Raw genomic sequence first — 144179 nt, 5'->3', positions numbered from 1 at the left:
TGGAGCAACTTCTCTTCCCAAAGAAATCATTTCAAAATTCTCCTCCATATCAGCTCTCTCCATATGAAAGTGATTGAGGAGTTTCAGACACGGAATGTAAACTTTTCACATCGTGATCTGGCTACGGAATATTATCTCAAGTCTATATTGGAGTTTCGGTCTCTAACTTTAATTTGAGCATTCTAGTATACAAGATTATCCAAAATAAAAACTGTACCCAGTAAGTGGCACCTGCAGAAATATGTGCAGAATATTTGTAGCAGATTGTATTTTCCACCAAATGTGATAGCAATATTTATGTTCTCATATAACCTTGACATCCTTCCATCAAGCAGTGGTATCTATCCTTCTCTCTTCAAATATGGGAAACCTCAGTGACTCACCTCTAAAAAATGCAATGTCACGGGAGCCTGACTTCCTAGATGAGGTCAGAAAGGGCCATATAGCCTCTGGCAACTTCTCTTTCTCTGGCTCTCAATCAAGACCAGCTAGATAATTGGTGGGACCCAATACAAAATGGGACTTCCCTGATGGCTCAGATGGTAAAGCGTCTGCCTACAATGCGGGAGACCCGGGTTCGATCCCTGGGTCAGGAAGATCCTCTGGAGAAGGAAATGGCAATCCACTCTAGTACTATTGCCTGGAAAATCCCATGGACAGAGGAGCCTGGTAGACTACAGTCTGAGGGGTGGCAAAGAGTCAGACATGACTGAGTGACTTCACTTTCACTTTCAATACAAAATGAAAATGAGCAGCCCCTTTTGCAAAACTTAAAAATTTCAAGACAAGTACCACAGAACACTACACCAAGCATGAGATGAGTGTGGGGCCTTGTGTGATGCACAGGTCACCAGCAAGATTTGCTGAAGATGCTTACCCTTGAAAACCAGCCACCATGTGGAGAGAAAATCTAGGCTAAACAGAGCAGTCATGTGTACCACTTCTAGCTGACAGCCCTAGAAAGATCCTCAGCCAATAGCCACGTTGACCACCTGACATGTGAGTAAAGTAGCATTCAGACAATTCCAGCCACCAGGCCTCTAATCTTCTGGATGAAACTCCAGACCTAATAAAAACAAGCTGCCTTCATTGTTAATATAACTATAGATTTTTTTTAATGCCACTATATCTTGAGATTGTCACACAGCCATGTAAGTACAACAACCTGATTTACAGACACAATACGTGAAAGACGTGCAGCCAGCCACACCTGCCCTTTCTCTGCTCTTCAAGCGTCTGCACACAACCTGTCTCCTCAGACACCAGAGTCCTCCTGTGTTCTGCTGAAAAAGCTTCAACCACCGCAACAGCACGGTAATGGAACAAGTGCAAGTCTCCCCTCTTCCTAAAGCAGCTCCTGCCTTTTAGCACCTTTGCCAGCATCAAAGTGTAATCTCCTTGAACTTCCTTGTCCAGCAGTTAAGACTCTGCACTTACAATGCAGGAGGCATGGGTTCGATCCCTGGTCAGGGAATTAAGATCCCACATGCTGCATGGAGCGGCCAAAAAAAAAAAAAAGCTTAATCATCTTTCACACTAGAGCTCCCTTTACAGGGTTTCAACCTCAAGACAAGAGGGCCACTCAGAATATCCAGCCCTGACTCCACAGGCAGCCTTTGAGGTACACTCACCAATGGGACAAGCTTCCCAGCTGTAGTTTTGGGGTTACTGTATATCCAGCAACCATGTATATTAAACTGGCCCAAGGGAGTGGCTTTAGAACTTAGACCAGGGATTTTTATTTATATTTATATCAGGGTTTCTATGAAAATGAGGATCTACCTTTTTGTTAGTTAAAAACAACAATCCAGTCTGTAATCACATACAATCCATCATTTGACTTAAACAGCTGTTGGAGGCCAGTGACTTCGTCTTTCCGCCTGTTTGTTTAGTGACTTTGGAAGTCATGTCTCTCAGAATTTAAAACACTCAACCCAAAGCAATTTAATGTCATTGCACTCTAGAAAAGAACTACAAAAACCAAAGATTCCAACTAAGAAGTTTAGGTTTTACAAATTATGAAACCATGACCACAGAAAGAAGCTCATCTATTATACAAAATGATGTCATGAGTTATTTTGAAAAATATAGGAATGTTCTCAAAGTAAATGTTGTTTTTACTATAGTAAGTTATTCGGTGCAACAAGTCCCTGAAGTATCTGTCTGCTCTACTCTTGATAATTCCCAAATGTAGTCATTCCTAAGTGAAGGTGTCTTTTATCCCCTGACTTTTCATGTCAGTCATATATTAGTGCATGTACCATTTCAACGTCATGTAAGCATTAACTTAGATAAATACACACTTTAAAAAAATCTAAATAATCTCCAACTTTGAAAAGATTTCTTGGACTTCCCTGGTGGTCCCGTGGTTAAGAATCCACCTGCCAATGCAGAGGACACGTGTTCGATCCCTGGCTCAAGAAGATTCCACATGCCTCAGGGCATCTAAGCCCATGCACCACAATTACTGAAGCCCACACGCAGCTATAAAGACTCAGAGCAGTCAAAATTTAAATTTTTAAAAAAGAAAAGATTTCTTACATTTCTCTTTGGTATCCAGTTGTCAAACGAACATAAATTCAGATTTTATCAAACTTGTTTTCCATACTGAAAATGTAATTATTTGGGACACACCAAGCATAATAACACTGAAGAACTGTTGCTTTGAACTGTGGTGTTGGAGAAGATTTCTGAGAGTCCCTTGGACTGCAAGGAGATCCAACAGGTCCATTCTGAAGGAGATCAGCCCTGGGATTTCTTTGGAAGGAATGATGCTAAAGCTGAAACTCCAGTACTTTGGCCACCTCATGTGAAGACTGGACTCATTGGAAAAGACTCTGATGCTGGGAAGGATTGGGGGCAGGAGGAGGAGGGGACGACAGAGGATGAGACGGCTGGATGGCATCACTGACTCGATGGACGTGAGTCTGAGTGAACTCCGGGAGTTGGTGATGGACAGGGAGGCCTGGGTGCTGCGATTCATGGGGTCGCAAAGAGTTGGACACAACTGAGCGACTGAACTGAACTGAAGCATAATAAAAATTAAAATTGAAATAAAATGGCTCTGTATCCTTAAGGGATTAAATTTCATTATTAAAAAATAAATTTGTGAATTTCTTTTTTCTGTTTTCTTTTTCTTTTTCCTGGACCAATCCAAATTGAACCAAGCAGGATCATAAATTGGGATATCAAAATACTCACAGTCCAGATTCTCTAAGGGACCACCCATATCACCGTAGCACTACAAAGTAGAAGTGTCAGTAAACTATGAGGAAATGTGAGCTCCTTCCTGGGAAATCCAAAAACAGGATGTTCAAGAACAATGAAAATCTGCCCTGCCTACTGGTGTATGAATGATGAGAGTGACTGGCCAACCAAATTCTGTCATGATATAAATGGAAACAGTATCATTTGGTTAAGGACTGGGAATGTTTTCACAATATTTAGCTCCAGATTAACTCACTGTTATAAGCTTGCTAAATAAAATCATCTTGCTTATCTCATTTTTTGCCTCTCTACAACCTCTCAAGATGAGTAATACTATCCACCATTACTGGAAAGAAGTCCTGTGTTCAAGAGCTACTGGCTATGTACAACACTCTTTCAATATGACAGTCAATCAGATACTGCACTCATCCATCCATCTGCTCATTCACTTACTCCTCAAAGCCAAACTTGTGGTTAGTACATATGAAGAGCACACAGTCCCGATGGGAACAGATGGGGAACTTGAACACTGCATTCCAGACTGAGTGGTGCAATACAGGAACACGGTTGTGGAGGCATTCAGGGCTCCCTGGAAGAGGTGATACACTGCTGAACGCTGAGTAGAGATAATCTAGTGAAACTGTTTTAATCCACATATTGTCTAACTCAGCACTTCTCAAGCTTTGTTCAAAGGAACACTAATGTTTGGCTTGATATCAATAAATATCCTGTGGATGATGGAATATCCCTATTAGCAGCAGTTACCCTGTGGTCTGACCTAGCATTTCATTCATTGTAAATAATTAAAGTTGACCCACTGTTTCACCAATGAACCTGCTGGATCTGATCATTCAGAATTAGCCCAACATGAACTGGCTCATTTATGCAATAAGACTCCACAGATGGGCTCATAACTGACTATTCTGTCCTGGTGGGATGAAGACATACCCCAGAACAAGTGTGGTATCATTGCACCTGACCACAATTCTCAGCTTTCCTGGAGCTAACACTCTGGGTAGCTTTTCTTATTTGCTTAAGGTGATACTGGACATTCTTTGGATGAATTTAGTGGATGTGGTTAAAAGATAATTTATTTAAAAACAAGCCAGAAGTGATAAAAGGTTATTGCTGAACCATGCAAAAATGCCAGGATTCTTGGCCTCCGGAGAAGAATTCAATCCAGGGCCAGAGACAAGGTTTGATCACTCAGAGCTTTTATGTAAAAAGTTTTAATTAAGTATTAAGGAGATAGAGAAAGCTTCTTACATAGGCATCAGAAGGGGGCAGAAAGAGTACCCCCTTGCTAGTGTTAGCCATGAAGTTATATACTCTCTAATTAGTTATTACAGTGAATCAAAAGAATGTCTGGAGGTTGTAAATACCTCACTAGACCTACTCCCATAATTTACACCTTAAGATAACAGGATCAGCCAGAAAGTTTTTTTCCAGAGACTGTCCTCAAGCAGGATACATTATTGTTATATAATCCTAAGGATTTAAAGGGACAAAAAAGTTTGTCCTTTATTCCTCCTTGAGAATTCCAGACCCCTCTCTCCTTGGGGACCCCTAGACTTCTTATCAACCTACCTAGGAAATGACTCTTTCATTCCCCCCTTTTCTTTTAGGAGAATTATGTTGCCAAGGGAAAGGGGCATTGTTTTCATTCCATAACTACTTCCTGCTGTTTAGGGGCATGGTCCCTGAATTGTTGAGGCAACATATTCTCCTAACCCTCATATTGAGGGTCTCTGATCCAGGGGCCCCAAGTAATAGTTGGAGGAGGCTGTGGCACTCATAGGAGCTTGAACAACCATTTGTAACTTTAAAGCTTTTAGACAGTTAGAAAACTCCATTATACAGTTACAGACGTAAGGCAAAATAGTCATTAAACCAAGTTAAAATCAAAATGGAAAGTCACATTATGTCCATAGTTATATCAGTCCATCTTAATGTTGTTAGATGTCATCAGTTTAAGAAGAGGCATTGCATATGATTGTTGTGGAAGGTATTCGCAGACTTGGAGAAAGTATTTTCCTTGAAGTGGAGAAGCCTTTCACTGATGAAGAGCGGAGTGCTCCACAGACCCAGCAGTTAGACTGATTGTGAAATGCTGCGTAGGAGTGAGCCCAGGACAGGAAGGCATTGTCTTGAGGATAAAACAGCAGACACAGGATTTTTGGAGTCAACAGAAGTAGGCTCACATAGATTATCAGGCCCATCTGAAAAGTACAAAGTCAGAGCATAGAAAGTAAAGACATAAAATGAAGTCACTTAGTTATGGTCAGGGTGCCACCTCTTAACTTGAGTGTGATGTACCCATGAATCAATTCCTGGCACTTTGACAGCTGTAGGAGAAGAAAGAATAACCTGGTGAGGACCTTCCCAGAGGGGTTCAAGGGCTGCGCCCCCAGCCCCAGTGTTTTTATGAGGACCTCGGTTCCTGGCTCAAATAGAGGCTTGCTTGACTCAGAGGCTGGGTCAGGAGTCATCTCCCAGAGTTCTGTTAATGTCTGTTGAAAAGCTGAGAGCTGAGTTACATAACTAGTTAATTTCAAGGCTTCAGGGTCTATAACAATGTCTGTGCATAAGAAAGGCCTTCCATAAATACATTCAAAGGGGGACAGTCCCTCCTTTTTGGGGGCAGTTCGAGCCCTCATTAAAGCTATGGATAGGACTTTAATCCAGTTGTCCTGTGTCTCTTGAGTTAATTTGCTCAGATGTCTTTTGATAATGTCATTAGCTTTTTCAACCTTTCCTGAGGATTGGGGTCTCTAGGAACAGTGTAAGTGATATACTATTCCTAGAGCTTTAGACACCCCCTGAGTTACAGCAGCTTTAAAGGCAGAGCCATTGTCACTCTGAAGGCTCCGTGGCAGCCCAAACCTGGGAATAATTTCATGGATTAAAATCTTTCTAACCTCCTTAGCCTGTTTACTAGGACAGGGTAAAGCCTCAATCCATCCAGTAAAAGCATCTATCCAAACTTGTAAGCAAGAATATCCATTAGCTTTTGGCATATGAGTAAAATCAATTTCCCAGTCCTCTCAAGGATACTTTCCACTTCGTTGTAATCCAGATTTTGCTAGCTTTTCAGTCTTTGGGTCTTTCTAATTCTTCCTCAGTATATTGTGGTTTTTCCTGTTCCACAGGACCTGTCCAGATCAAAGGCGTCTGTAGTGAAGGGGTTTCGCAAAGTGCCGCTTTTCTGGCTTGACAGTCAGCCAGCTGATTACCTTCAGCTGATTACCTTTACTCCCATATCTGTTGTGTCCTTTGCAATGCATAACAGCTACTTCTTTAGGACAATATATCACAGTTAGAAGTCTCTTGATCTCTCTGAAATGTTTAATAGGTTCTCCTGTTGCTGTTTTAAATTGTCTTTCTTTCCATATTACAGCATAAGCATGTAAAGTCAAATAAGCGTACTTAGAATCAGTGTAGATATTTACCCGGTGCCCTTTGCTTAACTCTAGAGCTCGGGTCAGGGCCATAAACTCCACTAACTGAGCACTGGTTCCCTGGGGGAGAGATTTTGCTTCTAAAACCTGTTCAGCAGTCACCACGGTGTAACCTGCTTTACACTTTCTGTCCCAAACAAAAGAACTGCCATCTGTAAATATTTCCATGTCAGGATTGTCTAATGGGGTATCCATTAGATCTTCTCAAACTGCATAGTTTAAAGTTAGAGATTGAGAACCATCGTGATCAGGTGTTTCATTTTCCTTCTCAGGAAGGAAAGTGGCTGGATTTAAATTTCCACAAACTTTAAGCTTAGTTACTGGTCCTTCTCGGAGAAGGCAATGGCACCCCACTCCAGTACTTTTGCCTAGAAAATCCCATGGACGGAGGAGCCTGGTAGGCTGCAGTCCATGAGGTCGCTAGAGTCGGACATGACTGAGTGACACTTTCATGCATTGGGAAAGGAAATGGCAACCCACTCCAGTGTTCTTGCCTGGAGAATCCCAGGGACGGGGGAGCCTGGTGGGCTGCCGTCTATGGGGTCGCACAGAGTCGGACACGACTGAAGCGACTTAGCAGCGGCAGCAGCAGCACTGTCCTTCTAACAACAATGACTGATATTTAAGAAGCCTACTGTCTGTCATCCAAACATTAACCTTAGAATTTAAGATTCCACTCACATCATGAGAAGTCAGTACAGTAAGGTTTCGTCCATTAATTATTTTTAAAGCTTCAGGTGCTAATAAAGCCGCTGCCCCAATTACTCTTAGGCAGTGGGGCCACCCACATGAAATTACATCTAATTCTCTGCTTAGATAAGATAGGTTGATGGTGAGGCCCTCGGGGTTGTGTCAAAACTCCCAAGGCCACACCTTTTCTTTCAGTGACAAACAAATTAAATTTTGACCCTCTGGGCAACTATTTAAGAAAGAGAAATCAATTTATCAAAGAAGCTTTTTGGAGCCGCAGGAGGCAAAATCATCTATACACCAGGGTGAGGTCAAGTAGCACACACCACAGAAAGCCACTCAGCTCCCAGATTTCCCTGGAGAACAGAAAAGAGTCAGGAGGGTTGTCTGTTTAAAGTAGAAAATCTGAGCAGAGGACTGTTGAAGTGGAAGTCAGAATTAGATTAGTTAGAAAAAATTTTAAGGGAGAAGAAACCTCTCCACATATCTCCACTTGTGCACAGCAGCAGCCAGCCCTCCACTAAAATCATGAGAAAAGCACACCCCTTTGTGAATTAGAAACCTGGCAGCAACCTCTGTAGGTCCACTTCTTCAGTATATTTCATGTCAAAACACATATAGAAGTCCCAAATGGGTGCTGGTAATCCCTTCTAAAACTTTCCCTCAGGATAAAATTGGCAGTCCTGGGAATACATTGTAGGAGTTCTAAGGTTTGTTTACGCTTGTCCTGTTCTTAAATGTTTGAAGCAGGATAGCACAAGTTTGAGGTGGAAGGGATGCCCTCGACAACAAGACAGGGCCCATTCTAACATCTAAAGAGATTTGATAGCCCATAGCACAGAATCCTCCTTATTTCAGATGATACTTCATACTTGCAAGCCAACTCCTTGGACACTGTGGGGCTTGATTAATTTGCACCAAGGCTCCTGTTTGGCGCAGTCTGAATAGTGACAAAGATTTGTTGAGTATTTGCTCTGTTCTAGCCTCTTCACATTAATTATTTCCTATCTTGGTAGAGAAGCAGGACTTTCTGATTCAGAAATACAAAACCCTGGTTGCTGATACCGGCAAACTTGTCCCTACGGCACCTGATTGGGACAGAACAGGAACACGCTTTTGTCCCTCATTCAGAGAGTCCTGGTTCTTTTTTCTACGGTTCACGAGAAGGCTAATGTGCTATCTTATTCTACTAAACTTCACAGAGAGGGGAGGAGTGGGAGAAAAGAGGAACTGAGAAAACAATGCTTGGCTTTCCATATGATGCCTGTGAAGCTTTCTTCCTTGAAGCAAGCACAAGCTGTATGAGAGGGTCATGTTCCTCCTCTTTCTACATCTCTTCCTCCACCCTATTTTCTTGGCTCTTTTTCTAAAACCCATCTTTGACCACAAGAAAGTAGAGTGGATTTGGGCAAAGAATGTTTGAAACAATGTTAGTTGTCTCCTCCTTATTTCAAGTTCACAAACCATGAAAAATCACAACTATTCTCGTATTTAGCATCCGTATCTAAGCTCCTGCGATAGCTGCACTGGCTCATGAGTCCTCTACCGTCACACCTCACCAGTGCTCCCTGCACGGTGATAAAAACACGAGTGAGGACACAGCACCATCTCCATACTGTGTGGATACTCAATTCGTTGTTTGTTTGTTTAATTTGGAATTTCAAAGCAAAACCAAATTGTACTTTTTAAAAAAACAAGTTTTCCAAACTATATACACAAGTGATTCTTACAGGAAATTTTCCAATAAACCATTTATGACATTTGGCTTTACTCTGTTTTAAAAACACTAAATCAATCATCACTGATCCAGTCCAGTGAGAAATGAGACTTAAAAATAAAAACCAACAAAATAAAAAGACTCATTTTTTTTAGCATTCTAAGGAATTTTCACAATTAAACACAATCATGTGTGTATGAGTATTTGTGTACAAGTAATCTTGTAAGTTTATTTACTAATTTAGCAAATATTTTTCAATCATCTACAATATACCAAGTTTGCCAACTCATGCTAGGGGCTGAAGATAGAGTAGAGATTTAATAGAATTGTGTTGTGATTATCTATTGCTGTATAATTAACCACCCCAAAACATAATTTTAACCTTACTACAGATGGCATGGCTGACTCGATGGACATGAGTCTCAGTGAACTCCGGGAGTTGGTGATGGACAGGGAGGCCTGGCGTGCTGCGATTCATGGGGTCGCAAAGAGTCAGACACGACTGAGCGACTGATCTGATCTGATCTGATCTGATAATTCATTATGATCTTTCATAGTTCAGTAGGTTGACTAGGCTCAGCTGGGTAGTTGTCATGTAGGTCTTTCATGTAGTTACAATAAGATACTGGTTGGGGCTGAAGTCACATGAAGGCTTGACTGGTCTGGATGTACTGGACCAGTACATGGTGTTTGCTTGCAACCTGGATGGCTGGACCAGCTGGAGCTAGCCAAATCTGCCTGTCTGTCTCTCTGTCTCTCAAAATCGCTCTCTCACCATCTGGTCTATGCTCATAGCCAAGTTAGGCTTCATTATAGCCAGACAGTCCCAGGTAACCAGAGTTATCAATTTCTTCCGGAGCACCGAAAGACCAAGGCAAACATTGCAAGGTTTCTTGTGACCTAGCCTCAGAAGTTATGCAGACTCAATTTCACTGAATTGTGTTAGCTACATAGGATAAGACTGGATTCACTGTCGGAGATAACTACCCAAGATCCTGAATGCAGGGAGACATGGTTCGTTGGGAGTCGTCTTTAGAAACTAACCTAGGTAAAGAAGCATGGTCCCTAACCTCTAGAAGCTTATAGTAATTAAATACACTCTGAAATAAGAGTTGTAATTTTAACTACTAATTTTGGTTTTGCCATGCTATTGTGGAAGAATTGTTGCTTTTAAACTGTTATGCTGGAGAAGACTCTTGAGAGTCCTATGGACAGCAAAGAGACCAAACTAGTCAATCCTAAAGGAAATCAATCCTGACTATTCATTGGAAAGACTGATGTTGAAGCTGAAACTCCAATACTTTGGCCACCTGATGCAAAGAATTGACTCATTGGAAAAGATGCTGATGCTGGGAAAGATTGAAGGCAGAAGGAGAAGGGGACGACAGAGGATGAGATGGCTGGATGGCATCACTGACTCAATGGACATGAGTCTGAGTGAACTCCGGGAGTTGGTGATGGACAGGGAGGTCTGGCATGCTGCGGTTCATGGGGTCGCAAAGAGTCGGACAGAACTGAGTGACTGAACTGAACTGATACTTATCCAAATTTTCTATAATGAACACGTACTGCTTTAACAACAAAAAATATACTATATTTATAACTAGCATGCTGAGAAAAGGAAAGTGAACAGCTAATCCTTATACTTATTTCTGGGACTTGGGCTTTCTAAAATCACCACTGAGGATGATAAGTTATCATAGAATACTAGTACGACGATCGGCAAAAATGAGGACACAAGGTGGCCAGGAGCGCAGTTCACAGGGCTGCAGTGTCAGCAGTCTTGAGAAAGAGGAGTAAAGCAACAGGGTATTTCCTAAATCCTCTTAAAGACAGAAACCACATCTTGACAAAGGAGAGAGTCAAAGGCTTGGACTTGTCCTGGAACACTGAAGTTCTCAAGAGAGAAGTGTCTTGGCCACTTCTGTACGAATCTGTATGAATAAAAGAAGGTGAAAGAGTAAATATAATTAAATATAGTATGACTCCACAGTGTATGAGAGCAAGAGATCAAGGCCACCCATTGAAGATTCCAATAAATTGAAATATTGATGGTGAAGAGGTGCTTTCCTGTCTCAGATGATTTTATAGATGGGAATAGGATGGCATTTCAGTGGCAGGAGCCCATGCATGGTAACCAGAATCACAGACTTAGTGGTGAATGTGGTGGCCAGATGAGCACTGAGCCATAGCTCATGTGGCTCAGCCTCAAATCTAGGTCAGAGACAATGACATTTAGTACAGAAACCAAGGTTTTATTTCAAAATAACTCAGATTCTTCACTTCACATCTCAAGGACTGTTAAAAACATTGAACTACACAGTCCACAACACCACCTTAAAATTACCTTCTCTTTCGGTATGGGATGTCTGCTATTCCTCCCCTCCAATGGGTGTTTTCCTTTCCTTAATTAGACATGTACATCTTGAATAAAATCAGACGATTCCCAGGTGTGGTCAAGCGACTAAGCAATTTCCTTAAAGAATGTCTGCAGGCCCTCTGTGCCCCTTCTTCCTTTATGCTGGCAATAATACAGATGATTTGGCTGGAACTGAAACATCTATTTTGGACCATGGGAGAGCACGCTAAGGTTAATGGAACAGGAAAAGGATCGCAAGTCCTTGATGGTCTGGAACTTCCATGACGGTGAAATACTACCTGCATTTGGACTTTGTAAGTGATCGAGGAACAATCTTCTATCTTATGTAAGCTATTATTGTTTAGAAGTTTTTCTTGCTTGCAGCCAAACATAATCTAAACTAATTTAAAGTCAAATCTGTACATTCTGCATTTGCCTTTCCTAAAATCCCTGAGAGAAACAGCCCCCTACATGAAGTCTCCAGAATCCCAGCCCCAAGAGAGAAATATCTACCCTTTCTGATGAAAGGAATGTCTGATGATTAGAGGGAAGCCTCTAACCACTCCGCCCCCTCCTTTCCTCCAGACCCCGAGGCTCTAGCTGCCTGTCCTCATTCTCAAATTCTGCAACCCACATTCCACTTACCTGTTGGGCAACAGGAGGAGGAAATAACAAGCAGGCACAGCCTAACCTCTCTTTAGGAGGAGGGGGATAAGGAATTAAAAGCTGTAGGAAGATTCATACTCTAATTGCTAAATCACACCACTATTTTCAAAGTATAACAATGAAGGAAAAATGTCAGTGTTAACAAGACACCTTTTTACATATGCAGATAACTTTATTGAAACGTAATTTTTATTTTCTGTTTGGAATGAAAAATTGAAGAGGGAAAAATTGCATAACTTTTTGGAGATGATATCTGAGAAAGAGCATGCTTGGGGCAGCAATTAAATCCTTTCCACTCTCACATTTACCTGCCGCTTGAATGCATTACTTCATCTTACCTCTAAATAACCCTGAGGGTGAATATTATTACCATCCCCTATATACAAGACAAAGTTGAGGCTCAGAGAGATAAAATGTCTTGCTCAAGTTCATGTAATATGTCAAGTTGTGTTTTTTGTTCTCCAATATTGGCTGCCTGGCACCACTTGTAGGATTAGATGTTGTCACATCTTTGACCTCAGGCTTAATGCTGTGATGATCTGCTTGAGGAAAGTAAAGTAGTAAAAGTGTCGACTAATAAGAGCTGTGTTAGTTGTGTTCCACTCTTTGTGACTTCATGGACTGTAGCCCAGCAGGCTCCTCTGTCCATGGAATTCTTCATGCAAGAATACTGGAGTGGGTTGCCATTTCCTACTCCAGGGGATCTTCCCAACCCAGGGATCAAACTTGCATCTCTTGCTTCCCCTGCATTGGCAGGAGGATTCTTCACCAATGCGGCACCTGGGAAACCCGAAGGCCAGGTGCCGATTTCCAACACAAGCTTTAAAGCAATTCTTCCACTCTCTTTTTCCTGGCATAGCCTGCATGCCCCAGGTAACTGCTGGGTCATTGATCAAATACTCAGATTTGAGCCCCAGATGATGCACAATGCACATGTAACCTGAGCAAGAAAGAACAGCATGTTTATTTGTGGGTCATTTATTCCTGTCATATAATTTAGACTAAGGTGATCAATGTGCAAAGTGAGTGAGTAAAAATCCTGGGGCTGAAAGATCATCCCATTTAAGGCAGCATTTGTTTAGCACCACCAGACATTCCAGCAGGACCCAAAGAGCAGAAGGAGTTAGAGGCAACTATCCGCTCCCAATCTCATCCCCCTTCTCTCATGGTTGGAAGTTCTCCAATCTACAGGTATATCTCAGAGATAATGCGGTTTGGTTCCAGACCATTTCAGTAAAGAGAATTTCCCATGTGCATTTTTTTGGCTTCCCAGTGCATAGGAGTTATCTTTACCTTATACTGTGGTCTATTAAGTATTCAATAGCACTATGGCTAATAAAGCAATGTAATGCCTTGGTTAAAAATTACTTTGTTGCTAAAAAATAATAACCATCATCTAAGCCTTCAGCGAGTTGTAAGCCTTTTGTTGGTGGAGGGTCTTGCTTCGATGTTGATGGCTGCTGAATGACCAAGGTGGTGGTTGCTAAAGGTTAGGGTGGCTGCGGCAATTTCTAAAAATAAGAAAACAATGAACATTGCCTCGTTGATTGTCTCTTCCCTTTACAAAGAAATTCTTTGTAGCATGCAATCCTGTTTGATAGCATTTTGCCCACAGTAGAACTTCTTTCAAAATAGAAGTCAATCTTCTCAAATACTACTGCTGCTTTACCAAGCAGTGTAACAGGCTTGTGTAATATTCCAAATCTTTTGTTGTCGTGAACTGTACCAGTACCTCAACTGTGGCTGCCATGGCTGCCAAGGAAAACCCAAGATCCCCAGATTTCACGGCAAAGAATCAGCTTGAGAGCTGGGGGACAGAAGCTTAAGGGTCACGGAAATCCTGCTGGGTAGGACACAACTTGGTCATCCTCTCCCAGGTTGTTGTGGCCTGAAAAACATTATATACAGTTTATTTTTCATTAATACACTGATTGTATTTGCCATAGCAGGTGCTTTGTTGCTAAAAATATTTTTCCACCACCAACAAATACATGGGCTCCTCATTATGCCTTTGAGCTGCATGAAGGTTCCCACATCTTACTATCAATTGAATCATGATTTATTGCTATAAGAGAATAATGAGGACATTTTCAACATCTATAAGGAAACAAAACTGCATCACTTTCAGTTTTATGGAAAATTACTGTTTGACTTTTATTTTTTGGGAGCCATTATGGATTGTAGTAACTCCTTTAAAGTTTATTTTAAAAACTCATTTCCTCTAAGGCTTACTGAAAACCCTACAGTATAGTAAACTGAGTGTAAAAACATCTTTACCAGGGCAAGTGATATGAGGAGATGTGGAGAAAAAGCCCGGATACATTTCTGATGTTTTTGTGGCAAAGATACCTTCTTTGAAAGGTCTCTGTAAACTTACTAAGAACCTGTTTATCTACGCAGGGGGCCCACATTTTAGCTATTTGACCCAGTCCTGAAGAGAGTGAAGTCTGATGGCAAAGGAAGAGGATTAGAAATCGGAACAGGAGACAACTCAAAGATTCAAAGGAGTAACGTGTGCATTTGCCAAACAGGTTTGACATGCAGTACGGAATTGATACTGAAGCCAGATAAGGTGATGTTTTACTTGCTACCGAACAACTTGACTGTGTTTTGTAACTGGATCCATTTCTATGTTCAAGTGTTCCCGAAAAGCCATGTGTGTGTGTTTCCAAAAGCTAAGAAGAAAGGGGATTTTCCCCGTTGTGGCAAAGCTAGCTGAAGAAACCTGTTTCTAGATGCTGTAAAATCCTGTAGTGGCAGCTGCTTTAACTGGACAGCAAGGGGAGAAATGCAAAAGGCAAGATGGAAACAGCCATTGTAACTGATGCTATGCCTCTCGCTCCTCCCTGAAGATTCCTTTAATAGCTGTTAGTGTTTTTTCACTTTTTGACATGAGTTCTGTATTTTAACACTCTTTCCCCAGATCTCCTCATGGCCACTTTCTCACCTCCCTCACGTTTTGCCCAGATGGCCCCTTCGAGTGAGCCTTCTCCGACCTCCCCATTCCAAATTACAGCTCTAAGCTTCCCTGGTGGCTCAGTGGTGAAGAATCCACCTGCCAATGCAGGAGACACAGGTTCGATTCCCGGTCCAGGAAGATCCCACCTGCCGAGGAGCAGCTAAGCCCGTGCCCCACAGCTATTGAGCCTGTGCTGAGTCTGAACCACAACTACTGAACCCATATACTGCAAATACTGAAGCCGAACACCCTAGGGCCCATGTTCCACAATGAGAGAAGCCGCAGCGAGAAACCCAAGCACAGCTAGAGAGTAACCTCCACGTGCCGCAACTAGAGAAAACCCCACGCATCGGTGAAGACCCAGTCCAGTCAAAAATAAATAGATAAAATTGCAGTTCTTCCCTCTCTAAACCAACATTCCCTATTCCTTGTTTCTACTTATATTATCCATAGTCCTATTTTATTCTTTTAAAGTGTAATATTTGATGCATACAAAAGGATATACATATACATGTAAATAATAAATCATAATCATAAAATAAAAAAGTTCACCACAACTTAAGAATTGAAACATTTTGAATACTCTGTCCTCTTTTGCATTGTATCCCTGGCATGTGCGCCAGGAGAATGTACATGATAGCACACATGGTCACAACACAAAACTGAAAGCAACAGAAACACCCATCAAACGAAGAATAGATAAGTGAATTATGAAAGACTCACCACATAAAATATTCATTTGGTGGAAATGAATGAACTATAGCAATACACAATGAGCATGGAGAAATCTTAGAAACATAATGAGTAGAATAATTAAGTCCCAGAAGACCAAACTGAATATGATACCACTTATATAAAGCTCTAAAACAAGCAAAACAAAATTATTAGCATGAATCTTAATAAATGTTAGCACTATGATATATTCATCATCTTTATCTTAGTTTATTATTCAAAGAGGACTCTTCCAACTTCAACATACATACATGTAAAATAATGTTTTCTAAATTCATGCCAGTTTTAAAAACTCTTAGTTCCAAAACCGTGAAACTATATTTAGACCTCTAAGCTGAAAATAAGAATCAATCTTGATATCTTTTGTTTCTTGCCCACCATAAAAAACTGGCTACCCAATCAGGTAACTGCCTCTTGAATCCGGCCTCAGTCTTCATCCAAGGTCAAATTATCCTTAGATCAGGTCATCAACTTTGAATTCTAACATTTAATAATTTCCTAACTCATCCTTCCAATTTAGTCTATTCATAAAGTATCTTTCTGTGAGTTATACAAAAGATTAATTTTTTTTAGTTTTTATTTCAATGATAAATTTCAAATTATTTAATGAACATAATTGACTTCTCAGATAGCTTAAACCTGACACAAATTTGTACTGGAAACAGTTTTATTTATTTCTCCAATTGCCACATTCATTCATACCAGGATAAACCCTCCTTTCAGGTTTCCCAGGTGGCGTTAATGGTAAAGAACACACCTGCCAATGCAGGAGACACAAGAGATGCTGGTTCGATCCCTGGGTTGGGAAGATCCCCTAGAGGAGGGTACAGCAACCCACTCCAGTGTTCTTGCCTGGATAATCCCATGGACAGAGGAGCCTTGTGGGCTACAGCCCATAGAGACTAAAAGAGTTGGACACAACTGAAGTAGCTTAGTATGCATGCACACAAACCCATCTTTCAGTCACTTTCAGATAATTTCTAAGCTAGTTCATTTTAATCCAGCTAAAACTTTATTCTCATAGAGCTCCCTCCCCCCCACTCCTAGCTCATGCTGCTTGACCTTTTATGGCTTGAAATCTGTAGGGCACAAGAGTGCCCTGATTATTGCCTCTTCTCTGGCAAGTATAGGTGAGTGGGGGAAAAAGAGTTATGGAAAGGGATGACTGGGGACTACTTGAGATGCTGTTGTGATTCTCTCTTGGCTACACTGGTTACTTATTCACTCCCTCAGTATAGCAGGAATCCAACTGATGCTCTTTACGGGGGCAGAGTGAAGTTCACTTTGGGGCATAGTGTGTTCTTGTTGGAGGGCCCACATCACCATTTGATTCTGGGGATAGGAGATCCGATCCAGCTAGACTTATTCCCATCTCTTTATCCCGTTATCTGCTGCAATTGTTAAATTTTTAGAAATTTTGTGAGCAGAATGTTAATCTGCTGGTAAGCTTGAAAACAGCCATGGTGGCTGCTTTATTTATTTTTGGCTGTGCCGGGCCTTCGTTGCTGTGTGGGCTGTTCTCTAGTTGCAGTGAGCAGGGGCTACACTCCAGTTGCCGTGCACGGGCTTCTCATTGCAGTAGCTTCTCCTGTTGAGTAAGATGGGCCCTAGGACACATGATCTTCAGTAGCTGTGGCACATGGGCACGTGGGCTCAGTAGCTGTGGCTCCCAGCCTCTAGAGCACGTGCTTAATAGTTGTGGCGCATGGGCCTAGTTGTTCCTCGGCATGTGGGATCTTCCTGGACCAGGGCTTAAACTCGTGTCTCCTGCATTGACAGGCGGGTTCTTTACCACTGAGCCACTAGGAGATCCCCTTTTGTATGATTTTTTGAAAGTAAAATTTATTAAAGTATAATATATATACACAGAAGAATGCCTGATAGATTTTCATACAGTGCAACATCCATGCAGCCAAAAGCCAGATAAAAATCCAACATCAGGGTCCACCTTGTGTTTCCTCCTAGTCACTTACAGCAGAAAAGAGAAGCCATTCTCAACTCAGTCTGGATTTCTGACTCCCAGAATCTATCAGCATAATAAAATAGAGGAAAATCTTATCTGACTTCTAACCTCATAGATGATTTATGCCTGAATAACATCTTTATTGAGATATCACTCACATTGCCATATAATTTAATCATCTAAATTATGTAATTCAATGGCTTTTAATATATTGATGAACTGTGCAACCATAAGTACAATCTAAAATTTTAAAACATTTTCATCAGCTCACAAAGAAACCCCATATTCATAAGCAGTCGTCCCCTAGTCTTCCTCACTCCTCCTTAGCTCTGAATAAGACTTTGAAATGATTATCTCTTCACATTCTTGAGATCTGACAACAGAAAAACTTAATTCATTTATTTGCAACTAATCAAACATTTCCAACAGCTGAAATTATAAACTAATCTAAATGGCATTTCTTCCCTTAGCAAATCTGATATTGATATTTCCTATAAAAACATGAATGGTGCTCAATATTGGCACTTTGTCAAGGATGGGTCGTCTGCATCTGGCTGGTGCAGTAGACAGGTACATGTACAGATGGCAGGGTGCCACCTTGGCTGTGCTGAGCACTCAGAATAGTGGCAGAGGAACAAGTGCTGCGTGTTTTTCCATGGGGACCTCATGACACTCTGTGTTCCATGAGAAAGGAGGAAACAAAGCCTTTGGCCATTTCTTTAGTCGTAATCGGTGTATCTAATGCCTAATAGTATGCCCTCCAAAATGAGAGATACCACCTATTTGTGGTGTTTGGAACTTAATTGCTAATTTTAGAGCCTAAGGAAAAAAACTTAATTATTATTCTATGAATAAGCATACTCTGGATTATCCAGATGACTACCATTTAAAGATGCCTTTTTAATGTTCCATGTTGGTTTCTTGTGTTATTCTCACAGCTGTGATAGTTTTCAAATGTGGTTGAAAATTCTTCAACACTCCTCCCATTATGACATGGGGTCTTATGCCTCCACTACCTGAATCTAGATAGACCTGCGGTCTCACTGTAACCAGTAGAATACAGAGGAAATTATCTTGTGTGACTGCTGAAGCCAGAAAAGAACATGTGAAGCAAGCTCTGCTTTGTGAGCTGGGACACTTGGGAGCTCTGAGCTGCCATGTAAGAAATGGGAGCTACCACTGAGTTCTGCCAATGATATGACTGCCCTGGGTTCCACGCATCGCGGAAGCTGAGTCTACCTGCAAAGGCACGTACTGAAGCTCCAGTCAACTGCCCAGCTGAGGTCCCAGCCCAGAGGTAGCATCAATCACCAGAGTGAAGATGTTGAGTTATCGCCAGCCCTTGAGTCTTCTCAGCTGAGCCCCAGGTATCCTGGAGAAAAGAGAAGCCATTCCCAGCTCAGTCTGAATTCCTGACTCACAGAATCTATCAGCATAATAAAATGACTATTTAAGCAGCTAAGTTTTGAGGGAAACTTATAGAAAATGGAGGTCAAACGACTTCATAGCATGTGATATAGATGAAAGATATGCAATAGTTTGAGCAACAGAAAGAAGTGGAAGAATTGAATTATCTTAAAACATGAGGTATTATAGGCATGCTGAGATCTCATGATTAAAGACATTAATTTTTTTCATGAATTAATTTTAGCAAAACATACTCCTTCATGTTAATGAGAATGTGAACTTTAGAATTCATATGGTTTTGTTTTTATTGTATCAATCAATTTTGGTTTAGTTGTATAAAAATTATAAGCAAAAAGAATTTATATGTAATTAGCCAAAGCTTATACATATAGGATATCTATCATAATAAAAATACATGTCAATCTTGAAAAAGTCTTCAAAAAAGATTGCTATTAAAGGATGCATGGAATAATCAGATTTGGGAAATACTGTCTTCTGCTTACGGAGAAGGCAATGGCACCCCACTCCAGCACTCTTGCCTGGAAAATCCCATGGACGGAGGAGCCTGGTAGGCTGCAGTCCATGGGGTCACTAAGAGTCGGACAAGACTCAGCGACTTCACTTTCACTTTTCACTTTCATGCATTGGAGAAGGAAATGGCAACCCACTCTAGTGTTCTTGCCTGGAAAATCCCAGGGGCGGGGGAGCCTGGTGGGCTGCCGTCTCTGGGGTCTCACAGAGTCAGACATGACTGAAGCGACTTAGCAGCAGCAGTCTTCTGCTTAATAACCCACCGTTAACCTGTTGCCTTTGGATTGAGTCCAAATACCTCTATAGGAAACACAAGTATCCACTCCAAAAGTATCCTGATTTCTGTCTTCCCTTTATCCATTTACTTTATGTTCTAGCCACCTTGAAGTTCTCCCCCATCTCTTTAGGAACGCCCCCTCTCCCTAAAAGACCCATCCTCAGTGCCACTTCTGTGAAAGTCTTTCTGGATTCCCCAGAGTTCTGTCCTCTGTGTTCCCACAGTGTGTCAGTAGGGTCTGGCAGGAAACAGACAGCACAGTCGAAAGAATAATTCGAGGACGTTTCTTGAAAGCAGCTATGACTGGCTGACAGATGCAAGCAGCCCCACGTGGAAGGAGAAGGGGGGTTCGATACCTCACCTCAGCTATCTCTTCCTCCAATCTGCTGCCTGGGTCCCCATTGGTTGAGCCTAACCAGAAGCCAAAGGGTAAAAGAACCCATTGATATAGCCCACTCAGATCAGCCTCCCCAGGGAAAGTACAAGGTGGAGATTGAATATGGGGGCAAGGGAACAGAAGATATCCAGGTTTTTTAATTTATTCTTGAACGACATTCTACGCTATGACCTTTTTCATGATTGCTTTCCTTTTGGACTCACCCTGCCATTAATATCTCCATATGCTCTTTGCTTGGCAAAAGCTACGAGGACTTCCCTAGTAGCTCAAACAGTAAAGTGTCTGCCTGCAAAACAGGAGACCTGAGTTTGACCCCTTGGAGAAGAAAATAGAAACCCACTCCATTATTCTTGCCTGGGAAATCCCATGGATAGAGGAGCCTAGTAGGCTACAAGTACACGGGGTCGCAAAGACATGGACACGACTTAGTGATTAAACAACAACAATCTATTAATAAGTATTTATTGAATTGATGAATTAGTAAGAAAATGACATGGTTGAAAACACCGAGAACATTACTTGTATTCTTGAATATTCCCCAATTGTTATTTTAAAATTTTTTTCTCTAGTTATTAGTTTATTTCTATTTTTTGAAATCCATTTTTTTCCCTAAAATAAGTTTTGTGATTTTTTTCCCTGAGTAAAGCAGCTATTTGTATTGTATTTTTGTTTGTTTGAATCTTGTTAGTGAGATTTTAGTTCTTTAAGCCAGTTAGGATGATATCTTATAATAAATCTCATTTTAATCTGTTTTATTTTTGTGTATATAATTGTGGGACAATTTTAATTTATAAACTAGGACACATTTATGGCACATAGTTTAAAATTTTCCCTTCAGTTTTGTACTGATTTCCTAAATTCCTTTACACTATTTGTATGGATCTTGTCAATCAAATTTATTCTGTATAAGAGATTAATAGAGGGATGCTACATTATAAGCTTTCCAGTTTCCTTGAATGATTTTTAGTATTCTATAACACTTTTTTGTAATTAAGATTTAAATACCCAATCCCTCAAGACTTGCCATACAGAGAGCTGTCAATCAAGGAATTGGCAAGCTCTATGAACGGCATGATGAAATCTTTATCCCTACTCTCTGATGCCTTCAAGACCAGCTTTTGCAAGTTGATCCTTCATTTCACATGTCTTAGAACTCACTCACACTTCTTATGCTTGGAAATGTAACACACAGAGTGACAATGTAATCCACAGCTAATAAGTTAGCGGCTATAAAAATGAACATCCACATTAACTTGCCAAGCATGGAGGCTGGAGGTGTTATACTGTACTCGTGTATATATGTCTGCCAGGGCAATAGTACATATGCCTTTGGAAATGCTTCTAAGTTATGCAGAGAAGCCGACAATAATTCTTGAACTTTGTTGTCAGGATCCAGTTTCATTTAAGAGCCAAACCAACAGCATCAAAACACTTGGCCATGATCAGCTACAATCCAACCGAAGAAGAAAACATACAAAACTAGCCCTTGGGTTGTAAATTTTGTGGAAATAAGGCTATCTCAGTACTTTCTGTTGTGAACTAGTTTCGAGTATAATACATTTTCACTGAAAAAGTAATAACAATGAAGGAATTAAAAATCTTTTCTCTGCATATCTCTTAAATCATTACACAGTCAAGTAAAATGAATAATTACTATTATTATTTACAAAAAAATTTTTATCTGAAATTTATGTCATCATTACAAGTATAAAAACATAATGCCATTGCACTTTATAACTTACATTTAAAATTGTGTTTTTGGAGTTTATTCTGTTACAAACAATATTAAAAATAATGCACTATAAACTTGCATAGCTGGTTAAAATTTTAGCCCCCATACCTTAAAACTGAGCTCTACCCATCAAAATCTAATATTACATTTACTTATCCTGTACATTAGGATAGGATGTTTGACACATAGTGTTTTAAACATTTATAAACTCTTTATATAGACATATCCTCTTAATGTGTTATACTTTTTAATAAATATAATGTTTTTAATAAATGTTTTTATTTTTAAATGTTTTTAATAATGTTTTTAATAAATATAAAGCTCTCCTCCTACTACTACTAAGTCGCTTCAGTTGTGTCCGACTCTGTGCAACCCCACAGATGGCAGCCCACGAGGCTCCACTGTCCCTGGGATTCTCCAGGCAAGAACACTGGAGTGGGTTGCCATTTCCTTCTCCAATGCATCAAAGTGAAAAGTGAAAGTGAAGTCGCTCAGTCGTGTCTGACTCTTCATGACCCCATGGACTTCAGCCTACAAGGCTCCTCTGTCCATGGGATTTTCCAGGCAATAATACTGGAGTGGGGTGCCATTGCCATCTCCAAAGCTCTCTTACCTTTACCCAATATAATTTTTTTTTAATCATGTGAACTTGTCATCATACCCATGAGGGAAGATCATCTTGAGTCCACTGGAAAGTTGAGTAGAGATTTATGTTAAATGGAAGCTGTGCTATATGTTGGGAGAAAAAGGAAGCCAGCATTATCCTGTGTCTATTATGGTACTTGTTTAATGTCTCCTATGTTGTTACCTATAAGAACCCAATGAAGTAGTTGTCATTTATTGCTATACTGATTCATATGTTAAATTTCAAGAAGGTTGGATAAACTGCCCAAATTCACAGGACTAGTAAATCATAATGCTGGGATATAAATCCAAATCTCTTTAAAAAGTATGTTTGTTTGTTTTTTTTTGTCATTCCACATCCTCTTTCAATGTACAGAAAATACTACATACTCCAAGCTCCTCAAAGACAGGAGCTCTACCCAAAGCACCATTGTGAATCTGACTGCCCATCTGTCTGTTTCATCCATTTATTCTATAAGTATACAGTCAGTGTCTTCTCTGAGCCAGGTACTGTCCTAGGCCCTGGGAATACAATGGTGAACAAGACAGACAAGGGGTCCTGTCCTTAAGGAGTTCGCAGACTATGAAAAGTTCAGAAAAGCAGAGAGGCAGTGGTAATATAGAGAAGTCACTGCTACAGGGAGAGGGGAACAGATATGCCAGGGGGATTCACATTTGGCGGATCTGGGAAGGCAACTTAGAGAAAGCAGCATTTAAACACGGACGACAAATGAGGAATTTCAAACTGAAGCTGAAACTCCAATACTTTGGCCACTTGATGCGAAGAGCTGACTCATTTGAAAAGACCCTGATGCTGGGAAAGATTGAAGGTGAGAGAAGGGTACGACAGAGGATGAGATGGTTGGATGGCATCACCGACTCAATGGACATGCTGCTGCTGCTGCCAAGTCGCTTCAGTCATGTCCGACTCTGTGCGACCCCATAGACGGCAGTCCACCAGGCTCCGCCATCCCTGGGCTTCTCCAGGCGAGAGTACTGGAGTGGGTTTCCATTGCCTTCTCCTCAATGGACATGAGTTTGAGTAAACTCCAGGAGTTGGTGACGGACAGGGAGGCCTGGCGTGCTGCAGTCCATGGGGTTGCAAAGAGTTGGACACAACTGAATGATTGAACTGAACAAACAAGGAGGGCTAACCCAGGTTATCAAGCATTGTAAGGTATTTAATCTTTGAAGGGGCTAGTGGTCTTAATCTAACTTCTGGTAATGCAGGACATGGGGGATGCTGCTGGGGAGAGAGCTCCCAGAAAACAGTACTGAACAACCAGAGGTTGGGAATGGCACCCCACTCCAGTACCCTTGCCTGGAAAATCCTATGGACGGAGGAGCCTGGTAGGCTGCCGTCCGTGGGGTCGCAAAGAGTCAGACATGACTGAGCGACTTCACTTTCACTTTTCAGTTTCATGCATTGGAGAAGGAAATGGCAACCCACTCCAGTGTTCTTGCCTGGAGAATCCCAGAAACAGGGGAGCCTGGTGGGTTGCCGTCTATGGGGTCGCACAGAACTGGACACGACTGAAGCGACTTAGAAGCAGTAGTAGCAGCAGCAGAGAAGGTGGCAGGAAAGAAGGGGAAGGGAAATGAAAGGATCAATACTGCATTTGAATATAATCTCCCTGAGCTGGGTTTCCCTGGTGGTTCTGCTGGCAAAGAATTCGCTCGCAATGCGGGAGACCTGAGTTCAATCCCTGGGTTGGGAAGATCCCCTGGAGAAGGGAAAGGCTACCTACTCCAGTATTCTGGCCTGGAGAATTCCATGGACTGTATAGCCCACAAGGTCGCAAAGAGTTGGACAGGACTGAGCGACTTTCACTTTAACTTCCCTGAGCTGTTTAGAGAACTAAAGAAGGAGAGGCAGATGGGGAGGGCAGGGAGCCTGGAGTCGGGGGACCACTAAGAGAAGGGGTGGTGGCCTGTGCTCTGACTGGCCTGGGAACTGGGAACAAGCACTCTTGGGGAGGGAGGGAGAGCACCCTGTGGGCTGTCCATGACGTTTTGCTAAATTTCTCAGGACAACTGAGGGGAAAGTGAAAGTGAATGCCGCTTAGTCGTGTCCGACTCTTTGTCTCCCACATTGCAGGCAGATTCTTTATTAGCTGAGCCTCAAGGGAAGCCCAAGAATTAATGCAGGTGAAATCCTATCACAGAGAACTCCACAGGAAACCAGTATTAATGAAAACTCCCAATGGATCAAAGTGGAGACTTCTCAGAAGCTCTAAAGTATAACTCCTCCTTTAAAAATCTTAAACTGCAGCATCCAGAGGGAATATCTCTAATAAAGAAGGCCTCAAGTATTTTAAGGTGTTTATCTTTGAAGGGGCTAGAGGTCTTAACCTAACTTCCTATAATAGGAAAGGAGCAATTCTTTCCTCTCTAGTCAAGGTGCAGTCATTCTATAATTGCGGAACATTTTCTTGTTTTCCATATAAAAAGATTTACTCCACAATTAGTGAGCTTTTTGGTTTCCTCCTTATGTTTGTGCTGCACCATACCATCAGATACTCATTATCTCCTTCATTAAGACTGTTTATTGGATGCACACACTCTGAAGAAGAGCATTATCTCTTTTGCATAATTTGGAGTTGTGAATTCTCACTGTACAGGGACTAAAATATAAGTGAGGGAGTTTACTTTTGAACATTAGTCAAACTTTCAAACCCAAAATGCTTCATCTATTTCTTGAAATTCCCATTATTATAGTTCATTAAAATTATTATTAATTTTTCTATTTGATTAACACTGTATATTAGCACACTGTATTCAGTACAAAGTAGTTTTTTAAAAATGAAGCTTTCTTTTTTTTTTAATACATAGTCTTTAGTGAGATAAAGGGAGATTTCCCAAACCTCCTCAACACCATTCACCTCTGACTCAAAGAACATAATAACGAGTTGCTTCACAAAATGTTATTGACTTAAGGGCTAGCTAATAGTAAACCAATATATTTTTTATAATTATAAGGCTCATATTTAATTACTGGGTATAAAATAACATAATTGGATCTTCTTTCATCAGCTACTGGTTTATTATCTTATGGAATTATGGTATCATGTTCCTGTTTTGCAACTGTACTTAAAACAACTTTTGAATTTTGGAGATTTAAAAAATTTTTTGAAGTATACTGTGTTACTATTAGAACATTGGAGAAGGCAACGGCACCCCACTCCGGTACTCTTGCTTGGAGAATCCCATGGCAGAGGAGCCTGGTAGGCTGCAGTCCATGGGGTCGCCTAGGGTCGGACACGACAGAGCGACTTCACTTCCACTTTTCACTGTCATGCATTGGGAGAAGGAAATGGCAACCCACTCCAGTGTTCTTGCCTGGAGAATCCCAGAAACAGGGGAGCCTGGTGGGTTGCCGTCTATGGGGTCGCACAGAACTGGACACGACTGAAGCGACTTAGAAGCAGTAGTAGCAGCAGCAGAGAAGGTGGCAGGAAAGAAGGGGAAGGGAAATGAAAGGATCAATACTGCATTTGAATATAATCTCCCTGAGCTGGGTTTCCCTGGTGGTTCTGCTGGCAAAGAATTCGCTCGCAATGCGGGAGACCTGAGTTCAATCCCTGGGTTGGGAAGATCCCCTGGAGAAGGGAAAGGCTACCTACTCCAGTATTCTGGCCTGGAGAATTCCATGGACTGTATAGCCCACAAGGTCGCAAACAGTTGGACAGGACTGAGCGACTTTCACTTTAACTTCCCTGAGCTGTTTAGAGAACTAAAGAAGGAGAGGCAGATGGGGAGGGCAGGGAGCCTGGAGTCGGGGGACCACTAAGAGAAGGGGTGGTGGCCTGTGCTCTGACTGGCCTGGGAACTGGGAACAAGCACTCTTGGGGAGGGAGGGAGAGCACCCTGTGGGCTGTCCATGATGTTTTGCTAAATTTCTCAGGACAACTGAGGGGAAAGTGAAAGTGAATGCCGCTTAGTCGTGTCCGACTCTTTGTCTCCCACATTGCAGGCAGATTCTTTATTAGCTGAGCCTCAAGGGAAGCCCAAGAATTAATGCAGGTGAAATCCTATCACAGAGAACTCCACAGGAAACCAGTATTAATGAAAACTCCCAATGGATCAAAGTGGAGACTTCTCAGAAGCTCTAAAGTATAACTCCTCCTTTAAAAATCTTAAACTGCAGCATCCAGAGGGAATATCTCTAATAAAGAAGGCCTCAAGTATTTTAAGGTGTTTATCTTTGAAGGGGCTAGAGGTCTTAACCTAACTTCCTATAATAGGAAAGGAGCAATTCTTTCCTCTCTAGTCAAGGTGCAGTCATTCTATAATTGCGGAACATTTTCTTGTTTTCCATATAAAAAGATTTACTCCACAATTAGTGAGCTTTTTGGTTTCCTCCTTATGTTTGTGCTGCACCATACCATCAGATACTCATTATCTCCTTCATTAAGACTGTCTATTGGATGCACACACTCTGAAGAAGAGCATTATCTCTTTTGCATAATTTAGAGTTGTGAATTCTCACTGTACAGGGACTAAAATATAAGTGAGGGAGTTTACTTTTGAACATTAGTCAAACTTTCAAACCCAAAATGCTTCATCTATTTCTTGAAATTCCCATGATTATAGTTCATTAAAATTATTATTAATTTTTCTATTTGATTAACACTGTATATTAGCACACTGTATTCAGTACAAAGTAGTTTTTTAAAAATGAAGCTTTCTTTTTTTTTTAATACATAGTCTTTAGTGAGATAAAGGGAGATTTCCCAAACCTCCTCAACACCATTCACCTCTGACTCAAAGAACATAATAACGAGTTGCTTCACAAAATGTTATTGACTTAAGGGCTAGCTAATAGTAAACCAATATATTTTTTATAATTATAAGGCTCATATTTAATTACTGGGTATAAAATAACATAATTGGATCTTCTTTCATCAGCTACTGGTTTATTATCTTATGGAATTATGGTATCATGTTCCTGTTTTGCAACTGTACTTAAAACAACTTTTGAATTTTGGAGATTTAAAAAATTTTTTGAAGTATACTGTGTTACTATTAGAACATTGGAGAAGGCAACGGCACCCCACTCCGGTACTCTTGCTTGGAGAATCCCATGGCAGAGGAGCCTGGTAGGCTGCAGTCCATGGGGTCGCTGAGGGTCGGACACGACAGAGCGACTTCACTTCCACTTTTCACTGTCATGCATTGGAGAAGGAAATGGCAACCCACTCCAGTGTTCTTGCCTGGAGAATCCCAGAAACAGGGGAGCCTGGTGGGTTGCCGTCTATGGGGTCGCACAGAACTGGACACGACTGAAGCGACTTAGAAGCAGTAGTAGCAGCAGCAGAGAAGGTGGCAGGAAAGAAGGGGAAGGGAAATGAAAGGATCAATACTGCATTTGAATATAATCTCCCTGAGCTGGGTTTCCCTGGTGGTTCTGCTGGCAAAGAATTCGCTCGCAATGCGGGAGACCTGAGTTCAATCCCTGGGTTGGGAAGATCCCCTGGAGAAGGGAAAGGCTACCTACTCCAGTATTCTGGCCTGGAGAATTCCATGGACTGTATAGCCCACAAGGTCGCAAACAGTTGGACAGGACTGAGCGACTTTCACTTTAACTTCCCTGAGCTGTTTAGAGAACTAAAGAAGGAGAGGCAGATGGGGAGGGCAGGGAGCCTGGAGTCGGGGGGACCACTAAGAGAAGGGGTGGTGGCCTGTGCTCTGACTGGCCTGGGAACTGGGAACAAGCACTCTTGGGGAGGGAGGGAGAGCACCCTGTGGGCTGTCCATGATGTTTTGCTAAATTTCTCAGGACAACTGAGGGGAAAGTGAAAGTGAATGCCGCTTAGTCGTGTCCGACTCTTTGTCTCCCACATTGCAGGCAGATTCTTTATTAGCTGAGCCTCAAGGGAAGCCCAAGAATTAATGCAGGTGAAATCCTATCACAGAGAACTCCACAGGAAACCAGTATTAATGAAAACTCCCAATGGATCAAAGTGGAGACTTCTCAGAAGCTCTAAAGTATAACTCCTCCTTTAAAAATCTTAAACTGCAGCATCCAGAGGGAATATCTCTAATAAAGAAGGCCTCAAGTATTTTAAGGTGTTTATCTTTGAAGGGGCTAGAGGTCTTAACCTAACTTCCTATAATAGGAAAGGAGCAATTCTTTCCTCTCTAGTCAAGGTGCAGTCATTCTATAATTGCGGAACATTTTCTTGTTTTCCATATAAAAAGATTTACTCCACAATTAGTGAGCTTTTTGGTTTCCTCCTTATGTTTGTGCTGCACCATACCATCAGATACTCATTATCTCCTTCATTAAGACTGTTTATTGGATGCACACACTCTGAAGAAGAGCATTATCTCTTTTGCATAATTTGGAGTTGTGAATTCTCACTGTACAGGGACTAAAATATAAGTGAGGGAGTTTACTTTTGAACATTAGTCAAACTTTCAAACCCAAAATGCTTCATCTATTTCTTGAAATTCCCATTATTATAGTTCATTAAAATTATTATTAATTTTTCTATTTGATTAACACTGTATATTAGCACACTGTATTCAGTACAAAGTAGTTTTTTAAAAATGAAGCTTTCTTTTTTTTTTAATACATAGTCTTTAGTGAGATAAAGGGAGATTTCCCAAACCTCCTCAACACCATTCACCTCTGACTCAAAGAACATAATAACGAGTTGCTTCACAAAATGTTATTGACTTAAGGGCTAGCTAATAGTAAACCAATATATTTTTTATAATTATAAGGCTCATATTTAATTACTGGGTATAAAATAACATAATTGGATCTTCTTTCATCAGCTACTGGTTTATTATCTTATGGAATTATGGTATCATGTTCCTGTTTTGCAACTGTACTTAAAACAACTTTTGAATTTTGGAGATTTAAAAAATTTTTTGAAGTATACTGTGTTACTATTAGAACATTGGAGAAGGCAACGGCACCCCACTCCGGTACTCTTGCTTGGAGAATCCCATGGCAGAGGAGCCTGGTAGGCTGCAGTCCATGGGGTCGCCTAGGGTCGGACACGACAGAGCGACTTCACTTCCACTTTTCACTGTCATGCATTGGAGAAGGAAATGGCAACCCACTCCAGTGTTCTTGCCTGGAGAATCCCAGGGACGGGGAAGCCTCATGGGCTGCCGTCTATGGGGTCGCACAGAGTCGGACACGACTGAAGCGACTTAGTAGCAGTAGCAGTATAGAATGAATTGTTTTATGAATAAATTCTGGACATATTAAGTTGTACTATGTGAAACCATAATTATGTAGATCAAAAATGGTCAAGGTCAATATCATATGGTTCAAATTAAATCTTCCCATACAGATTTTCTCATCCATTTCACTATCAGGAGGAATTAGCAATGGTTTTGTTGTTGTTCAGTTGCTAAGTACTGTCTGACTCTTTTGCAACCCTATGCACTGTAGCCCTCCAGGCTCCCCTATCCATGAGATTTCCCAGGCAAGAACTCTGGAGTGGGTTGCCACTGCCTTCTCCAGGAGATTTTCCAAGCCCAGGAATTGAACTCATGTCTCCTGCATTGCAGGCAGATTCTTTATCACTGAGTCACAAGAGAAGTCCTTAACCCAATCAGTAAATGAATACTTCCTTTAAGGAAGTACTGTTCATATACCATATAGTCCATTAACCAATACCTAAAAATATAATAGCTCAGTTCAGTCCAGTTCAGTCACTCAGTCATGTCCAACTGTTTGTGAACCCATGAATCACAGCACTCCAGGCCTCCCTGTCCATCACCAACTCCCAAAGTTCAATCAAACTCATGTCCATCGAGTTGGTGATGCCATCCAAACATCTCATCCTCTGTCGGCCCCTTCTCCTCCTGCCCCCAATCCCTTCCAGCATCAGGGTCTTTTCCAATGAGTCAATTCTTCCCGTGAGGTGGCCGAAGTATTGGAGTTTCAGCTTTAGCATCAGTCCTTCCAAAGAACACCCAGGACTGATCTCCTTTAGGATGGACTGGTTGGATCTCCTTGCAGTCCAAGGGACTCTCAAGAGTCTTCTCCAACACCACAGTTCAAAAGTATCAATTCTTTGGCGCTCAGCCTTCTTCACAGTCCAACTCTCACATCCATACATGACCAGTGGAAAAACCATAGCCTTGACTAGATGGACCTTTTTTGGCAAAGTGATATATCTGCTTTTTAATATGCTATCTAGGTTGGTCATAGCTTTCCTTCCAAAGAGTAAGCGTCTTCTAATTTCATGATTGCAATCACCATCTGCAGTGATTTTGGAGCCCCCCAAAATAAAGTCTGACACTGTTTCCACTGTTTCCCCATCTATTTCCCATGAAGTGATGGGACCAGATCTTCGTTTTCTGAATATTGAGCTTTAAGCCTACTTTTTCACTCTCCTCTTTCACTTTCATCAAGAGGCTTTTTAGTTCCTCTTCATTCTTGGCCATAAGGGTGGTATCATCTGCATATCTGAGGTTATTGATATTTCTCCAGGCAATCATGATTCCAGCTTGTGCTTCTTCCAGTCCAGCGTTTCTCATGATGTACTCTGCATAGAAGTTAAATAAGCAGGGTGACAATATACAGCCTTGATGTACTCCTTTTCCTATTTGGAACCAGTCTGTTGTTCCATGTCCAGTTCTGACTGTTGCTTCCTGACCTGCATGTAGGTTTCTAGGTTTCTCAAGAGGCAGGTCAGGTGGTCTGGTATTCCCATCTCTTTCAGAATTTTCCACAGTTTATTGTGATCCACACAGTCAAAGACTTTGGCATGGTCAATAAAGCAGAAATAGATGTTTTTTCTGGAACTCTCTTGCTTTTTCCATGATCCAGCGGATGTTGGCAATTTGGTCTCTGGTTCCTCTGCCTTTTCTAAAATCAGCTTGAACATCTGGAAGTTCCGGTTCGCATACTGCTGAAGCCTGGCTTGGAGAATTTTGAGCATTACTTTACTAGTGTGTGAATGAGTGCAATTGTGTGGTAGTTTGAGCATTCTTTGGCATTGCCTTTCTTTGGGATTGGAATGAAAACTGACCTTTTCCAGTCCTGTGGCCACTGCTGAGTTTTCCAAATATGCTGGCATATTGAGTGCAGCACTTTCACAGCATCATCTTTGAGGACTTGAAATATCTCAACTGGAATTCCATCACCTCCACTAGCTTTGTTCATAGTGATGCTTTCTAAGGCCCACTTGACTTCACATTCCAGGATGTTTGGCTCTAGGTGAATATCACACCATCTCACCCATACATAAAAATCAACTACTCATAAAAAAAATTCAGTGGATGAGAGGTCCAGAAATCTGATTTTGTATATGTTTGAGTTAACTTTATGATGAAGACTGACTTGTTTTACAGTAAATTCTGTGTTTGGCTGAAACTTCAAAGGGTAGTTGCTAAACATAAATGATCTCTTAGCAATTATGCCTTTCAAAACAATAGAGAAGAGAAAGCTACTGAAAATTTTCTACCAGCAATGACTTCATAGAGAAGTGTAGGGAAAAACAGAGGCTCTTCTTGAGAAAACATGAACTTTAATCAGAGAACCTGGTTAGTCCAGGCTGCTTTATTTCACTCCCTTCATAAATAAGAATGCCTAGGCCACTCCTCTGTTAAAAAAAACTGGATCTGGAGAGGACAGCAGGTCATCACGGCTAGAGCAAGAGGCACCCTATGCCTCTGAGTGTCGGAGATCCAGGAAGGAGATTCCATGTACAAAGTGAAGGTCTCTGCAGGGCCAAGGGTTGCTGTATTTTGCCACTATGTGTGATATACCAGGTGCTGCACAAAGTCATTGGATAGAAACTCTTGACAATTGTATCAAATCTTGCCAAATATAATTTTATGAATTGTATTTATATGAAACTCTACACATGTTTAGCAACACAAGTAACTTGAATTTCTGGGTCTGTTTTATCCGTATGTGCCTTCTTAGTTCCTGAAAACTAAGAGAAAGAAAAAGAAAGGTTATAAAAACAAATGTGAAGACATAGTCTCTGCTTATAAAGGGTGTATATTCTTCTCGGGCAGAAAAGATGAACTATACACAAAAGAATTAGAGAATACATCTTCTCTTACAATTCCCCTCCTCTCTTGGGACATTAAATATTTCAGTTACACTTATACCACCCCCTTTCTCAAGAGCTCAAACACCGGCTGTGGAACAAACTTGGATAAAACACTTCTCACAATCCCTTTTTAGCCAGGGAGCCCATCTGGGAAACCCATGCAGTGTCTTCATATTAATTGTAAGTTCCACTGACTTTGGGATCTACCTTAGTCAGTTTTCCCCATGAGGCAATACCTCCAAAGTCTTAGATGGAAAATTAAGAAAATAATGCTAGCAACAAGCACTAATGATAAACTCACTCTCATTGGAGCCTACCAGTGGCCCTTTCATATCTTCTGTATTTTCTTACATCAGGCTTACAATACAGCCTGCAGGTGTGTTAGTCACTCAGTCATGTCTGACTCTTTGCCACCCCATTGACTGTAGCCTGCTAGGCTCCTCTGTCCATGGAATTCTCCAGGCAAGAATACTGGTGTAGGTAGCTTTTCCCTTCTCCAGGGGATCTTCCTGACCCAGGGATTGAACCTGGGTCTCCTGTATTGCAGGCAGATTTTTTTTACCATCTAAGGCACCAAAGTGCTGCTCAAAAAAGACAAAGAGGTATAGCCTGAGTAAGTCCTTGCCCTTTCTCTCGCTGTATCAACATGTCTCCCATGTAATAACTACCAAATGAGCCAGAGATTAAGACATGAAAATTGTCTTGGATTTTTTGGTGGCATGACTATGAAAGTCTGACCAGTTCACCACCCTCATTCCATCCAGTTTTAAAAGTTTCTAGAAAAATTCTGCAACACATTTTAAAAAAATCAATTGGCATTTAGAGGAAAAAATGTAAAATACACCTACTACCCAGGAAACAAGGGTTTCCCTGGTGGCTCAGCGGTAAAGAATCTACCTGCCATGCAGGAGACATGGGTTTGATCCCTGGGTTGGGAAAATCCCCTAGAGAAGGAAATGGCAACCCACTCCAGGATTCTTCCCTGGGAAATCCCATGGACAGAGGAGCCTGGCAGGCTACAGTCTATGGAGTTGCAAAGAGCTGGACAAGACTTAGCGACTAAACAACAACAACAACCCAGAAAACACTATCAATACTTGTCACCTACCTTCCAGCTCAGTGGAATCCCAGAGCACTCAGGATATCCCAGGATATTCTTTTATCATGTTTTGCAGAAGTTTCACCTGTCATTCCTCTAGCTGTCCCTTTCCCCATATCTCAGCCTTACAGAGGTCAGTCTAGCCCTATTGCATGCTCTTCTCTGTGACACCTGGGAACATCTGCTCAAAAGCTTTCAAACTGGAGTTTGGAGGTTGCTCAGGGCACTGGAATACAGACTCCAGCTTACTTCTCTCCAAATTTGACTGCAACTATTTTTTAGCCTTGGAATTCATATTTTTCAACATTTAGGTCTTTTTTTAATTTCTGCTTATTCTCTCCTATTTCTCTGTGTTGTGTAATATTCCTTTGAGTTATCTTTTTCCAAGGAATTCGAAGAACTCAGTGACTCAGCTCTCCACCCACATGCCCACATGAGGCAGGAGGTTCTCCTCCCTGCTGCCCTGAGATACAAAACTGTTTGCCTCCAGCATGGCTCTGTTTTTCCAGCTGTCGAGCAGCAGCTGGCCAGATTTTTTCCTACAGGCTGAAAATTCACATGCAGCAAAGTGGGCTATGGCGTGGCAGGGTGGATGCAAGGTCTCAAAAAGAGCACAGAGGAGAAGTGGAATCTTGGAACTCAGAGAGACAGTGAAGTTATAGAGAGAGACAAGTTTATCGATTTTACATGCCATGTACCAGGCTAGTTATTGGGAATACATGGAATAAAACCTTCTCCCCAGCCCTTAGTAGGAAGAGACACAAATGTATTAGCATTTACTCATTCAATAAATCTGTAAACACTATGTGAACAGCTATTACATGCCAATCCTTACTGGAAAATGGTGGAGTAGGAGGACATTCGATCATCTTCTTCTGTGAGAACTCCAAAATTACAACTCACTGCTGAAAAACCATCGACAGGAGAATGTTGGATCCCACCAAAAAGATACCACATGTCCAAGGGCAAAGGAGAAGCCCCAGGAAGATAGTAGGAGGGGATAAATTGAGTTTAGAATCAAACCCCATGTCACCAGAGATGCTCAGAGGGCTCAAACAAAACATTGTGCACACAAGGAGATGCCATGTCGCTCAGTCATGTCCAACTCTTTGCAACCCCATGGACTGTAGCCCACCAGGCTCTGAGGAGCCTCTCAGTCCATGGAATTTTCCAGGCAAGAGTACTGGAGTGGGTTGCCATTTCCTTCTCCAGAAAGACTAGGCCAGACCTGCTTTTGATTGTTTGGGTGTCTCCTGTGGAGCTATGGATCAGCAGTGGCATGCCACAGGGGCAGGGGCTCTGGGTGCAGCCGACCTGCATATGACATAAGCCCTCTTGGAGGAGGTCGCCATTAACCCCACCAGAAAGCCACCAGAACTTACACAGTACTGGGGAAACAGGCTCTTGGCCCAAACAAAACCTTGTGCACACCAGGACACAGGAGAAAGGGACAGTGTCCCCTCAAGAGACTGACCCAGATTTGCCCGTGAGTGTCCAGGAGTCTCTTGCAGAGGAGTCGATTGGTGATGGCCTGCTGCAGGGTCCGGGGCACTGAGTGAGGCAGTGTGCCAGGGACTTGTTGAAGGAGGTAGCTATTATCTTCATTATCTCCAGCACAGTTTGGCCTCAGGTCAGACAACAGGGAGGGAATACAGCCCCACCCATCAACAGAAAATTGGATTAAAGATTTATGAGCATGGCCCGGCCCAACACAAAAAGACCCAGTTTCCCCCTCAGTCAGTTTCTGCCATCAGGAAGCTTCCATAAGCCTCTTATCATTATCCTTAGAGGGCAGACAGAATGAAAACCACAATCACAGAAAACTAACCAATCTGATCACATGAACCACAGCCTTGTATAACTCAATGAAACTATGAGCCATACCATATAGAACCACCCAAGACAGATGGGTCATGGAGGAGAGTTCTGACAGAATGTGGTCCACAGGAGAAGGGAATGGCAAAACACTTCATTATTCTTGCCTTGAGAACCCCATGAATAGTATGAAAAGGCAAAAAGATAGGACACTGAAAGATGAACTCCTCAGGTTGGTAGGTGCCCAATATGCTACCGGAGATTAGCGGAGAAATAACTTCAGAAAGAACGAAGAGACGGAGCCAAAGCAAAAACAACACCCAGTTGTGGATATGACTGGTGATGGAAGTAAAGTCTGATGCTGTAAAGAACACTATTGCATAGGAACTGGAAATGTTAGGTCCATGAATCAAAGCAAATTGAAAGTGGTCAAACAAAAGATGGCAAGTGTAAACATTGACATTTTAGGAATCAGCAAACTAAAATGGACTGGAATGGGTGAATTTAACTCAGATGACCATTATATCAACTACTGTGGGCAAGAATCCCTTAGAAGAAAGGGAGTAGCCCTCATAGTCAACAAAGAGTCTGAAATGCAGTCCTTGGATGCAATCTCAGAAATGACAGAATGATCTTTATTCATTTCCAAGGCAAACCATTCAATATCACAGTAATCCAAGTTTATGCCCCAACCAGTAATGATGAAGAAGCTGAAGTTGAATGGTTCTAAGAACACCTACAAGACCTTCTAAAACTAACACCCAAAAAAGATGTCCTTTTCATTACAGGGGACTGGAATGCAAAAGTAGGAAATCAAGAAACACCTGGAGTAACAGGCAAGTTTGGACTTGGAGTACAAAATGCATCAGGGCAAAGGCTAATAGAATTTTGCCAAGAGAATGCACCTCTTCCAACAAGAGAAGACTCTCCACATGGACACCACCAGATGGTCAACACTGAAATCAGATGGATTATATTCTTTGCAGCCAAAGATGGAGAAGCTCTATCCAGTCAGTAAAAACAAGACTGGAAGCTGACCGTGGCTCAGACCATGAACTCCTTATTGCCACATTCAGACTTAAATTGAAGAAAGTAGGAAAAAGCACTAGACCATTCAGGTATGACCTAAATCAAATCCCTTATGATTATACAGTGAAGTGACAAATAGATTCAAGGGATTAGATCTGATAGAGTGCCTGAAGAACTATGAACAGAGGTTCATGACATTGTACAGGAGGCAGTGATCAAGACCATCCCCAAGAAAAAGAAATGCAAAAAGGCAAAATGGTTGTCTGAGGAGGCCTCACAAATAGCTGAGAAAAGAAGAGAAGTGAAAGAGGAAGGAAAAAAGGAAGGATATACCCATCTGAATGCAGAGTTCCAAAGAATAGCAAGGAGAGATAAGAAAGCCTTCCTCAGTGATCAGTGCAAAGAAATAGAGGAAAACAATAGAATGGGAAAGACTAGAGATCTCTTCAAGAAAATTAGAGATACCAAGGGAACATTTGTGCTAAGATGGGCTCAATAAAAGACAGAAATGGTATGGACTTAACAGAAGAAGAAGATATTAAGAAGAGGTGGCAAGAATACATGGAAGAATTGTACAAAAAAGATCTTCATGACCCAGATAATCATGATGGTGTGATCACTCACCTTGAGCCAGATATCCTGGAATGTGAAGTCCAGTGGGCCTTAGGAAGCATCACTATGAACAAAGCTAGTGGAGGTGATGGAACTCCAGTTGAGCTATTTCAAATCCTGAAAGATGATGCTGTGTAAGTGCTGCACTCAATATGCCAGCGTATTTGGAAAACTCAGCAGTGGCCACAGCACTGAAAAAGGTCAGTTTTCATTCCGATCCCAAAGAAAGGCAATGCCAAAGAATGTTCAAACTACAGCACAACTGTACTCATCTCATATGCTAGCAAAGTAATGCTCTAAATTCTCCAAGCCAGGCCTCAACAGTTTGTGAACTGTGAACTACCAGATGCTCAAGCTGGATTTAGAAAAGGCAGAGGAACCAGAGATCAAATTGCCAACATCTGTTGGATCATCAAAGAAACAAGAGAGTTCCAGGAAACTATCTACTTCTGCTTTATTGACTACGCCAAAGTCTTTGACTGTGTGGGTCACAACAAACTGTGGAAAATTCTTCAAAAGATAGGAATACCAGACCACCTGACCTGCCTCCTGAGAAATCAGTATGCAGGTCGAGAAGCAACAGTTAGAACTGGACATGGAACAGCAGACTCGTTCTGAATCAGGAAAGGAGTACGTCAAGGCTGTATATTATCACCCTGTTTATTTAACTTATATGCAGAATACATAATGTGAAATGCTGGGTTGGATAAAACACAAGCTGGAATCCAGAATGCTGGGAGAAATATCAATAACCTCAGATATGCAGATGACACCACCCCTATGGCAGAAAGCCAAGAAGAATTAAAGAGCTTCTTCATGAGGGTGAAAGAGGAGAGGGAAAAAGTTGGCTTAAAACTCAACATTCAGAAGACTAAGATCATGGCATCCAGTCACATCATTTCATGGCAAATAGATGGGGAAACAATGGAAACTTTATTTTGGGGGGCTCCAAAATCACTGTAGATGGTGACTGCTGCCATGAAATTAAAAGAAGCTTGCTCCTTGGAAGAAAAGCTATGACCAACCTAGACAGCATATTAAAAAGCAGAGACATTATTTTGTCAGCAAAGATCCACCTAGTCAAAGCTATGGTTTTTCCAGTAGTATGTATGGATGTGAGAGTTAGATTATGAGGAAAGCCGAGTGCCGAAGAATTGATGCTTTTGAACTGTGGTGTTGGAGAAGACTCTTGAGAGTCCCTTGGACTGCAAGGAGAGCCAACAAGTACATCCTAAAGGAAATCAGTCCTGAATATTCATTGGAAGTATTGATGCTGAAACTCCAATACTTTGGCCACCTAATGTGAAGAACTAAATCATTGGAAAAGACCCTAATTATGGGAAGGATTGAAGGTGGGAGGATAAGAGGGTGACAGAGGATGAGATGGTTGGATGGCATCACCAACTTGATGGACATGAGTTTGAGTAAGCTCCGGGAGTTGGTGATGGACAAAGAAGCCTGGTGTGCTGCAGTCTATGGGGTAGCAGAGAGTCGGATATGACTGAGCTATTTAACTGAACTGATTACATGCCAGACTTTATTCTAAGCCCTGGGAGTACACCAGTGAACAACACAGACAAAATCCTTGGAGATTATTGGATACAAAAATGCACGGTTGGGACTTCCCTGCCATCCAGTGATTGACTTTGCCATCCAATGCAGGGTGGTACAGGTTCAATCCCTGGTCAGAAAACTAATACCCCACATGTCTTTGGCAGGAGGAAAAAAAAAAGCACAAAAATATAAAATAGAAGGAATATTGTAACAAATTCAATAAAAATTTTAAAAATGATCTACATAAAAAAATCTTTTAAAATATTTTTTTAAATGTAGATTGGATAATCATATGGAGTCTGTAGTCAGACCTCTTGGGTTCAAATGCTGGCTATGTGATACTGAGAAAAATATTTGTTAATAGTTCTCTATTCCTCCATGTCTTCCATCTGCAACATGAGGATGATAACAGTACCTGTTTCATAGGATTTTTATGAGACTAAATGAGCTAATACAAGTAAAGAACTTAAAGGAACATCCAACATGTAAAATAGGGTCCATAAATCCATAAATCAGCAGTAAAGATTGCTCCTGCAATGTAGGAATCACAGGTTTGATCCCTGGGTCAGGAAGATCCCCTGGAGGAGGAAATGGCTTCCCATTCCAGTATTCTTGCCTGGAAAATCCCATGGACAGAGAAGCCTGGCGGGATACAGTCCATAGGGCCACAAAGAGTCGGACACGACTGAGCATGAACTCACACACACAATTATTATATTCGATAATTACATTGCTATGCTAAGTCGCTTCAGTCATGTCTGACTCTGTGCGACCCCATAGACGGCAGCCCACCAGGCTCCCCCGTCCCTGGGATTCTCCAGGCAAGAATACTGGAGTGGGTTGCCATTTCCTTCTCCGATGCGTGAAAGTGAAGTTGCTCTGTCGTGCCCGACTCTTAGCGACCCCATGAATTGCAGCCTACCAGGCTCCTCCGTACATGGGATTTTCCAGGCAAGAGTACTGGAGTGGGGTGCCATTGCCTTCTCTGCGATAATTACATTACTCAGTGACAAATGCTTTGTTAAAAAGATGTAAGCACAAAGTTCCCTGGGAGCAGAGAGGCAAAGCACTTCACTTGGACAAGTGGTGGTCAAGGCCTCTTAGAGGGAATGGTACTGGAATCTGGGAGGGTGACTGGAATTTAGCCAGATGAAAAACAAGGGAAATGGAATACCAGGCAGAGGGAGCATCATGTTTGAAGATCTGGAAGTAAAGGAGAGGACAGCAATGCTTAGAAATGCCAGTCGCTTGATATAGGTAAAAGGTTAAGGAGGTGAGCTTAGAAGGAAGATGGAGAGACTAGATCACGTTAAGGAATTTGGACTTTATTCTGCATCAGAAGCCACTAACTTTAAACAAGAAAGTAATAGAGGCTGCACTGGAGTGAAATTACAATAAAAGAGGCCAGCTGGGAAAGATTGAAGGCAGGAGGAGAAGGGGACAACAGTGGATGAGATGGTTGGATGGCATCACTGACTCAATGAACATGAATTTGAGCAAGTTCCGGGAGTTGGTGATAGACAGGGAAGCCTGGCCTTCTGCAGTCCATGGGGTTACAAAGAGTCATACGACTGAGTGACAGAACAGATCAGAGGAGATTGGAAGGATGGTCTGAACTGGAAGAGAAAAAGGCCTAAAAAAGATGGAGTGAGCTTAAAGGGATGCAGACAAATAAAAGAGATGCTAATGAAGTTGATGTGTGGGGTGCCGAGTAGACACTGAGGAGGACCCCTGGGTTTCTGGCGTGGGCAATGTGGCAGCACTACCTCTTACCAAAGTGGGGCATGAGGGAAAGGCCAGAACTTTGTAGATAGGGTTGGGGATGAGCAGGGTAGTGGCAACAATAATTAATAATTAACTTACTTTTGGATAAATTGCACTTGATAGGCCTCTGAGTCATCCAGGCCAGGACATCCAAGTGACTCAGAATCCAGACTAGAGATCCCAACTACAGAGATACATCAGCATGTAGATAAATTTGCAACGTTCAGGGAACGGCCGAGATTACTCAGTTATTATCTCATTAAATCTCCACCACTCTGTGAAGTAGCTTTTTCAGAAAAGACCCTTGGGCATGTAGTAATTGAATGACAGACCCAGGCATGTCTGACTTCAAAAGCCTTTCTCTTGTCTCCTCCCAGCTGCCTCCTCGGTGGTACATTGATTGGCTGGATGAAGCTGGTATTTCTGTGTTCTTTGGTACTTTGCTGAGTTCACGAAGTCCAACACTTCTGTAGTTTCTCGAAATATAAATATTAATGATACATACCTGCCACAGTCAAAACAGGATAAGAGAAATAGAAAGCCAAGAGATACTGTCAATGAAAAAAATTATCTGTCGATCTAAGAAATTAATAAGAGAATTTTACTTGAGCAAAATTGAGGATTATAACCCAGGAAAAGCCTCTTAGAAAGCTCAGAGAACTATTCTTCCCATTAGAGGTCAAAGCACAGTTATGTAACTTTTTGAGACAGAGGGCTTTACATTAAATCATGTTGATAGTTTGCACAACCCAGATCTGTAAGTACAAAGTGAGTAGTGAGTCATGGGTCATTGAAGCCCCTTACAAGATTAAGAAGCTTATCCCCTAGGGCATCATCTCACTGATGTTCGAACAATGTTGCTGTTTATGGCTGAGAAGGTATTTTCTGCCAATGAGGAACCCTGGTTGATGCATGTGCAGTTTTATAATGCATAGTAGGGGGGAGAGACATGGCCAGAGGGCAGAGAAAAAATAGTATGCTTAAATTTTACTTAGCCTTAGAATATGAATTTTTGCTTCATTCATCGTAAGGGGAGTGATGGAGGTATGTGCAGGTGTATTTCCCAAAATGTTTTGAAGGCTTCTGGCCTTAGAAGTCCAGACAAAATGCCTATGTCAATCCTGTCAACCTCCAGGAGAAGCTACTTACAGAATAGATGGAATTTGAGAGAAGAGAAAGGGGAGGAGAGCCTCTGCCTCTGGGGATTGGTTCAAAACAGATATTCCTGAAAGGGATACCATAGCACAGAAGAGAAAATGAGAGAAGAGACAGCAAGACCTGGGAGGGAAACAGAAGGAAGAGCACCTACAGGAAGAAGCCAAGAGGACTGACGACCAAACTCTAAACATCAGATCCACAGCCCAACACTCTCCTGTGGTCTCTGGGAGGCTAACCTCTCCCACTCCAACCTCCCCTCCCTCCAAATGCTTTCTAGGGGCCTACTATTGTCTTTCAGCCACTAAGTCATGTCCAACTCTTTGCGACCCCATGAACTGCAGCATCCAGCATCACCTGGAGTTTGGGCAAATGTGTGTCCATTGAGTTGATGATGCCATCCAACCATCTCATCCTCTGTCACCCCCTTATCCTTTGGCCTTCAATCCTTCCCAGAATCAGGGTGTTTTCCAATCAGTCAGCTCTTCAAATCAGGTGGCCAAAGTATTGGAGCTTCAGCTTCAGCATCAGTCCTTCTAATGAATATTCAGGGTTGATTTCCTTTAGGATGGACTGATTTGATCTCCTTGCTGTCTAAGGGACTCTCAGTTGTCTTCTCCAGCACCACAGTTGTAAAAGCAACAATTCTTCAGTGCTCAGCCTTCCTTATGGTCCAATTCTCACGTTGGTACATGATTACTGGAAAAACCATAACTTTGACTATTCAGACCTTTGTCATTAAAGTAATGTCTCTGTTTTTTACTATGCTATCTAGGTTTGTCATAGTTTTTCTTCCAAGAAGCAAGTGTCTTAATTTTGTGGCTGCAGTCACCAGTCTGCCACTCTTTCCATTTTTTCCCCATCTATTTGTCATGAAGTGATGGGACTGGATGCTATGATACTAAGTTTTTTGGATACTGAGTTTTAAGCCATCTTTTGCACTTTCTTTTTTCACCCTTATCAAGAGGCTCTTTAGTTCCTCTTCACCTCTGCCATTAGAGTGGTATCAGATTTGTATATCTGAAGTTGTTGATATTTCTCCCAGCAATCTTGATTCCAGTTTGATTCATCCAGTATTAGGGGCCAGTTGAGTTTGGGTGAACTCTGCGAGTTGGTGATGGACATGGAGGCCTGGTGTGCTGCGATTCATGGGGTCGCAAAGAGTTGGACATGACTGAGTGACTGAACTGAACTGAATGAAAGCTTGGAGAAGGGAATGACAAACCACTTCAGTATTCTTGCCTTGAGAACACCATGAGCAGTATGAAAAGGCAAAATGATAGGATACTGAAAGAGGAACTCCCCAGGTCCGTAGGTGCCCAATATGCTACTGGAGATCAGTGGAGAAATAACTCCAGAAGAATGAAGGGATGGGGCCAAAGCAAAAACAATACCCAGTTGTGGGTGTGACTGGTGATAGAAGCAAGGTCCAATGCTGTAAAGAGCAATATTGCATAGGAACCTTGAATGTTAGGTCCATGCTAAATGCTAAGTCACTTCAGTCATATCTGACTCTGTGCGACCCCATAGATGGCAGCCCACCAGGCTCCCCAGTCCCTGGGATTCTCCAGGCAAGAACACTGGAGTGGGTTGCCATTTCCTTCTCCAATGCATGAAGGTGAAAAGTGAAAGTGAAGTCGCTCAGTCGTATACAACTCTTAGCTACCCCATGGACTGCAGCCTACCAGGCTCATCTGCCCATGGGATTTTCCAGGCAAGAGTACTGGAGTGGGGTGCCATTGCCTTCTCCATAAATCAAGGCAAATTGGAAGTGGTTGAACAAGAGATGGCAAGAGTGAATGTTGACATTCTAGGAATCAGCTAACTAAAATGGACTGTAATGGGAGAATTTAACTCAGATAACCATTATATCTACTACTGTGAGCAGGAATCCCTTAGAAGAAATGGAGTAGCCATCATGGTCAACAAAAGAGTCTGAGATGCAGTCCTCAGATGCAATCTTAAAAATGACAGAATGATCTCTGTTCGTTTCCAAGGCAAACCATTCAATATCACAGTAATCCAAGTCTATGCCCCAACCAGTAATGCTAAAGAAGCTGAAGGTGAACGGTTCTATGAAGACCTCCAAGACCTTTTAGAACTAACATCCAAAAAAGATGTCCTTTTCATTACAGGGGACTGGAATGCAAAAGTAGGAAGTCAAGAAACACCTGGAGTAACAGGCAAATGTGGCCTTGGAGTACAGAATGAAGCAGGGCAAAGGCTAACAAAGTTTTGACAAGAGAATGCACTGGTCATAGCAAACACCCTCTTCCAACAACACAAGAGAAGACTCTACACATGGACATCACCAGATGGTTAACAACGAAATCAGATTGATTATATTCTTTGCAGCCAAAGATGAAGAAGCTGTATACAGTCAGCAAAAACAATACCGGGAGCTGACTGTGGCTCAGATCATGAACTCTTTATTGCCAAATTCAGACTTAAATTGAAGAAAGTAGAGAAAACCACTAGACCATTCAGGTATGACCTAAATCAAATCCCTTATGATTATACAGTGGAAGTGAGAAATAGATGTAAGGGACTAGAACTGATAGAGTGCCCGATGAACTATGGATGGAGGTTCATGACATTGTGCAGGAGACAGGGATCAAGACCATCCCCATGGAAAAGAAATGCAAAAAAGCAAAATGGCTGTCTGGAGAGGCCTTACAAATAGCTGTGAAAAAAGAGAACCAAAAAGCAAAGGAGAAAAGGAAAGATATTCCCATTTGAATGTAGAGTTCCAAAGAATAGCAAGGAGATACAAGAAAGCCTTCCTCAGTGATCAATGCAAAGAAATAGAGGAAAATAACAGAATGGGAAAGACTAGAGATCTCTTCAAGAAAATTAGAGATATCAAGGGAACATTTCATGCAAAGATGGGTCCAATAAAGGACAGAAATGGTATGGACCTAACAGAAGCAGAAGATATTAAGAAAAGGTGGCAAGAATACACAGAAAAACCATACAAAAAAGATCTTCAAGACCCAGATAACCACGATGGTGTGATCACTCACCTTGAGCCAGACATCCTGGAATGTGAAGTCAAGCGGGCCTTAGAAAGCATCACTACGAACAAAGCCAGTGGAGGTGATGGAATTCCAGTTGAGCTATTTCAAGTCCTGAAAATTGATGCTGTGAAAGTGCTGCACTCAATATACCAGCAAATTTGGAAAACTCAGCAGTGGCCACAGCACTGGAAAACGTCAGTTTTCATTCCAATCCCCAAGAAAGGCAATGCCAAAGAATGCTCAAACTACCACACAATTGCACTCATCTCAAACGCTAGTAAAGTAATGCTCAAAATTCTCCAAGCCAGGCTTCAGCAATACGTGAACCATGAACTTCCAGATGTTCAAGCTGGTTTTAGAAAAGGCAGAGGAACCAGAGATCAAATTGCCAACATCCGCTGGGTCATGGAAAAAGCAAGAGAGTTCCAGAAAAACATCTATTTCTGCTTTATTGACTATGCCAAAGCCTTTGACTGTGTGGATCACAACAAACTGTGGAAAATTCTTCAAGAGATGGGAATACCAGGCCACCTGATCTGCCTCTTGAGAAACCTGTATGCAGGTCAGGAAGCAACAGTTAAAACTGGACATGGAACAACAGGCTGGTTCCAAATAGGAAAAGGAATACGTCAAGGCTGTATATTGTCACCCTGCTTATTTAACTTATATGCAGAGTACATCATGAGAAATGCTGGGCTGGAAGAAGCACAAGCTGGAATCATGATTGCTGGGAGAAATATCAATAACCTCAGATATGCAGATGACACCACCCTTATGGCAGAAAGTGAAGAGGAACTCAAAAGCCTCTTGAAAGTGAAAGAGGAGAGTGAAAAATTTGGCTTAAAGCTCAGTATTCAGAAAACGAAGATCATGGCATCCGGTCCTATCACTTCATGGGAAATAGGTGGGGAAACAGTGGAAACAGTGTCAGACTTTATTTTTTGGGCTCCAAAATCACTGTAGATGGTGATGGCAGCCATGAAATTAAAAGACGCTTATTCTTTGGAAGGAAAGTTATGACCAACCTAGATAGCATATTCAAAAGCAGAGACATTACTTTGCCAACAAAGGTCCATCTAGTCAAGGCTACGGTTTTTCCAGTAGTCATGTATGGATGTGAGAGTTGGACTGTGAAGAAAGCTGAGCGCCGAAGAATTGATGCTTTTGAACTGTGGTGTTGGAGAAGACTCTTGAGAGTCCCTTGGACTTCAAGGAGATCCAACCAGTCCATCATAAAGGAGATCAGTCCTGGGTGTTCATTGGAAGGAATGATGCTGAAGCTGAAACTCCAATACTTTGACCACCTCATGCAAAGAGTTGACTTACTGGAAAAGACTCTGATGCTGGGAGGGATTGGGGGCAGGAGGAGAAGGGGACGACAGAGGATGAGATGGCTGGATGCCATCACTGACTTGATGGACATGAGTCTGGGTAAACTCCAGGAGTTGGTGATGAACAGGGAGGCCTGGAATGCTGCTATTCATGGGGTTGCAATGAGCTGGACACAACTGAGAGACTGAACTGACCTGAATGAAAGGCTAATCATTTCTGACATTTGGTCTTGGGTTTTGCTGACAAGCTTGGATGGATTCACAATGATAAACTTTTTTGTAAACACTGTGATCCCCCTATCAGACCTGACTTGTTCACTGTGAATTTTCCAGTACACTGCCTGGCAAAGTAGCATATCAACAAGTATAAACCTTGATTGAATTAAAGTTAAATGTAAATAAATAATGAGCCACAGTAAAAATATTTTTTAAGAATCTAGTAGAATAGTTTAGCACCCAACTAATAAAAGTATAAAAAAATAAGTCTTCAAAGTCTGAATAAGATTGGAAAATGCTTTACTTAGTTGACATTTTTAGAACACCAGCTAGTAATACCCATTTGTTTTTGAAGTTCCCATTATATATTCTCAAAGGTAGGCCACGTGCTTAACCATAAAGTACATCTTAAGAACTTAAAAATTATTTTCTGATCATAACAAAATTACGTTAGAAGTCAACAACAATAAGAAAAGGTAAGTAAATAAATAAGTAATAAAATAAAAATCTAAAATATATTTTGTATTTTACATAATAGACTTGGCATATTGAAATATTTTTGTCTCCCATTAGTAGAAGGCAGACTCCTAGGCTAACCTTTGAGCAGCCACCAATTAGGCTTTCTTCTCAATATTGATGGCCATCACCCAGTTTCTATCTAAAAGTCTTTGGATGGTCTTTGCTTTGTTACTCACTATTCACATGAATTCACAATTCCTCTTTTAGTCACTGCTGAATTTTTTTTTTTAGTTTATCTGCCCGCTGGTGGATATGACAGAAAGTCTTAACTCTAAAGAGAAAGCATTTGTAGTAAAACCCTCAAGAAGTAGTCATTTGAGCAGTGAGCAATTTTCATATCAAAATTGAAGTTAACATGTAAATATTCAAGAAACTAAGTAACAGTGTCTTTGTATGTATAAGACTCCCATTGAATGACTTACTAAACTCTTCTGGCACTTGCCTGCATTTCCAAACATCTTTGAATATTATGACTGCTGTAGTTAAATAGCCAAAACATCACTTAAATTATTCACACAGTGTGACTGATAAAGGACAAGATAAATAACAGCCTTTGGGATGGTTGAAGAAAACAGAGATCAATAGATGAGCCATGCATGCTGCTGAAACCTTGAAATGGAGAAGTTAATTATTAAACCTGTGGTGTCTCTTTAAATATGTACGGTCTTCCTTGGCTGCAATCTTCATTCTGTATTATGGAAATAAACAAAGATCACCCAAATGAGAACAAGCCACGGCTATTTTTTCAGAGCTTAATATAGCAAGAATCAGCCCATAATGACATTTGGACTCAAAGGTCAGCAAGGGAGTGGCAGCGCTTTACCGTGAAAAGTAGTGGGGCTTCCAGTATGCTGGACCTGGAGATGGGTCTCCTGTGGGAAACAGGAGGCAGGCTGATGAGAAGTGGGGCTTCGGACAAGATTGAATTAACGAGCATATTCATCTATTTCTGGTTGGTTCTGGGTTGGAAAGAAGGGCAAAAATAGGGAAGCTGACAATCAGTGAAGACCTGACCACTTTGGACAGATTGTTGTAGAGGCTGTGAGTGAGAATTCAGTTGTCTGGCCCTTGTCTATTTGCGTGTTCAGTCTCTCAGCATTAAGATTTCATACGTTAGCCTTACCAGAGTGAACTTAGTATTTCTATCCTATGCTAGAACCAGCACTCTACAGGAGTAGTTATATTCTGGTGATCCTGAGTAATTGCCACGTCCACTCTGAAATCAGTGTCACTACAGAGCATACATTCTCAGTGAGGGCAATATCACCCCCTTGGGAGTGGTTCTTGGGGGCAAAAATAACGTTCTCTTCTGATGTATGAAGCACAGATTTATGTAGAACATATAATAATATGTATTTATATAGAACATGTAATACATAAACAGACATACAGAATTCAAGTTGAGTGTGGGGCTCAGGAAAAAAATCTCTGAAATAGAAGTGAGAGTGGGGAGAGGGTAAAGAATAAGGAAATTAAAAGTTTGAGAAACATGCTGTAGAGCCTAGATAAATACTTCTACCTAAAACAAAGCTTTTCCACCAGGGAGTTAAATAGCATCGGACCTTCCCTCTTGGAGTACCTTTGTTTGGTCATTTCTGGCTTGAAATTTCTCCCCAGTTGGTTTAGTTTCTGTTCTAAATACAACTACTGTCACTTCTCTCAAAGCACTAGGTATAGTGCCAGAATAAAGGCCCATACAGCCATAGCAGACTCCCCTGTAATATCAGTAAAAAGATCCAATTCCCACATAGTCACTCTTTTCCATTGCCAGAAAACAGATGTTAGTTCAAAAAATATACAGTGAGAGTCATGGTTTTACTCCACCATTTTGTCAAGATAAAGGAGAGTCATGTAATTTTAAACTGTATGTTTGATCCACTAAAATTACACTACAATCACTGGACTATTATGGATAAAAAAGAAATGACTGTACACTTAAAAATGGTTAAGATGGTAAATTTTATATTATTGTATATTTGACTACAGTTTTAATAAATGACAGGCTAACTTTTCACTCTAGTCCAATGCCAAGGTCTTTGCATATAGCAAAGATCCTTGTGTACATGAAGTCTTTTTTCCTTATTGTTCTTAACAGCGTACAATGAATCTGAAGGCCTTTCTGCATATAACTTTCTGATTATGTGCTCTACCACTCAGAAGAGAGTATGTGTTTCCTTCCATGGCAAATTAGATATCTCAGTTTAGTTAGAGTCCCTAGCTTTGTTCTATTGGCTCTTGCTCTTTCCTACAATGAGAGCAACCTAGTCAACCTCTCCCCTCCTTCGCTATCGCAGCCTCATATACATGTATTAGCATCACCACATCACCTCCCGTTTACAGATTGCATGTGTGCCCACTCAGGCTCTTCAGTCATGTCTGACTCTTTGTGACCCTACGGACCTTATCCCACCAGGCTTCTTTGTCCATGGGATTCTCCAGGCAAGAATACTGGAGTGGGTTGTTTCTAAAGTCTCCTGCATTGGCAAGCAGGCTCTTTACCATCTTTACCACTAGGTCCACCTGGGAAGCCCAAGCCATAAAGGAATTATCATAACCATGGCCATTTTGTAAGAATCTAGCTCCAAGGATCTTAAACATATTTTCTCATAAAATCATATAATTATGTCTTAAGTCAGTAGCTAATATAAGCAAACTGTTCAAATTTTTAAAAACCCATAGACTATTCAAAGAACAATCAAAGAAGTGCACAAAAGCCTCCTCTCTGGCTAATGTCTGTTCTAATAGGAAGCAAGAGACCTTAATTATGTATTGAGTATAAGATGAACTACTTATTTGGTATTACTGATCATTGGGGCAAGGAAAACATTTCACACTACACATGGGAAATAGTTTTTAGAGACTTGTATATAAACAAATACAAATCAACATGATTTAAATTCTTTTATGACAAGCTCCACACAGAGAAGCACCTGCCCAATCAATTTTGCAACATTCAAGTTTATGATTCTCATCCCATCTCTCGTTCTTCCATTTCTCAGCTATCCAGCCTATGCTGTTGCCTGTTTTTTATATCTAAAGTTAAGTCTGATTGTGTTCCTTCACCTGGCAAAAACTCTAAGTGGCTCCCTAGTACATACTGAATACTGAATTTAAGACTAAAGCATATGTCCAGGATCAACCTTTATACCTTATATCCTGATGAAACTAAACTAATAGATAGTCCCTAAAGATCTCCAGGTTTCTCACTCAGCCTTTGTATACAGTTATTCCTTTGGCTTAAAATTTCTTCTTTCCATACATCTAAATCCATAGGATTATCCACCTAGCTAACTATCATCTCTGTATCTCTAGGTGGAAATTAATTTGGTTGTAAATAGCACACTCGCTTGGTGGCTCAGTGTTAAAGAATACGCCGGCTAGTGCAGGAGGCCCAGGTTCAATCCCTGGGTCAGGAAGATCCCCTGGAGAAGAGAATGGCTACCCACTCTAGTATTCTTGCCTGGAGAATGCCATGGACAGAGGAACCTGGTGGCTATAGTCTGTGGGGTCGTGAAGAGTTGGACATGACTTAGCAACTGAACAACAACATCACAAGCAGAATAATCTGCCAAACTCTGGTTGGTAGGGAAAGCAGAAAATGGTATGGAAACAGATGGGGTTATTGTTGAAGGTAACCCGGAGGAAGTGACTTTTGACCTGGGTTATAAAGGACATGCGGAGAAGGCAATGGCACCCCACTCCAGTACTCTTACCTGGAGAATCCCATGGATGGAGGAGCCTGGTAGGCTGCAGTCCATGGAGTCGCTGAGGGTCGGACACGACTGAGCGACTTCACTTTCACTTTTCACTTTCATGCATTGGAGAAGGAAATGGCAACCCACTCCAGTGTTCTTGCCTGGAGAATCCCAGGGACGGGGGAGCCTGGTGGGCTGCCATCTATGGGGTCGCACAGAGACGGACACGACTGAAATGACTTAGCAGTAGCAGCAGCATAAAGGACATGCTAGAAAAGTCATTCCCACACAGGTGGACAGAGTTCTCTAATTAGGTGGAGGTCAAGGAGGGCACTGGGAAAAAGAAGAAATACCTTTGTACTTCCTTTACTTCTCTTGCAGAGCAGAGGGACAGGAGTAAGATCTGTTCAGCTCCCTCACCATCTCAGCCCTGTCATTCTCGCTCTCTCCTTTCTTGCCACACATGAGATCCCATTTTTTCCTCACTTCCAGTTGCAGCCACCAAGAACACAGAGAAAGACCCAATGTTATATTTTGCTCATTTAATTTTTCATTTATTCCACCAACACTGATTGACTACTCTGTTCCAGGCATTTAACGAGGCACTAGAGAGAGAATGATGGAAGAGAAAGATAAAAGAATAAATGCGATCCAAAAGTCTACAAATAATAAATGCTGGAGAGGGTGTGGAGAAAAGGGAACCCTCTTACACTGTTGGTGGGAATGCAAACTAGTATAGCCACTATGGAGAACAGTGTGGAGATTCCTTAAAAAACTGGAAATAGAACTGCCTTATGATCCAGCAACCCCACTGCTGGGCATACACACTGAGGAAACCAGAAGGGAAAGAGATACGTGTACCCCAATGTTCATCGCAGCACTGTTTATAATAGCCAGGACATGGAAGCAACCTAGATGTCCATCAGCAGATGAATGGATAAGAAAGCTGTGGTACATATACACAATGGAGTATTACTCAGCCATTAAAAAGAATACATTTGAATCAGTTCTAATGAGGTGGATGAAACTGGAGCCTATTATACAGAGTGAAGTAAGCCAGAAGGAAAAACATAAATACAGTATACTAACGCATATATATGGAATTTAGAAAGATGGTAACAATAACCCAGTGTACGAGACAGCAAAAGAGACACTGATGTATAGAACAGTCTTATGGACTCTGTGGGAGAGGGAGAGGGTGGGAAGATTTGGGAGAATGGCATTGAAACATGTAAAATATCATGTGGGAAACGAGTTGCCAGTCCAGGTTCGATGCACGATACTGGATGCTTGGGGCTGGTGCACTGGGACGACCCAGAGGGATGGTATGGGGAGGGAGGAGGGAGGAGGGTTCAGGATGGGGAACACATGTATACCTGTGGCGGATTCATTTTGATATTTGGCAAAACTAATACAATTATGTAAAGTTTAAAAATAAAACAAAATTAGAAAAAAAAACTAAGGCACACTTAAGGCTCAAAAAAAAAAAAAATAAATCACTTTTGAACTACAAAAAAAAAAAAAGAATAAATGCAACATCTCCAATCTTTATTAGGAGACAATTTAACAAATAATATGTAGTGTTGGGCTGTTTATCTGGTTATTTTTCATTTAGACCCTCCTGTCCATCCTTCACCCTTATCTTCCCTGCCCATTGCCCCAGGAAAATGACGCCTGCAGATAACATCCTCTATTATCCAGGTTCCTTTGTCCTCTGCCTTTAGTTGGGACATACAAGCAGGAAAGACTAGAAGAAAGAGACCAGAGTACTTATTCCGTCTGTTTTTTATCTGCTTTGTGCTGCAATCTGACATTGGCTGCATCCTTCCAGGGCAATAACTCACAGGGACCCTACTTCAAAGACTCCGTTTCTTTAAAGAAGCTATTACTATAAACATCTCCAGGGATAACATGGTAATCAAAACGTGTAACCTCCAATGGTGGTGTTTCATTTATCATGGGGTACTTAAGAACGAAGTTCATGGGTAACATTCTAAGTTATGGTTTGATTTCACCACTTAGAAAAATTCTAAATCTGAGTCAAAAATCTCACTTTAGTTGCCATAATAGAAATTCATGTCTTTTCATTGTTTCCAGATTCAAGTCAGTTCGTAGACCCAAAACGCCCTGTTTGAAACAGGGACCAGAGCCTGCAATGCTCCTACAGTACATCCTTAAATCTTCTTCCCAGTCTCCTTCAGAAAGACATGGGATTTACAGCTATGTTTGAGAATGCTCAGTGAGAAGGGATATGACCAGACCTCCCAGGAGTTATTAAATCCTGGCTCTAGGAGTTAAAACATCCATTGCTATGGAGTTAGAACATCAGCCGTGTAAAGGGTACATTAATTTTTCTATTAATGCTGTAACAAATTATTATAACCTAGTGGCTTAAAACAACACAAATGTATTGTCTTATACTTCTGGAGCTCAGAAGTCTGAAATAGGTCCTACTGGGTTACAGTTGGAGAAGGCAATGGCACCCGACTCCAGTACTCTTGCCTGGAGAATCACATGGGCGGAGGAGCCTGGTAGGCTGCAGTCCATGGGGTCGCTAAGAGTCAGACACGACGGAGAGACTTCACTTTCACTTTTCACTTTCATGCATTGGAGAAGGAAATGGCAACCCACTCCAGTGTTCTTGCCTGGAGAATCCTAGGGACAGAGGAGCCTGGTGGGAGGCCGTCTATGGGGTCGCACAGAGTCGGACAGGACTGAAGCGACTTAGCAGCAGCAGCAGGGTTACAGTCAAGGTGTCATCAGAGCTGCATACCCTCTAGAGGTTCTAGGGGAGAATTCATTTCCTTATCTTTTCTGGCTTTAAGAGGCTGTTTGCATTTCTTGACTCATTTCTCCCCTCACCCACAGAGATGGTGCAGATTCCCTACCCTATACTCAGTTAACTTCCTGCTCAGCCCAGACAAAAGATGGATTATGGAACCATGTCCATTGTACCAGCATGGTAACTTCACTGGACCAGACAATACAATCCTAGTATCTGTGGCTATTAACTTGAAGAGTACTTTTTTTTCCTTCAGGGCCATCTCAAATTGCCATCACCTGGAAGAGTGAGCAGTATAATTTTACCATCTTACTTTCAGGGAAATGTCAACTATCATGTTGTTTAATCACTAAGTTATGCCCATCTCTTTTACAAACCCATGAACTGTAACCTTCCCAGCTCCTCTGTTCATGGGATCTTCCAAGCAAGAATACTGGAGGGGGTTGCCATTTCTTTCTCCAGGGATAGAACTGCATTGTCTCCTGTGTCTCCTGCATTGACAAATGGATTCTTCACTGCTGAGTCACCAGGGAAGCCCCAACTCTCTTCTCTATCATAATATAGCCTCCTGGGATCTTGATCATCTTGAAATCCCATAGAACATCACATGGGTCCATTACATTGGTGACAAGCTAATTGGACCTTGGGAACAGTAAGTAGCAAGTTCCTTATATATTTCAGCAAGACAAATATGACCACAGAATAGAGGATAAGTTCCATGAAAATGTTTGCAAGGATTCAAGGGACTTAGTAGTCTAGAACATGTTATGATATCCCCCCTAAAATGATGGGTAAGCCACTACACCCTGTGTGCCCACCAAAAAGAGTAACAGTATTTGCCAGAACTCTCTGGATTTTGGAGACACCATATACCACAACCAGCTGTGCTTCTCCAACCTATTTGCTCGGTAGTACCTATGGCTATCTGTTTTGAATGGAACCTAGAACAAGAGAGGGCTCCCTAGGTCTAGGCTATAGTGCAAGCTGCCCTGATCCTTGGATCTTAATGACCCAACAGATAATAGTTATTACAAGTGTCTGTGGCAGGCAAAGCTTCTGGCAAGCCCCAATAGGAAAATCACAGATAATCTGCCTAGGATTTTTAGAAAAAAGTCATGCCCTTCGCCTAAATATTAGTTATCTTTTGATGTATATTAAGGTTTCCCAGATGGTGCTAGTGGTAAAGAACCTGCCTGCCAATGCAGGAGACACAAGTCTGCAGTTTGATCCCTGGGTGGGGAAGGTACCCTAGAGAAGAAAATGGCAACCCATTCCAGTATTCTTGCTTGGAGAATCCCATGGACACGGAGCTTGGCCGACTGCAGTCCATGGTGTCATAAAGAGTTGGACACGACTGAAGCAACTTAGCCTGCATACACAAAGGTAACACCCAAACTCTGGGGCTCATTTTAGATGTGGGCTACAACAGTCAATGACTATTCACTATATGAAAATCAGTTCCTCTCTTTCTACAGGGCCCTGGTAGACACTGAAAACATGATCGTAGAACAGCTGGTATATTAGTGTGTGGGGCCCATTTAATACACATATAGGATGGCTTAACAGCATTTCATTGCCTGACAGTTCTGAGGCTGGGGTTGTTGTTGTTCAGTTGCTCAGTTGTATCTGACTCTTTGCGACCCCATGGAGGGCAGCAGGTCAGGCTTCCCTGTCTTTCACTATCTCCTGGAGTTGGCTCAAATGCCCGTCCACTGAGACAGTGATGCTATCCATTTGAAGGCTGAAAGACTGAAATCAAGGGATCAGCAGGGTTGGCTCCTTCTGAGACCTGAGGGAAAGGATCTGTTCTAAATCTGCCTCCTAGACTTGTAGATCATAGTCTTCTTTGTGAGTCTCTTCATACCATCTTCTCTCTATGTGTATCTGTCTCTGTTTTCAAATTTTCTCTTTTTATAAGGACACCACTCATAGTATATTAGGTCCCACCCTAATGACTTCTTTTTGACCTGATGACTTCTACAAAGACCTTGTCTCCAAATAAGGTAACTTTCTGAAAAGTTACTGGGGATTGGGATTCCAGCATATCTTTTTTGGAGGTGACACAATTCAACCCATAACTATACAACCTGAACTTCAATAACAAACTGGTTGTTACCTGGCCCACCAAATGACAAAGCTGAGTATGTTCAGCCACGTCCCATGATTAAGTGAAAATGGTATCTATAGATCCAGTAGATGAGCACAAGTGATTCAGATGGCATAAGAAAATTACATAAGCAATGAGCTTGGACTCCATGGTGCTTCTCCCTCTGCTTGGTGTTTTTCCCTAAACACACACCTATAACTGCATAGCAGTTCCTCATAAACAGGCAACAGAGAAGGGAAGAGTCTGCCTTATGCAAAGTAAGCTGGCACCAGTCACGAATGATGGCTGCTACATTATAGCCCCTCTCGGGGATGCTCTGAAATAGAGTAGAAAGAGAAATCTTCCTAACAGCGAGAACTTGGAGTAGTACATCTGTTTTCCATTGTGCATGAAAAGAGAGATGGCCTAATATAAGATTTACACTGACTTACACGTGGTGGCTAATGTGTTGGCCAGTTGGTGTCTTAGAGACTTGGGAAGAGCAAGATGGAAAGACTAGCGACAAAGAGGTCAGGTGGGAGAAATTTAGGAACGAATCTCTTGAAGTTGACCGAGTGTGGAGATATTTGTGTTTTGTGGAATACTTTCCAGAGAACAAGATGATCTGCCCATGGATGTCGGCCAGCTTCCCTGGAGCTTGCTGAAAGGATAGTGTCATGGTCGGGGTATGGAGGTTAAGCATGTGGGCCGTTGTACAGACTTCCCTTCTCCATTGCTGAGTACACGAACCGATGAGAGCTGAGGCCAGCACTGAGCCATTCCCTGGAGTCCTTTCCAGCTCCAGTTCACAGGCTGCAACCACACTATTGATTCACCTTTCCCAGCAGCTGGAAGAGGGAGGAGGAGATGGATCTGAGAAATACTTGTAAAGGCAGAACTGAGAGGAAATGATGGCCATGTGAAAGCAGCAGGAGAATGGAGAAGAAAAACTGAGACGACTCGAGTCTTTCATGTTTGTAACTGATGAGTGAGGACACTTTGAATGTAATTGGCGAATGGGGGTACTTTTAACGAAGACAGAAATCATCAGAGGAAGGTGAGGTGAGACTGACGGAAGGGATAAAGAGTTCAGTTTGGGCCTCTGAAGGTGGGTGTGGGTAAGTGGATGTGTCATAAGCAACTAGCAGTCAGAGGGGAAAATGATTCCTGAGTTCAGAAGTGCCATTCAGACTGGAGATAAAGGATGGAAACTGAAATTTATTCATAATCATATATTAATGCCCCACAGGACTTTGCATTTCGAACTTTTTACCTCTAACTTTGGAAGAGAGACTTTGTTTTGCAGCTGAGTGAACAAGTTGAAGAGGCCTTTTAGAGAGCAGGAGTGCTTATCCACAAGAGGAAGTAAGTAGAGGGACCCTAATGCAAAGGTTCTGTTGTGTATTTCAGACTGAAAGTGCCAAGTGCACAAACCTCATCTATCTTGTCTCACTTCTCTATCTCTGAAATCTAGATGAGAGTCTGATGCTTTGTATCCATACAAGTATTTGCGGGATGGGTGAAATAAATGGGAGGATATGGGGATGAATGAGTAAAGGAAAAGGGGAATGAATGAAGGAACCTACCAGGCATCCTGGGGACCTGGAGGAAGAAGCCACACCTGCTCTTTTAATTTTTTTTTCCAAATGTTCTTTGGAAGACTGAAAGATAAAAGGCCGTATGGAGCGGCAGTTAAGAACATGTACTCTGAATTCAGGCTCCACGACTTCCTAGCTGCCTTTACTTGGACAGCTGACTTAACCTTCTTCTTCCTCCCTGTAAAATAAACACAAAAATGCTTAGAGTAGCTCCTGGGAAAAAGTAAGTTGCACATAAGTGTTAGAGTTATTATTTCTGGCATCATGATGAGAAGGTAAGCCTGAAAGACAAACCAGAAACCCCCTGCGGAGAATGAATCCGGACACTTAGCCTCTAAGTGCCATTCACAAGCGAACAATCGCTTTTTCTCTCTCTGCCTTCCAGGAGCTATAAATACCCTAGAAATCCCCACCATACCATTCACTGGCAAAGGACAGAGATCTGGGTTTTAGTTTCAGCTGCCAGCAATGAACTCTCTCAGTCTGCAGAGCCCTATACCCTCTCTGGGCTAAGTGCCCTCACTTGCCCACTCGAGGTTGCGGGAATTGAGCGCAGAGGTCCCTTTCAGTGAGGGCGGGCCATGCTCTCCCGCCGACCTGCAGCCTCCGTGTTCCACGTCGGATGCCTGCCGGGCGCCCGCTCGCCGCAGCTCGGGCTGTCACACCCTTCCAGCGCGTTCCCGGGACCTCGCACCCTGCGCGTCCGGCGGCCACCCAGTGCCCCGCGCGCCCATAGGGAGGTGCCTCTCGGGCGCCCCCCGGCCCGGACGCTAGTTCTCCGGGCCGGCGCGCCTTCTCCCGCAGCCTGCCTGCAGCCCTTTATACCCTGCCAACCCGGCGCTCACTAATGTTTAACTCGGGGCTGAAACTTGGAAGCGCCTTGTGACTACGTGCCCGGAGCTCCGGAGCTGCACGCGCGTCCGGGCGGCTCGCCAGACTTCTGACTGCGCTCCGGCTCCGAAACTTCAGTTTCGAAGAGACGCAGACCATGAAGGTGAGTGATTAAAGGGCCCCCCCACCCCGCCAAGAGCCCCAGGGGTGAGTTGTAGATGCCTCTTCACTAAAGTCTCGCCAGATTACCCCCCACCCAAAGCTCGCAGATCGAAACCAGGGGCTCTCATTAGGCGGAAGCTCCAGAGCCACCCTCTGACAGGTGAAGGGACGCCCCAAGGCTCCTGGCTTGCTCTCGAACCCGCGGGGCTAAGAACCCAGGAACCGAGCCTTGGAGGACCTGGAGAGCCACGGGCAAAACGCGCGCCAGAACCCTTACTTGGCTTCTGAGGTGCGTTTAAACGCAAACATTAAATTGCCCGGAGGCCAGAAGTTCAAGGGAAAGCTCTCTTGCAACCTCCGACTCGCGAGCTCCAAACCCTCCCAGCCCCCTGTGCCCCTCTCCCAGTGCGTGCGCGACGGCAAACTCCGCTGCCTTCTGGGCAGCCGGGGCCCCGACCCTCTTACCCAGACTGGGGCCAGATGGCTGGCTCTAACTGGACCTGACCTGCCCGGCTTGCAGACACCATGGAAGGTGCTCCTGGGATTGCTGGCGATCGCTGCGCTCGTCACCGTCATCACTGTGCCCGTGGTTCTGCTGACCAAAGGCAGTAAGTTTAAAACATTTGAAAAAGATAAGACGGTTGGAGACCGGGATCAGGTTCTATTTTAACATTCCAAGGAGACCTAGGAATTTTGCTGGGGACTGGGTGGGACCAGTGTGCCAGGTCGTGGAGCTCAGGCTTCGCTGGCGTGATCGCTGCTTCTAGCGTAGCCGCTAGATTCGCTTCGTTGGTCTCCTGTGTTTAGGCTGCGAGAGACCTGCACCTGCCACGTTTTACATATGGCAAAAACATACTTCCTGAAAATAAGGGGAAATTTTGAGATCTCTTTTTATCAAATTTAAATTTAGTACCTTTTTAATCTCCGTTTTTTTTTTTTTTTTCTTAAAAAGAACTTTCATGATTGTGATCTTCAAAGGAAAAGAGACAGTGTTTAAAGATCCCAACAAGCTGTAAGGATGCCATGAAGGGAGGGAAAAAATTAAGAAAAAAACCCCAAATACAGTTTTGAGAAAAGAAAGTCCATAGGGAACCCAGGTGGTTTTCCATAAAGCTGATGGAAAATATCACTGTGTCCATGGTGAAATTCAGGTGGTTTTCCATAGAGCTGATGGAAACTATCACCATGTCCATGGCGATATTCAGAGGAGGTGGGATCAGTTGTCTTTAGTGGAGTCTTTCATTTAAATCCACCTTGGTTTCTTTTAGCTGGCTTCACTGTTTCAGTTTAGTCCTAGTTTTTAATATAAAACATCCATATAATGAAATGCACAGTATTGGATGCAAACAAGTGAGAAAAACTAGTTTGGGTCTCCTCTGGCCCTGCTGCTGCCTCTGCTGCTAAGTTGCTTCTGTCGTGTCCAACTCTGTGCAACCCCAGAGACGGCAGCCCACCAGGCTCCCCCGTCCCTGGGATTCTCCAGGCAAGAACACTGTAGTGCGTTGCCATTTCCTTCCTCTCTGGCCCTACTTCCTTTTAAATAGTTCTTTCATTTAAATATTCACATTCTAGTCAGCTAACTGAAGTGCCTTCTCTGATGGTCTAGTCAACCAGGAAATGTGTAGACAGTGCTTATATACTGGGAGGTCTTATCTAAATTTCAAAGTGACAGTTCAGAATTAGTTTGTAGAACCATCAAAAACCATGTTTGGCCAGCAATTTCAGGGCCAGGGCAAAGGTGCCAAAGGTTAAATAACTGAGTCTGTTGACCTATTGATAATAACTTTTAGTAACTTAAAAAACCCATGGCTACCACCATTTTAGGCTATTAAATGGTGGGCATCTGTCCACTTTCTCAACTCTTTGTTACAAGCTGTTAAAATATAACTGCTTTCATAAAGTGGTACTTTGTATATTTAAACAACCACACGCACACAAAGCCTTCCTGTGGGGAAAGGATGGGTCACCCATACAATCAGTAAATATTCACATGACCTACATTATGTTCCAGGAACTGTGCAGGTCGCTGCAAATCCAAAGATTAAATTTTATAAATATAAAGACCTCCAACTTCAGGAAGTTTACAAGCTAGTGGGAAGCAGATATGCAAACAAATCAAAGTAACCTGGATAGTCTGTTCATCTCTAACATATTGTGAGGCACCCAGGCCTCCTTGGCAGAATGGATGAAACTATAATTATCAGAACTTCCCTTCAAGAAAGTTGAAAGGAACAGCAAACTTTGATAATAAGTCACTTGAGATGGCAGTGGAATGAGTTAGGGGCCTGAGTCATGCAGCTGACTTCTGTGGGGTTTGTTTAAGTTAACTACAGAGATTTTGTTTTGCTGGAAGGAGTATACAGACTGGGGAGGGACTGTCTCACCATTTCCCTTAAACCATACCTAGTCTCTTCTCCAAATGAAATTTGAACAAAGATTTCAAAGACATTCTCTTGAAGGGGACTTCCAGAGAGGTTCACGTGTCTCCACCTAACTTTTATTATGATGCAGTGAGGAAGTTTAGAGAGGCTTGAGCAAACTTCTCAGAGTGTTAGGAAGATCGCTTCTGGGAAAGATGTCTCACAAGAGGTTTCTTTTGTGGGGAGGCCTGAAGGGTTAATATCAATTCCTGGAGGTAAGTTTTCAAGAAAATTTAGAATGACTTGTGAGTCATCTTAGAGACACAATATCACCTCCTCTATCTGGGATCCTACGAGGACTCTTAGCAAGAAAGAAGAGTGAGCGGCAGGACTTTAACCTGTGAATGATGGAAAATTTTAGTGTGCCTGCAGTGTGGAGCAGGACAGTGGGAAGGTGGACGGACATGGGACAAGGCTGGAGGGGAAGAAAAGGAAGTGACCAGGAGATTGATGATGCAGAGTAGAATTTGGAGGCTATAGGGATACTCAGAAATGTGTATGATTAGACTTTGATAATTGGAAACATAGGGAGGAAGGGGATAGGGTGGCTGAGAACTCCTCTTAAACTACTGGTGGAGATGTGGTTTCATTGTGTGCTTTATTTACACTTAGACAATCAAATTACTTTTCTCTTGTATTTCTTAATTGGCATGTATGTATATTTGAGGAGAAAAAGGAAATTATCTTGTTTCAACTCCTCCATTATCATAAGGAACAAAGATAAAAGCTCAGCTTTTTTGCCAAGCCACCAATACCATTTCTGAACCACAATAAGGGATAACCTTTTTACAAAGGATCCAGACACGTCACCCAAGAAGCATCCCTTGATATTGTCCATCAAGGTTTTAAAGTCAAAACCAGAAAGGAAGAGAAGAAGTGAGATGGGAGAAAGGAAATATAAATGAAAAGGAAAGGAAGTGGGGGGAAAAAAAGAAAGAAGGAAAGAGGAAAGGAAGAAAGATTTTGATAGAACAACAAAATAAAGTTTTGGATTACGTGCAAAGCAAAGTATTAAAAAGCCAAGAGAAAAAGGAAGAAGAAATGAGCAAACTCAAGTTCATCCCCCAGAGAGGTTGGTTTAAAAGGTTAAGTGTTTCCATATGAAGAGCTGACTTAGGCAGAACTCTGGACACACTTGGAGCAGAGAGAGAGATGGAGACAGAGAAAGACGAAGGTGTGAGCTTAATACTGTTCACAGTACTTTTTTAGAATAAAAGCTTCTTGAGGTCAGGAGTTATGCATTTCACCAGGTAATATCAAAAGTTTACCTCCTTCTGTATATATACTAACAGATTGAATTTTGTTTTTAATTCCTCAAATATCCTAAGAGAGAAGGATATTGCATATTTAGACATCGTTTTTCAGAGAATCAGCAATAAAATGTATAAAAATAATTTACTCATAGTGGAATTGAAATCTTCATGGCTTAGAGGCAATAAAACTTTCTCACTCAGTATTTGCAATCCCTTTAATTCCCTCTTTATGATATATTATAGGCTGAGTTTTTTAAATAGTTGTCAAATTGTTTTGAGTTTTGTTATTTGTCAGATAGTTTTCTTACTGGGTTTTGTTATGGGATAGAGACATATCGGTTCTTCTTGTATTCTTTCCACTGCTGTAGCAGTAAATTTCCTCAGTATCTTCTTTCAGTGCATAGGAAATTTGACTGCTCTGCCATCCACCAGTAATAAAAGAAAACCCAAATGTGAAGGAGGAGACAGGAATAATCAGAGAAAAAAAAGATAACATCTATGAAGTTTGCCTGAGGAAGTCCAGGATCTATTCCAGATTTTAAAACACAGAAGCAAGTCTGAATGAAAGCTTTGTATATTTCAGAGGACGAATTCTAAACAAAGAGCCCTGTAAAAGCTCTAGCTGACTCCAAGCTCACTCAGTTATCAAGCTTTGTAGAGTGTTCCTGAGGTCAGTGAGTTGGCCTTTTTCAGGCCAGCTATTTTGGCTTTTGGTTCCCTAGCTATAGGATGTGCCTTAAATTTCTCTATCTTAGACATCTTGCCTCTCGTCTTAAAAGAGGTCAGAAAAAGGGAAAGCTATTTGCCTAACCGATGGTCAGAGAAAAGTGACATCAAGAGACTGACTAGAGCTAGATCAGTGTGCTTGAAATTTTAAGACTTAAACTGCTGAACCTAGGAAATGTGACAGTAAGTACATGCAGGACCACCTTCCTTGTGGAAGAGAAGGTGCAAAGATGTAATAACCAACACAGATTCACTCTGTGCCAGGTACTGGGCAGGGGTGTTCAATACACCTCTCATTTGATCCTTACAACAACCCTTTGACAGAGGTTATTATTTCCAGTTTTACAGAAGATTTAGAGAAATCTTGAGAGGGCACTTTAGTTATTTATTACTGCATAATGAATTGTCTCTAAACTTAAAACAAATATTTGTTATCTCACAGTCTCTGTGGGTCAGGAATTTGTCAGAGGCTTAGCTGGGTGATTCTGGCTCAAGGTCTCTCATGCGGTTACAGTCAACACATCATCTGAAGGCTTAACTGGGGCTGGGTAATCCACATCCAAGCTCTCTTATATGGCTGTTACCCAGAGGCCTCAGTTCCCTGCCAAACAATGGGCCTTTCCAAGCAGCTGTCTCCCCTTAGAATGAAGGATCTAAGAGAACAACCAAGTAGGGAACCTCAGAGTCTTTTTGACCTAGCCTCAGATGTTCTGTGCCACCACTTCTGCTGTGGTCTATTGGTCATACACACCAACCCTGACACAAAGTGAGAGGGCATTGCACAGGCTGTGAATATTGGGGTGGGGCTCAGTGGGGCCATCTTGGAGGCGGGCTACCAAAGAGATTAAGGAACTCGCTCAAAGTTCCACAGAGCTGGGATTCATGCTCAGACACCACGCTTCTACAGTTGGTACTTTGTGATTAAGTATAAAATTAATGTGGCCATATTAGCATTAATGTGACCGCTTCGTCTCTATATGACTGTATTTCATTTCATGACTGCTCATCCCTGAATGCTAAGTGTTCTGGGGGAAAGTAATTGCCGCTGCTGCCTCTGTTCCTACACAAAGCTGTAGAGAAGCAATGGCTCCCAGTCCAGAACTGCATGCCACTCTTTTTTTTTTTTTGACTGTGCTGACTGTACTCCCTTGTGGCCCTTGGTCTCTTCATTGTGGTACACAGTCTTCTCTAGTTGAAGCAAGCAGGCTTAGTTGCCCTGCAGCACGTGGGAATCTTAGTTCCTGGACCAGGGATTGAACAGGCATCTCCTGAACTGCACAGCAGATTCTTTATCACCAGAGAATTCTTTGTCACCTCTCTTCTGACTGGTCTTATAGGTGTTTTCAGTGGCGATAGTTGGTCCAGGTTTAGTCCTTGGACTGGATTACACATGCTTCTAATGCATGTTATATCATTTCATTTGATCCTCACAAAACAATCCAGGTCAGAGAAGGTATTCATTTCCTGACTTGGTACACGGAATAAAACTGAGGCATAGAAGTTTAGTGCTTTGGGAGGAAGTACTAATACTTGGGAATTCAGATCCTGTGACTTCTACCCTTCCCTAAGTCTGCTGATTTCCATGTATGCTCAGTCACTTCAACCGTGTCCCATTCTTGGCGACCCCATGGACTGTGGCCCGCAAGGCTTCTCTGTCCATGGGGTTTCCCAGGCAAGAATACTGGAGTGGGTTGCCATTTCCTCCTCCAGAAGATCTTTTTGAGCCAGGGGTCAAACCCCTGTCTCCTGTGTCTCCTGCTTTGGCAGGCAATTCTTTACCACTGAGCCAGCTGGGAAGCCACTGATTTCCATGAATACTGTTTTAAAGAATTACTTTGGTGGCAACTTTTGTAACTTAATGACTTATCATCGCTTTATGGCTTTCATTACTGTAAACCAATTATCTTGTAAATATTTTTACCTTTAGTCTTCAGAGGTCCCTTGTGACCTCCCAAAGAGGGTGTGTCTCTCAATCTGAGAGCAAACTGAAACTACAAAATCAGCACTTCTGAGTTAGCTGTTTTATTTTTGCCAAGTACTATACTTGCGGTTGTGTACTGCACTTCAAAGTCACAACTTCCTAGGAAATCTTTTCAAACTTAATGATAAACCATTTGCTTTAGCTAACTGTCTGCATTAATAAGCACAAGCGATCAAGAACACAGAGGGACACAGGAAGGAGTTTCTCTGTTTCAAGCATGAATGTGGCCTGATCTTGTTTGTATTTCTAAAATGTCTTTGACTCTGGCCTAGATCATGGTGCAGGGTAGGGAGTGATTTATCCCGGTGAGAGATGATGATTACTTGGACAGGATGGTATCAGTGGAAGGAGAAGACATAAGGATGACTCCCTGAACAATTGACTGGCTGTTCCAGGCCCAATGGAGAACTTTCTTTTGCCCTCATGGTTCTGTGCTTGCCACAAGAGCTAATCTGCCGTGGTTCCCCTAACTCTCTCATCATACTTGGATACATTTCCACTTTCCAAGACAGGGCTCTGAGGGCCTTCTACATTACTCACCCAGCCTGTCAACATAAGGTCATTCTTTAATCCAGCAAATATTTATTGAGTATTTTCTACATCAGGCACTTTGTTGATCACTGGAGATATAAAAATAATAGACATGGCCCTTGCCCTCAAATAATTCACAATATTAAAAGAAGCATAAACATTAACTATAATAAAAAGCCCTAAGCGGCCTTCTAGTAAATGATCAAAGTGCTGTGGAAGGTCTACAGAGAACATGATAAATGCTGCCCAGGAAAGTTCATATGGAAACCAACCAAGCATAAAGAGTTAATAATTATTGAGCCTGGATATAATCCTTCCAACCTTGGGGCCATGAGAGTAAACTGGCTCCCAGGATTGCAGTTCACCTGTGTGTTTAGCTCTCAAAAACGTAAAACCCCTCCCCCCATCCTAATTCTGTATGAAAGTTGTGTCAGATAGAATACTTTTGGCTGCAAGTAACAAAATATCTGGCCCAAAGTTATTTAAATTCTGCTGCTGCTGCTGCTGCGTCGCTTCAGTCATGTCCAACTAACTCTGTGCGACCCCATAGACGGCAGCCCGCCAGGCTCCCCCGTCCCTGGGATTCTCCAGGCAAGAACACTGGAGTGGGTTGCCATTTCCTTCTCCAATGCATGAAAGTGAAAAGTGAAAGTGAAGTCGCTCAGTCGTGTCCGACTCTTAGCGACCCCATGGAATGCAGCCCACCAGGCTCCTCCGTCCATGGGATTTTCCAGGCAAGAGTACTGGAGTGGGGTGCCATTGCCTTCTCCGATTTAAACTATAGAGTCTTACTATTTCATTATTACTTCACAGGTGGTGCAGGTGGTAAAGAATCTGTCTGCCAATGCAAGAGACAAAAGAGATGCAGGTTCAATCCCTAGGTTGGGAAGATCCCCTGCAGAAGAGCATGGCAATCTCCTCCAGTACTCTTGTCTGGAGAAGCCTTATGGACAGAGGAGCCTGGCAAGCTAGAGTCCATGGGGTCACAAAGAGTCAGACATCACTGAGTGACTGAACACAGACATTGCCTTATTGCTACTGTCTTCTGTAACTGGAGGTGCAGAAGGAGGACAGTTCTAGAGTTGCAGTGGTCCTCCCAACCTCTTCAAGAGCTTGAGGTCGCTTTCAGCTCTGCTGTTCTCATACTGCTGACTTTCATTCTCAAGCTTGTCCTCTCAGGTCGAGCTGCAGCAACACATCATTTGCTCACACAGCCATTTCACAAGGCAGAGAGATTGCTGTTCCTCATTCACAATCTCTGTATCAAGGAGGAAAACTATTTCCAGAAGTCCCCTGGCCCAAGGCAGACTTTCCCGCATGTCTCCTTGGCCAGATTTGTGTCACTTGTCTATTCTAAACTGATCTCTGGCAAGGGAAATGGATTGACATGCTTGGACTAGATAAATCAAGACTCATCTTTTAGCACCAGGAAGAAGCTCTTTCCTTAGCCCTTGGAAGGGGAAAGGGAATTACTTGAGTTGAACTGGAGATTCTAAAAGAAAGAAAGGGGAGGTCTATGTGGGCATATCAGATATTCTATGATTTCTCATTTTTAATTACATTGGAAAATTTTAATTTGCTAACAAAAGAAAATAGATGTCAAGCTAGCTCTGATCTCTAAAGAATCTGATCATATAACTCTCTCCTTCTCTTCTCTCTTTTTTTTCCTAACCAAATGAATTTATCGTAAAACAGGGTGTTTTGATGCTGCCTTTTTTTGGTCCTGAAGGAATTTTGAGCCCAGCACTTGCTTTCTCTTGGCATCCAAAATGATTAAGAATATGAAAGAATTGAGTTTGTAACATTTAAGATACAAATCAGAAAATGGAGTGGATCAGAAATATCTGAGGGCAATTACTCCCAAGTTTCTCATAAAAAGCACAGATAAACTGTTCTATTTTATCCAGTTCATAAAGGGTATTTTTGTTGTTGTTTTAGTCACTCAGTCATGTCTGACTCTTCTGCAACCCCATGGACTGTAGCCCACCAGGTTCCTCTGTCCATGGAATTTCCAGGCAAGAATACTGGAGTAGGTTGCCATTTCCTTCTCCAGGGGATCCTCCTGATCCAGGAACCCAAGTCTCCTACATTGGCAGGTGGATTTTTTTACCAATGAGCCACCTGGGAAAAACAACAAAAGGCATTATTTACCTACTATTTGCTCCTGTATCTCCACACTCCCATTAAAATGTAAGCTTCATGAGGGCAGGAATTGTTCGTGTTTTGTCCACTCCAGTCTGTAGTGCTCAGAACCTTGAGGACATTGGACACGTTCCTACTGCTGCTGTAACAGGTTACCGTGCATTGAGGGGCTTATGGCAACAACAGCAAAAATATTCTTTTCACAGTTATGAAGCCCCGAGGTCCAAAATCAAGGTGTCATCAGGGCTGTACTCTCTCTGAAGGTTCTGGGGAAGGAGACCTTCCTTGCCTCTTCCGGTTGCTGATGGTTACCAGCCATCCTTGATGCTCCTTGACTTGTAGCTCTATGACTCCGATTTTCCCTTTCATTGTTACATGGCCTTCTTCCCTCTCTTTCTGCATGATCCTCTTCATTTTCCAAGTCAGCAAAAGCCTGTCTTATAAGGACACCAGTCAGTATGACCAGGCCAGCGTGACTTCATTTTTTATATTTTTATTTTAGATTGGAGTATCGCTGATTAACAATGTTGATGGTTTCAGGTGCACAGCAAAGCGACTCAGCCATCCGTCTGTGTGTATGCACTCTCCCCCAGGCTCCTCTCCCACCCAGGCTGCCATGTAACTTTGAGCACAGTTCCCTGTGCTCTATGGTAGGCAGTATGACATCATTCAACTTAACTAATTACATCTACTAAACTCCTATTTCCAAATAAAGTCAACTTTCTGAGGTTTTCGTGGACATAAAGATTTTGGGGGGTCTACTCAACGCAGTGGTGCTGGTGGTGGTAAGTCTATTCAGTCATGTCTGACTCTGTGCATCCCTGTGAACCATAGCCTACCAGCCTCTTCTGTTGCTGTGCCCACTTCCAGGTGATCTTCCCTACCCAGGGATTGAACCCACATCTCTTATGTCTCCTGCACTGGGAGGTGGGTTCTTTACCACTAGCACCACCAGGAAAGCCCACTCAGCCCAGTACAGCTTGATAAATATTTGGTGAGATAAAGAAATTATCTTAGAGCTCATGTAAAAACATATTTTTGATGAACATTTTTAAATGTTACTTTAATTCTTATTAAAATTCTTTCATAAATATGGGGCCAAGTCATCCACCACTAGATCATGCTTACCTATTCATACAATACAGTGCTAGCAGCTTTTCAATAAAATAAATTCAGCCTTTCAGCTTACTTACAGCCTACTTAAGATGTGACTGTTCAGATTAAATTTTTAACTAACCATAGAAAATTACTTGATTAACTGGCAAACAATTTGGTATAGGTAATAAACACCAAAGAAGATGACGGGGTAGCAAAGTGTGATGGATGGAGCAAAGGGTAATTCCAGAGCATGAAGAGGGACTGTGAAAAACTGAAGACCACAGATGTGGATTGTTTATTTCAGAAATTTGCTAAGTTCAAGAGAAGAAATAAGGAAATGGCTACAGGATGCAGCAAGGTCAGTGTTTGTTTTACATGGGTGTACCCTGTGCATGCTAACAGAGAGCTGCTGCTCAGTCATGTCCAAGTCTCTGCAACCCCATGCACTGCAGCCCACCAGGCTCCTCTGTCCACAGGATTCTCCAGGCAAGAATACTGGAGTGGGTTGCCGTTTCCTTCTCCAGAGGATCTTCCTTGACCCAGGGATCGAACCCACATCTCCTGTGTTGGCAGATGGATTCTTTACCACTAGCAACCACCTGGGAAGTCCAGGACAGAAGTAAGCAATGAAAAGGAAGTGAAGATGATGTGGGAGAAGAGATGAAAAACCTCAGAGCCTCTAAGAAGTCAAGAGGAACCAGGATCTGAGCCCGAGGCAGGCCCATTTCTGACTCCAAGTGCCAAGGAAAGGGTTAAAAAAATGGCAGGACGGACAGCCAGAAGTGGAAAGCCCAGGAAAAAGCAAGCCCCTATGGTGGCTTTTGCTCTAAAGGAGGAATCATTGAATCTTTTCACTGGAAAACTTCATACTCTTTTGAACATGTGTACTGCAGGGCCTGAGTTATTCAAGATTTGTTATATTTAAAATCTAGGAAACAAGGGGAAAAGGCAGGAAGAAAAGAAACCAGTTATAAAGCTTGCATGACTACTTTTCATGAGTGTAGGGAAAAGATGAGAGTTATGAGTTGGAAGAGAAGATGGTGCTACAACTTTCTTTCCAGAAGTCATAGAGTTGCCATCCTTAATAACACTCCAGGGAGAAAATTTTAGGGTATACAGAAAGAATCAGTGCCCCTTTGACTTCAAAGCACTAGAAAAAATTATATTCTAATGTAGTCTATCTACTGTCCCAGGTTCAAATAATACTACCAAGCTGCCTGTTTAGATTATTTGCAAGCATTTCATCTAGACACTTCTATAAAGTCTAATGCATCTATGCTAACTCACAGAAACTTCCAGCAAGCATTTACCATGTACCTCACCCTGCTGAACACTAGGTTGTTTACAATGGTGGTTATGACCACAGGCTTCAGAACTCTATTGCCTAGGGCTTACTAGTCATGGGACTTGGGTCTGGTTTCTATCTACACATCAGTTTCCTTTCCTGTAAAATGGGGATGAAAATAAGTTAATAAGTGTGTGGTGCTAGAATAGCACACGGAAGGTCTCTGTGAGCCTTTGTAATGATTATTGTTTATATCTCTGGTGGCTGAGATGGTAGAGAATCTGCCTGCAATGCAGGGGACCTGGGTTTGATCCCTGGCTTGGAAAGATCCCCTGGAGAAGGGAACTGCTACCCACTCCAGTATTCTCACCTGGAGAATTCCATGGACAGAGAAGTCTGGCAGGCTACACTCCATGGGGTTGCAAAGAGTTGGACACAACTGAGTAACTAACACTTTCACTTTTCCCTCTGTATATATTTTTAACATTACAAAATTTTAACAGTCCCAGAGGCATGTACTATAATAATACTTGTCTCACACTCTTGAAAGTTTTGCTGGGTGAATGCCGGAAAGGGCAATGTCTGTGGTAGTTTTGTTTTCCAGTGATCATTTTCTTCATCCCTTGGAAGACAAACAGGTGTCACAGAGAGTAGTCTTGCTGATTATACCTATAAATCCTTCTGGAGAGTTCTTCAGTGACAAAGTATTAGAGCTTTCAGCTTCCCCAGATGAGATGTTCTCTAATCAGTTTTCTCTCCAAACTAATCATTTTTAGCTTTGATGTCTCACTACAGCTACTGACTATTTTTCAAGAGAAACCAGCCCTTTGCTAAAATAGTAGCTTGTTCCACAGGCCTCTGGGTCATTTATTTATACGGTTAAGATGTTTCTAACTTTCAACTGTTTCTCATCACCTTGGATTACACTGATTAAAGTCAGTCAACATAGTGAGGAATAAAAGCCTTGTCAATATTAATTTTGGCCACTATTATCCAGTTTCTTTATTCTCAGAAGAGTCCTAGCAAAGGGTGAGGGAGTGACTATAATCAGAATTTTTTTAAAAATAGGACAATTTGCATTTCAGAAAGGAATAAAGCCATCCTGAGGTCCTGTTTATGCTGGCTTCCTGTGTGTGCAGAGCCTCCTGGCTCTTCACTGGGGAGAAGGCAGGGTGAACTGGATTTAGTTCAGGCAGTGTCTTCAGCCTTGCATGTCTTCACCAGTGGCTATAGATATTTCCATCTTGAGCTGAAATTTGAGACATGAATATTCTGCCAATTTCACTTCTCTGCCATATATATTGAAGTCTTATGTTGATAGTTGTGTTGTTTCAAGACAATTAGAATTTCAATATCAGCTTCTATATTTCTAACTGATCTTGGCAGCATTTTTTTTTTTTTTTTTTTTCAGAATGGTTGCTGACCATTCCGAGGAATGTCCAGATAGGGTCATCAAGCCATAGCCAGGGCTGACTGCCTATTTTTGCAAGTTAAGTTTTATTTGGAATACAGCCACATCCATTCATTTACCTGTGGTCCGTGGCTGTTTTCAGGCTGCAATGGCCAACCTGAGAGGTTGCAAAGCCTAAAATATTTAGCATCTGGCCTTATAAGAAAGGAGCTTCCCTGGTAACTCAGTCAGTAAAGAATTTGCCTGCACCACAGGAGATCTGGGTTTGATCCTCGGGTCAGGAAGATCCCTTGGAGAAGGAAATGGCAACCCACTCCAGTATTCTTGCCTGGAAAATCCCGTGGACAGAGGAGTCTGGCAGGCTACAGATCACGTGGTTGCAAGAGTCAGACATGACTTAGAGACTAAACCATCACCTATAAGAAAAAGTTTGCCAACCTCAGATCTAGATGTTGTAACCCTGTAGCCAAAAGAGACTTTCCATATTACAGGTAAGATGTGTAAATCTTCACAGAGATATGACAAATATAGAAATCACAGTAGATGTTTAGCAGAGAAATTTGATATAAAAATTGGTTATACAAATTAGAGCAACAACAACAAATATTTCTGAGGTAAGTGAGAGACAGGAGCTGTAGGAAGGAGGTACCTCTAGGGCTTAGGAAAAAATGGAGAAGAGGAACACAAAAGGTCTGGATTCTGAGCTGCAAGGCGTGTGAGGCGTGTGACTGCTTCTGACACCCCCAAGAGGCAGGATGCAGCAGGTTCAGGTATAAGAAGAGAAGCGTGAGCCAGCACGGGCACTCCTTTTGGGGCACATGCTGACGGAATGGGCAAGACAGAGGAAGACCCCCTGCTCTTCTGGTCACTCCACTCCTTCTCTGTGTTTCCGTAATGGCAGGACCCAACAGGAAGCCTGAGGATGAAGGGGCCCGGGAAGCGTAGCTGTAGACTCCCTGCTCAGCATTACTGAGCAAAGAATAGAAGTGTACATTTGAGCTGAAAGACGATACGTAAATGACGGTCACAGGCATAGAGAAGTGCCATGTCCTGGTGACCGCATGGAAGGTCGGAGCCTAAGGCTCTGTTTAGACCCAGCTGCCCAGTGCACTGTTTTCCTACTGCCCAGCGGCTTGGAGTTCACAAAATTTAGAGCTGTGTTTCTGTGTCTGTGTTCTCCTGTTGATGTTGTCTGGCTTTTATCTTTTCTTTTGACAAATATTTATGAAGTGCCTACTATGGCCAGACACTGTTCTAGGCCGTGGTGAGATAATAGCAAACCAAAGGTAGCACAACACAATCAGTGTCCTCCTGGAGCTCACAGGTGACCAAGAGAGGCAGACAAGTTAAAAAATATAGTATGTCAGGTGCTATCACTGTTGAGGAAAAAATGTAAAGCCAGGAAGGGCGATACAAAGAGACTTTCTTAACGAGAAGATTGTAAACATTAGTTCAGGGAAGGAAGGTGAGGTTTAAATAAAGACCTAAAGGAGATAGGGAGCAAACTTTGGGCACATGCCAGGGGAAGAACATTGCAGGCCGAGGGTATAGCGAATTCAAAATCTCTGAGGCAGAAGTGGGCCCAGTGTGTCTGGGGAACAGTGGGGAGGCCAGAGTAGATGTAGAGAAGGGAGAGGAGAAGAGGGAGGGGGAGGAGGAGGGGAAAGAGAAGATGGAGGCCAGAGCCATGACATGGACAACCCCTCGTAAAGTTGTTTCCTTTGTTCTAAACTGTTGCTGTTCTGGAAAAAGTGCATTGTACTATTTGGTTGGCCTTTCAAAATAACCTTTGAAAATACATTGGTTACATGCCTAACAGAAGTTTGGTCATGTGACACTCTGATCTTAGAGTAAATGCAAAGGGGACACAGTCCTGGGTTCAAGGGCTCTAGCTCAATGGCAATGCATTTATCAGATGCACTTGACATCCCTGGGAAGTTTCTCTTATTGAGAAGGGAAATCTGGTGACAGTGATTATATTCCAATACCTCCTGTGTATAATAACCTTCTGTGTATAATAATCACTCCTCACAAATCCGGTAATTCCCCTAAGCTCAACATTTTCTCTCCATGTGAGAACACTGTGGATAGTATTAAACTTGTCAAAGGAGGAAGTGATGTTCGTTAGTACTGAGCAAATGATTCGATTGTGCTTATCCTGGGTGCTTTCTCAATGTGATGCTCTTGTGCTATCTTATTAGGATCATTTGGCATATGAACACAGTGAAACTTAATTAGCTTTTATTTTATATAAACACAGTGAAACTTAATTAAAAAATAAATAAATTTGCAGTCAAATTTCTAATCTCAGCAGCACTCCTAGGTACTCCCAGGGAGAGACTCTTCTTTCATCTCTCTATCTTGATTGCCTAGCACATACTTGGAAGAAGACAGTAATAGGTAGTATAACCTATGTAGAGGACTTCCTAAATTTTAAGTCCTGAGCCAAGAACTTTACATCCACTATCTCATTTCATCATGGTAGATCCCTTGAGGCTGGATAATGCTATTATTATTTTATAGATTACAAAGTTGAGGTTTTGACAGCTTCAATAATTTTCCTAAGGCTGCTGTGCAAGAATTAGGTCTGGGCTCAAATCCAAGCTCTCTGGTTTCAAAGCCACTAGGGACCCAACCCCTTATTGGTATTTGTTGACTCATTGGTGATGGGCAGCAGACCACATATGCTCCTGGTTAATAAGGGATGTGAGCTGATTTCCAGTCAGTTTCTTCTTCTGCCTTCTTGATTTTTCTTTCTCTTTTCCCATTGTCAAGGCTGCTATTTTGCTAGAGCAAATTCTAAAGTAATAGTCATTTTATGTCTTTCACATCAGTATTAAATGTTAACTGATTACCATATGGAACACAAGAACTCTGTAACCAGGTATCTTTTCCCCATGTTTAACAACTTTATGAGTTTATGAGCTGTAAAGTGTGCATTTCTTTTTAGTTGCATTTCATTGGCCATTTATTTACCAAAATAATTTAGCTTTCTGAAGTAGAAATATTTATATCATAGTTTCATACAGGTCAAAGAAGTTTAGTATTAATGAGTATAAAAATGTTCAAAATATCCTATAATCATAAAATAAATATTGGCCAAAGCAAGACTAGTCTGTGGAACTACAGCACTCTAAAATTCTTTTTTGTTCAGAAATGATTTTGATCCTATGACAAGGGCTCATTAAGATATCATATACTTTGCTGCTGCTGCTGCTAAGTCGTTTCGGTTGTATCCGACTCTCTGCAACCCCATAGACGGCAGCCCACCAGGCTCCCTATCTCTGGGATTCTCCAGGCAAGAACACTGGAGTGGGTTGCCACTTCCTTTTCCAATGCATGAAAGTGAAAAGTGAAAGTGAAGTCGCTTAGTCATGTCTGACTCTTCGAGATCCCATGGACTGCAGCCCACCAGGTTCCTCCATCCATGGGATTTTCCAGGCAAAAGTACTGGAGTGGGGTGCCATCGCTTTCTCCATCATACACTTTAAAGAGAAATTATTCTTAGGTTGAACCATTCTAAAAGCTGCTTTTCTGCCATTTTTGATGGATAGAAATAACATTTTCATTTTGTTCAATGTAATAGTTGCTCTCAGTGAAGAAAGTACAGTAAGTTCCCTACATATGAATGAGTTCCATTCCAAGAATGCGTTTGTGAGTCCAGTTTGTTCTTCAATCCAACAGAGTTAGGATTCCCAACTAACACAGTCGGTTATACGTTGTGTGTGTAATAGGTTCATATCATAATAGGTTTATAATACTTTTCATACAAATAACATGTACATAAAAAACAAACAGAAAAAATAAAAAACATTTTTAATCTTATAGCACAGTACACTGAAAAGCATAAAAGTACAGTGCAACAGCTGGCACACAGGGGCTGGCACACAGGGGCTGGCACTCGCATTCACGTCTTTGAAAGTTTGCAACTTGAACGTTCATATATAGGGTACTTACTGTATTAAAGTTAACTATTTTCTGATTTTTAATTCAAGGAGGCGTAAATCTTGGAGTTTTGGTATAATCTGATGGGTAACATATGATTAACCTCTCTGCTTGGCCAGCACAGTGCTTTGAACTGATCAAATGAACAGCATGTTCCATGCTAACCAGGAAAACCAAAGGAGCAGCCAAAGACCTTCAGGGGTGCCCTATCAGTGAGCAAGCAGACAAGGAAAGAGAAATGTGAGCATGTCCTCTGGTGTTTGACAGAATAGGTTGGCAACGAACAGTGAACTTGCCAAAGGTCAAAACCTGAACTTAGCACTCACGTCTCACAGAACTTGCTTATCTAGAGGTTTCGAAAGTGTCTTCCAATGAGCGCTGCTCGTCAAATGGCAAGGCAAAAAACAAGGAACATTTGTTGCTCTGCTTGTTCCAATTTTGCAGTGGTGTTTGGGGTGTGGGAAGCCAGGATAGGGAACCCTGGCACGCAGGGTAGTTGTAAAGGAACTTAGTGAAGGTACCACAAGTTGGTGGCCCAGGCCTTGCACCCATGTTTTGGGCCATAGCAAGAGCACAGCATCAGTGTTGGTATCTGAACATCAGCAGATGGATTAGAGTCATGCTGAGCAGAAGGGAGCCTAAATCCGGTGGAGATGGTGGGTTTAGAAATTCTGAGGCCTGATGAGAGGATGAGTCCCGCAATGTCTGAGGTGAGTAAGGTGGTGGGAGAGGTAAGTGCCCCGTGAAGGAGAAGCAGCCTCTTCTGAAGGGGTCAGCAGGTGACATCACAGAGGACTTTTGCCTCAGTTATTTTATTATTCCAGATTGAAGTGTGCTATAAAAGCTGGGCAAACACCCCCACTTAGATAGCACTGTATCTGATCTATATTGTAGGTACTCAGTTCATTCTCTTCTTATGAAATCAAAAGTCAGTGATAGACAGGAATCCCCTGGTGGCCCAGTAGTTAAGACTTGGTACTTTCACTGCCAGGGGTTTGATCCCTGGTCAGGGAAATAAGATCCTGCAAGCCATGTGGCTCAGCCAAAAATTTTTTTTTCAATACTTAGTGATAGATGTTTTATGTTGCTATGTCTGTCTTCTTATAGATATGTAGGTCTTAGTATGTGTGGACTGCTGTTATAAAACAACCAGAGACAGGTGGCTTAAACAATAAGCATTTATTTCTTACCGTTCTGGTGGCTAGGATGCCCAAGGTCGAGGTGCCAGCAGACTTCGTGCTTAGTTTCTTGTGTCCTCACATAGCAGAAGAGGCAAGAGAGCTTTCTAGAGTCACTTTGTAATTTTTTTATTTTATTTTGGTCACAAGACACATGGGATCTTAGTTCCCCAGCCAGGGATGCTACACACGCCCACTGCATTGGAAGTGTGGGAAGTCACTTTTTAAAGGGTATTAATCCAGTTCATGAGGGCTCCACCTCATGACCTAATCACCTTCCAAGGGCTTCCCCTTCCAATACCATCGCATGGTGGTTAGGATTTCAGCATGTGAATTCTGAGAGGACACAAACATTTATTTGGTTGCATGTGTATGTGTGGTTGGTGTATAAATCGACCTATTTCTATAGATCTGTCTAAACATATTCATCAGCAGATAATATTTGGAATGTGCACATCTATAACCGCTGATACTTTGATTTGTACTAATTTGGGGATATGTTTTACATCTGTCCATTTTAGACTAATAGCTCTTGATAGCATGGTATTTATTCTCTGCAATAATATTCACTTTATAATGATTTGATATATAATAGGATGATTGGATGAATATAGGCAATTGAGGGTGTTTAGTGAACAAATCCAGATTTGTAGTTTTGTAGTCCAACATGAGTCACAAATACTATTTTCTGTAGCACAAGTCTTTATTTCTTATTTAAAAGTTAGGTTCAAGGACCAGCTTCACCCACTTGTATTTTTGCTAACAAATACAAATGTTTTACTAACCTTCAGGGAAGAAACGCAGGACTGAATTGAAAAAGACAATAGTTAAAAAAAAAATCTTTACTTAACAAACTAAGCTTAAGCAAAATCAATAAAATAATAAAATGAAGTGTAGCAAGTTTATCTGCCAAAACTGAAGGTTTTATAAGCAGAAAAAAGATTATGAGATCAAATCCAAAGAAATAAAATCTTAAAAACCTTTTTTGAAGTGACATTTCCTGTAAGAGAACTACCTTTCCATGGGCTGTAAAAAATTAACAAGAGAAGATGCTGCTGGCTTTGAAATCCCTCTTAAAGAACTGCAGTTATAGGAATATTATGGTAGTGGCTGATTTTGTGAGTGTTTGTTTGTATCTATGTGAAAAATATAGAGAATTTGGAAAAAGACTTTAGGGTATTTGTAGTCAGCAGATGCTCTGGGACTGAGGAAGAGGAATCACATTGGTTTAGCTGTGCTTAATGATACCCAACACCAACCAATGAAAACTTTTTTTACTTGTCTCTATTAAGGCACGGGCTTCCCTGGTGGCTCAAATGGTAAAGAACCCCCCTGTAATGCGGGATACCTGGGTTTGATCCCTGGGTTGGGAAGATCCCCTGGAGGAGGGCATGGCAACCCACTTCAGTATTCTTGCCTGGAGAATCCCCATGGACAGAGGAGCCTGGCAGGCTACAGTCCATGGGGTCATAAAGAGTCAGACATGACTGAGTGACTAAACACAGCACAGCACGTTAAGGCACACCTCTGTGCTAGATGCTAAGGTTGATAAAAAACAAAAACCCCAAACCAATCAACAAAAACACAAAGCCTTGTCTTCAAAGAATACATGGCCTACCTGAGTAGATCACACAAGTAGGCATGGAAAAAGAGTTGTCAACACGAGGTATTAAGTGATAGGAGCCCAATGAGTAGTGTAGGGGCAAAAGTCAAAGGCAGAACTGAATGACAGAGGAAGGAAATGGAGGCTGGAGGATTGTGACAGATGGAGAAATAGTTGAGGACATTCCAGCAAGTAGCTTAGGGCAAGGAACAGAGGTAGATAAGCCTGAGAGGATCCATTGCCTCCAGCAAGATTAGTGTGATTGGACCAGAAGGTTCTTGCAGAAAGAGCAGAAATAAGCCTAGAGCCTCATGTCAGATTGTGGAGGCTGCAAGTGCCAGGTGAAGGAGTCTGAATCTTCCTGTAGACAGTGAAGACTTGGTGAAAGCTTTTGAGGAAGAGCTCACCAGATGACATTGGCACTTTAGAAAGATCATTCCAGTGATGGTGCAGTACAGGAACTGGTGTGGAAGAACCTGATGGAAGAATACCTGGAGAAAAGATTTCAAAGGAAGAGTCAATAGGGTAGATTGTTTGTAGGTGATGGTAAAAAAGAGGGAGACATCAAAATGATCTTCAGATCTTGAATTTGGGTTTTCAGTAACAGAATATAAAATCACACAATTTCCTATGGAAATCTAGTTTTGGAAGGTGGACAATTATTCTAGACAAGATATGATAGGGTTAGAGTGGGACAAGTCAAGTAAGAAGGCTGAACACAGCACTGGAAATGTGAGTGTGGGTGTAGTAGGCTAAGATAATGAGTGCAGGTCTTGTCATTTATCTAAATGGAAAGTATTCCTGAAGCCACATTCTCTGGAGTTTCCTGCAAGGAAGACTGTAGAGAGAGATGAGCAGAAAGTTGAAGACTAATTCCAAAGCATTTCTGCAGTCAATGGAGAAAAAAAGAGTCAAAGTAGGAGATGGAAAAATAATGGTCAGAGAGTTAAGAGAAAGACTGAGGTGTCACAGAATCCCAGAGAAAGGTTCCATGTAAATTTTAATTAAGGTCAAGGAAAAGTGATGGTAGAAACAAAGATCTCTGAACTAGGTGATTAGCATATCTTTAAGATCTGGTTTGTGTGGAGCCAGAGGACTTAGAAGTGAACCTTAGGGCCTCACAGAAGGATGATCTAGCTTTGTGTCACCCGTTGCATGGTTACATGACTGAAAAAGTACCTATCAAGTTGAGATATACTCAACTCGGTACATCAATTGCATATCAGAATTTAAAGACAATACAGAAAGGAAATAATGTGAAAAATCTCGTTGTCGTTGTTTAGTTGCTAAGCGTGTCCAACTCTTTGGTGACCCCTTGGACTGTAGCCCACCAAACTCCTCTGTCCATGAGATTTCCCCAGCAAGAATACTGGAGTCGGTTGCTGTTTTTTCCTCCAGGGGTCTTCCAGACCCAGGGATCGAACCCAAGTCTCCTGTGTCTCTTGTATTGGCAGGCAGATTCTTTACCACTGAGCCACATGGGAAGCCCTTGAAAGATCTCATTAGTAACATTTAAATGTTGATAACACATTGAAATTGTAACATATTTGATATGTTGGCTAAATAAAATATGCTATTAAAATTAATTTTACCTTAAAAAATTTAAAATATGGTTACTAGAAAATGTACTCATACTATATTTCCCTTGAGCATTGCTGATCTAGACCTTTGAAATTAAGCTCATTAATGTAGCACTGTGAAACACATGCTCATCTCCACTTGAGCAGCTAAATGCATGTTTACCCATCTACTCAGTCCAAAATCTTTCAGAGTGTCTTTTGCATTTTGTGAGTGTATTTCTGTATTTTGTGATCAGTGTATACTGTAGAAATCCATTTTGAAAACTTTTATTCAAAATGAGTTATCCCTTCATACTGAATATTTGACTTTTTCCCAACCAACAGATGATGCTTCAACTGATAGTCGCAGAACCTACACTCTAGCCGATTATTTAAAAAATACTTTTAGAATGAAATTCTACAACTTGAGATGGGTTTCAGGTAAGGCTTTCTGGTGGAAAGAGGGGCGGATTTTTATGCTTATTTTCATTTTATGCTTATGTTAGGTTGTGGGGCACCTTCATGGTAATAAGAATATATTCTTATTTTTTAAAACGATATGGGAAAGTATTATTTTCTACCAAAGGGTGCAAAAGGAGATAAGACAGAAAGAAACCTTAGTATTTCTTTGACATGTACTATAAAAAATTAAAAGTGAATTGAACCCTTTACAATGATGATGGGAAAATGAAGGCATATTAGTGTAATACTTATCAGTTCATGTTTTTCCAACTTAGAATTTATATGAATTTAAATCTTACATTTTTTGCATGATTTTTTAGTTTATGAAGATGTTTAATAGCAACTTGAAATATTGATCTGGTCATTTTCTCTCTTTAGATCATGAATATCTCTACAAACAAGAAAATAATATCTTGCTATTCAATGCTGAATATGGAAACAGCTCCATTTTCTTGGAGAACAGTACATTTGTATGTTTAATCACATAATTAATTCATGCTTTAAGGGAATTCTGGGGATTTTTTTTCATAACCTTTCAAATCATGAGTACTATCGTTTCTCATCCTGTTGGACTCTTTCTGCAGCATATGGTGCGGTGGATCTTTCTCTTCTTGGAATGCTCCCTGCCTTGGTTACTTTCTAGTCTCCTTTGACGATTCCTCCTCCTCTGCCCATTCTCTTACGTGTAAGTGCTCCTCAGGGTCCTGTCTTCACTTCGAGCCTCCCTCCTCACCTTGCGTGCTCCCCTTCAGCATATTCCATGCATTTCCACAGCATCAGTGCTTCTCAAATACACGCTTGTAACACTAACCTCCTCCCAATATCTAGACCTCTGTTTCCAATAGCTTGCTGGCTCCTGCACATGGATAGTCTGCAGGCATTTTAAACTCAGTATCCTGAGCTAAGCTAGTTATTCCCGCTTCCCTCTCCTAGCAAAGGGAAGGCATCCTATTCTTCTTCCCAGTCTTGGTAAATAGTGCCTTCCTCCACGTCATTTAAAGCTAGAAATCTCAGAATCCTCCTTGATTCCTCTGTTATCCCCCTTATATAGCTACTCAATAAACCCTATCCATTCTCTCTTGTGATGTCAAGTGTCTCTCAGATTTCCATTTCCACTGTATAGCCCTGGTTGAAACCCTTGATTAATTTTGTGACAGTGAGTACTATATCATAACATGTATTCCTCTCTCCATTCTGTAAATCAGAACACAACTTTGCCCAAGTCCAAGGCCAATGCAACCCCTCCTCTCTCATCTCATCTTAGCCACTGGGTTGCCAGAGCATCTTTGGACAAGGCAGATAAGATTCTGTCATATCCATGTGCAGAAAAAGTAGTTCATAGCTCCATTTCTTGTATTTAGACATTACCTATTTTTCTAATTGTATGTCCTCTCTTTGTCTGACAGACCCTATACTGTATTCAGATTACACTTAGGCAGTCTCTAAATATGCATGCCCTTTCCACATCTGGGTTTACACTCTTGCCATTCCCCTTCCTGAGAAAGTTCTCTGTCTGTTCCTGATCCCCACCTTCATAGCCATCTTTCCTTGCTTAAAATCAATCCTTCCCTCCCTGACTCTCTAACCTTGATTACCACCCACCTTGCCTCATGGTCATCTGTGTAGGGGAATGTGCCCCCTCTTCTAGACTGGAACCTCCCAAGGCATGAGACACAAGTCTAGAATCATACCCTCCACATAGTAGGTATTCAACAATAGCAGTTAAATGGAATCATTTAACCTTAATCATTCTTTTTTCTACTTGATTGACAGGATGAATTTGGACATTCTATAAATGATTATTCAGTTTCACCAGATAGACAATATATTCTCTTCGAATACAACTATGTGAAGGTAAAAGAAATGCTTTTTCACTGTGACATTTAAAGAATCCTATGAGTGTGTTATTTTATGACCTATCACAAGTCTATGAATATTTAAGGTTGTTACCTAAGTCAAGCAATAGGCTCTAAAAACTCATTAATTCAGTATCAAAAGAAGAAATGGTCATTCTCCTTCATAAAAGATATATCTAATGAGTGTTTTTAAATAAATTCATTTTAGGGTTTTCAAATACTAAGAAGTTTAAGTAATATTATAGACTAAAACTATAAGTTAATAAAATAGAACTTATAATTTAAGAGTCAGTTTACATGTCTGACTTGTAATATCTAGTAATAGACTGTTTTATTTCCTTTGTCTGACAAATAGTAAGACTCTTGATTATTTGCTTTAAAAACAATTAAATGTCTCATTCCAGAAGAGATTCTGTGAAGTGACTCAGACCACCTCTCAGCCCTCAGGTCCCACCGTATACAAACCGTTCCTAAGGGGCAGGCTCGGCAGCAGTCATCAGCGCCCTGTGGGGAGCACTGAGCTTCCTCCAGTCGCACAGCCCAACATCAGATTCTCACGCCTTCAGGAGAGGTTTCAGCCTAATCACACATTGTTTTCACGTTTAGTTGTTGTTGCTCAGTCACTAAGTTATTGCTCAGATGGTAAAGAATCTGCCTGCAATGTAAGAGACCCAGGTTCAGTCTCTGGGTCAGGAAGATCCCCTGGAGAAGGGACTGGCTACTCACTCCAGGATTCTTGCCTGGACAATCCCATGGACAGAGGAGCCTGGTGGGCTACAGTCCATGGGGTCACAAAGAGTCAGACATGACTGAGCGACTAACACTTTCATGTTTAGGGTGGCTGCCAATCACCAGTGACTATAACTGCAGCTTTTTGATTATTCATGGATTTGACAATGGCTGTTGAGTATAAGAAGTTTTGAAACATACAGGAAAGATTAGAAACCTGTAGAGAGATTCTACTTAAAAACAAAACACAAAGCTGGAGATCCCAACCTCTGCCTTTCTTTTCTAGAATAAAGAGTAAATACTGAGTGGTCTTAGCTCGCATCATCACTGCCGTACTCAGGTCATGCAGACCATCCCATACTCCATTTCCCATTTGAGGATGGTGACTCCCAATCATAATATTTACCCTGGTTCATTGTGCTGGGCTCCATTTCCTGGACATGAAGACTAGGTCCTGCTAAACCAGTCCGCCAGGAACGAATCAGAAGTCTATGCCAACTTTAACACATCTGTTTCCAATTAATGAATTAGTATTTGTTTAATTCAGTGGTTCTTATTGCTATCTACAGATTAAAATCACGTTAGAAGCATTTAAAAACTCCTAAGTATCCAGGTCCAACCTCGGGTCAATAAAGTGAAGTCTCTGGGGGTGAAGCTGGCATCAGTTTTTTTGTTTTTTGTTTTTTAACATGTAGGGTATTTTAACGAGCAGTCAGGGTTGAGAACCACTGGTTAACAATTTCCCATGTTAAAGTCAAACATGTAACAACTATAAAGTTAAGATAGAAACAGCAAGGTAAATACCAGCTCAATTTATTCTTTGGCCAAGTTCAACAAGTGCCATGTGATATGTACTAACAGATATATTTCATGGGTAGACCTTGCTGGACAACCATCATTGGTAATTTGTGTTTGTTGTGTCACTGAAGTTTTCATGCGCATTTAACTTCTTTTGCTGTTTTCATTCTGTTCCCTTCATCCTGCCATCCATGTTTCCCAAGAGTATCCATGCTCCTTTTAAAACCTAAGTTAGATTATGTTGTGCCTTTGCTTAAACTCTTGTGATCAGTAGCTTCTCATCACTTTCAGAATAAAACCCAAACTCTAACCAAGGCAACCTGAGAAGCCTGGGTGATTGGACCTCAGTCTGCCCTTCTGAACTCACCACCACCCCCCAACCCTGCACTCACCATGCTTAGTCTGTGCTTACAATGGATCACCTGGGGAGGTTAAACCTCCTGCATGTCATCTGACTCAGCATAGCCATGGGTAATTTTAAGGACTCCCAAGTGAAACAGTCTTCCCTGATAGCTCAGCTGGTAAAGAACCCACCTGCAATGCAGGAGACCCGGTTTCATTCCTGGGTCGGGAAGATCCTATGGAGAAGGGATAGGCTACCCACTCCAGTATTCAAGAAACATATCCAGAACAAAGAAAAGTCTAATTTTATTCCATTTCTCTGGAAGTCTATTTCCAGCGTTCTTTAGACCCTGCTGTGTGGCTTCTCCATGACTGAGCCAGCACATTCAGAAAGATCAGTTCTTACTTTTAAGTTGTGGCTACCCAGAGGGATGGTATGGGGAGGGAGGAGGGAGGAGGGTTCAGGATGGGGAACACATGTATACCTGTGGCGGATTCATTTTGATATTTGGCAAAACTAATACAATATTGTAAAGTTTAAAAATAAAATAAAATTTTAAAAAAAAAGATAAGTGAGTGAGTGAATGAGAATGTGAATAAGTACCAGGCAGCCTAGTACAGATGTTCTCATAGTATCTCCCCCCTTTGCCCAATGCTGTACAGACAGTAATAGTTGCATCATCTGTGATGTGTTCACAGGAGCCCTGCTAAGTCCTTCACATGCATTCTCATGTTCCCGACATTGTTTCTGTCACCATCCTCATCTTCCTAAAGAGAAAACTGGAGCTTAAAAGGAAACCTGTCTGATATTGCATATTAGAGACTTGTCTTCATCCATTTGGGTCACTATACCACCACAGACTGGATGACTTAATAACAGAAATTTGTTTCTCAGAGTTTTGGAGGCTGAGAAGTCCAAAATCAAGGTGGCACCAGATTCAGTGTGGCAAGGTCCTACTTCCTAGGTCATAGTTGGCCATCTTCTCCAAGTGTCCCCACATGGTGGAGGGGACAAGGAAACTAATATATGAGGAAATGAACCCCACTCATGAGGGCTTCCCCCCTGCACAATCTAGTCACTCCAGAGTGGCCCCATCTCCAGAATACTATCATGTTAGGAGTTAAAGTTTCAACATATGAATTTGGGAAAGGAGGAGCTACAAAGATTCAGTCTAAAGGAAGACTTGAGTCCAGGTTAGAAGACTCCAAAGCTTGTATTCTTAAACATGATCATTCCTATCTTTTTGCTTGAACCTCTCTCTGCCGTGAAGCCTCTAGGCCTCCGCAGTTCCTAATTTGATTCCTGCCTTTCCCCACCCATCCGCATTGCATGCTCTGTGATTCTTTTCTGGTAGTTTATGTCTCCATATTCCCCATTCAACTATGAGCTCCTTAAAAAGAGGGAGCCTGTCTTATCCAGTAATGCCTAATCAAGAGGATAGGTGCCAATGTTTACAGCCTAAATAGACTGATGAGTCTGTTTCAAAAGATGAAGTGAATATACAAACATCTTGGATTTCCCTTTACAGCCCCTGATAGATCTGTCATCCTGAAATGATCTCAAAACTTCTTAAATCTCTTAATATTTTTAGCCTGTACCACAACGTTTGGCTCTAGCGAGCATTATACTCTGAGGTTTCCCAGAAACAAGCATGGAGTGTTTCAAAATAATCCAGGATTCAAAAAGAAATATATGACTTGCAAAAAGAGGAGACTTAATAAATATTTGTTGACATGAGAGGATAGGAGGGTGATAAATGATGAGTGAGCAATATTATTCAAGATTAGGAGCCTGACTTGTGTCTCAGCTCTGGCAATACAGCTCGGGGTCCTTGGGCTACCCACTTCATTATTTCAGCCTCATAGGTAACATTTAATTATTTTAGTTTGGTTTATTTCTTGAATATATCCTATGTGGCTTGTGCTAGGACAGACTCCAGGTGTTTAAAGCTGAATAAGACACAATTTCTTACCTCTGGGAATATGGTAGGAAAAACAGATATATAGGTAAGTAGTTTTTTTTTTTTTTTAATTTATATCTGCATCCTCATATAAACATTAATTTTTCATAAATGCAAATATGTGATCATATTTTTAAAAAACCTTCAGTCTCACTGTTTTTCCATTTTTTTGCTTGGCCCTCTATTCCTCATGGGCTTCCCATGTGGCTCAGTGGTAAAGAATCAGCCTGCCAATGCAGGAGTCATGGGTTCAATCCCTGGCTCGGGAAGATCCCCTGGAGAAGGAAATGGCAACCCACTCCAGTACTCTTGCCTGGAGAATCCCCATGGACAGAGGAGCCCCGTGGGCTACAGTCCACGGGGTTGCAAAGAGTCGGCACGACTTAGTGACTAGACAACTGCTCCTCATCTCACTGCCTTTTCCCCAGGTATCCCATGTTGAGAATCTATTGTATATCCCTCTATATTTTATATTTGTTTATTCACTTAATTCTATGAAGATAGAGATTCTTCTTAGTTATTGCTTATTTTATAAAAATGGAATCCTATTTTCCATACTTTTCTGTAAATTGCATTTCTCACTCAGAGATACCATGTGGATATTCTTCCAAGTCATCTGCTATGGCTCTAATTCATTTATTTTTTGAATTAATAGACTTTATTTTTTACAGCAGCTTTAGGTTTACAGAAAATGAGTAGAAAGTGCAGGGAGTTTCCATATACTTCATTACCACCCCTCCACCACACTCCATCCCTGTTATTTTTACTATTATTACCATTTTGCATTACTGTAGTAGTACATTTGTTATAATTGATGAGCCAATACTGACACATTATTTTTAGAGTCCATCATTTGCATTAGGGTTTACTCTGTGTTGTACATTTTATGAGTTTCGACAAATGTATAACATATAATGACTTTTATCTGTCATTACATTAATAGTATCATACTGTACTAATCCATAAATAACTTCTGTACAAAGAAAACTCTCAGCTCAAATAATTCTACCAGCAAATTCCTTGTTATTTATCCAAATGAGCTAAAAACATACCTATGCAAAAAACCTACACACACAAATTTTACAGCAGATTTATTCATGTTTTGGCAAACATGAATATTTGTCTGTATGTATTAAAGTCTGCAGTTTACATTAGGGTTTACTCTCTGTGCTGGACATGTTTTCATTTTTCCTAAAAATCCTCTGTGCTCTTCCAGTTTCTCCCTCCCTTCACGTGAACCCCTAGGAACCACTGGTCTGTACTCTCTCTGTCATTTTGTCTTTTTCGGGATGTCACGTGGTTGAGACCATACACTATGTAGCATTTTCAGATTGGCTTCTCTAACTTTGCAATATGCTTTTAAGTTTCCTCCATCCCTTTTAGTGTCTTCTGGCTCATTTCTTTTTGTTGTTGAATAATATTCCATCGTCTGCATGGCTGGTTATGTCCAAGTTTTGGCAAACATGAATAAAGTTGGTGTAAAAATTTGTGTGTAGGTTTTAATGTAGGTATAAGTGTTCAACTCGTTCAGATATTAACAAGGAGTTTACTGGCAAAATTATTTGAGCTGGGAGTTTTCTTTGTACAGAGGTTATTTATAGACTCAGATGTTTATTAGATGTAAAACTACTCAGATTCACAATTTCATCTTACTTTCAATAACTCATTTTTCAAGGAATTTGTCCTTTTATCTTACTTTTAAAATGTATAGGTAGGAACTTCCCTACTATGTATACAAGGAAAAAAATTTTTTCTTCTTTTCTCTTAAACAAATAAAAATATCTTAAGATATTTTTTTAAATTACTTGTCTATGTGTTTGTCTTCCCTACCATACTCCTAGAGGTAAACGTATTGTGGTTGGGACTTCACCTTCCAATCTGGGGCAATGAGGTGTTCAATCCCTGCTCAGAGAGCTAGGATTCCCACATGCTTCACAGCCTAAAACCAACGCATCAAAAATAGTGTTGTAACAAAGTCAATAAAGACTTTTAAAATGGCATATCAAAAAACTCTTTAAAAAAGTGTATGGCTAAAACACATTTGACATAAGTTCTTATAATCTTTGTCTGTGGAGCCTGTTGTGTGGCTTCCCAGGTGGCATTAGTGGTAAAGAATCGCCTGTCAATGCAGGAGACAGGGGTCAGGAAGATCCCCTGGGGAAGGAAATGGCAACTCACTCCAGTATTCTTGCCTGGAAAATCCCATGGACAGAGGAACATGGCAGGCTACAGTCCATGGGGCTGCAAAGAGTCAGATAAAACTGAGCGACTGAGCACATACATACACAGAGCTCGTTGTGGTATCCCGTTTTTTATTTCTGATATATTCATTCATACTTTTTTTCTTACTCTCTGTTAGTAATTTTACCAGTGTCTTCAAAGAACCAGTTTTCAGCATTTTTGATTTTTGTCTATTGTATTTTCTTCTATTCGATTACTGCTTTTACCTTTATTAGGCTTCCCTGGTAGCTCAGATGGTAGAGTCTGCGTGCAATGCGGGAGACCTGGGTTCAATCCCTGGGTTGGGCAGATCCCCTGGAGAAGGAAATGGCAACCCACTCCAGTATTCTTGCCTGGAAAATCCCATGGACAGAGGAGCCTGGCAGGCTACAGTTCATGGGGTCACAAAGAGTTGGACATGACTGAGCAACTAACACTTTACCTTAATTATTTCTTTTCTTCTAATTCTTTGAATTTAGTTTTCTTTTCATTTTTTAGCTTCCTCAGATGGTTATTTAAAATATTGATGAAAATGAAAGTGAAAGTCTCTCAGTTGTGTCTGACTCTTTGTGACCCCATGGACTATATAGTCCAAGGAATTCTCCAGGCCAGAATACTATAGTGGGTAGCTTTTCCCTTCTCCAGTATATGTGTGTGTGTGTGTTTTAATATACATTGCCAAGTGACTTTCAAGAAAACTATAGCACTTTGTATTTTCATTACCAGTGTAGGAGAGTAAACACCTCTCCTCATCACTATCACCAATAGAATTTGAGATCTTTAAGATGTTTTGCCAATAAAATGGCTGAAAAGTGAACATTTGCATTTTTTAAAACAGATGAACTTAGCATTACTGTGATAGGTTCTGGGAATTATGTTTGCACAGAAAGTGGAACGTAAGCCCACTGTGGTCCTTTGCAGAAGCAAGGCCAGAGATAAATGATAAATGAAATCCAGAGGAGTTTGTACTAGATAATTTCTGAGATACTTTCTAATTCCAAAATTTTAAGACTCTAGATAGGGAACTATAAGATATAAAATGTGAGAATTATACAATGTTATATGGCTTTATCTCTCACCTGAGCTTCTATAGCAAGTGGTCAAGCTATCAAGAATCACAGAAGCCTGAAATGTCTGTTTTCTTTTGTAGCAATGGAGGCATTCCTACACAGCTTCCTATGACATTTATGACTTAAATAAAAGGTCAGTGACTTCCTCTCAAAATCAATTATGCTTCTTGAGTGTAATAATTAAAAAGAAAAGAAATTTATCCAAGTGGAAATATTCTTTTTATCTTTTTCCAGGCAGTTAATTACAGAAGAGAGAATCCCAAACAACACACAGTGGATCACGTGGTCATCAGTGGGTCATAAATTGGTTAGTAAGTCTCTCTTCTTTTCAGGAAAACAATGGCTCAAATCTTTCATTTGCAGAAGCTCCTAACCCTGATACAGAGCAGATTCTTAGGGAGGCTATAGTCACTATTACATAGAGTGTTATTGCCTAAAATAACATTTTATTAGACTAACAGAGTAAATACTAATACAATTCCTGAAAGTTTCTGAACTACTCTTAGGAAATTGTTTATTTCCTGGCAAAATGTCCATTAAACTCAAATTCTAACCCTGTTGTATTTTGTTTTTTGTTCTGTTTTATTTTGATAATTTTTCTTGAGGCTTTCCCACTTTTTCTGTTAGTTCTTTGATTTTTCCATATCACTATAGATACACCTCCATGTCCTGTAGTCTTAGGAGAATGTCAGAAGTCCTGAAGAATCTAAACAGGAAGACTGTTTATCTGCAGTTGACTCTGGGCTTGCAGCTGCCTTCTCTCTACTCAGCCCCTTCGGAGAGAAATGCAAAGCACGCATCATTCCGTAGAAGTGGACAGTCTTTGGGATTTGCATACACTTTACTATTCAATAGCAGTGGTTGTGGGCTGCTTCTTTTTGGTAGATAAAGGGTGTGTTTAGGATTATTTGGATATTATAGCATGTATACTTACACATTTAAAACATAAATGACTCTTCCTCCTGCTCAAATGGAATAATCTAAGGTAGTCATTCCACTTGCATACCAAAATTATTTGAGCATAAAATAATAGATAAATTTTTTAAACTCTAGGATAAAATATAACATGTTGTGTATCCATCTTTTTTCCCAATCTTTCTAGGCATACGTTTGGAACAATGATATTTATGTGAAAAATGAACCAAATTCTCCAAGTCAGAGGATCACATGGACTGGGAAAAAAGATGTAATCTATAATGGAATAACTGACTGGGTTTATGAAGGTAAAGACGTTAAAACTTTTTCAAATCAGAAAATCTGTTCATTTTCAAAGACAGTTAAACTTGTCTTTGAAAACAGGGAAATTCAATGGCATTCAAAATAGGTTGTATTCTAAAAAAGTCATCAAATCTTTAGCACTCATGCACCAGGTATCTATCTCACAGACCAAGAATTTCTTCACAGAGAATGTTACTGCTACATCCTCCTGTCACTTCAATGCTCCCATTGTCTTTGCTCTGCTGCTACAATTGACTTGTCTGTGTAGGTAGCTTTTCTTCTTTCAGTTCAGTTCAGTTCAGTTCAGTTGCTCAGTCGTGTCCAACTATTTGCGACCCCATGAATCGCAGCACGCCAGGCTTCCCCGTCCATCACCAACTCCCGGAGTTCACTCAACTCAAGTCCATCGAGTCAGTGATGCCATCCAGCCATCTCATCCTCTGTCGTCCCCTTCTCCTCCTGCCCCCAATCCCTCCCAGCATCAGAGTCTTTTCCAATGAGTCCACTCTTCGCATGAGGTGGCCAAAGTACTGGAGTTTCAGCTTTAGCATCATTCCTTCCAAAGAAATTCCAGGGCTGATCTCCTTCAGAATGAACTGACTGCATCTCCTTGCAGTCCAAGGGACTCTCAAGAGTCTTCTCCAACACCACAGTTCAAAAGCATCAATTCTTCGGCGCTCAGCCTTCTTCACAGTCCAACTCTCACATCCATACATGACCACTGGAAAAACCATAGCCTTGACTAGACGGGCCTTTGTTGGCAAAGTAATGTCTCTGCTTTTGAATATGCTATCTAGGTTGGTCATAACTTTCCTTCCAAGGAGTAAGCGTCTTTTAATTTCATGTTGCGGTCATCATCTGCAGTGATTTTGGAGCCCAAAAAAACAAAGTCAGACACTGTTTCCACTGTTTCCCCATCTATTTCCCATGAAGTGATGGGACCGGGTGCCATAATCTTCGTTTTCTGAATGTTGAGCTTTAAACCAACTTTTTCACTCTCCACTTTCACTTTCATCAAGAGGCTTTTTAGTTCCTCTTCACTTTCTGCCATAAGGGTGGTATTATCTGCATATCTGAGGTTATTGATATTTCTCCTGGCAATCTTGATTCCAGCTTGTGCTTTTTCCAGTCCAGCATTTCTCATGATGTATTCTGCATACAAGTTAAATAAGCAGGGTGACAATATACAGCCTTGATGTACTCCTTTTCCTATTTGGAACCAGTCTGTTGTTCCATGTCCAGTTAACTGTTGCTTCCTGCCCTGCATACAGGTTTCTCAAGAGGCAGGTCAGGTGGTCTGGTATTCCCATCTCTTTCAGAATTTTCCACAGTTTATTGTGATCCACACAGTCCAAGGATTTGGCATAGTCAATAAAGCAGAAATAGATGTTTTTCTGGAACTCTCTTGCTTTTTCCATGATCCAGCAGATGTTGGCAATTTGATCTCCATTCCTCTGCCTTTTCTAAAACCAGCTTGAACATCTGGAAGTTCACAGTTCACATATTGCTGAAGCCTGGCTTGGAGAATTTTGAGCATTACTTTACTAGCGTGTGAGATGAGTGCAAGTGTGCGGTAGTTTGAGCATTCTTTGGCATTGCCTTTCTTTGGGATTGGAATGCAAACTGACCTTTTCCAGTCCTGTGGCCACTGCTGAGTTTTCCAAATTTGCTGGCATATTGAGTGCAGTACTTTCACAGCACCATCTTTCAGGATTTGAAATAGCTCAACTGGAATTCCATCACCTCCACTAGCTTTGTTCGTAGTGATGCTTTCTAAGGCCCACTTGACTTCACATTCCAGGCTGTCTGGCTCTAGGTCAGTGATCACATCATCATGATTATCTGGGTCGTGAAGATCTTTTTTGTACAGTTCTTCTGTGTATTCTTGCCACCTCATCTTAATATCTTCTGCTTCTGTTAGGTCCATACCATTTCTGTCCTTTATCAAGCCCATCTTTGCATGAGATGTTCCCTTGGTATCTCTAATTTTCTTGAAGAGATCTCTAGTCTTTCCCATTCTGTTGTTTTCCTCTATTTCTTTGCATTGATCACTGAGGAAGGCTTTCTTATCTCTTCTTGCTAGTCTTTGGAACTCTGCATTCAGATGCTTATATCTTTCCTTTTCTCCTTTGCTTTTCGCTTCTCTTCTTTTCACAGCTATTTGTAAGGCCTCCCCAGACAGCCATTTTGCTTTTTTGCATTTCTTTTCCATGGGGATGGTCTTGATCCCTGTCTCCTGTACAATGTAATGAACCTCAGTCCATAGTTCATCAGGCACTCTGTCTATCAGATCTAAGCCCTTAAATCTATTTCTCACTTCCACTGTATAATCATAAGGGATTTGATTTAGGTCATACCTGAATGGTCTAGTGGTTTTCCCTACTTTCTTCAATTTAAGTCTGAATTTGGTAATAAGGATTTCATGATCTGAGCCACAGTCAGCTCCTGGTCTTATTTTTGTTGACTATATAGAGCTTCTCCATCTTTGGCTGCAAAGAGCATAATCAATCTGATTTCGGTGTTGACCATCTGGTAATGTCCATGTCTCCAGATTAACATCAGATGTTTCTCAAACCAAGTCTACCTAACCCAGAAGTTACTGAGGAAAACTAAAAACTCCAAGAACATTCCAAAAGATGACAAAACATTGTCTGGAGATTGTGGAGTCCAGGGAAAGAACATGCCTCTTTTATAGAGGATTTGGGTTCATTTGAACTTGGATAAATTATCATTTCCTGTTTTTAAAGAAGAAAAAAAAAATAATTAGGCTTAGGGGAAAAATGGGTTCAAATAACAGAACCAAAAAAAGTTAAAAAGAATGATTCTCTCTTTTAGGGTAAAGAGTTTTATAAAATATTAGGAAAATAGTATTCATGTCTGTAGTTGCCAAGGTAAAAAGGCATTTTGAGGCTATTCCAAACCCTTTACAAGATTGCATAATGCTTATTAAAGACTCATCTTTTTTTTTTAACCTGTTATTTCTTCTCTATACTTAAAAAAAGTTAGTTTTTCTTCATGACTCAATTTTGGTTCTTACCAGTTCAAGTTGAGTTCAATCAAGTGGATAACATTGTAAGAACAACAGAAAACACTTTAAAAGACAAATAAATTCCCATGAACCAGAAACAAGTGTTAGATTAAAACTTATAATAAAATTTACTAACACTTGTCACTTAGATATTAAAAAGCATCTTTAGAACTTGTTGGACAGCACAGCACAACCTCAGGATCCCCAGCATGAGCTGGATAAAGAAATTCTCCTCCCAAAGCTCTGACCCACCCTTCCTCGGAACAGCTGGGCATCTCTAAGATAAATATATCCCAACACTAAGGTTCTTTCAAAGGTAGATAATAGCTGGAGGAATCTTGTTTTGCCTGTTTGTGACTAAGCCATTCACAAGCGAAGAATGGCTTCACAGTTCCAATGTGGGTCTGTCTTTAAAAATGGGACTTCAGTCCCTACAGGGAAATTCCTACAATTGGTTTTGTACATTTACAAATACTTAGAAAGAGCATACCTGTTTCTCCATATATCAGATCACTCTCCTTTTGGACCACCCTCTCTGCTGCAACCGTGAAGACTTGTTGGGATCAAAAAAGTGCATTCGGAGAATCCATAGGTTCATTAGTAAAAGAACAAACAAAGCTGCAGGATCTAAACAGGGCCATGTGTTGCCCTGGGGAGGGACTCTCACAGAGGAGCCTATAATCTGGAACTTGGGCCCCCTCCCCACCCTGGGTCCCCAAATAACTTTCTCTCTCAATTTCTCTGTTTTCACATTATTTCATGATTTTCTAGTTGATTATTATTTATTTAACAAAGAGCTTCCCTGGTGGCTCAGATGATAAAGAATCTGCCTGCGATGTGGGAGATCTGGGTTCAATCCCTGGATTGGGAAGTTCCCCTGGAGAAGGGAACGGCTACCCACTCCAGTATTCTTGCCTGCACAATTACATGGACATAGGAGCCTCTCGGGCTACAGCCCATGGGATCACAAAGAGTCAGAGAAAACTGAGTAACTAACACTTCAACTTCAACGTTTAGTTAATAAATGGTTTCCTTCTTTCTTTTTTAATACTCTATCTTCTAGGAAGTTGAGTACATAACAATCACTTTTGAGTATGAATATCATTTACCTGACCCAGAGATGAAAATGAAAATTTTGTTGAGAGCACAGATGAGAAGGGATAGGCAAGGAAATAACTGGGAAGAAGAGCACTCCTTACCCCCAGAGGCAGTAGTGTTGACAAGGGGGTGTGTGATTCACGTGGAGTGCCAACCACCAACCAGTTGCTATGCCAGGTGCTGGGGAAACAGACACAAATGCTACTCAGCTGCGGCTCCCAGAGAGAGACAAAGAAGCCAGCAAATAATTGTCATGGAGCAGTCTGGTTAGAGGGAGGAAACTAGGTCCCAGTGGTGCCTAAGGAAACTCAGAGTGGCAAGATGGGGGCTGTGGTGGGATGGGAGGTATCGCAGGATAGTGTGTAAGGGGGTGCTCACAGCCAGTTCAGGTAGGGCTGCAAATCTTTTCTTTCCTTCATTGTTCTTCTTTCTCCCTACCCTTGATCCCTGTATTCTTAGGACTTTGAGTTTGATCAGAGTAGTTTTATAATAATCATTGTTATGGAAAAATGTGTTCAGTATTCTCCCAAGTCAGAAAGAGACAATAAGTACCATGTGATATCACTTACATGTGGAATCTAAATGTGACTCGAATGAACTTATCTATGAAACAGAAACAGACTCAGACAGAGAAAAGACTTGTGGTTGCCAAAGCTGGGGTGGGGGTGGGGAGGAAGGGACCGGGAGTTTGGGATTAGCAGATACAAACTATTATATACAGAATGGATAAACAATAAGATCTTGCTGTATAGCATAGGAAATCATATTCAATATCCTGTGATAAACCACAACAGAAAAGAAAAATAAAGAATGAAAGAGAGAAAGGGAGAGTTCAGTATTCTAAACAACTACTAATTCAAAACATTTAACTCTACCTGCCACCTGTACTTAAACGTGACTTTACAAACCATTACCTTGCTGTCACTGTATGCATTTTATGTAATTCCATCTTGATCTGAGATTAGAACCAATGAGTAGAAGCCACGGGGAATGAGACATCAATTTGGTATGAAGACGTTTTTAGTGGGAAGTCCCCTTAGTTTGGAGTCACAAGGCCTGTGTTCTTATCTCTGGCAATTCACTCACTCTCTCTAACCTTAGTTGTCTTCTCAGTAAAATAGTCTATGAATAGAATCACCTAGGGTTCAATTAGATAAGTGTTTTGTAAATTCTAAATTGCTGCACAAGTGTGACTCAATGATATAGGTATAAAGCAGCCAAAGGAGGAGCAAGCTGCCTGATCAAGTAGCAGGTTTTCTGTTACTGCTGCTAAGTCACTTCAGTCGTGTCCGACTCTGTGCGGCCCCATAGACGGCAGCCCACCAGGCTCTGCTGTCCTGGGATTCTCCAGGCAAGAACACCGGAGTGGTTGCCATTTCCTTCTCCAGTGCATGAAAGTGAAAAGTCAAAGTGAAGTCGCTCAGTCGTGTCCGACTCTTCGAGACCCCATGGAATGCAGCCCACCAGGCTCCTCCGTCCATGGGATTTTCCAGGCAAGAGTACTGGAGTGGGGTGCCATTGCCTTCTCCGTTTCTGTTACTAGAAGTGCTGAAATAGGCAGGAATGAACAGTGGAACTTGAATTCCAAAGAGGAAAATCTGGATTCATTCTTGATTCTAGCAACTGTTGGTCACATGCTCGCAAGTAAATGACTTGCTCTCTTTAAGCCTACCTACTTTGCTTTGCTCACCTGCACAATGAATTATTATGAGAATTAAGTGAAATAATAGATGTTGAATATCAGTGTCTGGTGCATGGACAGCAGACATCAAATGTCAGCTGCTCATCCTTATAATGATTATATTTTATCATTATTATTATTACTGTAACTACTACTACAATTATCACTGTTATTGAAAATAAGCATCTGGAAAATAAACTTTTGTCAGGAGGCTGTGAAAATCAGAAAAGTAGGATAAAATGATTTCCTAATTCTAAGATTCAAATTTTTATGCTTTCGCTTTTACCTTTACACTCGCAGCAGAATATGAAATGTGTAGATGAAGTCTGCATAAAGGACTAGAAGGCTCCATCAAATCCACTTGAATCCTCTCTTCCCAGTTGATGAAAGAGGCTTTGGCATTTTAAGAGCCAGAGATTGCAAGTCCCATGAATTGACTCCATAATAAACATAGGAAAGAGCTACCTTTGCCAGAGATTGAGGATGAGTCCAACATTGTTCAGGAAAGCAGGGGGAAAAAAAAGTGTCTAACTCTTTGCAACCCAGTGGACTGTAGCCCATTAGGCTCCTCAGTCCATGGGATTCTCCAGGCAAGAATACTGGAGTGGGTTGCCATTTCCATTTCCAGGGGATCTTCCCAACCCAGAGATCGAACCCATGTCTCTTAAACCAGACGAAAGTGTTAATCCAAGAGAGTTCTCAGTTTCTAGGCAAAGGAGGAGCTCCTTGGTAGGAGTCTCATGGAGCTCCCTGCCATTCTAAATCCATCCTTCCCACATCTTTTGTGCCAAGAGGAGTAAACTCTGGGCACCATATTGGTTTGATAGCCTGGAGCCACATACCACCCACCGGTACCCTGCAGAATCGGTACAAACTGTTGACTGTTTGAAAATTAGAAAGGAGAATCAGCCCCTTATGTGAGATTTACTTTTAGTATATTTTGTGTCATAAATTTAGAGGATTATAAGATAAAGAAAAAATGTAGAGTTTATATTAAATATTGTGTGCTAAAATATTCAAAAATGGTCCAATGGGTTACTTATTTTTACAATCCAGCTCTATCCTTGAAGATTTTATTTTTATTCATTTGTATTACTCTGATTTTGGAAGCCCAGCAAATGCAAAGTGGTTCATTAGTTGAACTCTACTGTAATTACTAAAGCTAATGAGAACAATATTTTGAATGCCAAAGCCAATTTATCAGTTACTTCTTGTAACAGAACAATTTCTGTCTTTTTTCAGAGGAAGTCTTCAGTGCTTATTCCGCTCTGTGGTGGTCTCCAAACAGCACTTTTTTAGCATATGCCCAATTTAACGACACAGAAGTCCCGCTGATTGAATACTCCTTCTACTCCGATGAGTCACTGCAATATCCAAAGACCGTGAAGATTCCATATCCAAAGGTCTGTGCTCTGTTCATATAGCGGTTCCGTGATTTGATGGGAAGAGAATGGTTTCATTTAATCCTTTCCTGCTAATGAAAATATTGTCAGTCTCTCTTCAACAGCTTGCTGTGATTACTCTTGCTGAAGTCAACAGCATCTGGCAATTTTAAAGTATTTTTATTATCCCAGGAAAGAGTGTGATTTAAGGTTTTGTAATTTCTCCAAAAACTTTGAGGAATGACAAGCCGAAAAAGATGGGGAAAATGCTTTTGAAAGAAGCAGGGGGAATGAAAATATTTGAATGGAGGAAAAGAGAGGCTGTAATTGAATCAGAAGCTCATCTCATTTGCAGAAGTTGGATTGTGCCCTAGATAAAGTTGAAAAGCATGCTTATATATCAGGTTGTATTACTAACTAACAGATACATGACTAGTTTTAGTAGTTCTGTGATAAATTTGGCATTGATGTAAATTTCACACGTCCCACATTTGGAATAATAGTGTCACGTCTTGGTTTTCAAGACTGTTTCTCTCTCCAGGATGCATGTTTATGAAAACTGAAGAGCTTTATTAAGCCAAGGAAGAGGGAGATTTAGGAAGGGACCAGGATTCTTCACTAGTGTCATAAAAATAGTGGCCACACTGTTTTTTATAGGAAAATCTAATAGTGAAGTGTTTTTGCTGTAAGCAATTTGGGGAAAGGGATTTTTATTTTTACCAACTCACTGTTCAATTTGCTTTATGAAGAGCTGCCATTTTAGGAAGACAGAGGAAGTTAAAAGAAAAAAAAAAGTCGGAGACTAAATATGGGAATGTATTTTCAGTGGAATGTTATTTTTTGAAGAGTAAACTGGCAAAAAAAAAATCATAGAACCTTCTCACTAAAAATATCATATTATTTCTAATTTGTCAATTGAAAATCTATGTGTATATATAAAATAATTTTATAGATTTCTGTCACAATATTGACTGTAAAGCTCCAAAGTAGTGAACCTGAATTTGGAATGGAAATGTTGGCTTCCTAATTAGCATTTTGGCTCTGGGCTCAGGTAAACTAATTTTACTAGTGGATTGTATCTTTGGCTGAACCCAGGTAGTCTTCCTAGTGGTTAGCCATCAATCTTGTTTTCTGGAGTCAGGATATATTTATAGATTAAAATAATTGATTTTAACAAGTTTATCCTTTTTTGCTTGAAGCACATAAATTATGAATATTCATTACTTAAACGGGAGCCATTTATGTATTTCTGCCTGAATATGAGAAGGTTGCATGTCATGACTCTCCTTTAAGTTTATTTTATCTATATTAAAATGTTTAAAAGTGTCTGGTTATAATTTTATGGGCATAATTTAGCCATTTTTGTATAGCTTTAAACTTGTGCAATGATATCTTTTTTTTTTTTATTAATACCAATTCTGTGATTGTTTTTTTCCTAGGCAGGAGCTGTGAATCCAACTATAAAGTTCTTTGTTGTAAATATCAGCAGTCTCAGCCCGAACATTAATGCAACTTCCCAACAAATTGTTCCTCCTGGTTCTGTGTTAATAGGGTAAGACTCTTGACCCAAATGCTCATGCTGTAAACAATTCCACAGTTCTCAGGGAGAACACTTTCAAAATGAGTGACAGAATCAATGGCAGCATCTCATGGTGTCAACTGGCCTGGCCCATCATTCATTCTTCCATTCAACCACTCTGTTGGGCTATACCCCCCAGGCTTATAAGGCCTGCACTTGCCCACATTTAAGACCAAAGACAGAGCCCAGTGTCAGCAACAGAGACATCAGTGGTTTAATGTAGATCTACATGTCTGAAGCAAGGTCCTGGAGCAACATGTGCGCTGGTGACATGACAGGACATGGCAGCAGGCTTTGCTCCCAGAGGGCAAGGGGAGATTGCCAGTTATAGGAGGAATTATGTCAGCTTGGCTTATTAGTTACCATGGAAACCAGCAGAGGGGCATGCCCCTCACCACCCCTTTGATAAGAACACTCACTAGCTGGGGCCTGGAGCACGTATGTAGGAATGTCAGTCAGGTGAGTAGGGTGTAAGTGGAGCAGGCTCTGGTCCAGCAGGAGATGTACAGAGAGCAAGAGAACAGCCATCTTGGGTGGCCTGACCCTACACACTTTTCACCGAGTACAAACTTCATGTCTTCATGTCGGACAGGGCTCTAGGGGTGGGCTTGCAGAATGAATAGGGCAGTCAGAGTCTCTGGTATCATGGAGCCTACACTCAAGGCAGGGGAGACTAACAACCAGGTAAACAAATAAGGTTATATCATGTGAGGCAGTGAAATGTGAAGACGATCAAAAGAGGGCAGGTGTGATGGTGATGGTGGGGGGAGGTCAGGGAAGGTCTCTCTAATAAGATGCCTGTGAGGAGTGATGTGGAGGAAGAGGGGGAGATCCTGCCACATGGAGAGTTTGGGAAGCAGTAGCCAGGCAGAGGAAGAGCAGGTACAAAGTCCCTACAGAGGGAGCATGTGTGGTACCGTAGAGGCCCTGCAAGGAGCCACAGATTCCAGAGCATCTGAGTGGAGAGGGGAGTGTGGGAGGAAGCTCAGGTCACACGAGTCTTTGCAGGGCCTGGTAAGACCTAGACAAATTCAGGGGAACTGTGGATTAATTTTAGGGACCACTGCCGCCCCATGATGTGTCTCAAGATGTCACTTGCTTGAATAATCCTTGGTGGTTTGAAATTCTCAGCCTTTCCTTTATTATTCTATAAACACTAAACTGTGTGAAACTTTTGGCTATCAGGTTGCTGTCTATTTTCCATTACTTATGTTGGTTTTGCCATTGCTTCTAAATGATGACTAGCATCTATTGAGCACTCTCTATGTACCAGACACAGAGCATTACAGGCTTTATTTTATTAGTCTTTAAGTAATTCTTTCCAATAATAATTATTACTGTTTTAAAATTTTATTTACTTATTTATTTTTGGCTGTGCTGGGTCTTTGTTGCTGTGCACAGGCTTTTTCTCCAGTTGCAGCGAGCGGGGTCTAGTCTCTAGTTGCAGTGCTTGGGCTTCTCATTTCAGTAGCTTCTCTTGTTGCAGAGCACAGGCTCTATAGGTGCTCAGGCTTCAGTAGTTGCAGCCCAACAGCTCGGTAATCGAGGCTTGTAGTTTCTAGAGCACAAGCTCAATAGCTGTGGTGCTCAGGCTTAGTTGCTCCGTGGCATGTGGGATCTTCCCAGACTAGTGATTGAAACTGTGTCTCCTGCATTGGCCCGTGGATTATATACCACTGAGCCACCAGGGAAGCCCTCCAATAATTATTATTATATGCCAGATACAGATAAGAAAATGAGGTCTAGAGGTTAGAAAATGACCCAGTAGGAGTCTGTATTCAAACCTTTCTGACTTGAAAGAAAGACCTTGTAAGCACTCTGCGAGGTGCCTCTCCCTCTGTGGATTCAGCTGGTGTCCTCAGATGCCTGGAGTTATTATCAGAGCAAAATAAAAGCATCTTCCTGTTCAGGGTTGCATTGAGTACATCAGGCAAGCTGGAGGCTTTGCTCTATTGTTATTAATTCATTCACTTGCTTAGAAAAGATCTGTACTAACCTATTTATTCTGAGGGAAAATTAATTGTCAATTAAAAGGTTTTATTTCTTTTCCTGAATTTGTCCAAGGATGTATAAATTTACCTGGAGGTTCTAAAATCTGCTGTTTGATCCCCTCCAGCCATCTCTCCCATCAACATTAATTAAGCACTCACTGTTTACACTCATGGATGTCCATAGGAGTGAGTCTGCCTTCCAACACTTATGATGGGGTGGAGGATATAAACTATGTCAATAAATGACTCCCAAAACGCCTATGACAGAGGCATAAACAAAAGTCAGGAGGCGCTCTGAGGAGGCGGAGATGGGTTTTCCGTGACCTGGGGAATCAAAGAAAGCATCGTGGAGAATGAGCAGATTGGGCAGGGCATGATGGGGAGGAAGAGCGTTGGAGTAGAAGGATGGCTGAGCATGCGGAAGCTCAGGACTGCCCAGGAAGGGGCTTTGGATCTTACAGATGTTTTTAAGGACCCAGCAACCTTGGTGCAAGTGAGATAAAACACAGAGGCGTGGTGCCAATAAGCAAATGGCAGGCGGCTGCTTGGGTTACAGGCCCAGTCCCCGTGCCCTCTCCTTCCCCTAGGAGTCTCAGAATAGCCACACCCATCATTGTTCCAGAAACACTCAGAATACCACTGGGAGGCACAGATGAGAGATCTGAGGCTGAAAGAGGTAAATACGTTTGCTCAAGGTTACACAGCAAGTTGGCTTGGGAGCTGGAAATAGGACAGAGGCCCCCTTCTGCCAGCCAGAGTGAATACTGTAATTAAGCTGTACTGGTCGGGGATTGTGCTTGGTGCTCTGCTCACATTGTCTCATTTATTACCCACATGCTGCTATCTATGGTATCATTTTCACGGCTATTTCCTAGATGAAGAGATGGCATTTCCCCACTTGGAAATCACTTTCTGAGGCCTAGTTGTGAATTTCAGAGCTTGGGAAACTTAAGCAATTTAAAGATTTGTTTTTCACCCTATATGAATGAATCCTTAAGTCTCTGTTCTTCATAGTTCTCTATGCTGCTCTCATGGTGAGGGCTGCCTCGCTCACTATGGGTATTTTCTATGGGATGTATTTCAACCAAAGAAGTGTTTTTGGAAATGCTACAGGACTGTGTTGTGCCTGAAATTGCAAATCTAGCTCTGGTCTCTGTTAGCATCAGTACAGCTGCAGCTTTTCTAAAACCAGGCTTGAGGTTCCTCTGGTGAAAAATTTTCTAGTACACAGTGATGCTCTATTTTCTGGCCTCCTGGGAAGATCAGCAGGGTCAGGTTCATCCAGGCAACTTATGCCTCTTCAGCTGCCTCGAAGCCTCTATGGTGTCACATGGTAATTCACTCACTCCTGGAGTGAGGCCCCCCTCTGCCCGCGCCCATCACTGATTTTCTTTCTAGGCCTCATCCTTTCATCATAGAGCTCCCAGCAGCTGAAATCCTACAGGAAGATTAGGCTCGTTTGTTAGACGGGGCTCCTCTGACAGCCAGTGAGAACCAGCCACTCCTCCAGTGGCTGCCCTCAATGAATTAAAAGTTCAAGTTGATCAGATTACACTGTTCGTTTGCATTGACTGCCTATGTTGGGAATTTTTGTTCTTTATTTCTTATTTATTTACTTATCTTTGACTGTGCTGGATCTTTGTTCAGTGTTGCGGCGAGTGGGGTCTCCTCTTGGTAGTGGTGTGCGGGCTCCTCATTGCAGTGGTTTCTCTTGTTGCTGAGCACAGGCTCAGTAGTCGTGGTGCATGGGCTTAGTTGCTCCTCTGCATGTGGGATCTTCCCAGACCAGCGAATCAAACCCGAGTCCCCTGCATTGTCAGGCAGATCTGCACCATCAAGGAAGTCCTATGTTGGGAACTTGAGAGCTCAAAATATCTGGGAGAAAATAGCAGATAACGTAAAATCGGTAAGTCTCCTAACTTTTACTTAGAGAAGTGCTTCACATGACTGGACTGAAACAGGGCAAGTTTATAGGTAGGGGTTGGGCCAATCCTACAGTAATATCTCCAGTACCTTGAAGGGGGGCTTCCCAGGTGGAGCTAGTGGTAAGGAACCTGCCTGCCAATGCAGGAGACATAAGAGATGTGAGTTCGATTCCCTGGAGAAGGGCATGGCAACCCACTACAGTATTCATGCCTGGTGAATCCCATGGACAGAGGAGCCTGGCGGGTTATGGTCCACAGGATCACATAGAAACGTACATGACTGAAGCGACTTAGCACATATGCACCTTGAAGGGTGCCTGGCACATAGCAAGTGCCTAATCAATACATGTAGAATAAGTGAATAGATAAGTTCGTGTACAGATGGTTGTGTTGGGGGGATAGGAGTTTATACAGCCTTTGTGTCTCCTCTGAACAGTTGATGACCCTTTTTCTATAAAGTGGGGACCTTCAGGGTCTTGGATTTTCACTCCAGAGGTCAGTGAACTGGACTGAAATACGCTGCAAGGTATGCAAAAAGGAGGCACTTTTGGAGTTCACATGCCTTGGGCTCTGCATCCCTCAGCTCTCCTCCATCTCACCTCCATCATTCTGGTCCTCAGCAATCTGTCAGTAGACCCAGGAGGGCTGGCATTGCTGTCAGAGCAGAGGGTGGCATGAAACCTGTGGTAGCGGTGGCAGGATGCCCGCTTCAGTGATTCACTGAATTAATCACTCCACCACCTACAGTTGCTTTTAGTGTTGTTGTTCAGTCACTAAGTTGTGTCCTACTCTTTGCAGCCTCATGGACTGAAGCACACTAGGCTTCCCTGTCCCTCATCATCTCCCAGAGCTTGTTCAAACTCATGTCCATTAAGTCAGTGACGTCATCCAACCATCTCATCCTCTGTGGTCGCCTTCTCCTGCCCTCAATCTTTCCCAGTATCAGGGTCTTTGCTCTTAGAAGTGGTATTCTTTCCAATATTCTTTCCAGTTAATAATAAGTACTTTATTTTAAGTATCTTTAACATAACAAAAGAAACATTTACACAAATTAGGGGACTTAATATCACACAACAGACATTTATTACATGCTTCCTCTTTGAAAGGCAACAGCCACTTTACAAAGGGATTCCCTGTCATGTGCTTTCAAAGGCAAGTTTCTCCTTGCACATTTAAATGGGGTTTGCTTTGTAATATTCAGTTATTCCGTCTATACACACTCTTGAGGAATAGATTTCATAGAGTGAGAAGTTTTATCCAGAAAAGAATTAAGACAGTGAAACTAACCAGCAATGTTTACCAGAGGGATGGGTGGAGATTCTACTGAGGGAGTGACTAGGAGCAGGAAATCTGAAGCCAACTGCTTATTTTTTTTTAATATAAATTTATTTATTTTAATTGGAGGTTAATTACTTTACAATATTGTATTGGTTTTGCCATACATCAACATGAATCCACCACATGGATGATTTGGGAGAATGGCATTGAAACATGTATAATATCATATATGAAACAAAACTGCTTATTTTTAATCCTGACTCCAGTCCTGTCCAGCACATGACCTTGGATGAATTACCTAACCTCTCTACACTTCTGTTTATTTGTCTGCAAAACAAGAATTCTGACATTCCTCATAAGGTGGTCATGAGTTTTATGTCAGCACTTAGACCAGTTCCTAGAACTCTCCTTGTGTCCAGAAATTACTTCACTGCTTTAGTATTAAAATCGACCGTATTCCTCTTGGACTAATTCTGTTCCAGAAGTTAGAAGAGCTGGTTGAATCACTATGTCTTACCTGGGATAGGCGGTCAGCAGCTCACGGGGATACCAGGCTGCCTATACAGTGCCTGGTCACACTTCCACCCCTCCCCCAACCACTGTGACCAGTCTGTTTTTTACAGAATATAGTTGGCACCAAGGGCAAAGTGTCGTTGATGATCCCGCTTGTTGGATTTTTCTGACCTTGAGTGGGGACTTAAATCTTCCTGTAAAAAGTACAATTAAGCCATTGGTTTCCTTATGTCTTTTTCATGACTCACTGACATCCTGACCTGGCATGATCACAGATCAGGGGGTGGATTATGCACCCTCATTCCATCTCCCCTGAATTCCAAATCCTAAAGAGAAACCGTGATTAAAGAGAAGTGTGTTTATATGTGAATTCAGAATTTACGGTCCACTCCACTGGTGAACCGCATTTACGGAGCCCTCGCAGGGTACAGAGTACATCTTGGGCTATGAAGAATGACAAAGGTAGTTGAAGATACAGGTTCAGGAACCTTTGATCTAGAAACAGGCAGGGAAGATGCCAGATGCATGTGAGTTTCCTGGCAGACTTCCCAAATTCTGTTGCTCAATGTTTTCAAATGGAAAAAAGTTATTTTTATATGGCTGATTGCTGAACCTGAAGCATAATTTATGGCTTTCAGTAGATAAATTAAGTACCAGGAGACCCACTAATCATGTTAGTCAGGGTTTTCTTCCACCTCACCTGCCCCTTCCTGCTACCAGGCCACTTTAGAAAAGAGGAAGGCTGTTTATTTCTGGAGTCCACTATCATTATTGATGTCCATGGAAGCCATGGAAAATGTGTGCATGTGTGTGGGGAAGCTTTTTCTCTCTAGAGAGAGGTACATGATTTTCATCCAGTTTACAAAGGGGTTTTGACTTAAAACAGTAAAAACTACTGGTACAGAACCAGGGTTAGCACTCCCGGGGCCTGCCGGCCTAATCCAGCCCCCACCCACTTTTGGATGATCCCACAAGTAAGAACGGTTTTCACATTTTTGAATGGTTGGGAAGAAAAATCATTAGAAGAATAATACTTCCTGACACGTGAAATTTACATGAACTTCACATCTCAGCCTCTGCTTGTTGGCACACAGCCACACTCATCCCTTACATATTGTCTCTGGCTGCTTTATGCTGCCAAGGCAGAGCTGAGCTGTTGTGACACAGAGCATGTAGCCCAAAAAATTGGAAATATTTACTGGCTGGCCCTTTCCTGAAAAAGTGTTCTGACCCCTGGTCTAGAAAGTTAATTTCAAAAATTGTTGTTTTCTATCTTGTGCTTCATTCTTCCATTCCCTTTGCAAGTATTTATTCCCTATCCCCAGGAAGATAGATTTGCCTTTCCATTTTCCCATTTAACTCCTCTGCCTTGGGCTCAGCGCAGTAGAGTTTGATGAGATGCCCTCACTCCTGGGTCAGCGGAAGCAGCGTTCAGCTTCTCAGACTCTGCAGCCTTGGGGTTTGGATAAATGGCACAAGACCTGTGATAGCCATTTAGAAGGAAGGGTCTTCAAAAAAGCTTCATGGGCAAGGGATATTTAAGAAAACTCTGAGGGGTTTCCCTGGTGGTTCAGTGGTAAAGTAGTTGCCTGCCAATTCAGGAGATGTGAGTTTGATCCCTGGGTCAGATGATCCCCTGGAGAAGGAAATGGCAACCCACTCCAGTATTCTTGCCTGGGGAATCCCATGGACAGAGGGGCCTGGTGGGCTGTAGTTCATGGGGGTCACAAAAGAGTCGGACACAACGAAACAGCAATGACAACTAAGGAAGTTCAAGCATGTCAACTGAAGGGCTGGTTGACAAAGCTGGGAAACCTCATAGGCTGTTCATGGGACACCAGCCGTGCAGACTGGAGAGGGCACAGTTCTTAATAAGGAAGAGAAAGGACTGAAGTAGAGAGGAGTCTCTGTGTGAAAGTGGTGCTGTGCTGCTGGGTGAGGGGCTCTAGTCTTCTTTCAGTGCCTGCCACCTGCAGCAGGGCAGCCTGGAGGCCCGGGTACTGCCGGGTATATTAACACTGTGAATGTTCCACACCATAAAGGTGAAGGATTTAAAGTGCTTTATCTAACACCTAGTCCATCCTAAGTACTTGATAAATATTTGTTGTTTGATTCAGTGTCTGTGAAAGGAGTGGAGACAGAAAGTGATTATTAATTCTGAGGAAGGACAGAGCTATTTAAGTGGCGAGGATGGGACAGGATTACCCCATCTGTTCAGAGCCACATCCACAGAATTGTAGTGAGTGCCTGTTTTGTGCCAGGTAGTATGCTAGGCCCTGGAGATACCCCATGAACCCTCAGAGAGTCTGCAGTTAAGCAGGGGACAGAGCCTAGTAACAAGAGGAGGGGACAGGGACAGCCTGTGAAGTAAAGAAGGAGCGTTTTAGGGGGAACAGATATGGCCATAGGGTCAGATGGGAAGGGGCTGGAAGAAAAGATTCCTTTGGAATCCTTGTGACAAAAGGAAGCAAGGTTTTTATCAGACACCTGACGAGAGTGATTTAAGAACAGTCATACAGAATCACACAAAGGTGTGGGAAGCAAATGAAATAACATAAATTATCCAAAGCAAATATTTAGGGAGGCTAGCAGAAAGGTAAATTATGAATTCCATGCATCTCACTATCACTCAAAATGTAATTCCAAAAATTCTTAAAGGTATGTGTTGGAGGAGGCTGCACTGCTTGAGATATCTCTATTTGTATAAATTTATGCTAAAATAACAAAAGTTTCCTTAATTTCTTCACATGATTCATATTTTGACACTTGAGAAAAGATTAGTATGATACAATGATTTGATTTTCAAAGTTTGCAGAGATATGAGTCCATTTTTCTCCCCCTTTGAAAATGAAGTTGAGAAAGGGGTCAGCTCTAGTTTCTACCTACTAGCAGGAATTTTCTAGAGAAGCACATCAAAGCATCAGAAAAGACTCAAATCTCAGCCAGAGTCCCTGGCTTCACTGTAATGCTCCTTCAAGACAGCAGAAAAGAGACAGGAAAAAGTCCCTCTTGATACCCCAGCTCCACCAAAGGCCAGTTGAGGATTTGCAAAGTCCTGAGTCACGGTATGAGTCACATATGCTACCCTGTGAGATGCTAGCTACTTCTTCCTGTCAGATATATTTTCATTTCCATTCAGATTTAAGTTTCACTTTGTGCTCTAAGAAAGGGTAAAATGCTATGGTGTTAAATGGTTTCAACAACTATTGAAAATTGTATTCCCATGAAGTTTGATTTCATCAAGCAAAATGTCTATTTGTCCCAAGGTCTGGAAATAGTCTCTCTCTCTCTCTCCTCCCCACCCTCCCTTCCTTGCATCCTTTTGTCCTCCCTTCCTTCCCTCCTTTCAGGGACCACTACTTGTGTGACGTGACATGGGTAACAGAAGAAAGGATTTCATTGCAGTGGCTCCGCAGGATTCAGAACTATTCGATCATGGATATCTGTGACTATGACAGGTCCACGGGAAGATGGATTTCCTCAGTGGTAAGGTTGAATTGGAATATTCTGCTTCCAAAGCTCCATGTGATCTGAGGGCTGTATGAAAACAGGAAGAATGCTATTAGGAAATACAGTTTGAGTTTCTATTCTTTCTGTGTCTGACCCTGAGGCAGTGAATAAGTCTTGATTGATGTTTAGATAATTTGATAACCTGTTGGTACTTCTATTTCACCTTCTTTCACTGCTCTGTTTTAGTTATGGTGACAATCACTTGAGATATAGGTGGTGGCTGGAAAACCAGAAAATGGAATTTAATGTCAAACTTCACAAAGTCCTTGCAGTCCATGGGCTGCAAGGTCAAGGAAACATGTTTCAATAGAGAAAACAGAGTATGCAGAGTAACTTGCTGAATATATGTTCAAGAAACAAAACAACTATCAAGAGGCCACAAACCTATTATTAATAACCACCCTAGGACTATGACTGCTTTTCAGCAGTAAACAGCTTTAGAAAGTAAATAGATAACTTCTAGGCTGACAGGGTGGCAACATTAAGGCAAGTGTTAATCCAACCTTGAAGTGCTGGGGGCCTTTCCAGCTCACAGACCACAAGGTTCAGCTCTTGGATCAAATTTAAAGCCCCTTAGAATAAATGAGTTTATATTAAAAAAATTAATACATTTATATTTAAAAATAAATAAATAAATAAAGCCCCTTAGAGATCAACAGCCTCAAGAGAGGCAAGTCTGGGGGAGGTTTTCTGGTATATACCAAGGACACTTCTATGAGCCCTTTTCTGGTAATGGGCTCTGTGCCTGCACACCTCCTCTCCCTGCTTCATTCTGGGTAGGCACAGGGCAGAGTTGCCTCAGAAATCTTGGGCCCTGTATCTTGAGCCACTCATTCATATGTATATAGCAATCATTGAATATCTATTTTGTTCCTAATTCTATGCATGGCTCTGGGTGGAAAAAAATATTAGGTAGCATGCCTGTCCCCAAAATGTTTATTTTCTAGTAGGGAATACTGTTATGCAGACCAATAATAATTAGCATTACTGTGAACACTCACAGTAGCCAGACACTGCAGAAACAGGCTCAGTAATGTTAAGGAGCTTGCTTAGGTCACAACATCAGCCAGAATCTAAACCATAAAACCAAGCTCTTTGCTTCCTGTCAATTGAATAATCCCAATATCAGGATAGTGTGCTCTAAAAGTGTATATGTAAGGTACAAAGGAAATCGAGGGCAAAAGAGATAATCAACTTGATTAGGGACAGGCGAAGGGAGATGGGAGACGACACAGAGGAGACGAGAGCAGCCTGGAGTAAGCTACCATATGCGGGGCACAGGATGGCATGTGGACCCTTAGATGCAAAGGCATCTAAGGTGAACAGCTTGGATCTCACAGGGGCTGGGGATACACAGGACTAGGGTTGAGGGAGAGATGCAATGTTGCTGAGGTTTGAGATATAGGCTAAGGCTCGGGTACCATTCTGAGGGGTTTGGCCTTACCCCGTAAGACAGAGGGAGCTTACTTCAAGGTTTTAAATAGGAGAGGATCATAATGAGATAAAACTATCTGTTGACTGATGAAGTCATCTGCGGGTTGAGTGGAGTGGAAAGCAGATTGGAAGGAGAACAGAACAGCAGGGTCTACAACCAGCAGATCAGGGCAATGGACCTGGGAAACCTGAAAGGACACAAACAAAGGCAGAAGCAGTGGAGAAGGGCAAAAGAAGTCTAAAAGTGGAAGACAGGGGCTAAGGAGGTTCCTGTGAGAAGAGTGGGAGGCTGGAATGATTCCCAGGTCTCTGGTTTGAATAAATGGTGCCACTAACCTGGAGAAGAATAAAGGAGTAAGAACAAGCTGGCGGGGACGGAGGAAAGATGATGTAATCTTCAGTTCTGTACTCACTGAATTGAAAATGCTACATGAGTTTTAGGGATGGCCTACGAGTTACACTCCCAGGACAGAGCTCTAGGCAAGAGAGGTAAATGTTCTAATGTAGTTATGTAAAAGGTACTAACATAAATATAAATATGTGAATAGAGAGAGCTTTCGTTTCAGTACAATAAATCTTGCTTATATTGCCACCAATTGCAGCTAAAGATAGAATTCGTATCTCATTTTTCTCTATTTTTTCCCTCCCTAGGGACGGCAGCACATTGAAATAAGTACCACTGGCTGGGTTGGAAGAGTAAGTTGTAAAAATTATGGACTTTTCTGTTCTGTGGATCAGATACTCAGAGCTATTTCATACGCAGATATAACAAACAAGGGCTCTATGTTATTTGTTATTAATAGAGATATTCGTTGACCTTTTCCTCATAATATTTAAATGCTCCCTCTAGCGAGACCTTTTTATAGAGAATATATAACATGTTCAGTTAAAAAAAGTAAAAGGACAACTGAAAATTCAAGAGAACAGCAGATGAAACAAAAGACATACTCTAGGCAAATTTCTAGCTCCTGGAAAGTTAAAAAACAACCGTTGCTGAGAGGCAGCCAAGATACCAACAAGATACCAAATGTCCTTGTTGACCTCATGTTTGAAGTTAGGTACTTGGGAGGCAGAAAACGCGGGTTTTGCCCACAGCCTGCACAAATGCAGGAGACACGACTGCCTACTGCTGAATCGAGGTGGCGTACACACCACACCCACTCTGCCCGTCTCTTTGGAGGAATCATATGTGGGTTCATACTTTATTATACCCCGAGGCAGAACTTTATCCAAGAAAGCAGGTGCCCCTCAGTGACTTCTCCCGCCTCACACTACGCCTCGGTCAGGGCTCACTGGCCCACTGCTACAAGACCATGGAGTGAAGCGAGCCGATGAAGGCACTCCAGCCACTGTGGCGGTGTGAAAGGGGAAGATTGAATCACACCTAATTTTTACAGCCACTTCTATTCAGCCCCTTTATGAGAGAAACAAAGTGACATTAAAAAACATAAAAATTTCTTCTCTCTCAGAGCACAGAGGTGCGGCCCCCTGGTCAGGAACACAGCGCTTCCAGCGGGGCTTGGAGCCCCCGCCCCCGAGCATTCACACGTCCTTTTTGTTCAGGCATTGATTGGGCAGAGGGGAGAGGTTTGCCAACATGAAAAGTGGTTTCCTCCATGGCAAGAGACATGCTACACTTCCTCACGACTCTTTGAAAAAAATATGTTTTTTCCTCTCTGTATTTAACCAGACAGATGCCACTTTTCACACATTTCTACTAGGCACAACTCCATCCAGGGGAAACAGGGAAATGTATTAAAAAGATAAGGCTGTGAACACAGGTCTAGAGAGGGGAATGTGTTTCCGAGCTCTGTAATGAGAACACCAAGTGTATTGCACGCCTCGGCTTGCTCCATAAATGAATTCGCTTTGAATCACTAAATAGAAGAGAGAAGCATTTTTCTTCCTTCCCAAAATGGGAGCTGATGAGAGAGGAAACAGCGAGGGTGAAGTGAACCAACAATTTTAAAAGACCATCTTCTACCTGCTCTCAATGTAGTAAGGAAATCGAAGTCGGAAAGAGACATATTCTTATCAGGCTGGGAGAGACCCTCTTCTGCTTAAACGACATTATGTTCTGAGAACTATCTTCTATCGAACTGTAGAAAATGGAAATTTTGTTCTATATTTCCATACAACTATTTTTTGGGGTAAATTGTTGATCCTATTTAGCAAAATGAGAAGGCTTATAATAAAAATGATAACTATATGAATGTTTCCGTATGAAATATACGACAGACATTCCTTATGGTATCTAGTCCAGAAATGATTAAAGAGTTTCTAAGTCTGACTTTCAAAAAAATGATGTATAAGAAACAAGGTTGGGGGCGGGGCATCCCTCAAATTACAAACCATCCTCCAACCAGAAACAGTCAAAAATAATATTAGTCTGTTTCAAGAAAGCATGTTGTGACATGGACGAAATTTACTTAATAGAACTGAAAGACTGATGCTATTTTTTTTTTTCATGCTTGTATCACAACATCATAGCCTTATTCTCCACAGATAGAAGATGCCTAAGGGTAACAGTGACCACTGCTATATGCTGAATGTCATGTGTAATCCTCCCTACATTCTTTCGTTTGCATGCATGCATGTTAAGCCACTTCAGTCATGACAGACTCTGTGACCCTATGGACCATAGCCCACCAAGCTCCTCTATCCCTGGGGTTCTCTAGGCAAGAATACTGGAGTGGGTTGCCATGCCCTCCTCCAGGGGATCTTCCCAACCCAGGGATCAAACCTGCATCTCTTACATCTCCTGCATTGGCAGGCAGGTTCTTTACCAGTGGTGCCACCTGGAATGGAGAAGGAAACGGCAACCCACTCCAGTATTCTTGCCTAGAGAATCCCAGGGATGGGGGAGCCTGGTGGGCTGCCGTCTATGGGGTCGCACAGAGTCGGACACGACTGAAGCAACTTAGCAGCAGAAGCAGCAGCAGCAGCCACCTGGGAAGCCCATTCTTTCATTTGCTCCCCACCAGAAAGCCCTTAGGAGTTAAATCTTTTGTCTGTATTTTCTAGGAGAATTTTCTCTTGAGACCCTCTGATTGCATTTGGCAAGTAAATGAATCATGGGTTTTGAGCATAGGTGTTGGAAGGACTTTCTGAAACTAAAACTGGTACTGAGCTAAGACTAATGTGCTTTAACATGTTTCGTGTTTTCTATTATTTTCTAGTTTAGGCCTGCAGAGCCTCATTTTACCTCTGACGGGAATAGCTTCTACAAGATCATTAGCAACGAAGAGGGTTACAAACACATTTGTCACTTCCAAACAGATAAGAGAGTGAGTATTTTTACATGATTTATTTTGGGTTGATCTCCTTTTTTGGGAAACTAATTTGAAGTGGAAATCATGTGGTAAAGTCGATCACTATGTACAAATAATTAGACTAATTCAGATACCCCGGTGGTATCTGGAGTAAGGTAGGATGGGGTAAAGAGACCCAAGAAAAAGACCTGAGATTACCTGAATTCCTGATATAAATTATTTAATCCTCCCCTTAACTTTGATCAGAGAGAGAATCTAATAAACCTATTTCTTTTTAAATCCCATCAGAATTGCACATTTATTACAAAAGGAGCCTGGGAGGTCATTGGGATAGAAGCTCTTACCAGTGATTATCTGTAAGTATTCTAATCATCAGTAGGATGTCGATGTATTTGTCAGAATCACGCCCTCCTTTACCCAGAAATAAGGAAAAAATCTTCTACAAATAAAGAGTAGTCTATTTGGAATGTGTTCAGGACTTTTTTCTTTCTAACATACGGAAGCCTTAATGATTTTCACATATGCTCAGCAGACTTGATACCATGCCACCAAGCAGCACTACCTCTTGCTCTTACCTGCTTTACATTAGAAATGCTGCAGCCTCTTTTTCTTAAACGTTTTGGAACACTGAACTATTCTGGGGCATTTTGATAGATTTCAGCTGACGCCGTATGTTTAGAAGGCTTGGAGAGGCTACTGTACCTGTCTCAGCCTTCACCTGTGGCAAACGGAAAGCTCTGCGGAGGCTGTCGATGACCATGCACACGATGGCGGGTCAGGGAGTGTTGTTTTCCACTAGAACCTGAGGCACTTTTATAATTTTGTATCAGTTTCACCACAGAGGAGTTTTGCCATTGCTCAAAGCAGTTTTTGAAGGTCCTGTTTAAAAGTGGCTCTGCCACTCTCAGAAGGATAGGGCACCTGCCACCGAGTGGTCTGTTATGAAACAGAGAATATGGAAAACAGTACAGATAAATGGGGGCTTCCCTGGTTGGTAAAGAATCTGCCTACAATGCAGGAGACCTGGGTTCGATCCCTGGGTTGGGAAAATCCCCTGGAGAAAGAAAAGGCAACCTACTCCAGCATTTTTGCCTGGGAAATCCCATGGACAGAGGAGCCTGGCAGGCTACCGTCCATGGGGTTGCAAGAGTCAGACACAACTTACTGACTAACCCACCACCACCGCATAGATAAATGGGGCTTCACCTTCAGGCTAGTTGTCCAGTCTTATTTTTCTGAAAGAAGACTTTTTTGAGTCTTTACTTGTCATTTTAACTAAGGGAGTATTCCTCATATTCAGATACTTCAGCCTGTTAAAAAAAAAAAAAAAAGAGTCCCCTATTTAGAGATGATGCCCCTATTTCTGAGAAATAAAAGGGCAGGAAAAATGATACAAGTAGAGCAAGCACTAATACACATGCGCCTGTATGACTACTAATGCTGGTAGTTGAGTTAAAGGGAGTATACTTGACTTTTTCTGTAAAACATAATTAATACATTTCATTTGTTTTCTCCCCAGATACTACATTAGCAATGAATATAAAGGAATGCCAGGTGCAAGAAATCTTTATAAGTAAGAGTTTTATCAAATTGTTAATGAGCTTTTAGCTAATGAACATTTTCGGCTCTTATGTTTTCATTTTTTATTTTATTTTTTTGCCTAGTCCTAATATATTAAATTGGAACTACTATCGAATGCTTTTATTCCTGTGTAAACCAACCCATATGTCATCAAAAGAGCATGACTTTATAGATGCTTTGTGATATTTGCAAACAATAGGAGGTTTGAGGTTATCATGGATTAATTCCTGCATTTATTGCATATTAACTCATTAAGTTTCATGAGTATTTCTTGGCATTCTGATATCTTTGAAACTAGTGCCTGGCATTATTTAATTCCTTCTTTCATTTATCCCTTTATCAAGTACTTAATCTCCACCATTGGTTTTACAGAATCCAACTTAATGACTACACAAAAGTGACGTGCCTCAGCTGTGAGCTGAATCCAGACAGGTGTCAGTATTACTCTGTATCGTTCAGTCAAGAGGCAAAGTACTATCAGCTGAGATGTTCCGGTAAGTTTGAGCAGAGGGTACCCACAAAGTCCCTCTCAAGTCACTCCCTCCATCCCCTGCCCTCTCTGGACAACCTTCTCACCACCCTCCTGGCTCAGCATCTCCATCCCTGAAACCTCCTTTTCAGTGTCCAGTTTAGGAAATATTTTTCTGCCTTGATCACTTCTCTCCTATTGAATCTGAATGCATGAAATCACATAAGTCCTTTTCCCTTTCCACTCACGGGTAAGTGGTGAGTTAGCCATCCTTCTTTCCCCTTCTAACCAAGAGGCTTGCTTTTAGGCTGAAAGCATACGTACCCAGAGCTTATGTATGGCAGAGGCACTTGCATCCTTATGTATACACCAGTGTGCATTTTTAATGCAAATTATAATTGTATGCACTTGCCCCCTTAAATGAGAAAAATGTATGTAAGGCGGGTCCTGTGACTCAGCCTGCTCACAGCTTCATCTTCTATAACTGTTGTTATTATTGTTTTCTTTATTAAAAATGAAGAAATCTGGACAAAGAGAGGTAATGTGATTTCACAGGTCATGCAGCCTTAAGAAGCACAAGAGAGTTTAGACACAGGCCTCTGCCATTAAACACTAGATTACTTCTCAAAGTGAGAGGAAGAAATTTGGATATTCTGAAAAGTTGACAAGAACTGTCCATTGCCAAAAAGAGGTCTCCTTATCTGAACCTTTCTGCCTTGGCACATTTTCTTTAATATCATATTTTTCTTCCTAGTTCTTTACTATGGCTGTTTCCAGTCACCATTTTGGGGCATGTGTTTTATGTATATTAGGCACTGTGCTCAAGTTTTGTATTCATGATCTTATTTGATCCTTAATAAAACTCTGTAATGTAGATATGATTATCCTAATTTTATACATGAAGAGACTGAAGCATAGGTATGCTGTCCTAAGTCACAAAGCAGGAAAGTCAAGGACTCAATCCCAGGTCCTTAGAATGCCTCCACTGTGGTTCTGATCAAATGTAAAAATTAATAGTGTGATCCAAATGTGTCAAAATTAAATAGCTCACTAAGTAGCTTTTTCTATACATTACCTTCCACTCTGAAACCACCACAGTTGGGATAAATAGTGAAGATCTGAGCGTGTGAGAAAAACACGTTCGCATGCCAGGAAGGAATCGCTTATCCAAGTCAGGCACATTGCAGATGTGCCGCCTGGCCCAGTCCTCCATAGTGGGGACAGCAGCGGAGGGGATCTGCCCTTTGAAGGTGGGGAAGTGGAAAGTGGAGTGGCAGTGGAGTGTGGGTGGCGGGGTACCTGTCTCCTGAGCTCCACCCCTAGTGGGCAGGGCCTGCTAGAGGGTGTGGCCTCTCTGGACCTCGGAGTTAGAGCCAGGAAGGCTGGGGGCTTACTCTGGGCCTCAGAGGCTTAGTTCACAGAAAAAAATTGGGTTCAGACATGATAATGTGCGTAAGGCACTAAGCAGGGCCAGATGTGCAATTTCTGTTTCATTCTCCAGAGCTCGGTACCTTCCCAGTAATATTAATACTTCTTAGACTCAAATTGCGCTCGTTTTAAGGAAAAAGAAAATCAGCTAACACTTATAAGCCTCTTATCCACTGTGATATTTACTCTATCAAAGCTAAGTGGTGTCAAAGTTATATCAAAGTTAAATGGTAACAAATGCTATTTTTGAAAAATATGGTATTTTTTTTAAAGCTCTGAAATATTTTTTTTTCCCTGATTATTTTAACAGGTCCCGGTCTGCCCCTCTATACTCTGCATAACAGCAACAATGATAAAGGTAACATTTTCATATTTTACCCTTGGTTTGCTTTTTAGGAAAGTGTGTGTGAATAGGAGCAACATGTGCTTAGCATAATGGGATTTTCTTCAGCTTTAGAGTGTCTTGACAATGACTTGAACACAAGGCTTAAAATATGAAGTATGTATAGTCTCATCAGTGAATCACCCACTTGTTCCTTATTGCTTTGCACAATCCAAATTCTTCACGTTGTAACAAATGCTTCAAATGTTTGTTGAGAACTGAGAGTCCTGGAAAACAATTCAGATTTGGATCAAGTGCTGCAGGATGTCCAGATGCCCTCAAAGAAACTGGACTTCATTCATTTGCATGGGACAAGTAAGTGAAATTTCTCTCGGAATGTAACTTTTCATGGAAACACCAATAAAATTATAACCAAATGTAACTTGATCTGACAGTATGTATTTTATACATAAATCTATTATAATGTTACTTTTTCATAAAATGTTCTATCACAAGAATGACTAGTTTTATATTTTTTAATCTAAAAATATAATATTCTACATAAAATATATTATTTTAAATGGAAAATATTTGGATAAAATGCACTGTTGCTAGCTAGTTCAGCGTCATCCCATTAGTAATTTTATTCTACTATTAAGTATTAATTGTGTTTTTAACAATGAAATACTAATATATTTTACCTTTAACCCAAACAGATTGAAAATGACTTGTGTAAAAAAATTTAAGTTTGGCTATAAAATGTTGAAACTTCAGTCCCAGGACAGAAATCTTGAATTTTTCCTAACTTCCTCTCCATGAGAGGCCCTAGCCTAGTGGCCCGATCGTGTATTATGTTCAGGGACCACTAAGAACAAGGGGTTTCTTTGAGTAGGAAATCCTGTCATTTTTTTGTAGTTGTTTTTGTTTGTTTTTTCCATTAAGGGCTAATAATTCATAGGGAAGGGGGGGATCCATTAAGAGTGATTTATTTTAGATTATTTTTTAATAAAAGCTAATAGTAGAAGGCATTCAGCTCCTCCAGTTTTAAGTGTCAGGAAAAGCATGGAGAGTGGAGGGTGCTTCTGAGGAAGAGCTTAGAGCAATGCTCCTGAAACTGCAGGTGCTTATGGCTCACCTGGGACCTCATTAATGTGCACATTTTGAGCTAGCCCGTGAGCGTGGGCCCAGGATTGACGCTTGTAATAAACTCCCACGTGATGCTAGTGCTGCTGGCCCTTGAATCTGGTTTGACTGGCAAGGGCTTAGGGTTTTGAAGAGCTAACTGGACTTCCTGGAACAGAAGGCATTGAATATTACAATATAACATATTAAATATTTGGATGTGACCCCCAGAGAAGAGACTGTGCATCTTAAATATAGGAAGTAAAACATTTCCAGTTAACTAGTGTTGATTCAAACAAAGGAGAGATCAAATACTGGGTTTGACATATTTTTAAAAAGCATCGTGATTGACTGATAGTTTGACATTCTACTCAAATATAAAAGAGACTAAAATTTTTGTTCTCATAAGCACATTTGATCAGAAAGCATAAAATAACCAGCAAAATACAAATTAAAGAAAAATCTACCTATATAAATATTTTACTCCAAAACTTTTCTTTTTTTCCTCAACTAAAATAATTATAACAACCAAAATACAAAAGAAAGGTGAACATAAGGAAGAAACATCTCTAGAGATAAGGATTTTTTTCCTTGTAGGTTAAATCTACTGAAGCTGGAAATAATCTTATTAAAATATGAAACAACTCTCCTCTCTCTCTTTCTCTCTCATTTTTAAAGATTAGTCTAACTAATAAGCCTGAATTTGGTAGCAAAGGTAACCAATTTATTGTTTAGGGACAAATTTTATTAACCTGATGTTAAATCAAACGGAGCGAATTAAACGGACCTGCACAAGATCGTGCAGAACAGTTTGCCCCACATAAACCTAGCTTCATTCTGCGAAACACAGAGCTGGGAATGGGAACTCAGCTTGCAGCCTGGGATGGCAACAAGAATTACAAAAATGTTATTAAATCAGAATTTTAAAATAGTGTTAAGGCCAACTAAAAATCCTAAACATCTTCAAAGAAATTCAAGACGAGGAAAACATTTTGGAGGAAAACTTAGAACATAAGCCATAAACAAACTAGATAAGTAGATCAGATGCCAAAGAACAGAATCATAAAAACAAAACATTAGCAATTCTAAGATGCACTTTTATTTTACAAAACACCAATGTATTTAATAGACCCATTAGAAACAAATTCGTTTTAACCTGAAACTAGTATTTTAACCTGAAAGAGAATATTTTTTATAGCTGAAAAGCATGCTAAATCAAAACAGTTCATTTTCTTTTTCTATTCTAATTTAACAAATTGCTAAACGCTACATGTTACTTGTCACTGACAGAGATAAGAAACCAAAACCACGTGCTAATGTGTTCTTAATTCATTAATTAATCTTTCTGTTTGTTTAGAATTTTGGTATCAGATGATCTTGCCTCCTCATTTTGATAAATCCAAGAAATATCCTCTGCTATTAGAAGTGTAAGTATTCAAGCTAAAGGAATAATGTAGAAGCTAACCATTGTCCATATTTACCCAGTGTAGCTCACTGAAAAATAGAGACAAATGCATCCTTTCTCTCTTCCTGAATTATTGTAGAGCAATTTTAATAATTCTTCCATTTTGCAATCAGAGATCCAAGCCTGTATTGTCTACCATCTTTCTAATAGAGAAGCTAGACACTCTTTTTCCCTCATAATGGCATATGGGTTTTGTTTTGTTTTGTTTTTTCCCCCTTGAACTCCAAGAGAATTTGAAAGAGATCCTCAAGTCCCAATTTGCATCCTTACCTCTTAGATATTTTAATAAGCAATAGATGGGTATTACTAGTCTTCACAGTTTCCTTATCCCTAAATTTACCCAGATATCTCTCATTGGTGGTCTATTAATTCATTCCAGTGTCAGGTTTCTCTTTATTTAGTTCCTGAAATATCATTGCCTGGTATTTTCCATTCCCATTTTTGGTGAAGAGAAGATATGATATGAGAAAGTATTCATTATATAATTTAAACTTCTCCAAGTCCTAGACAAAATTATGAAATCACAAGTCTTTGAAGAGTAAATGTGAGCTCCCATGAGGTCTAACTATGGTATCTTTGTATTTTGGGTAATTAGTAGGAAAGCATTTTACTTCAATCTTTCCAAAATTGCCCTGACTCACATATAGGGCCACAATGCCACTCTTCCTATCCCAGCTTGCCTCATTTCCCTTATTCAAAACTAAACAAACCAGCACACATGCTATGTGCCTGCTGCATGCCGGGTAATTTGCCTTATTCTGTCCACACTGCAAGCCTGTGTAGTCAGTTCTATCGGGTCCATTATACAGAAAAGAAAACTGAAAACTTGGGGATACTTTCCATTTGTTACTACCAAAAAAAAAGAAAAGAAGGAATATAGATACTAACATGAGACACACCCTTTATACAGCACGTTCCCCTGCATTTACAATTCCATGTAAGCCAAACATAAAAGTTCAGAAAAAGAGAAAGAGGTATTTTAAACTTTCAGATACACTGTTGGATTCTCATTACACCTAATTTAGTCAAATTTTGACTACAATAACATTCACTTGCTTGGGGCCTTATCCCCAGTACTGAACAAGATTCTTTACAATTAAAAAAGAGTAATGTTTTGACACAAGGGTTTGTTTAAAAAGAAAAAAAGTGATATTTTTATCTTCTTGGAATCCTCAGTAAGTAATAACTAAATCTCCCTTTCATTAGGAAAGTTTTAAAAAACATGGTAAATTCAGGCCCAGTTCTTTTCAGTGATTTTCCTCTTCATTTTCTTAGATGTCAAAATCTTTGTTTTCTATTTTTAAAAATAATGTTGCTTAATCTTCAAGTTTATTTAACCTGACACATAGTTAATACTAAGGGAACCTATTAACTCTACCAAATTTAATATCATTGAAAGGACCAGGGTATTTCACAAGTTAAAAAAAATGTTTACTTGCTTAAGAAATTCATGAATGCCTTCTTTTTCTAAAACTTAAAATGATACAATATCTAGTGTAAAATTAAAGTTGCACAATGGAAAAAAAAAAAAAACACGTGAAACTGTTAGTCAATCAGTTGTGTCCAGCTCTTTGCAACCCCATGAACTGTAGCCCATCAGGCTCCTCTGTCCATGGAATTCTCCAGGCAAGAATAATGGAGTGGGTAGACATTCCCTTCTCCAGGAGATCTTCCCAACCCAGGGATGGAACCCAGGTTTCCTGCATTGCACGCACATTCTTACCTATCTGAGTCAAAATTAAAGTCATATAATATTTGGCTTAAAACTGAAGTTCTTTTGACTGCCATCCCCAAGGAAAGGGAGGAAGATGTTAACAAAGATGTCCAAGCAGGTCTTGTCCAATCCTGTTGGCAGGGAGAGTGAACAGATGAGTAGGAGAGATGGGCTGGGAAGGGAAGAGTTACCCAAGAAGTTCTGGGTCCAGGAGTCTTGTAGATCATGCAAAGAAGACCTATTTACAAGACCCGATGACCTGGAGGGAATGTCTTGATTAACAAATGGAAATGAGAGGGCTTGATGAAGACTGTATACACAGCTATGTATGGATAAGTTACAGCCTGTGAAGAATGCAGCTATGAGAGAATTAAACTTGTTAATAAGTAGAATACCAACAATAACCCATTTTCCAATAGTCTATTTCTTTCTCCTTTGAAGTTTGTTTTTTTTGTTTGTTTGTTTGTTTTGGCTGCACCATATGGCATGCAGGATCTTAGTTCTCTAACCAGGGATCGAACCCATGCCTCCTGCACTGGGAGTGCAGTCTTAACCACTGGATCGCCAGTGAAGTCCCTTCTTTGAGGTGTCCGTTCATACTTTGACCCATTCCACAGTGCCTTGTGGAGCCTTAGTGAACAGCACTGTGCTGGCCATTGAAGCAAATGCAGTGCATATCCTACAACAGTCAAAGTCCTTAAGGAAGTAAGTGAAGTCGCTCATTCGTGTCCTACTCTTTGCAACCCCATGGACTGTAGCCTACCAGGCTCCTCTGTCCATGGGATTTTCCAGGTAATAGTACTGGAGTGGATTGCTATTTCCTTCTCCAGCGGATCTTCCTGACCCAGGGATTGAACCCAGGTCTCCCACATTGTAGACAGACGCTTTACTGTCTGAGCCACCAGGGAAGTCCTCAAGAAGTTCTAATCAAGGAAACGTGTAGTCTAAGAGTGTTTGTAAGCTCAATCAGGAAGATATATTTGAAGCTGCATTTATTGTCATCGTCATTATTTTTTCATAACACAACTCCCCTCTTCTAATTGTTAGAGTATTTACTTCTTTTATTTCCAAGATATATGCAACCTAGTAAACATTGGACTCGGAGAAAGCGATGGCAGCCCACTCCAGTACTCTTGCCTGGAATATCCCATGGATGGAGGAGCCTGGTAGGCTGCAGTCCATGGGGTCGAGAAGAGTCGGACACGACTGAGCGACTTCACTTTCACTTTTCACTTTCATGCATTGGAGAAGGAAATGGCAACCCACTCCAATATTCTTGCCTGGAGAATCCCAGGGACGGGGGAGCCTGGTGGGCTGCTGTCTATGGGGTTGCAGAGTCGGATATGACTGAAGTGACTTAGCAGCGGCAGCAGCAAACATTGGCCTGTGAAGTCTGTGTTTCATAGCAATCTTCAAAGATAAAACTGATGGGCATCTTCGGAGGAAACACACAGCCATTATAGTCATGTTGTCATGACTATCAAGTTTGACAGGACCCACTGAGAACACCCTGGCGGCTGGCACGATTTCAGGCTCATGAACAGGAAAGATGTACACTTCTTGTCCACAGGGAATTAGAAACGCAAGCCCTCTTCATTTGATTCAGGAAAACCACAAAGGCTAACAATTTGGGATTTTTCACAGATATGCAGGCCCCTGTAGTCAAAAAGCAGATGCTATCTTCAGACTCAACTGGGCTACTTACCTTGCAAGCACAGAAAACATTATAGTAGCTAGCTTTGATGGCAGAGGAAGTGGTTATCAAGGAGATAAGATCATGCACGCAATCAACAGAAGATTGGGAACATTTGAAGTTGAAGATCAAATTGAAGCAACCAGGTGAGTGACTAGGAGGTGAATTCAGAGGCTATTTAATTCCCTGCCTCCCATTTATATTTTAAAGTTGTGAAGTATAAAGAATTTCAAGTGTCCTGGGAAGAATCATTCATCCTTGGGCTGGATTTTTAGTGAAAATATTATGTTTAGACTTAGGGAATTGATATGTGTGCTACCATCTTCTAGCAATAGGGACTCAGCATTCATCAAACACATGGACAAAACAGGGATAAATGTGCCTCTGAGTAAACATCTAACTAAACAAGCAAGCCACCCCTATAGTCAAGGATAAATAGAGGAGATTGGTGTACATTTATGTCAGAGTAGGATGACAGCCATGTAGTCTTAGGAGTGGTTCCTACATTCTGCTGAGTTGAGAGTTCCTCCCCCAGTTTGGGAAAGTTGTGGAATACGACCGTTGTCACTCAGTTATAAGGGATTCTTTAAGGATGAATCACATCAGTTGTGAGACTATAAATAGATGTGGTGTGACTTCAGAAAGATTTTACTCTTAATTGGTGGTTATCCTGGAGTGCACATGTAACATGCACTGTTTTACCTGCCTTATCCCTGAAGCTACCCAGCAACCCTCAGAGATGAGTGTTCAGACCTTACACTTCAGGTAAAGACATGGAGGCTCTTAGGTTAGATAATTTGCCAAGACTGATCAGGTCTTGAATCTGGGTTTCCCTTCAACTTTCTTTCAGTTGCATTCAACCAGTAAATGGGGAATGTAGTCTTTGAGGTTCCATAACCAACTGCAGAGATGTCTGGAAAGCATAATAAATTAACGATTTTAAATAGTGTGAAATTAGAAACTAGGAAATGGAAAAAAAAATTGTGAATGATTAAATGGATGGAAGAAAATGCCTTTAAAAAAAGGAACAACCAACAAGGAGAAAAGATGACAATTTATTAAGTAATCCTAAATCTGTTAAATCAAAGTTAATGATTAGCTATTTTCCTTGAAAGTAAAAAAAATAAATAAGATTTAGATATGAGCATAAGTTGTTTTCAGGAGCGAGGCTTTGATATTTTTACAAATTCATTTTTATTTATCCAGATTTGTCCTCTGTGAGAAAGGGCATGGCTTCCAGCGCCTCTCAAGTCTAAAATGATAGAATTGTGTTACCCACAATATACAACTCTGTTTCAGAAGTAATGAGTAGTTGCTTTTCAGCAACTCAAAGGAACTATGTACAACAACACAGATGAATCTCACAGATTGTTGAGTGAAAGAAACCAGGAACAAAAGTATATACCCTATATCCACAATCGAATTTATATTGGTACAAAGTCAGGTGAAAGTCTTCTGGGATTCAATGAAAGAGTTTTTGTTTTTTTCAAAGAGAAAAATGACCCAGAGGCTTCTGGGTGATAGTATTGCCCCATTTTTTGGTTTAAGGTATGTTCACTCTGTAAAGGCTTATGAGCTTGTACACTTGTGATTTGGTACACGTTTCTGTATGTATGTGTTCTAAGTTTAAAAAGTTTACATGGAGAAGATGAGTTGAAAACTACTTACATTGAATTTTTTCTAATATTGCTTAACTCAGAGCAGTCTAAGACATATACCGTCAATTGAAAACAAAGGTTCTTAAGGTCACATATAGGTCAGTGTGAGGGTCCCCCACCTCCCTCGATACTACCAAGTTAAGAACCCCATTTGCTAGATTTTTTTTTAAGTAAACCAATTGCCTTTTGATGTAAGGCTAAGACTAAGAAATAGATGCAAAGAATATTTTTCTTCTTTCTTTACCTGGATTCCAACCACACAATTTAGTGACAGAAAGACATCTTAGTCCTTCAAGGAAGAATTGCCTCATATTTCACAGTGTTGAGATAACTAATCAACACCCATCATAAGAAGGGATGTATTTAGAGAATGGTGTTTAAGTCCTCAGGTAGGGGGCCCAGAGATATTTCTCAGCCCTACACAGATGTTCTCCATGCTCCCATGTTTCTCTATTGCAGGGGCAGCCTCTCTAAACTGAAAAACATCTGGAGAGGTTTAAATTCAATTATGTTAAAAAAAAGTGCATCTGGGCTGCAAATTTTTATATACAGCTGTGAAAAAAACAGCCAGGATTTGTTTTCTGTGAATCATACAGACACACACACACACACACATACACACACACACAGACATAATTTTTATGGACTCCAAAACAAGTAAACCTTGTTCATCTGGCTCTTAAATTTAAAATGATAGATATTGATCTCAGGTGTTTATTTGATTGCTGGCAGCAATTAATCTTAATTTCTAAGAGAATGAAATAGAGAACAAATGGCAGGGTTTCACATTTGTGCGGTTACCTTCGTTTTCTATACACAGTGTGATACTAATTCGTGGACTTCCTCCATGCATTTTAGACAGTTTTCAAAAATGGGATTTGTGGACGACAAACGGATTGCAATTTGGGGCTGGGTGAGTACTTTGGCTGATGTGTTCCTTAGTGAATATAATCCAAAACAGGATAATTTACTTTTGTTTGTACATATTTGGAGGTGTAAATCACAACCATCATGTCCATCTAAGAAGGTCCAAATGTCTTAGATTTCTGGGCAATGAGTCCTCCCCAGGCTTACACTTTTGTTTATTACAATGGGGAAAGGAGGTGAGCAAGTAAGAAGAGGCAAGAAAGAGGGATAAAGAGAAGGAAAGATAGAGGGGGAGAGGGAAGGAGAGACACTTTTTCTCAGGAGTCCAAAAAAATAAAAACTTAGAGTTTATTGCCTTTTTGTTTTGTTTTTTTTCTTTAACTTTTTTTTGTTTTTGTTGTTTTGTTGTTAATTAGTCCTACTCAGCAGAATGTCAATACTTTCCCTCTTACACCTACCAAGAAAAGGGACCTTGCAAGGCTCAGAACGGGTAGTCTTTAGATACTGCCCAATTAAGGCCAATTTAAACCTCCTCTATCCTGCTTTCTATCTCGAAAGAGGCACAGTATATAAAGATGTGAGAAATGTGGAAACTGCGACTTGCTTACCATATGTCCTTAATTCCTTTACCTCCATAAAAATAACTGTTTCCATTTCTTAGTCATACGGAGGGTACGTAACCTCAATGGTGCTGGGAGCAGGAAGTGGTGTGTTCAAGTGTGGAATAGCCGTGGCGCCTGTATCCAAGTGGGAGTACTATGGTAGGTGATGGCCCTCAGGTACAGAGATGCTGAGTGCCAACCTTCACATCTCAATGCCATAATCATTCTTTTTTAGTTCCCTGTTTCTACAGTGAAGAAGCTGATTCATCTTAGATGTACTTTATGGATACCTGTAATAAAACAGTCTTACTTCTTCTGCTGTTAGGAAAGGCTGGGTGGTATTAAATGCTGCTGCTGCTGCTAAGTCGCTTCAGTAGTGTCTGACTCTGTGCGACCCAATAGAGGCAGCCCACCAGGCTCCCCATCCCTGGGATTCTCCAGGCAAGAACACTGGAGTGGGTTGCCATTTCCTTCTCCAGTGCGTGAAAGTGAAAAGTGAAAGTAAATGCTACCTACATATTTACTTAGCAACCAATTCTGTTTCCTAAATGTCTTATCAAGAAATTATGTTTTCCACATTTTAAAACATTCCCAATGCTACGGTTCTTCAGATACCCTTCCTTACCTTTATTCTACTTTGACTTTGGGGCTTCACATATTACAAGAATAAGAAAAGTATTTCTTTCCCTTCATGTTAAGGTTGAATATAAAGTAGGATTTTGGGTGGAAAGAAGAGACTTTGGCAGGAGAACTCCTGGGGGCTTTGTTTCCACTAAGTAGGTGAAAGCCACTCTAGAATATTCTTTTCACCACTGAGAAAGTATTGTTCTCTCATACACATGTAAGGCTGTGATTCCCAAGGGGAAGGGGGAAGCAGTGGAACTCTAGGTAGTGGGGAAGAGCCAGAGGTGGTGAAAAGATGAATTATTTTCCTGTATCTCTTCTGACCCCATCTCAAGTCGTCTATGCAGTATAATGATAGAATCATTGATAATGAGTATGCTTATTAAATATTTTATGCCTTAATGTATGGTAGTATATGGTAATACCAAAGCTGTGGAAAACTCCAAAGTCAAGAGAAGCCAATGTGTAAAAGATACATCATTGTCTTTCTATTGAAAAATATTGGAGAACATGGTTAGGATTGACCCTCACATAATAGATTTGTTTTCATATAATACTTTCCTGCTTGATACTAATTGTTCTGTATGATGGCTTATTTCTGGAGACCTCTGGTGGTCAGTAAGATAATAGAAACAATCTTCATGAATTTGGAAATATATAATGGTAAGAAGAGTTCATTAAATGTATATGGACCAATCTAACAAGAACTTTCTAGAATTCCTACATATGTGAAAATTTGGACAATATTACTCAAAAATCAAATGGAAGGCGTGCATAAATGGTATTGCAAGACATACTTCTAAAAGTTTACACCGACATTAGTGAAAGTGAAAGATGCCTAGTCATGTCTGACTCTTTGCAACCCCATGGACTATACAGTCCATGGAATTCTCCAGGACAGAATACTGGAGTGGGCAGCCTTTTCCTTCTCCAGGGGATCTTCCCAATACAGGGATCGAACCCAGGTCTCCTGCATTGCAGGCAGATGCTTTACCAACTGAGCTATCAGGGAAGCCCCACATTAACCCCCGACATTAAGCATTTTTTAAATTGTATTTTAAAAAATTTAGATCTTCTTACACAAGAAAACCTGGTTAGCATAATAGGAAAGGGCTATTATGTTCTAGGACAAGAAGAATTGTGCCTGTTTGGGGGAAAAATTACTTTGCCCTTAAAAGCTATTCCTACTCCCCCACCCCATTAAACGTACATCGTGTTATTTATATTTAACAAAAAATTAGGGTTAGGGTTAGGGTTAAAAGATGAACATTTTGGGAAAGTCTTATATTTTAAAGTGTGCTTTAAAATATTATATTTCCTACATTAGTGTCCTCTAGATATGTACAATTGCATATAGTCTATATTCACTTTAATCAAAATGATAAAATAATAAAAACTCATTTTAGAGGAAAATATTTTGATTTCCATAGAAAGGGCCTGAGCAATATATATGGAACAGCTAATACTAGTTATCAATGCCAGTCATTCAAAAGGGTTAGAATGTTGCTTAATCTTATTGTTTTGATGATCTATTCTTCTAAATAATTAATTAAATTGGTATGGAAATACTGGTACAATTACAGTGACATCCATTAATTTATATAGCACAATGGAAACATATTATACTTATTTACTTACTGTAACCTGGCCATTTTTCAAAAAGTTATTTCACATTTTTAAAGTTATATTGGAATTCAGCAACAATACATTTTCTCAGTGATATTTTAAGAAATATATATATGTGTACATATAGCTATATGTATATATATATCTCTCTCCACAAAATGAGAGAAAACAGATGTTTAACTTGCTTTATGATGGAGTAGCTGAGCCAGTGTGGTGTTGTACTTCAAATAATGATAATTGAATTTTTTCCTTTCAGTCTGTCCCTCCCCCACCTAAAAGAATATGTTTTAAATGAGCAACTAGTAATTGAAAATTATGAGGTGTTTCCAGTAGGAGAGAGAATATCCTAAAGTAGGGTATATACATATGTCAGGACCAAGAAATTCAAGACAATTTAGACATTAAATGACTTGCTAATCAAGATCTTTAAGGCAGTCAGATGTTTAATGTAGTGTCCTTGTCACTGAGCACTTCACATTTGACTTTTCTGCAGGTGGGTTATTGATTGGGTTTTAGGTCACCCTGTTTTGATCTCCCTCTGCCCTCCAGGGAAGGGCTAATGGGAACTGGTTACAGGGCTGAGTGTGGAAAGACAGGAGTCTGGATGCATCAACAAGCCAAGCAGAAACGATCTGAAGAAGATACTTCTGATGGTATAACACTGCGCAAATTAAGCCATAAAGTAACCCAGTAAAAGGGGGTAAAGCTTTTATTGTATGAATTAAGTTTTTTTTTTCTTTTCTCCATCACAGACTCCGTGTACACAGAACGTTACATGGGTCTTCCAACTCCAGAAGACAACCTTGACTCTTACAGGGTAAGCAATGGTGAACTAGATCCATTTTATAACCTATTTATAAGTGGTATAAGAACATTTTTAAGTGAATCTATTCTAGAAAATATATATTTTTTTATTTCCAACAAAATTCTTGTTAAAAAAATAACACAGGTGGTTTAGAGTTACTCCAGTAGCTTCCCCTACTATATTCTGCATAATTACAGCCTTTATCGTATGCTATATAGGTCACAATATGCATTCATTTGGAAATACAAAGCAACACCAGATAATTACTTTAATTATAAAAAAATTTCCGTTTAGAAAACATGTCAAATTCAACATATTCCTTTAGAGCCCAGAAGACACTCTAAGTCTTTAACCACATATTAAAATTTCTTATGGTATTATCATAATTAAGATGTATGTACAAGCCTATAATTTTCTTATTCTTAGCCAAATGTGTACATTTTTTTTTCACACAAGATTTGAGTAAAGCAGGTGTCCTATAGGTGCAGGAGGGTAATACTCTGAAAAGCTCTTGAACCCAAATTACTGAATAGCATCCACCAGGCTGGTTGCTTGCTTGGAAGAGCCAGTGGGCAGGTTACTGCGCAGATGGGCTATAGCATCTGAAGTGGGGCCTGGGTGCAGCCATCATTGGCAGCCTGCATGCCAGTGTGGGTGCCACTGCAGGGCCAGGGCATCTCTTTGGTAGCACATTTGCTTCAGCTGGAATATCAGCCTAAGTACTAGGGACCCTTCAGGGCATTGCATCATTCCCCAAAACTTCCAGATTTTGTCATGTAAGTTGGAAACCCCTAAATGTACAGATGGCTGGGTCAGTCATCCGATGTTTACATTCTTCAGAGGATATTCAAAACTCTTCCCAGGACAGTGAATTAAAAAGAAAGAAAAACAATAACCCGTATAATTTAAGAGCACAACTTCTTCTCATCTGTGCCACAGCTCTCAGACGCTTGGGCTTTGTATTCATACATTGTATTCATACATTGGTCTAAGCCATAGTTGTACATTTTTGTAAGATGTCATCATCGTTAGGGGTTCTGAAGCCATTTGATCAAAGCACAATAAAATGCAAATACAATTTCCAGTTTTGCTAGACATGTACAGTTTAGTTCTACATCTTCCTTTCAGCTTTATTTAGCAAGCCTTGTGTGGGGTGTAGCGGAGAGGGGTATGAGTACATTTGTGTCTGAGTGTGTGTTTTCATCTCTGTTTACCAGTCAAAATACAAAAGTAACAACTGTATAAAATAGAATGCTGATGAGAACCTACTATGTAGCACAGGGAACTCTACTCAATGCTCTGTTGTGACCTAAATGGGAAGGAAATCCAGAAAAAGAGGAGAAATGTAAACGCATAGCTATTCACTTTGCTATACAACAGAAAATAACACAACATGATAAAGTAACTATACTGTAGTACTTTAAAAAGAAAAAAGAGAGAGAAAAGTAACAGCTTATGAAATGGGATCTATGAATCACCTTCTACTACAAAGCAGTCCCATAATCAGGTTGCCCTTATGTCTTCTGATTGTCCCACATGATACTTTGGATACAGTGTTTCCCATTCTTTCTCCTCCACATCCAATCAGCTGCTTTAGACATCCTTTCCCTGCTTCATGATCACATTGCTGATGCCGCGTGACCACCACCTTTCATAGTCATAACCCCGCTGCTCATTCCTTAGCTGGTGTCCCTACACTCCAGGCTGCATCGCACACAGAGGTAGGAGCTTAACCTATACTCACAGCACTTTCATGGACTTTTCCCATGGACTCAACTAAGTCCAGCTCTTATTCTTTAACCAAGTGTTTAATACCTTTCTTACAGCGGCCCTGGAATGTCATTTTCCCCCTTCCACCTCCATCTATTAGGTAGAGAAGGAAATGGCAACCCAGTCCAGTATTCTTGCCTGAAGAATTTCACAGACAGAGGAGCCTGGCCAGCTATAGTCCATGGGATCACAGGGAGTTGGACTCGACTGCAGGACTGTCACTCACTCCATCTATTAGGACACTTGTACTGCTCTCCTGGTGGACTAGCATCCTCTCTTTTGACTCACATGACGTTTTCCTTGTATGTCTCTCAATCCTCAATTTATTGTTCTTGGATTCATAGTTATTTTGTGCTCCTTTCTCCCCCTCTGTTTTTTTTAATATAAATTTATTTATTTTAATTGGAGGTTAATTACTTTACAATATTGTATTGGTTTTGCCATACATCAACATGGATCCGCCACGGGTATACACGTGTTCCCCATCCTGAACCCCCCTCCCTCCCTTCCTCCCTCCCTGTACCATCCCTCTGGACACCTTCTGTTTTATTATTAGTCATTCATAGCTGTCCTCAATATTGTATTCTTTGGATCACCCAGTATAAAATAGAAACCTTAAAATCTTTTTTGATTTAATTTTAAAACTTCTTGAGTGGAAACATTGTTATAAAAACTATACATCTCCATCATCTCTCTCATTTTACAGCTCTAATTTTCTTGTCAGTGACCTAATCAGGATGCTTACACTTGAAAGCATCCCTCCTGTGGTGCGCCATATTTGGGCCATGGCTAAAAGTCTTTCTCAAATAATCCCAAAGTACTAAAAAAAAAATCCCCAAACATCAGAGGTATACTGCCCAGGACCCTCATCCTGACTCTAGATCCTGGTGGATGATAAGTCAAAGTTAATTTTAAAAATCCCATCTTGAAAATCTTTGAACCTCGAAGGACAGGGTGAAGTCCAAACCTTGATATCCAAGGAAGTCCATGGCACCTACCCTACTGCACTCCAAAGACATCAGCCAACAGGGTGTTTCCTCTTCAGTCAGTCCTCGCCCTAGAGGATAAATAGTTTTAATCCGCCATGTCAGCCTCTATCTTTTTCCAGATTTTCCTAGAGGCTCCTGATTCCCATCCCCAACCCCCTCTTCTCCAACTCTGCCCCCCCACCGAGGTGGCCATTTTCCTCTCTCCCCTTAGGTGTTCTCCGCGTGAGGTAGTCATGTAAATAGAAGTCACTTCCTACTGCCGATGGCAACACACGCGCGCTGGGAGCACAGAGTCACTGTCTCACTTTGCTGCACAGATGGCTCCCGAGGACTGTTTAATCCTTCCACGCCAGGAGTCGGGTTTTCTTGGCACAAAATTCTCTGCTGGCAATGGACACATTAAAACTGCCAGTACCAGGGCGCTAAAGGTTCCCAATGTGTTGCTCAGAGGAATTATTTGGGTGGGCGATAGTTAAGGTGGGCAGGAGAAAGTGAGGTAAATGTATTCTCTGTACTGTTTCTGCCCTGTAAGTTGCCTCCTCAGAAAGTGGAGAACTGAATCTGAGTACCTATATTTGGTGCACAGCAGGCTTTAGAATAAAGCTGCCCTCCTTTGTTTTTTAAATGAGTCTGTGCTTTTGTCTCTGGCAGGAATACATTCAAAGATTCTATTTTCCTCTAAGGCCCCAGCTGCCCCTCTGGACCCCCATCTTCTTTTACTTTTCTTTCCCAGGTTGTTTTTATTTCCCCCCATTCTCTCTCCTCCTCTCCTTCCCTCCTCCTACCCTCTTGGAAAAAACAAAGGAGACAATTCCTTACAGCCTTTCCCTGTTCTCTGTCTTCCCGTGGGTCAGGAGAGAAACATTTTGAAAGAGCCCTGTATAGGATAGCCTGTTGACTTTCTTCAGTACATCCAGGATAGGAATGACTGACGTGTGTAACAAGCAAGGTCTTGATCTTTGTACACTTTTTCAACTATAGAATCATTTATCTGTAACCAAAATTATAGCCTTTGGAAGAGAATATAATTTTTGATGAAACTCAGATGAGGAGAGGATTCATTATTAGGTCATTAATGACTAAGACTTGGAAGAATGTAGAGAAACACACCAAGAGAAGGACATTTTGTGAAATAAAGGTCATACTTACTATTTAGGAAAGGAACTTGAAGGAACCATTTGTATATGTAAATGGAACAATTGGGGATGTCATGTATAGCTGTGCAGCTTGTGCACTGCTAGAGGCCAGTCAGCTCCATTCACTAAGGCATGCACCTCTGGGGCTGCATCCAACCAGAAGGCGTGCCTTTGTTTATTCTTACAAAGCCACCATATAGGTTATGGGACCCTGGGACTAAGGCTTGGACCCAATGCCGTGACATAAGCAGTGATCCATAAGACCCTTTTTGTAGATAATCACCCACCTACTGCCAAGTGGCAAGATAGAAGCACTTTTAAAGAATACTGGGCACTTAAAGAGGAAGAAGACATTCATGGCCCTTAAACTCCAAGGAGCTGGTCCCAGAAGCTCTAAGCAGGCAGGCAAAGTAGAGGGATGACAGTGAAGCTAATAGGGCAGTGAAACTCTGTGGAAGCACTTTTCTTTCTGCTGAAAGTCTCAGTCAGAGTCTCAGTCCATAGCCAATAGAAATGGCAACAGATTTGAGCAAAAGAATCAGACAGACAATAAGATAACGCTCACCCCCAGTGTGTGCTCGACTCTGCAACCCATGGACTATAACCCACCAGGCTCCTCTGTCCATGGGATTTCCCAGGCAAGAATACTGGAGTGGATTGCCATTTCATACTCCAGGGGATCTTCTCAACCCAGGGATAGAACCCTCGTCTCTTGTGTATCCTACACTGGGGGGTGGATTCTTTACCACTTCACTGCCTGGGAGGCCGTCACCCCCCAATAGCAATAAGCAAATAGCAACCATGGCCCCACCCTGAGGAGTGGGTTCCTAACAGTGATGAATAGTTTCTACTTGGCCAGTCACAATTTCTACAAGGCCAAGCAAATCTGTGAAAAATCATTAACAGGGTAGACTTTCATTCACCTATTTGAGGTCCCTGGTGTTTTAGTTGTTCAAAAGTTGGTGACCTTGTTGGTGGGACAAAGTATAGGGTCAAAATTTTTGAAGAGAAATGAAAGTAGTAATAAAGCATGAACTTGAGCATGACAGAGTGCCCAATATATATGGAAAAGGTTAGTGATTTCCAGATTGTGACTGTGGAGCCCCAGCATGCTTCCGAGCAGGTAGTGGGGAAGGGAAGTGGCTGAGAAGCTGGGATTTCACCTTCCCCCCTACTCCTCTCAACCAAGGGGGACTCAGTTTCATTTATTTCATTCATTTTTTTATTCACTCATTAAGTGCTTCTATGACCAGATGGGCTTCCCTGGTGGTTCAAGTGGTAAAGAATCTGCAGGAGGCCCAGGTTCAATCCCTGAGTCTGGAAGATTCCATATAGAAGGGAATGGCTACCAACTCCAGTTTTCTTTCCTGGCAAATTCCATGGCGGTAGCCTGGTGGGCTATAGCCCGTGGGGTTGCAGAGTCAGACACAACTGAGTCACTAGCACTTCACTGTTCTAAGCTCTTTACATGGATTATTAGGTCCAGTTCTCCCTCAAATTCTCTGAGATAAGTGCTTTAATTATCTCCATTTTATTGACCCAGAAACTGAGGTGCAGTGATGTTATATAAGATGTAGCTACTGAGGGGTAGGAAAGGGAGAGGGCACTTATCTGGAGCCAGTCAAGGAAGACTGTGGGAGATACAGAGGAAGAGCATAGGTGCTTTCCATAGGCTGCCCGAGGGGTGAGGCAGAGGAGCACAGAAGAGGAGTGGTGGGCAGAGCTGTTTTCCGGGGATTTGTGAAGCAGATCGGATGAACCGAGGGATAACACAGAGCAGGGCTGTGGGAAGAGCAGGCCAAATGGTGGCTAGTAAGGCAGGATGGGAGGCTGAGGAGGGAACGGATTCACAGAGAGCAGCATCAGATCAAGGGCAAGAGAAATGAGGCCCGAGTCCTGAGCCTTGTTGCCAGGAGAAGAGGGCAGCCTGGAACACACAGAAGGGACTGATTTAACTTGTAGAGGAGATTTATTTTGCATTTTGCTCAGAATTTGATAGGCTTTTGGCAAGTGTACGAAACAGTCATAGATTTGGCAGTCTTCTGCTAGCAGATTTGAAATGTTCAATCCTTAAGAACTGCTGCATCGTTAGGTTATGCAAAACAGGGTGCAATTTTGTAAATATGCCATCTTGTACTGATTTGACATTTGTTCTATTATCCCAGAATATGCCAAAGGGAGAGAGACCTTCAGATTTAAGCCAAACCTTAACTTGTTTGTTGAGTGCTGATAAAATGTTGACTGCTGTGTGATCTTTAAAGAAGCCAGTGTTGCTGGTGAGGCCTGAGGTAGGGCCCCCTGTCGGCGGATAGGGACTGTTTCCTTGGTACAGTTGTTTGATTGATGTGAACTAATAAAACACCTGATGTGCGGGGTTGAATTAATTTTTTCTTAAAAATTTTTGTGGCCTTTGTCATGGCATGAATGGTGCTTCCTTAAATAGCTTCACTTAATATTACTTATGAGGCTTTGACGGCAAGTGGGAGTCTGCGCAGGGCAAGTCAGCATACTGAGGGTGCTCTCTCATTGAAGTAATGGGGTGTCCATTAGACCAGTGGCTGCTCTTTCTACCAGATAACGATGAGTTATTTGGCTGTGAAGTAAAGGGACATTAGAATATGATGTTAAGAGGTGAGGACTTTTGAGTTTGACCTGTGCTCAAATTCTGTTTCCACCATCTATTCGCTTGAAGAGGTTACTAAATCCCTGTGAACTGCTGTCTCCTCATCTGGATGATAGGGATAATCAGACCTGTCTCATGAGGTTATTGAAAGGATTAAAGGAGACACCTGAGCCTGCCATGAAGTAAGCTTTCAAAAACATGGCAGCTGCCACCATTATCCTTGGGAAGCAAACTGTCCTTCTGGTTCCTGGATGGCACAAGGGGTAGCTTAAAAATTGTTAGACCTTCTGTTTCTCACAGTACTTCCCCACTCTTATCAGCTCTCTCTTTTATTTCAAAAATACAAAGATTTATTTGTTGGAAGGTAACTGAAGAACCAGCATGATCCAACGAGCAGCTACAGATGGTTCTTCTTGGGGCTTGAAGGAAAAGCTCCTCGCAGAGATGCTGAGGATCGGCGCTGCCACTGGTCCAGTCCTTCCCACTTCGCTTTGCCAGGCTGTTGCTGGCAGCGGGGCTCTCCGGAAGTTTCTAGCCTCGGGAGAGTGCCAACTGCACCACCATTGCATCCCTGCCCATTTATCACTCTAAGCTTCCTTTTTAGGAGCTGGTGACAGACTATTCGGCTTCTAACTTAGTCATCCATTTCCTTTTTTATTTCTGTTTCCATCGATAGGCAAGTGGGGATTATCCTATTTTGGTGGGTTGAATTAGCACAATTAAATTATTTCTGGTCATTAATCCTCCCTTAAATTAGTGCCTGCATTTCTTTCACTGGCTTTGGCTGCTGCCCTTCACTGGTTAAAGTGTGCCATACAGCGGGCTGCCAGGAGTCTTTCTCTTCGGAGAAGCCAGGGTGCTCAGTCTGGTAGGGAAGGATCAGTGTTCTGGAGGCAGGGGGACACAGCTGCATCTTTCCCAGGGGGGCGGGGAAATGTTCTCAGCAGCCTGAGAGCCTTGAAATGGGTGTGTGCCTGAGGCTGCCTGGCTCCCACGCACGGAGAGGTCCCAATGATGCATCCCCAGCGAGCAGGGGGACGTGCACATTGGAAATGACACTCTTATCTTGTGGTTGCAGGGGAAGCCTTTGTTTTATTTTTCGCTTGCTGCATTAAAGTATTTGTCTTTCTTTCTTTGTAGTGTAATATTGTTAATGTAAAACAATTTGCATCATGACACTTTTATCACAGTTTTCGTCTTTTTCTCAGTATGTTGCATTTCTCACCATGTCTAGTTCATCACAGCTACAGTGTGTACATCACAACATTTATCTTAGGCTCAGGGTTTTACTTGTTTATAAAAATTGTCTTCTTTCAGCCTGTATTCACTCCATTTAAGAAAAAAAAAAGGCAGCCAGAAACTGTTTTGGTCCAAACTCCAGTAGTTATCACATTCCTTGCTAACTGTCCTGCGTATTTATATGTCTCCTAACTATTACTCTATGTTTCAATGACATTTCTCAGTTTTATGGCTCAGGGAGGTTGTGAAGTAGCTTTTGCTCTGCACTCTGCCAAGCAAGGAAGCCCTGGGAGGCTTTTAGAGGTGGGGGGCGGGGGGAGGTTACACAGCTGTATATTCGGGTCAGGTCTAGATGTTAAAGTTGACTGTCTTTGGCAAGTGAAGAACTTGCTTCTCGGAGAAACAAGGTGAAGGAAACAACTGCGCAGGCGCAGGACGGATTCGGGCGCCAGGGCCTGGGGCTCCCTCGACTGTCAGCGTTCACTGTCCGTGTGTCAGCCCCAGCCTCTGCCGGCGCCAGGTTTGAATCCTACACTGGCCTTTTTGGTAGATTGATTTTGACCCTTTCCTCTCTCCGGGGCAGAACATCGCTCGGGGTTCTATTGCTGTGATAGGCGCCGCATCAGCCACACAGTCCAAAAATGCCTCATAAATTTCGCAGGGCCGTGCAAGGGTGCTCTCTTCCAATGCATGCACTCTTCCGATGAATTCTAAGGAGGCCATGAGCACGCAGGCGCAAAGAATACCCCATGTGTCGTTTACGGCAAATCCCAGGACAGTTCAGTAACAATTTCTTTCCTCCTGTATTTTTGCTGGAAGATCACATCATAAGTAGCTTGGAACTTTACTGGAGACTCAGTGCAGCTTAGGAGGTAAAAGAGGTTCTACCGTCAGACTTTTTGTCCAGCTCAGATTTCCTCCTGTAACCTGGTGCACTTGATTGTCTCCATGTAGAAGTGGGACTGCTATTAATAGACCTATCTCGTAGGAACGTCATTAAATAGAGCGGTGCTTTAATAAATCCTTTAAGATGCTTAGCAGAGTGGCTGGCGCAGAGCACACAGTAAACGTCAGCTGTTATTACTAATGGCATTGTGCATGGATTGAAAGTGGGCAAAGCATATTTCGGTAAATTTCAGAATGAGAATATTTTATTTCACTTCCCCTAGCTGTTCCCACTTGCCTCTGCAAAAGTAGGACGGAATATAGTGAACAGTACAATATAAGTGGTTACTTTTCTTTCATTTATCCCTTTAATTGATATTTAGCACTGTATTAAATGCTCAGAATAATGAACAATATAGACAAATTCCTTTTCTCATGGAGTTTATTGTTTAGTTGGGTATATAACAAATATTGACTGACAATGAATAAATGAATGCATAGAAGAATGGATGGAGTAACATTGGGATGGATGAACAGATGAAGGGATGGATGAATTCATATGGGACATCTCACCAGATAACACATTCCCCTAAAAGTAAAGTAAAATAAGAGTGTGACTTTTAATAAGTCCTAGATGTTTCTCCTGAAAGTTTGTGGGTAAATTCTCAATTGGGTCAGAAATGGCATATGGTCAGGACAAGTGGGACCCAGCCTGCACAGAGTAAGAGGGCCTTTGCACTGTTTTCTGGGACAAGATCACTTTGTCACTGCAAACATGTTGGGTGACTTTGTCCTGAAAGCCGTAGACAGAATGTCTTTTTTCCAGAAACACTGTTACAGCATCCTGACATCAGTGTCAGTAATTTAACCTTAAAAAAAAGCCACGTCTCTTGATTCCAATTTCAGTGACAGTAAGAGGAGTTAATCTTCCTCCCGTTTCAAACAAAACAGTGCTCAGCAGCATGTCTCCTGGTGCACAGTTCACTGATACTGAAGCTGGGGCTAGAATACAAACACTCGGACCATAGCCTCATCCTCTTCCTGCCAGACCTTCAGGGTTCCCATCCTGATGTTAGCTACAAAGATATCTGTAAAACATAAACCTTGCCTCTCATAAAGTTGACCTGATTCACCAAGATGCTGCAGGACAAGTTGACTGATCTGAAATCTGTCGGGAGGCTAATGGCCCTTCCTCTGCCCAACTCACAATGAGACAACAAAAGTAGGCTCCAGCTCACCCCTTCCCAAAGTCACTACAATGTCTGTGACATTTTTACCTTCATCCCAACTCTGCAGACATCTCCAAATTAAGAACGGATGACTAGTTCCATACTTTCAAAACGTTTTCATTCGACACCCCAGCCTCATTTTAGAAGTCCTTCCTAAGGTTATGAAGCAGCCTTCAAAAAGCTGGCCTCCCAATTTTTTCTCCTAATTACCTGGCTTGGTGCAATAGTGACATTTTCCTCAGGACAGAATGAGGCAGGCCACCAGCCACCGATGACTTTCTAAGGCCGTATTTGATCTTTGTCACCCCTCTACCCTCCCGTATGTTACATTTGCCTAGGTTTCAAACATCTGTTTCAAAAAAGGTAATGCCTGCTTCTCATTCAGAGCCTAGCAATGTGGACCAAAGTTCATATGACATATTGCAGAGTATGTTTAGTTGCAAATGCTATGTACAGGCTCTTTGAAATGTAGCATGTATGGCACCATGTGACACATGGTTGCCATGGCAATACACTTTTTGGCTGAACTACAGCATAAGCCCATGGAACATACATTACTAATATGAGACTCTGCCCTGTGCTAATGCATAGGACCCAGCCAATCTGGGATCTGGGACTTGAGGGGTTTTGCATGCAGCCTAGGTGGCAGGTGCCCTCTTCTGCATGTGCAGGGAAGATGTGGCATTCTCCCTTTCCAGTCCTTCTCCCAAGCACAGGGCATGCTGTGCATTCTGCCTTGCATGGAGACAGCATTTGCTTGAATATCGGTTTGCTATATTTTGTATCAAAGGGGGCCCCAGCTGAAAACATTTTATTTTGTAAACTGAAGTGAAAAATCAGTTTATGGCAGATCTTTTTTTGAATAATGACATTCTTTTTCCCAATTCCAGAATTCAACAGTCATGAGCAGAGCTGAAAATTTTAAACAAGTTGAGTACCTCCTTATTCATGGAACAGCAGATGGTGAGTTTCAGTTAATTAGACTTTTTAGTATCACAGACAGGTTTGCAATTTCACTACTGACAAAACAAAAGCATGAGGGGCAAGACTGTTACATTTACTTCAATAAAACAGTGTTGCTTTCCACAACTCACTTGTCTTGGGATAAATGGGATGCTGAGTCCTAGAACTTCAGACAGTCCCCTTTCTTCCTGTGCCTTTTCCTACCATAAAAGTGGAGCAGCTATTAGTTACTTTGTGTTTCCTTTCTCTCCCTGCAGATAACGTTCACTTTCAGCAGTCAGCTCAGATCTCCAAAGCCCTGGTGGATGCTGGAGTGGATTTCCAGTCAATGGTATGTAGCAAAGCTTCCTGCAAGGGGAAGGAACTTCCTGGTGGGGTCTGGTTCCCCTCTCACGATTACTTCTCTCATCAAGGTCCCAGGAGAAAGGGACAAAAGCAAAAAAGAGTCTTATTTTTCTAGTAAGAAGTTGAAGAAGTGATATACTTGAGCCAGAAACACAGTCATGTTCAATATCAGTTAGGGGTTGAAAAGCACAATATTGCGTATCTTGTGAGCATCAGATCCCTAGTCTTGTGATTGCTCTTCTAGCCCTATGATTGTCCCATCTCTCCCTAATTTGACTCAAAAGTAATCACTTACCCAGTGAAAAGTATGGCAAAGTAATTCTAAAGTGAAAGCAGCATGATAATCGCTCAGCTCAAATATGAAAATCCATCTCTAGTACGTGTTCCTAGCCCTTCTAACAAAGGTGGGGTATAATAATCAGCAAGTTTCAGTTTCTGCAGCTTCCATGTTATCTTTTGTTGAGCAACTACAGGTAATAAACAATTAGGCTGGGTTTATAAAGTCAGAAATGGCTAGAGAGTTGTTGCCTGTTCAGAGGATGTTTCTAGGTACTAAGCAAAATTCATTTTATGCACTATTTTCAGATTAAGAGAAAAAAAAAGATTATATGTGTGTGTTGCACTAAATATATTTGTGTTAAGAGCTTTCTTGTCTGTATTAGCTTTAATAGCCTGCTTTCCCTCGCTCTCTTTTAACATACACACTTTGCTCTGTGCTCAGTTCAAGCAGTACCTACTGTATTTAAAAGCGGGACAGTCATTTGATACCAGAAAACATGGCATATATTTTTGAGGTTAGATTCTTATGAGGTTATGGTATAAAGACATGATACTTTAAGCAATTTTTGAAAGTTAATTTATGTCTCCATGATATATGTTTTCCTGGCAGTGACTTCCCACTTGTTTAACATGGTGGTATGAGTTGATAAATTTTTGCCTCAGGTCATCAACTCTTCCTAAATAAATGTCAGACATACAGATAAGAAATTCCAGTGAAAAATCTTACGTGTTTGAAAAGAATACATTTGATTTTTGACTTCACTTATGCTAAACATATATATGGAATATGGAAGTAGATTTTTCTAGTTCCTTAGTAATATACATTAGGAAAAATTGCTTTTTAAAAACATTTAATAGTTTTTTTTACTGCAGTGGAGGAGAAACTTAACAGGTGATAGCACTTAATTAAAGTGGGCTTTATGGGATAAACATTCCATCCTATGCATGATGAATTTCTAAGTGTCCTTTGAGTCAAATTTGAAAATGGACTTAGATATTTTCATGTAATACACATATCCTTAAAGCAGTGTGCAGTGAAGTCAAACTCATGGTGAGTTGTCTCAGCACTTAGCAGGGACAATCGGAGACTCCTGCAAGACAGAGCCTACGTGTCTTGGAAAAGCTCTGGGTGGGGGGAGAGGGGGATAAGAAAACCTGTTTGATCATGTTTCAGTTTACAAACTGATTGAGGAGTTAAAACATGTGTGTTATGCCATGTATGCTCATGAGAACTCATTTGGATTAAAAAAAAAAAGGGCAACTGACTTCCTAATTCTGACCTCTCTCTTTTGTCTCTCCAGTGGTATACAGATGAAGACCACGGGATCGCCAGCAGCACAGCACACCAACACATATACACCCACATGAGCCACTTCCTAAAACAATGCTTCTCTCTACTTTAGCATCTCAAAATGGCATGCCATTTAAAGCTTGTGAAAAGCTACTTTTGCTCTCATTATCTCAAAACTGCACTGTCAGGATGATGCCTTAAAAAAAAAAACAAACACTCAAATCAAGAAATTTAAGTTTACCTTGTCCCCAAATTTCATATCTATAACCTGAAGTAGGGACTTCTGTCTTTGCAACAGACTTACCTTATGGAAATTTCAGTCTTTTTTTTATTATTATTTAAAATAATTTCCATATCAGTTGGTGAAACAACTAAGAATTGTTTTTATGGGAGCTTTGCAGAGGTTCCCTGAGCAGCATTATTTTCTAACCGAACTAGTGCAAATTTTGTTCTCTTCTTTGAAGGAATGGCAGGATGTGGGCAGTGATGTCACTGAGGCAGGGGTAAGAAAAGAGGGGTTAGGGAGAGAAGCTGGCAGGGCAAGGCTGTGAACCCGAGTCCAAGCCTGCTGACCCAACCACGCTACTGTCAGCTCCTCAGAGAAGAGCTGTTCACAGCCAGACTGGCACAGTTTTCTGAGAAAGACCATTCAAACAGTCTCAGGAAATCATAAATGCAAAGCACTGACTTCTGAGTAAAACCACAGCAGTTGAATAGACTCCAAAGAAATGAGAGGGAAACTGCCAACAATGCAAGGCCCCCAGGTGCCAGTTATGGCTATAGGTGCTACAAAAACACAGAAAGGGTGATGGGAAAGCATTGTAAATGTGCTTTAAAAATACTGATGTTTCCTAGTGAGAGAAGCAGCTTAAGGGAGATGTGAACACATCAGCTTGCCCTGTTAGGATATGAAAATATTTGTGTTGCAAATCCTAACTTGAAGGAGTCTTTGCATCAGTTTTTCTTACTTCATTTCTTTGAGCATCTAATTAAAAAGAATATTTTACTTTCTTGGACTTGTTTTTAAAAATCGAAAATAAGCTACAAATGTATATAGTATGATTCCCATTCTATATACTGTGGAATTTCTCCTGGTCAGTAATAAATATGCCTTCATTTTTTTCAGAGGTGTTCTGTGTCTTGAATCAGACCTAAACTGTATTGGCATATGGACATGCTTACCCAGAAAGGCTCTTGTTTATTTTGCTTGTTATCACAAACTGCCTTGTAAACATGGAGAGGGTTCAGCTTTTGTAAGAAACAGATACAAAGAAATGTGCTAAATTAAGCAGTTCATAGGGTTTTAATCTAATATCTCTCTATATACAATTTATATTATCATACTTATATATAAGCTTTTAAAAGTCAACTTAAAGTAATTTTGGTTATTTATGTAGTATATAATTTATAATTTCATTCCAGGGAACTATGATGAGGCACATAATATCAAAAATATCATCTTGATAGCCCAGATGGCTTAGTGGAAGTTTAAAAAAGTCAACAACTTAAGTGTTTAACTAATTATTTTTGGTTGACATAACTATATTAATGAAACCATAGATTTAAGATGCTGAATTTAGCCTAGCAAAGTAAAGTCTCGATAAATGAGAACACATAATATTTTTGTTCAATTATTTGTAAAATGGCCTCATTTTTAACAATTGATTTTATAAACTCAAACATAGAAAAAGTTGTCACAGACAGGATGAGCTACAGCACAAAAATCTAAATAGAAGAATTGGAAAAAAATTTATCAGTTCAATATGAGACTGGTGAGTCGTGTATAGGAATGGACAGAAGATTCTGAAATGGTTTCAACTGTATTTTCAGAACATGGAATTGAGTGGTTTCTTCTTAATTAAGTCTCATATATTATTCATTCATTTGGAACCATAAGTCAACCCTCAAACCTATAGGGTTCTTGTCATAATTCTAATAAGAGATTTCATTCATCATGAGTAGTGAGACCAATCTTTGAAGAGTTCTATATACAGAAACAGAAACCATAGGTTACATGTTCACATCCCGGACTGAATTTAGTAATCAGAAAAGCAAAGTAAGTAGAAATTCTCCTTTTATGTTAATTGAAACTGGATATAGTACAATATCAGATATTGTTTAGATACTAATAAGATCATTTTACAACCATATATATTGTATAATATTAGATGCTATACAGATACTAAGACCATTGCATGATATCTGATAGTGTACAAGTATTGAACAATATCAAAACTCTATGAATTTATTGTTTCTTTAGTTTCAAAACATGCTCCATGTTTTCAATGGAGCCCAGGATAGTTTTAAAAATCCCAGCACATATTTTTCACATAATGAGACTTACAAATGGTGATAATGTGCTTGAAGTTAAAGTAAATTTCATCTGACCCTCATAAGACAGTTTTACTCTCCAGTAAGAGTTTTAGATGTGTTTTTTGGGAAAGGAAGTTAAATTGACAAATAAGAGACAGACAGTCTGAGGGTATATTTGAAACACACAGAACTAGTCATGCCAGTAAGATATGCAGACTTGCTTGCCTTTAACTGTCGCAGCCTCCACAGGTACCTGGATGATAAGATGCCTTCATAAGCAACCTGTTAGACCACAACAGCACCCAGGAGTGCACATCCCAAAGGAAGGAAGAAATGGTCACATCTCTATGGATACAGTGTTTCTTCTTAAAGTTTTGACCAAGATTTTTAGAAAATCACTTTTTAAATTATTTTTTAACTTTTTTTGTTGGAAACCTTGCTAAAAATGATTACACACCTTCAAACTTTCTTAAATAACCGGCATAGACCATAATTCGGTGCATCCTGATGACTTTAGGCCACCACCAGGGAAGCTCAGGGATCATATCAGGCTCTATGTCATTCTGAGTGTTTCTTATCTGCAGGTGGTCACTAAGGCTACCAGTTTCATCGCTTGGCATTTGTTGCTTTTGCTCTAAGTTGATGTG

The 144179-nt window shown here is 41.2% G+C and overlaps 2 protein-coding genes and 1 long non-coding RNA gene across 6 annotated transcripts; 1 reads left to right on the top strand and 2 right to left on the bottom strand.

Annotated features, from left to right (window-relative positions):
* Positions 1–6368: 6368 nt before the first annotated feature.
* LOC138984895 (ribonuclease H-like) lies at positions 6369–6860 on the bottom strand. Its single transcript, XM_070360707.1, has one exon. It carries the CDS (start codon positions 6858–6860, stop codon positions 6369–6371), a length of 492 nt encoding a protein of 163 aa, XP_070216808.1.
* A 39759-nt stretch (positions 6861–46619) lies between these two features.
* LOC138990317 (uncharacterized) lies at positions 46620–57192 on the bottom strand. 2 transcript variants are annotated; one of them, XR_011466427.1, is made up of 5 exons: positions 57011–57192; positions 50910–51041; positions 50575–50758; positions 47685–47733; positions 46620–47549 (listed from the first exon to the last, which is right to left on the bottom strand). It is a non-coding gene; the product is annotated as an uncharacterized lncRNA (long non-coding RNA). The 2 variants fall into 2 exon arrangements; XR_011466426.1 differs by lacking the exon at positions 57011–57192 and having other exon boundaries at positions 50910–51428.
* Positions 57193–57702: 510 nt separating this feature from the next.
* Positions 57703–142344, top strand: DPP4 (dipeptidyl peptidase 4). Of its 3 annotated transcripts, XM_005897282.3 has the most exons (26): positions 57703–58016; positions 58536–58623; positions 79493–79588; positions 79988–80079; positions 81383–81463; positions 88666–88718; positions 88820–88892; positions 89688–89808; positions 96853–97013; positions 98432–98544; positions 107629–107764; positions 109874–109918; positions 112402–112509; positions 112783–112850; positions 114014–114067; positions 114448–114569; positions 116283–116330; positions 116571–116669; positions 118774–118843; positions 122240–122434; positions 124805–124859; positions 125475–125574; positions 128418–128482; positions 139232–139304; positions 139562–139635; positions 141230–142344. In XM_005897282.3, the coding sequence occupies exons 1-26, from the start codon at positions 58011–58013 to the stop codon at positions 141329–141331; spliced, it is 2298 nt and encodes a 765-aa protein (XP_005897344.1). In that variant the 5' UTR covers positions 57703–58010; the 3' UTR covers positions 141332–142344. The 3 variants fall into 3 exon arrangements, with proteins under 3 accessions (XP_005897344.1, XP_070213698.1, XP_070213691.1); XM_070357597.1 differs by lacking the exon at positions 58536–58623 and having other exon boundaries at positions 57705–58016; XM_070357590.1 differs by lacking the exons at positions 57703–58016; positions 58536–58623 and adding an exon at positions 68500–68524.
* Positions 142345–144179: the final 1835 nt, after the last annotated feature.

The sequence above is a fragment of the Bos mutus genome, chromosome 2 (assembly GCF_027580195.1).
Source record: "Bos mutus isolate GX-2022 chromosome 2, NWIPB_WYAK_1.1, whole genome shotgun sequence".
In the NCBI taxonomy this organism is placed as follows: Eukaryota; Metazoa; Chordata; class Mammalia; order Artiodactyla; family Bovidae; genus Bos; species Bos mutus.
This window is presented reverse-complemented; position numbering and strand designations above follow the sequence as displayed.

What these genes read in the sequence shown, in the direction of transcription:
- LOC138984895 (XM_070360707.1), bottom strand. Translation starts at nt 6,860, where the DNA reads ATGGATACCCCATTAGACAATCCTGACATGGAAATATTTACAGATGGC.
- DPP4 (XM_005897282.3), top strand. An exon ending in TGAAGATTCCATATCCAAAG is followed by an intron (nt 97,014 to 98,431) that starts GTCTGTGCTCTG and finishes TTTTTTTCCTAG; the next exon opens with GCAGGAGCTGTGAATCCAAC. An exon ending in ACAACCTTGACTCTTACAGG is followed by an intron (nt 128,483 to 139,231) that starts GTAAGCAATGGT and finishes TCCCAATTCCAG; the next exon opens with AATTCAACAGTCATGAGCAG.